This window comes from Pteronotus mesoamericanus, unplaced genomic scaffold, assembly GCF_021234165.1.
Source record: "Pteronotus mesoamericanus isolate MK-2021 breed Mesoamerican mustached bat unplaced genomic scaffold, CSHL_Meso_final contig_72, whole genome shotgun sequence".
Lineage (NCBI taxonomy): Eukaryota > Metazoa > Chordata > Mammalia > Chiroptera > Mormoopidae > Pteronotus > Pteronotus mesoamericanus.
The window spans coordinates 31,610-171,386 of record NW_026555242.1 but is presented as its reverse complement, the minus strand read 5'-3'; the positions used below and the strand labels follow the sequence as shown (position 1 = coordinate 171,386).

Below are 139,777 nucleotides of genomic sequence, written 5' to 3'. Positions count from 1 at the left end.
CAGCCTCTTTTGCTGCTCAATCAGCCAGATTGTTTCCTTAAACCACTTCAGTGTCCTCTTTCTGATGCCCGGGGCAGTGCATAAGCGCCACCCATAAAGGCACTTGAACAGCCTCTAATAATTTAAAATTTCTGTTCCATGTTTAATTTCCTTTCTATTGGAGGTTAATCATCCTCTTTTCCTTTCAGATACACATTGACCCTTTTTTAAATCAATTCTGCCAGAATGAACTTCATCAATTATTTCGGCATAGTTATACATTAGCATGGCCGAATCAGGCTCTGGGAGAAAGGAGACAGGATTTAACTTACAGTTCTGAATTGCTTGGTACATGCGTATTCTCCCAGGAGTGAGCCACAAATTTCCTTTTTGCTCTATCAGGCTCAGTACTTGTTGGCCTGCATAAATGGTGACAGGTTGTCCCAAGGAAAAATTTTCAGCTTTCTATGAGAGTTTACAGGTTGCTGCCACAGCTCTCAAGCCAGCTGGCCACCCTGGAAAGTGTGATCTAGTTTCTTTGATAAGTAAAACAAGACTCATTTTGCTAGGTTCAAGCAGAAACCCAGCAAACCTTACTGCTTGTTGGCAAAACTGGGCCTTCTGTGCTGAGACTTTATAGCCACAAGACGCCAAATGGTTCAAGGTGGCTATAGTATTACTTAACTGATGTATTTACATATTGTTAACAGTTTCTCCCTCTAGTTTTATATCTTTTAAATCCTGGCTCATGGTCTCCCCAAAAATATTGGGGGAGTTCTTGAACCCTTGTGATAAGACTGTCTAACATTACTGAGTCTTGATCCAAGATTCCTGGTCCTGCCATTCAAAAGCAACCAATAAGCTCTATCCAGTGTGGCTCAGCTGTTTGGCTGACATCCTGCAAAGTGCAAAATCTGCTGGTTCAATTCCCAGTCAGGACACATGCCTAGGTCACATGTTTGCTCCCATCAAGGTACATGTTAGAAACAACCAATGTTTCTCTCCTTCTCTTTCCCCCTCTCTTCCCTTCTCTCTAAAAATAAATAAAATTTTTAAAAGTCTTGTTTTGGGGATAAGGTCCAAGCTCCTCAGCTTTCACAGTTTGCCCCCTCCTACCACACCAGCTTCACCTTCTCTCTTCCCTCTTACCAGTCTTTGCACTTGATGTTCCCTCTGCCTGCAATGCTCTTCCCCCAGCTCTTTATCTAGCTGATTCCAGTTCCTCCCTCCAGCGTCCAACTCAAATGTGTACTCCCCTGGAAAGCCTGCCCTGGCCACCCTCTTCCCTCCACACAGCACTGAGCACACGGTGATGCCTACGTCCCTGCCCTCGTCCGTCTGGGAGGTTCCTGAGAAGGGCCAAATCAGGTTCATTTCTATGTTCAACACGAAGTGCAGGGAAATTGTAGTGGACTGAGTGGGGCTAGGCAGGCATGTTGTGAGTAGAGGGTGAGCCAGCCAGTGTCCCTGAAGACCAGGGCAAGTTGGGAAAAGGGAAAGAACAGGATAATCTCACCTGCTGGTCACCAGGCAGTATTTTTGGAGAGAGAGAAAAAGAAAATGGAGGTCAGGCTGGCAGGAAAGACACCAGACACTTCTCAGGATGGGGTGGACCAAGAATGCTAAGTACGGGGTCAGGAAGAATCAGAAAGGCCAAGGAATCCAGAATTCAAGGCCACCTCTAGCTCTTTGTCTCTGTGTAAATTAGAACAAGGTACCCCCTTTCCCAAGAACCTAATTCTATGTGGTAGATGATTGCCTAGGAAATTTACAAACCTACAAGGTCTATGGTGTGAATGGCGCCCGCTTAGATATAGTGCCCTTGTGCGGTGCCTTGTGCGATATCTAACCTAAACAACCGTAACAGCGGTCCTGGGGCCCACCCCTCCTCCATGTGTGACCCTGGCTTGTCCCTGCCTCTCTCTGGATCTCAGGGTCCCTGTCTGACCACGGGATGAGGTCTCTAGGGCCTGAACCCTGGCCAGGGGGGCAGAGGGAAGATCATCCGGTGCTCACCATGAGGAACTCAGTCTGAGGCTTGTCCGCCACCTCATCCAGCACCTTCTCCATCCGCTGCAACTGCTCCAGGTAAGAGTTCAGGCTCCCCAGCTCCCGCCGCAAGGCAACCCCTGCCTCACTCTGCACACGCTCTGCTTCACGGTCCAAGGAGCCCTCCAGAGCAGCCAGGAACTCCCGCATCTTGCCCAGCTGCTCCCTCACAGCCCCCTGGAACTGGCGCACTGTCTCCTGTGGGGTCAGACAGGCAAACGCACCTGGCTGGGGGCTCCCAGCCTGGACCCTCAGTCCCCGGGCTCTGCCATGCTAAGCCCCTCACCTCCACCTCCGTCAGCTGATGTTCCAGCACAGCCACGCTCTTCTCCTTGCGCATACATGCCTCCTGCAGCTGCAGCTTCTGTTGTGGGAGCTGTGCCTGGGGGGTGAGACAGAAAGAAGTGGCGCTGCTGCCCTCCCCCACCTGAACCTGCCCTCTAGGACCCAGCCTCAATGCTAGCTCCCCCTCCAGCCAAGCTGGCATCTTGCCATTCCCCTAACCTTGTGCCTTATCCTCCACTTGCCTATGTAGGTCAAGTTCTCTTCAGCCAGAGCCCATCCCCTCAACAGTCACCCCCCCAGCACAGGTCTTCATGAGGATGACAAACACAAACGTGATTGGGTCTCCTCCACCAGAGGGGTACGAAGTTGGCACACGCAGACTTCAGGGGGTTAGTGTAGAATGTGTGAAGAAGAAATGCAACCTCCTCCTATTCCTGGGCTTCACCCCATACTTAAAAGCAGAACGTCAGCGAAATACCCCAATCAGCCTCCCTGCACACCATGGGCTACCAGTCTGTGCCTCCTGAAATACAGGTTGTTGGGGAGGTCCTAATACCTCCTGCCAAAGCCACTTTTTGTTGGGAGGTGCAATTAGGAGGTTCCAGGGCTTCCAAACTTAGTTTCCTCTTCTGCAGAATGGGACCAGTCATCTGTACCTCTCTAGTGGCTGCGCCAAATTGGCGGCCTCCTCCCACTTCCCTTAAAAACAATCTCGACTTGAGCCTCAGTGCCAGTATGGGCCTTCGCATAGCGCTGCGTGCCTGGGCGCCTGGAAAATCTAGGTTTGGGCCGCACCAGTCCCACCAGGGCTCGCCCCCGCCCGCCTCTTCCAGGCTTCCCCCTCCGCCAGGTCCCGCCTTCAGCCAGTCAGCACCACCATTCCCTAGCTGCCTCGCCCCTCCCACGTCCCCCGAAACTCTAGGCGCTTCGGGCCCTGAAGCTCAGAGTCCAAGGTCAGTGCAGCAACCTTCTGATGGGCCCTCCCCCGTCCTAGAGTCCCATACGACCCCGACCCCCGCCGGAGGCCGCCAGGGTCCCAAACCTTGAGGCGTGTATGGGCTTCAGCTGCAGGCAGCAGGCGGTGGCCGCGGTGCGAACCCAGCGACGCACACACGCCGCACACGAGCGCGCGGTCCTGCTCGCAATAGATGCTGAGCGGGTCTAGGTGCTCCTCGCAGTGGCCCTGCGGCACCCGTGCCAGCCCCTCCACCAGGCGCGCCAGCTGCAGGTTGGTGCTGAGCGCCTGCGGCCGCGTGGGTGCCTGGCAGCACGGGCAGGGCGCCGTGCCGTCCGCCGCCGGCTCTCCCGCCGCACGGCTAAGGCAGGCGCGGCAGAAGCTGTGGCCGCACTCTGCGGTCACGGGCGCGTCGAAAAGCTGCAAACACAGCGGGCAGGACAGCTCCTGGTGCAGGAGGCTGGGCGCAGCCGACATGGCGGGCCTGGGTACAGGAGAGGTCGGTCAGGGAGGCTGAGCGGCCAGCCACCCAGCCCCAGCCCCAGCCCCAGCCATTTGCCTCCGCCCAGCAATGAGGGACGTTGTCTCAATCCTAGTTCCTAAACACAGAGCCCAAGTTGCAAACACAGGCTTACCCTCTGCCCGTTCCCTGTCTTCGCCCCAAATTCTCCAAAGCCCCCAGCCCTAACCTCCTCTCACCCCCTCAGGATCCCCAGCCCTCCCCTCGCCCGTATCTCCAGGCCCCCAGGATCCACAGGACTCACAGGTCTGGCTGGCGATCTTGGGCAAAAAGAGACTCCCAGGAGGCTCCGCCGGCGTCAGGCCTAACTAACCACAGCGAGGTCAGAGTTGTGTCTGAATACAGGTGAGAGGCAGGCAACAAGCTCAGGGCAAGGACAGGGGCCTCTCAGGGGCAGCTAGCAGTGGACATCACTGTGATGGGCAGCAGTGAATAGCAGACAGATCCTCCCAGACTGAGCCCTCGCCCCGGGACTATATTTAGCTGCCCTGCCTCAGCCTCCCATCACTTCTGGAAACTGTTCTTTTATTCTTTTCTTTTCATTTAATATTTTATTTAATTTTTATTGATTATGCTATTACAATTGTCCCATTTTTTTCCTTTGCCCCTCTCCACCCAGAACCCCCTACTGCCTCTGGCGAACCACCTTCCTTTGTTCATATCCATGGGTCATGCATATAAATTCTTTGGCAACTACACTTCCTATACTTGCTCTTAACATCCCACTGCCTGTTCTGTAGCTATCAATTCGTACTTCTTGATCCTCTCATATTTTCCCCCATTAGCACAGACACCCCTCCCCAATGACCACCATCCCAATGTTCTCCATATCTATGATTCTGTTTCTGTTCTGCTTGTTTGCTTAGTTTGTTTTTTAGATTCAGTTGTTGACAGCTATGTATTAATTGCAATTTTTAATGTTCATAGTTTTGATCTTCTTTTTCTTAAATAACATCCTTTAACATTTCCTATAATATTGGTTTGGTGATGATGAACTCTTTTAGCATTACCTCATCTGGGAAGTATTTTATCTGCCTTCTGATTCTAAATGATAGCTTGCTGGATAGAGTAATCTAGGTTGTAGGTCCTTGCTTTTCACCACTTTGAATGCTCCTTGCCAAACGCTTCTACCCTGAAAAGTTTCTTTTGAGAAATCAGCTGTCTTATGAGAACTGCCCTGTAGGTAACTAACTGGTTTTCTCTTGCTGCTTTTAAGAGTCTCTCTTTGTCTTTAACTTTTGGCATTTTAATTATGATGTGTCTTGGTGTGGATATCTTTGCATCCACCTTGCTTGGGACTATCTGTACTTCCTGGACTTGCATGTCTATTTCTGTCACCAAATTAGGGACATTTTCTTTCATTATTTTTTCAAATACATTTCCAATTTTTTTATCTTTCTCTTCTCCTTCTGGCACCTCTATGAGGAGAATGTTGGAATGCTTGAAGTCCTCCCATAAGCTGCTTATACTATCCAACCAAGGATTCTTGGATTCGTTTTTCTTCTTGCTTTCTGGTTGGGTGTTTTTTTTCTTCCTTATGTTCTAAATCATTGATTTGATTCTTGGCTTCATCTACTCCACTGTTGTTTCCCTACAAATTGTTCTTTATTTCAACTAACGTATCTTTCATTTCTGACTGATCTTTTTTATACTGTTGAGGTCCTCACTAAGTTCCTTGAGCAAACTTATAACCAGTGTTTTGAGTTCTGCATCTGATAGATTGCTTATCCCCCTTTTGTTTAATTCTTTTTCTGGAGTTTTGATTTGTTCTTTCATTTGAACCATGTTTCTTTGTCTCTTATTTTTGCAGCCTTCCTGTGTCTGTTTCTATGTATTAGGTAGGGCTGCTATGACTCCCTGTGTTGGTAGCATGGCCAAATGTAGTAGGCGTCCAGTAAGGTCCAGTGGCATAGCCTCCCCTATAACCCAGGCTGGGTCCTCGAAGTGTGCCTTTATGTGGGCTGAGTACACTCTTCTCTTGCAGTTGAGCCTTGACTGCTGTTGGCAGGTCAATAGGAGGGATTTATCCAGGCCAGTCAGTTGCAAGCACTGGCTCTGGCCACTGACCACCAACCTCCACCCTCTGTAGAGGATTCACTGTGCTGGGGAAGGGTGATGGTGCTCTGATGTGGTCTGTAGCTGTCCACTGGGTGTGCTGGCTCTGGGATTTCCCGAGTGGTGCAGGCCAAGCTCAGCCCCAGCCCATATTCTGCCCAGCACCAGCCTGCCTAAGGTATAAAGCCATCTGAGATGGCTGCTACTTGGGCTGGGCTTGGAGATTCCCAGGTGAAGCCAAGCTATGAATCTAAGCTGGTTGCTGCCAGTGCTAGGCCTGGGGCCATTTAGCAAGAGGTATGGAGACTGAGGGCTCACTGAGGCCAGCTGTTGTTTGTTTGAGAGGATTTAGGAAGTTGTCAAACATGAGTCAAGACTAGCCATTCACATGGAAAAGTCACGGTTAACAGCTTGGGTAAACCCGTAATTTGGGTGGGATCAGGCCTCAAGGGATCTCCAGGGCAGGGCAAACAGTGTTACCTAGGCTGATGGAGTCTCTGATATGGCACCCACCTGCTGGGTCTGTGGCTCTGTGGGGGGAGGGTTCAGAAAGGGACAATGGCCTCTGCTTGCCTTTCTATCTGGGAGAAAGCTGCCCCCCAGCTCTTTTCTTGATGCTAGGTACTTAAGTTCCTTCCTATATGACATTGGTGCCTTTTAAGCTGCTACCAGGATGCTGGAGCTCAGAGGGAATGAGTCTGAGTAAGTCCATGGGTGGGTTCTTTAAGAGGAACTGCTTGGTACTCCAGAAGTTTCTTCCACCAACTCAGTCCCTGCTGGTTTTTGCAGCCAGAAGTTATGGGGACTTATCTTCCTGGCACTGGAACCCTGAGCTTGGGGTCCTGCTGTAGGACTGGGACTCCTTGCTCTTGAGATGCCTCTCCTGAATTTTTATCCATCAACCTGGGTGTGGATCCAGCCCATTCTGTGTCTGTGCCTGTCCTACCAATCTGAATGGATGAGGTTTCTTTAATTCCGTAGTTTTCAGACTTCCATTGAACTTGGTTTCTAATAATTCTGAATAGTGGTTATTCTATATTTTAGTTATAATTTTGATGAGGTTTTGAGAGAAAGTGAGCTATGTTTACCTATGCCACCATCTTGGACAGTAGCCCTTATTTAATATTTTTGGACTGCAGTTGACCATGGGTAACTGAAACTTCAACACGAGTCTGTTTTTAAAAAAATTTCAGAGCAGTTTGACCAAAGGCACTATCTCATTCTCAGGGCTCAGCTTGGTTGGGAGAGTTGTAACTTCATGTTTCCAGGGTATGGCTTCATTACTCTCTGAGCTCGCTCTTCATATAACCTGTGTTGTTGGCTCATTGCAACATGGCTGCTACCTCCATACACAGTCTTCTTTCCTAAATGTATGTGAACAGAGTTCTGCATTCTAGTAGAGTGAAGGGTACAGACCTGCGGCCTTCTCTTCTCTGGTACAATCTCAGCAACCTGTCTACAAGGCATGGATTGTGGCCAGCTCTCACTGCACAGGGTCCTCTCCCAGGAATTGTTAAGTAGTAGCTCTCTGTGGTCAGGAACAGATAATTTCACATCAACAGGGTTCTGAAATCAAGATGCTTTTAGATCAATGGTTCTCCAGTGGATTCTAAGGATCTCAAGTGGATCTGCAAAGATTCTTCCAGTTGTTCTATGGGCATATCGCTTTGTACATTGATGATGCTCATTAAACTGGATTGAATTGATTCAGTACCCCAGAGCCTGAAATTTATAGCATAAAAGATTTCCAGGCTCACCTTGTACCTCCTTCATCCCATATCTGGAATCAGTGATTTGCCCAAGGAGTTCCTGGGCTCCAGGAGAGGGAGGGTAGAGTGGCCTAGAGATGCTTGAGGAAAGTCTGGGGTTGGTGATTCTGGGGAAAGAACTTAAGGAACAACTGCCAGGATCCTTGTGCTGAGTCATTCCCCATACTGCAGAAGCCCTCTTTCTCAGGCAAAACACTCCTCTCCAAATGGAAACTGTTCTAAAAGTGAAGACTGAGTGGCCAGGGAACAAGAAACACATGTCAAGGCCACCTGTCCTGGCCTATCCCACTGTCCCCTCCCCTGCCCAGTCTGAACCCAGAGCTCAGAGCCAACAGGAGACAGGGCCTCTCATACCACAGAGAAGAGGGAAAATGATTGGTAAGAGTCTGTCCTTTCTCCCCCACCCCCACTTCCAAAATCTCCAGCTTCCCCCTTCCCCAAGTGTGGCTCCTCCCCAGCTTGTCACGTGCTTATTTCCCAAGCTTATGGCTCTCCAAAGTCACACTGTCAGTATTATCTCCATCTGCAGGAAGACGGGACCTCACCCCACCCTGAAAGGTTTTATTCCTCTAGACCTGAGGGAAGAGTCTTTTTTTTGTCTCCCCAGTGTCCAGCACAATCCCGGGGGCAAAGTGGGCCTCCCTTAATGTTTGGAAAATAAATAATAGAGGGCTAGTTTAAAAAAATGAATGAACTGGCCCTGGCTGGTGTGGCTCAGTGGATTGATTGCTGGCCTGTGAACCAAAAGATTTCCAGTTCAATTCCCAATCAGAGCACATGCCTGGGTTGTAGGCCAGGTCCCCAGCTGTGGACATGCAAGAGGCAACATATATTTCCTGTACATTGATGTTTCTCTCCCTTTCTTTCTCCCTCCTGTCCCCTCTCTCTAAAAATAAGTAAATAAAATCTTTTTTAAAAGTATTAAAAAAATGAATGAACTGAATCCAGAATGTGCAGCCCTGGGAGCCTTATGCCTTCCTACATGCCTGTCCTTGAAACCTCAGTTTAAATTTCATTGAAAATAAAAATCAAAGTCTTCACAGTGGCCTACAAGGCTCTAACCAATGTGACACTATGCATCTCTCACCCCCACCCCAAACCTGCTCACTCTAGCCTTGTCCTTTGTACTTGTCATCCCCTCTGCCTAGAAAACTCTTTCAAACTCAAGTATTGCATGGTTTCCTCAGATCTTTACCCACTGTCCTCACTCAGATCTTTACCCACTGTTACCTTTTCAGTAAGGCTTTTCCTGACTTTGTGGTTTTCTTTATTGTTTTTAAATATTTTATTTATTTTTTAGAGAGAAAGGAAGAGAGGGAGAAGAAGGAGAGAAACATCAATGTGAGAGAGAAACATTGATTGGTTGTTCTCATATGCACCCCTACCAGGGACTGAACCCACAACCCAGGCATGTGCCCTGACCAGGGTTCAAACCCTGATCTTTCGCCTTGCTGGAAGATGCTCAACCAACTGAGCCACACCGGTCAGGGTGCTAACTCCCTGGTTTTAAATCTCACATCTCCCTTCCCTGTTTTACTTTTCTTCAGAACATTTATCACCATCTGACATGCAATATATTTTCTCATTGGTTTTCATCCTTTTCCTCCTACCAGAATATAAATGTGTTCACTTCTTGTCTCCAACTTAAAATAAGGTGGCACACAGCAGGTGCTCAATAAATACCCAGCAAAGGAATAAACACAAAAACTCACTGGGTCCTCTTTTGCCCTCCTAGTCAGAAAGAAGGTACTGAGAGAAAGTGTGACCTTGATTTGCTTTCTCCCTTGACCATTCTCTGTCTCTCTCAGAGATTCCATTTCTGTTTCAGTCTCTTAAATTCCCCCTTTGGACTCTCTCTTTGCCTCTCTCTTGCGTGTTTAATATTCATGTTTATGATATTTATCCCAAATGTGTGCACAAGGTGTTCTGGACCAGAGACGGGCTTCTCATTAAATACGTCACAGTGAATAGTAAATGTCTGCCCCCTCCCCCCACCCCAGGGTCTAGGATGATGCGATGAGAGCCTGGTCCATTATCCTATGAGAGTAGCCAGACGCCCCACAGGTGAGCAACAGGAATTATGTTTCCTGCTTACAAAGGGGAAGGAAGCCGCTGTTCCCCTCCTCTGCCTAAAGGTCTTACTTCAATTCTTTGGCAGGTATATAAATCTCCCCAGGAGTCAGCTAGCTCTTCGCACATCTTGGCTTTTATGACAAGTCTCCAAGTTCTGGACTTGTCTCCAAGCTGTGGGGCTCATTTCTGGAATGTTTGAAGCTCTTGCATGTTGCATGCTGGCCTGCTTTGAAAGCTACCCCAGGCTTCCGGGCACCTTGGGGGCTTAACCTAAGAACCGTGTTCAGGCTATAATCCCTTGGGCCTCTCATGAAGAGATAAGAGAAGTTTTATTATTTTTTTCCATCAGAGCAATTCACTGTACAAATGACTCCATATTTATTCTCATGATAGGTGAGCAGTCTCAGGAAGCTAAGGCTTTTTACCCCAACCTGAGAAATCCAGGGAAGTTTAATTTCTCCACTCTGTATCTAAGCCCCTGATTTTTCTTGCTGCCATTTTTGATGGCTCAGACTTGGCCTGGCGTTGGCAAACAAGAGGGGCATGGGGATAAGAGCGGATCTGGATCTGGTCTCTGAAACTACAAGCCACTTCACTTTGTCTCAGAAAAGTCAACATCCCAAATGTAGATCTCACCTGGAGTTGCCATCACCGCCAGGCTGGGGCTGGAGGTTTGGTCAATAGGAGCCGGAACACAGGACAGGGAGGGGCAGCCAACTCACTCATTACTTCTCTGTAGGTGGGCCAGGTCTGACTCTGACCCAGGGAAGGGACATTGATTGTCTGCAAGAGGTTAGTGGACAGGAGGGGCTGAAAATTATGTCAGGAGAGGAGGAGGTGACGACAAGTTCTGCTCACCCTAAGACAGAGCTCTGCGAGGTCCCTTGAGTCCCCAGAGCTCAGAGGGGGCAGATTTTAGTTTCCTGCCAGGGGTCCAAGCTCTCCCTCAGGGAGAGCTTCCCAAGAGCTGGAGTGATAAGTGCAGCAGGGGATGAGCACTCCATGCATTGGATAAATGCAAAAGAGGCCAGGAATTCCCTATCAGGAGCACTGCAGAAGCAGGTCCTGAATGCTGACATCACGAGCTCAGGAAAATCACCTTCCTCTCCGGGTTTCCGCATCTTCGGCTAGGATATAGGATAAGAAGGATAATAATGCCACCCCTGTAGGGCTGTCATGAGGACTAAACCAGACAATACAGACAAACGCCGGATGGTGGGCTGGCACCAAAGGGGTTAGGAAACGATGACTGACTCCACTAGCTTAAATCTTGACTCTGCTCCTCCCTTGTTGTGCAACCTTAGGCAAGTTATGTAACATGATTTTCTCATCTGTAAAATGAGGATTGTTTAAGGATTAGTATCAGAGTATTTGACTGTTATGAAGATTCAACAAGTTCATTTGTGTAAGGCTCCTAGAACAATGCCAGGCCCATAGAAGATGTTCACTAAGTGTTGGCTGTTGATGTTATTACAATTATTACTAATGGTGCCAATGAATCCTCCCGACAACCCTGTAAGGCCAACAATATCATCCCCACTTCACAGATTGGGAAACTGAGGCTCAGAAACTTTAGTAATGACAAAAGCACCTACTATGTGTCAGGTCTGTTCCAAGCACTTCACGATTCTTAACCCATTTATAATCTCATAACCTCATTTGTAACCTCGTAACACCTCCTCATTGTTCCTATTGTGTCCCAGGAGACACAAAGAGATGAAGCGACCTGCCCAAGGTCCTGGCAGTCTGTGGTCCGACCAGCCCCAGGAGGAGCAATCTGGCTCCAGCAGTCAAAGAGTTACTTTGCTGGTTGGAGGTTCACACCCAGGAAGCATTTTAACACCAACAGCTCTGGCTCTAGTCCAGGGGGCAAGGATGGGCCTGCAGTAAGACTGGAGGTTCCTTCCTACCAGGCAGGGCTCAAAGCTCAGAGCTTTGAGACTTCCCCCAGAAAAGGGGCCAAGGGAGACGTTAGAGGTGCCCAAGGCCCCTATACCCCACCTGCCCAGGGGAAACCACCCTGGCAGTCTCCAGGAATGATCAGGCTCTACCTCTACCTCCCTGAGAGACCCTGGGTAACTTACTGCCCTTCTCAGTGAGGTGAGTGCGTTAATGACATAGGATGCAGACGCCAGACGTGGGCTGTGACCTCCTTAAGTCACACAGCTAAGAGCTGGAGGGTCTAGGAATCAAGTCTGCGTGGGTCTGACGCCCCTTGTCCCCTGCTTTTCCCACTCTCCCATAATCTTCTGAATGTGCTTTATACATTCTGGAACATTCTGTGAAGAAAAGGAAGTTGTTAACATTACTGTTATTGCAATATCTGCCCCCTAATGATGTCTGTGGACAGCCTGGAGGAGGCACACATTTCCATATACATAATCCCGCCAACCATGTTGTCGATCTTTGAGGACATTGGGACTTTTAAGATGTTGGTTGGAATTAGGGCCTAGGAGTCAGGTAGACGTGGGTTCAATCTGTGTTTTCTCAGTTATTACCAGCATAGGCTTTCAGAGTAATTTCTGAAAACCTCTGTTTTCTCCTCTGTGAGGTGGGATAAACACATATAACTCATGGGGTTATTCAGAGAATTAAAGGAGATTATGAATGTTAAGTGCTGGTACAGTGCCCAAAACATAGCAAATTCAAAAATGAAAACTGTTGTTACTATTATTGGTCTTCCACCAGCAATTATCATGGGGTTGGGCAAGTAGTAGATCCTTAATACAGGTTTTTAGAATAAAACAGAGTCTTCAGAAACCTCGTGTCCTTCTGAGTTCCGAGTCTACAATGTTCACATAGAGCAAGCCACCTATCAAAAGGTGTAAGTTGTTCCCACTCAGTTCCAGCCTGAAACCACTGTAGGAGTGAGGCTTCCAGTCCTAGGAGAGGAGAGGCTGCGTATTCCCAGCCCCTCAACCATTGCCTCCCTGCGACATCACACCAAAGTTCACCACTTGCTCTGAGGCAGTGTCAGGTGAAAACCAGGTCTTCCGTGTCTCGGTCTGAATGTGTGCAGCAGGAATGTGACTGAGATTGGAGGCAAGCTTGGCCCAAAGGGAAAGGATCCTGGGTGGTGATATGCAGGAATAAGGGAAGAGGCACAGTGCCACACCACTGTGACGTGTCCTCAGCTCCCTCACCCCAGGAAGTCAGGTATGAGAAGCTCACCTTCTCCTCCTAGTCATGACACACACTCTTCCAAGGGCAATTTCCTGCAGCTCCAAAGGTCCGGTTGAAATGTGTTACATTGGTTGCACTGAAAGCCAAGGCCCCCCCACCCAAACAAGCGTTCAAGTGATGCAGTCATTGGCCATGTGACCAACTGGATCTCTGCTCTGTGTAGGCGTTGAATTGGGCAATCATTTTTAAATTCTATGGCTCAAGTGCACAAAGCTTCTAAGATTCTACCAAATGTAAAAAGAGCAGGTTCCTATGATTCTAGATTCTCGGATTCTTTTGCCATTGCATAAAGGCTTATCAAGGTTGAGTCTGTGCCAGGCCCTGTGCTGAGTGCTGTGGACCGGAAAGGGGCCTCAATGAGCTCAGTTTGGTGGGGAAAGTAGAGGGAATGGGCACACTGTGTGGTAAGCACTGCAGTACAGGTGGAGTAGGCGCATGCTGTGGACATGGACAAGCAATAATTCATTTTGCACAGAGAGGACAGAAAAGTCAACAGGGAAGAGTAGACAGGACAGGCTCAGAAGTTAAACCGTCAAGCTATGTGATCCCCTCAACTACATGACCTTGGGCAAGCCCTTTAACCTGAGCCTCACTCAGTCTTCTCATTTGTAAAACGGGGCTTCTATTCTGTACTCCAAAGGGACTGTTGTAAGACTTAGAAACAATGCACATGAAGGGTCATGGCCTAAAGGGGGGCTCCAATGTTTATTATTTCTCAGAGAAAGTGATTCTCGATGAATGCTGGAGCACAGGCTCCAACAAGCAGACCAAGAAGAAAACAAAGCCATGCAGAGAACAAGTGCCACACGTGCAGAGGTCCAGAGTCCACCATGGTAGAAGGTGCGGCTGAGGAGGTTGACAAAGGTCTGAAGGCCAAACCAAGGGGCTTGGACTTGATTCTGAGGCGCCGAGAGTCATAGCAGGTTTCTGAGCAGGGGAGGGACAGGAAAAGGTGTGGGCTAGGGAGATGTAGCCTTCTGGCCACAGTGCGCAGAATGAGTTGGAGATTCTGAAAGGATGAAGACCAGTGAAGATACACAGTAATAAACAGCCATGAGCCAGGGAATACTGGCTGTTGGACCACAAGTGCCACCCGTGGGGATGTTGGCACATAGTACTACCCAGCCTGTGTGGGTCAACATATATGAGGATGGGAGCAGAGCCCTGCTGCCCTTCTGGAAGTTCTCAAATACAACATGCTGTAGGTAACACGGCCTCGATCATCCCTTCATTCAGCAAATCTTCACTGAGCTTCTGCTGTGCAGCCTCTTCATGTTGGGGCTTTAGCGATGAAAAAAACAATGTCCCTGCACTCACAAAACTCACATTCTGGTAGGGGGATGAGTGCCAAATACATATATATATATATATATATATATATACACACACACACACACACACATATATATATATATATATATATATATAGTGTGTGTGTGTGTATAATCTGTTAGGATCACATCACTAGAAGGAATGGTGATTGTTACACCCCAGGTGAGCAGGGAAAATGAAGGGTTCCCAGTACCCACCTAGGAAGAACCAGGGTTCAAGCCAGGGACTGTAGACCTTCAAGTCCACAGTCCTTCAGCTCCTGGAAGCTGCCTCTCTTTGAAGAGCTAATACGTAAAGCACACCTTTCCAGCTACTGGTATCCTCCCTTGAGCCACAGGGCCCATTCACAAAGATCTATTGAGCACTTCTATAGGCCGAGCACTGTTCTGGTTGCTGTGACTACAACAATGATGTGGACAGGCATGAGGACAAGCTGGCAGGAGAGTCTGGTGCTAAATAAATACAGTTAGTCACAACTTAGTCACGACTGCTATGAGCTACAACAAAAAAGTAGCAGGTGTTGGGACCTACTCTGAGAGGGATTCTAAACCTGGTCTCCCTGCGGAAGTGACATTTAATTTGAGACTTAAAGTCTCAAGAGTTTGTCAGGCAAAGAGTGAGGGAACAGATTTCCAGGTTAAGGGAACAGCACGTGCAAAGGCTTAGAGAAGCAAAGGGGCCTGGCACACCTGGGGAACTGAGAGGCCACTGTGCTTGGAACTCAGAGGCGGGGAGCAGGGTGTGGTGCAAGACAAGGCTGGTGCGACCCACAGGGCCAGACCAAAAGGGCCTTCCCAGCCATGTTAAGAGCAAGTTAAGGATTCTGGGCACAGCTTGGGCTCCAATCCCGTGTCCCTTTCACCTGCTCTGGGTCAAGCCCCCTGGGCCCAGACTGACTCTCCATCCACAACATTCCATCCAGTCAACAATTTTTTCAGTCCGTACAAGTGTCTCTTTTCATCACTTCCCAAGAAATTCAGCTCCTGGGACCAAGTCCTGGCTCTCCCAGGAAGCATTTGGCAAGGTTTCGGGAACCACCAGGTAGCCCATGTTATGTTGGAATATTTACTAACAGGATGAGCCAGTGTTATGCCCACTTTACCGATAAGGAACCTGAGGCTGAGAAATAAGCACACACTGTTCTTCATCACCCTTTTTTTCCACCTCATTTCTCCCCAGTGTGTGGATTTACAGGAGCTACCAGGTTCTGGCTGCTCAGATTTTGATTGTAACATCCTATGATGTGTGCGAGAGAATGCTAAGGTTCAGGGAAAAGTGGCGATTTCAGGGCTCTAAAATTCCAAGATTGAGCCTTGGCACTCCAGTAAACTGGGGTCCTGGTCTGTGCTAGCTAGTGCAAGCCTGGAGTCGCAGGCACCACCCATTAGCCCCTCTCCGCCCCCGAGCGGCCTTCTGGACCAGCAGGAGGATGGGTTCCTGGCGCCTCCCCCCACCTCCCATGGCCAAGGGACTCAGGTCCCGCCCAAGAGCAGACTTCCTGGTCTGCGATACCGGGGTTAAGCCGCAGTTGCCGCGGCGGGGGACCCCGGAACCATGGGGTGCACGCGCGACGCCATCCTGGAGGCGCTGGAGAACCTGACTGCCGACGAGTTCAAGAAGTTCAAGCTGAAGCTGCTTTCAGTGCCCCTGCGCGATGGCTACGGGCGCATCCCGCGGGGGCCACTGCAGTCCATGGACGCTGTGGACCTCACTGACAAGCTCGTCAGCTACTACCTGGAAGCGTATAGCACCGAGCTGACTGCCCAAGTGCTGCGGGACATGGGCATGCGGGAGGCCGCAGAGCGGCTGCAGGATATCACAGGCAAAGGTGAGTGAATCCCCGCCACGCCCTCCACCACCTCCTACGTCCTCCAGGATCCCCTCACTTACATCCAACCCCCAACCCGAACGTTTACTCCTTGGGTTCTTTCGCTTTCTGTTCCTCCTACCCTCTAATGAAAGCTCCTCCTGCTGGGAAGGGAGGCTTCCCGCACTTGGTCCTGACTGGCTTCCTGACCAAAGGGCCCCAGACTCCCAAGAGCCTGGAGGAAAGACAGAAATGGAAGAGGACCACTTATTCCCTTGCAGGCTCTGCAGCGGGGCCAGCCGAGATCACGGTCCCCACCCGAAAGGCAGCCGAGTCGTCAGGTGAGACCCTCACACCCAAACTCGCTTGTTCTCGGCACCTCACCAGCCCCATGCCACCACACCACACCCCTGCACAGCCTGTCTGTTCCCGCAGCCAAGAGAACCAGGAGAGAGCAAGCCTGAGCCAACCCTACCCACACCCCTCCTTGGGCCCAGCCTGGTTGAAGGGGAGACCTCCTTCCACCCATCCCACCCTGTCTGGAGTCCTGGTGGGTTGCCCGCCTTGAGCCCCACCCCTTTAGCGTGCATTCCGATCAATTTCTGAAGAAAGCAGTGATCAGCAGGAACAGTCTCCAGCACCCACTCTGGGTGCCAGCTCACATGCTCTACTCCCTCCTGTCCCTAGGGCCGCACTTCGTGGACCGCCACCGGGCCGACCTCATTGCACGGGTCACAGACGTGGACGGGGTGCTGGACGCTCTGTACGGGAAGGTCCTGGCAGAGGAGCAGTACCAGGCTGTGCGGGTGGAGGCCACCAATCCGCTGAAGATGAGGAAGCTCTACAGCTTTGCTCCAGCCTGGGACCTGACCTGCAAAGACCTGCTCCTTGAGGCCCTGAAGAACACCCAACCCTACTTGGTGGCTGACCTGGAAAAAAAGAGCTGAGGCAGCAGCTGGAACAGGGGTTGGTGTGCTGAATGAATCAATTATTTTTATACACAATATATTAGAAGAAACCACTGTGTACTTGGGTGGGCTTTTTCCTACTTCGAGCCTAGAAGCACATGCAGAGCTAAGCTACCTACCTAAATGCCACAGAGGCTCAGGGGAAATTCTACTTCACTGCTTTTCCTGGGCAGCAGGCTCCCCAAACACTTCATCCTTCCTGCCTCCATCACCGTGGTGAACATCCTTCAGTCACCATTTAGAAGCATTGGTCCTAGGAGCCAAGAGTTGAAAACAGCATTCATCAGTAGTTAAATGGATATATAAATTAGTGGTATTTCAAACAGTGGAATTCTATACAACAAAAATGAATGATTATAATCATGTGCAACTACAGGGATAAACCTTGAATACATTGTAGCACAAAATAAACAAGGGTGAATACATACAGTCCAATTCCATTTATATAAGGTCTAAAGTCCAGCAAGAATCACTGTATGTAGTTTAGAAATCTATATATAGATGAGAATTCTATATCCTCATAGATGAGAAACTATAAAGACACACAAGAAATTATCACAAATGTCAGGATAGTTTAATAGCCCTAGAAAAGAAGCTGTTGTGAAGTGTGCTCTGGGGTGCATTTCTTGCCCTAGGTAGTGGTTACAGGGATATTGCCTTTAAATTATTCTTTAAAATGTACATATAAGTTATAAGTGCTTTTCTGTATATAGGACATTTTTAATTTTTATTATTTATTTACTAATCCTCACCCAAGGATTTGTTTATTGATTTTGGAGAGAGGGGAAGAGAGAGGGAGAAGAGAGAGAGAAACATTGATGTGAGAGAGAAACATTCATTGGTTTCCTCCCATACACACCCCAACTAGGGATCGAACCACAACCCAGGTATGTGCCCTGACTGGAGACTGAACCCGCAACCTTTGGTGTATGGGACAGTGTTCCAACGAATTGAGACACCCAACCAGGACAGGAGATTTTTTAAATACTGGAAAAGATAGGAAGGTACCTAGAACAGTGCCTGGCACATGGTAGATACTTAATAAATACTTGCAAAATGAATGAAATTGATCTAGTGCTATAGCAGACCATTGGTCACACAGTAAGTGGCAGAATCAGAATGGCCCTGAAGTCGTTGCTCAGAGGCATAGGTCAGAAGCTTGGTGAAAATGAAATCTATGTAGTAAGACTCTACTGTGCTAAGTGCAAAAAGCAAAAGTTCTCAAGTTCTTACCAGAGAAGTGTGAGGGTTGGTGTCCAAGTGAGCTCCTGCCAGGTCTTGGGAACCCTCAAAGTGGGGAAGAGGGGACTTATTAAACCTCTTATTGCCCAGTCACATGATCCTGAAATTCCAGCCAAATTACTTTTCACAGGGTTACAGAAATAGCCACATCATCTAGATCTAATACCCAAGGTCTTGGTGAAATCCCTTAATCCACCATCATAGCCTTCATCTTGTCCACACATTATAATGACCAGATGTTCTCCCTGGCTAGTCCTCTTGGGTTAGTGACACATTAGTGGGTGTAGCACAGGAGACCCTAACCAAGGAGCTGCTTAAGTGTTTATGATATTCTGGAAAAAAAAACTCCACCTGGTAGACTAGCAGATGTGGACATGCCATTTATTATTCACATTACACATGAACTAACAGTGGTGGGTTGCTGTGAGAGAGACTGCACCTCCTCCAGTCTGAGGTTCATTATAAGGGGTACCAGAAAAAGGCAGCATGGGTCTAGGTTCCACAAACCTATGTGTAGCCTGGAGCTACTTACATCTGTGTATGAGCAGAAGGAAAAGGTCAAGAAGCAGTCACAGGGCAAGAAGCCACTCCCAAAAGGAGATAAGGAGGTAGTTAAAATCCATTCCCAAAACAATACACATTCCTTCTTGTCAGGTGCCCCCTGGCTATCCCTTGTCACAGGAGGTGGGAGAGCCTTGTATTGACTCCACACTTGGCATGGACAATTAGTTGAAGACCAGAGAAGGACTAAACCTGTTGGACCCTTCAGGTTCCCCAAACTCCTGACTGCCTCTCAGTTGCACCAAGTCCTGGGGATGTTGAAGAATCAGGCTCCTCCTTGGCAAAGCTATATATCAATAAACTTTTTTAAAATGCAAATCCCCTTAAAAAGTTTACCCAGTAAATTCATTAATAAGAAAACAACTTGTACTTCCAGTAAACACGGCTTGCCTCCTCACACAACCTCATCAAAATTACAACTAAAATATAGAACACCCATCATTCAGAAGTCAAGTTCAATGGAAGTCTATGGAAGACAACTATGGAAGAAACCACATCCATCCAGACCGGTAGGAGGGGCAGAAATGCAGAATGGGCTGGACCCATACCCACATGTGGTGGATAAATATTTGGGAAAGATATCTTGGGAATGAGGAGTCCATGCCCCACAGCAGGACCCCAAGCTCAGGGTTCCAGTGCCAGGAAGATAAATCCCCATAACTTCTGGCTGCAAAAACCAACAGAGATTGAGTTGGTGGGAAAAATTTCTGGAATCCCAAGCATTTCCCCTTAAAGAACCCCCACACAAACTTACACAGAAGTGCTTTCTTTGAGCTCCAGCACCACTAGGGTAGCAGCTTGAAAGGCACCAGTGGCATATAGGGAGGACCTGAAGTGTCTGGCATCAAGGCAAGAGCTGGGGAGACAGTTTTCTCCCAGACAGAAAGGCAGGCAGAGACCATTGTCATTTGTCTGAGCTCTCTCTGCAAAGAAACACAGACTCAGCAGGTGCGTGCCATGTCTGAGGCTCCATCAGCCTGGCTAACATTGTTTGCCTTACCCTAGAGATCCCCCTTGACTCCATCCTGCCCAAATTATGGACCTACCCAAACTGTTAACCATGATTTTTACATATGAATGGCTGGCTTTGACTCATGCTTCACTACTTCCTAAGTCCTATCAAACAAGAAACAGTTAAGTGACCCCAGGCCTGGCACTAGCAGCAACCAGCCTAGATTCACAGCTTGGCTTCACCTGGGAATCTCCAAGCCCAGCCCAAGTAACAGTCATCTCAGATTGCTTTATACCTTAGGCAGGCTGGTGCTGGGCAGAATATGGGCTGGGGCTGAGCTTGGCCTGCACCACTCGGGAAATCCCAGAGCCAGCACACCCAGTGGACAGCTACAGACCACGTTGGAGCACTATCACCCTGCCTCAGCACAGCTTATCCTCTAGAAGGTAGAGGTTGGTGGTCAGTGGCCACAGCCAGTGCTTGCAACTGACTGGCCTGGATAAATCCCTCCTATTGACCTGACAACAGCAGTCAAGGCTCAACTGCAAGAGAAGAGTGTACTCAGCCCACATGAAGGGCACACTTCAAGGACCCAGCTTGGGTGATAGGGGAGGCTGTGCCACTGGACCCTACAGGACACCTACTATATTAGGTCATGCTACTGACCAGGAGTCATAGCAGTTCTACATCATATGTAGAAACAAACATAGGGAGGCTGCAAAAATTACGAGACAAATAAACATGGCTCAAACAAAAGAACAGATCAAAGCTCCAGAAAAAGAACTAATAAAAGAGGGATAAGCAATCTATCAGATGCAGAACTTAAAACACTGGTTATAAGTTTGTTTATGGAACTTAGTGAGGACCTCAACAGCATAAAAAAGATCAGTCATAAATGAAGGATATGCTAATTGAAATAAAGAACAATTGGTACGGAAACAACAGTAGAGTGGGTGAAGCCAAGAATGAAATCAATTATCTGGAACATAAGGAAGAAAAAAGCAAGAAGAAAAAAGAATCCAAAAAAATGGGGATACTGTAAGCAGCTTATGGGAGAACTTCAAGCATTCCAACATTTGCATTATAGGAGTGCCTGAAGGAGATGAGAAAGACCAAGAAATTTGAAATCTATTTGAAAAAAAATAATGAAAGAAAACTTCCCTAATTTGGTGAAGGAAATAGACATGCAAGTCCAGAATGCACACAGAGTCCCAAACAAAATGGATGCGAAGAGGTCCACTCCAAGACACATCATAATTAAAATGCCAAAGATTAAAGATAAAGAGAGAATCTTAAAAGCAACAAGAGAAAAGAAGGTAGTTACCTACAGGGGAGTTCCAAGAAGACTGTCAGCTGATTTCTAAAAAGGAACTTTGTAGGCCAGAAGGGATTGTCAAGTAATATTTAAAGTCATGAAAAGCAAAGACCTACAGCCAAGATTGCTCTTCCCTGCAAAGCTATCATTTAGAATTGAAGGGCAGATAAAGAACTTCCCAGACCAAAAAAAAAAAAAAAAAAAAGAGTATGAACTCATCACCAAAACATTATTATATGAAATGTTAATGAACTTATTTAAGAAAAAGAAGATCAAAACTATGAACTATAAAATGGGAATATACAAATCTATCAACAATTGAATCTAAAAAAAGCTAAGCAAACAAGAAGGACGGACACAGAATTATGGATATGGAGAGCATTTTAATGGTTGTCAGATGGAAGAGGGTTGTGGGGAAATGCGTGAAGAGGTGAGGGAATTAAGAAGTACAAATAGGTAGTTACAGAATATCCATGGGGATGTAAAGTATAGTAGAGGAAACAGAGTAGCCAAAGGACTTATATGCATGACCCACACACATGGACAATGGTGTGTGTATTGCCTGAAGGAGTGAGTGGTGCTGGGTGGAGGGGGGCAAAGGGAGAAAAATTGGGTCAGCTTTAATACCATAATCAAAAAAATATAATTAAAAAAATAAAACAATCTATTATCAGCTATTTGCTCTCATCAGAAGGTTCACATTTCTAAGAAAGTTGCTGTCATCAGGTAACAATGACAACATAGAAACTAAGGGGTATCAGCTACATCATCTCCTCTGAGAAAGTGGAGACCAGCAGACCTTACGGATGATGTTGGGAGCTGAGAGGGTATGTGTAGACCTTGGAGTTGGGGGAGGAGATGGAGAGAGAAACATTTTAACAACACCTGTCCTGCATTCTTGGCACCTCTGTTGCACTGCACATACCCCTCTAGGAGAGTTAGTGTCCACCCAAGGTTCTAAAGCAACCTCTTATTGTGTGGAATATGCATGTGTTAGAGTTCAATTTAATGCCAAAAAAGTAACTGTGAACCCTTGAAACCTGAGAACTAAGAAGGGCTCCTGGTGGCTATATGGGCTCAAATTAAACAAACAAAAAAGAATTCTAGTCACGATGGAGGTGTAGGTAAACACACTTCACCTCCTTGCACAACTACAGAAAAAATTACAACTAGACCACAAAACAAATATCACTCAGAACCATCAGAAAATCAAGCTGTGTGGAAGTCCAACAACCAAGGATATAAAGAAGCCATATTCATCCAGACAGGTAGGAGGGGTGGAGAGGTGGAGATGAACAGAGAAGTGCGAAGACACTGTGTGACATGGAGGGGAGGCAGAACGGGCAGTCCCACATCTGCTTATTCATGATATCCGGTGAATAAAAATGGGGAGGGATATCTCAGGAGCAAGTGACCGCAACCCCAGGCCAGACCACACAGCCCAGGGATCCAATGTCAGGAAGATAAATCCCCATAACTTCTGGCTGTAAAATCCATGGGGGTTGGTGTGGTAGAAGAAACTACTGGATCTTCAAAAGACTCCTCTTAAAGGGCCCACATGGACTTAGGACTTATGCAGACCCACTCCCTCTGGGTTTCTGCACTAGGGCAACAACTGGAAGGGCACCAGTGGCATATGGGGAAAAAGTGAAGTGAATGGCATCAGGGTAAGTGCCAGGAGACAGCTTCCTCCCGGGTGAACCTCTAGAAGCTAGGCAGTGGCATTGTCCCCTCTCTGAGCCCTCCTACCACACAGAGCCACAAAGTGGTGAAATGTGTTGTTCCACCCTGGCAATTAGCTAAGTCTCAGCCATGCACAATTTACAGGTATCTTTTATACAGTAGGCCACACTACTAAGAGAGGGAGTCAAAGCAGCTCTACTTAGTACACAGAAACAAACACAGAGAGGCTGCCAAATTGAGGAGACAGAGACATATGGCCCAAATAAAGAACAGAACAAAACTCCAGAAAGAGAACTAAATGAAATGGAGATAACCAACCTATCAGATGCATAGTTCAAAACACTGGTTATCAGGATACTCTAAAAACTCATTTAATATAGCAACAGCTTTGAAGGACCCAGGCAGAATCAATGTTACAGTAACTGAAATAAAGAAAAATCTATAGGGAACCAAAAGTGAAGGGGATGAAGCCAAAAATCAAATCAATGATTTGAAACATAAAGAAGAAAACAGCATTCAATCAGAACCACAAGAAGAAAAAAGAATTTAAAAAAACGAGAATAGTCTAAGCAACCTCTGAGACATCTCCAAACATATCAATATCCAAATCACAGGGACGCCACAAGAAGAAGAGGAAGAGCAAGAAATTAAAAACTTATTTGAAAAAATAATGAAAGAAAACTTCCCAAATTTGGTGAAGGAAATAGACATACAAGTCTAAGAAGCACAGACAGTCTCAAACAAGTTGGACCCAAAGAGGACCACACCAAGACCTGTCATAACTAAAATGCCAAAGGTTAAAGATCAAGAAAGAACCTTAAAAGCAGCGAGAGAAAAGTAGAGAGTTACCTACAAAGGAGTTCCCATAAGACTGTCAGCTGATTTCTCAAAAGAAACTTCTTAGGGTAGAAGGGTTTGGCAAGAAGAATTCAAAGTTATGAAAAGCAAGGACCTATAACCTAGATTATGCTATCCAGCAAAGCTATCATTTAGAATGTAAGGGCAGACAAGAAGTGCTTCCCAGACAAGGTAAAACTAAAGGAGTTCATCATCACCAAGCCATTATTACATGAAATGTTAAAGAGATTTATTTAAGAAAAAGAAGATCAAAACTATGAACATTAAAATGGCAACAAATTCATAACTATCAACAGATGAATCTAAAAAAAAAAAACCAAACAGCTAAGCAAACAACCAGAACAGGAACATAATCATAAATATAGAGATCATTTGGAGGGTTATCAGCTGGGAGGGGGAAGGGAGAGAATGGGGGAAAAAGGTGTAGGGATTAAGAAGTGTAATTAATAGGTACAAAATAGACAGGGGGGTGTTAAGAATAGTGTAAGAATGGAGAAGCCAAAGAACTTGTATGCATGATCCATGGACATGAACTAAGGGGAGGGGGCAGTTCTGGAGGGAATGGGGGTACTGGGAAGAGGGTGGAAAAGGGGGAAAAATTGGGACAACTGTAATATTATAATCAATGTATTTTTTTAAAAAGAAAGAAAAAACAAGCAAACAAAAAAAAGCAGAGCCTAACAGCCATTTCTGCACAAGGGCCCCTCACGCAAACTGCAGACTGTATATCACAGAAGCTTCTGTGCTAGACTGACTCCCTGTTGCACTGTGTTTCTCCCATCTTAGCCAGCCTTTATAAAGGATTTTCTGGAGTTCTTGTTCAACCAGTTCCACTGGGGTTTTCCCCATCCAATCAGAGCTGTGCAACTCTAACCAATCAGAGTGGCTCTACTCTGACCAATCAAGGACCATAGGGTGGGGACTTCTGTCTCTATAAGACAGCTCCCCTCTGGCTCAGACAGTGCACTGTCCCTGAAGACTGTAGGCTGTGGTCGGTGGGCTGCAGTAGAAACAGGAATACTCAAAATGGAAGGTGTTTCGCCAGAGCATACTGGTTGTGGGCCATCGTGGAGCTGCCTAGCTGGAGAGGGGCCTGGCCCCAGGGGCAGCCTCATGGTTGTGCTGTTTTCACAGCCATGCTGTATTACCTCCTAGCTGTTTGCTCTAAAGTTTCCTTCTTCACCACACACCAAATTGGGGGTTCCTGTTGGCATCTGAATTGATGCCAATGACTATGGTTGACCCTACAATAATCTGGGTGAAAGTGTTTTTGCACAGATTCTAAATAATCTCTTTAAAGACATAAATTCTGGGAGCTCTCTGTCTGCTTGTCAGGAGCACTTGGTAAGCTGAGAGGGGGGAAGTTGTTTTGGATGGCAGCTTGAGAAAGTCCTAAATATGAGAAATGGCATGATAAGGCTGTCAGTAGCTGAAGCTGTTGGTCCCCTGGTCAAAATTCCTCACTGTTACCAGCTTCTGTGCACACTGCCTGATTTTTAGCTGCCAGTATCTGTTTTCTTTGACAGAAGACACCCCTGGACTCCAGAGTCAGCTTTGCCTGCTATTGGCAGGCCACAGTATGTGTGGAGAAAATAACTATTTTAAATGCTGCCTAGGCATTTTACTGTTGACAACTCTGGTCACACCCAAAGTCTAAACATTCACAAGAGGACCCGGACTTACAATGCCTGCCCCAAGTTTCTGCTTTGGTTTTTTGAGAGCTCTTTTTAAAATAACCACTTAGAGGTGAGCCCGTGATAAGTTAGTGACCTTCTCTCAACCACCTTATAAATAATAGGTGCCTGCTCTGTTACCTGCTACATGGGACCTGGGACAGAGGACTACCTTTTCCCCCTCAGCAGTTTGCACCCACACTGCCCCCCCACACACAGCTTCTGGGATCTGTAAGTAATAAATCTTGTGACTTTACTTCTTTTGTATGAGTGGACTGAAACTGCCTTCAATCAAAATGACTCTGGGATATTGATTTCTCCAAAGTGGGAGCTCAGATGCTGAGGAAGTTACCCGCTGACTCTGTGTAGTTGACGTGTGCCTCCTTATTCAGCAGGTCATAATCTGCATATTCTTAATTTAATACACCAGCTACAGGCCCTCCAACATAGGAGTATATGATATGTTGGTAGATACTTGATATCTGCATGCAAAAGAATGAATTTGGATCCCTACCTCTGAACCATATACAAAAGTTAACTCAAAGTGGATCATAGATCTACATGTAAAAGCTATAACTATAAAATACTTAGAATCTCTGTGACCTTGGATTCGGAATGTTTTCTTAGATATGGCTCCAAAGCACAAGAAGCAAAATAAAAAATATATAAACTGTACCATCAAAATTTAAACCTTTTTGCTTCAAAGGGCATCAAGAAAGTGAAAAAACAACCCACAGGATGGGAGAGATTTTTTTGCCAATTATATATCAGATAAGGGACTTGTACCTAGAATATATAAAAAGCTATGGCAACTTAATAATAAGACAAATAACCCAGTTTACAAAAGGGCAAATGATCTGAATAGATAGTTCTCTAAAGAAGATATACAAATGGCCAATAAGCACATGAAAAGATGCTTATCATTAGCCATTAGGGAGATAAAAATAAAAACCAAAAGATACCATTTCACACACACTAGGATAGTTATAATCCAAAACACAAATAATTATCAAATGTTTGCAGAGATATGGAAAGATTGGAACCCTCATACACTGCTGATGGGAATATAAAATGATGCATCTCCTTTAGTTCCTCATATGGTTGAACATAGAGTGCTATGGTCCTGCAATTCCACTCCTAGGTATACACCCATGAAATAAAAGCATATTCCCCAAATATATTGTACATAATATTCATAGAAGTATTGTTTATAATAGTCCCAAAGTGGAAACAAACCAAATGTCCATCAACTGGTGAATGGATAAATAAAATGTGGTATATCCATAAAATGGAGTATTATTCTCAATAAAAAGGAATCAAGTACTGATGCATGCTACCACATGTATGAACCTTGAAAACGTTATGTTGAATGAAAGAAGCCAGTCACAAATGCCAACACACTATACGATTCCATTTATATGAAATGTCCAAAATAGGTCATCTATAAAAGTTGAAATTATTTTAGTGGTTGCCTAGGGGTGGGAAGATAGGGAATATTATGGACTGAATGCCTCCCCCGACTCCCCCACCCTGAGACAAAATCCATACATTGAAGCTCTAATTCCCAATGTGACTATATTTGGAGATAAGCATGGGAAGGGAGTGATAAAGGCTAAATAAGGTCATAAGGGTAGAACCTTAATCTGATAGGCCTGATACCCTTATAAGAAGAGGAAGAGACACCAGAGTTCTCTTGTTCTTCCTCCCTCCCTCTCTCTTTTTCTCTCTGCCCCTCCCCCTCCTCCTTCTTTTCCTTTGCCTTATGAAGACACAGTAAGAAGTTGTTATGGCAGCCTGTACAGACAAATATGGGACGATCGTGGGGTTATAACTAAAAGACATGGGGTTTCTTTGGGATAATAAAACTTTCTAAACTTGATTGTGGCGATGGTTGCACAATTCTGTGAATATATCAAAAACCATTGAATTATACACTTATAATGGTGTAAATGTATGGTAAAACACTACAGTTTCTCTCCCTTTCTTTCTGGCTGCAGCCATTAGGTAAGCCAAGATGGGCACTTACAGTTACATCCAGGAGCTATGGAGGAAGAGGCAGTCAGATGTAACACATTTCCTTCTCAGGGTGCGCGGCTGGCAGTGCAGCAGCTCTCTGTGCTCCACAAGGAGCCCCCACCCAGCCCAATAAAGCTTGCAGACTGGGATACAAGGCCAAACAAGGTTATGTCACATAACGGATTCTCATGTACCATGGTGACCAACACCCAGTTCCTAAGTGTGTGACCTATGCTTAGCCTGTCCATCATGGTGTTAACCAGCTAAAGTTTGCTTGGAGCCTTCAGTCTGTTGCTGAGGAGTCATCTGGGCCCCACTGTGGGACTCTGAGTCTTGAATTCTTACTGGGTTGGTGAAGATTTCATGCACAAATTCTTTGAAGTTATCCTCATTGATTCATTCCATGAGGCTATCAGAAGAAAACCTGACACTCAGTGAATCATCAAACAGATCCTACACAGAGAGAAGAGAGAGCTGCCATATGCAAGCAGCAGGAGCCATGACCTTGGAGAGGGCTACAGTCCTACCATGCTATTGGGAGTTCTCACATGCAGCTTGGAGGAGGCACAATAGTCTCCAGCTCCATTGTTACTGCTAAAAGTAATATTTGCAAAATGTTTTCCTAATAAACAATTTAGGACTGTCAAAAAAAGAGAAGGAACTGAAGCTTTCTGACAACAGCTGTGTTGGTAGTGGATCCTCTAGTTCCAGTCAAGCCTTCAGATGGCTGCGGCCCTGGATGGTATCTTGACTACACTCTCATGAGAGACCCTGAGCCAGCATTACCAGCTAAGCTGCTCCTGGATTTATGACTCATAAACTGTGAGATAATAAATATTTGTTGTGAGGAGAATCAAGATGGTGGAGGAGTGAGTGGAAGTCACACTGACCTCCTCCCACGACTAACCTGGAATTACGACTAAGTTGTGGAGGAATCACCTGGAACAAAACAACTGAACAATAGCGAGAGAGGAGCCTTATAATCTCCAACAGACTGAAAATCAGCTTTAGCACAACCTAACTGGTAAGGTGTGTGGTAGAGACTTGAGAAGGTGGACGGGGCACCCATGGGTGGCGGCACCAGAGGGATATTGAAATGGCCAGTTAGATCCCCCTGAGAAGAGCAGGGTCTAAACCATAAGTGGGGATCTCCAGCCTACAGCACCGGAGCTTAAAAAGTACACAGATAACAACCAGCTGCAAAAACCGGCACTGTTGCTCTCTGCCAGAGACAGGCAGTTGGAGATGCCAAGAGCCTTTTAAAGGGCCAAGGCATACATTTTTATTTGCAGCCACTTACCTAAGTCTCAGGCAAAGACAGGGCCAGAGTTGGGTAGAAATGCCTGAGGAGAAACTGGGGAAGGAGGCTTTGGGGTCAGAATAGAGAAAGTAGCTGGTGGGATCCTGGTGCTGACTCATCCCCCATATGGCGGCAGCTGTCTTGCTCAGGCAGACCACTCCCCTGAGCGGCAACAGCATGAGAGGACACAATAGCCCCATCCCCAGGAGGGACTTGGCCCTGGCCCGGTAGGGCTAAAGCCTGAGTGCTGAGTACAGAGCGGCAGCCACAGATAGTAGATCCCTGGCTAAAGGAGGTGTAGAGTGGTCTAGAGACATTTGAGGAGAGACTGGAGACAGAGGCTGTGGGGAGAGAATGGAGAGAATGGCCAGCGGGATCCCAGTGCTGACTCCTCCCTCATACAGCAGGAGCAATCTAGTGTGGGCAGACCACTTCCCTGAGTGGCAACAGCATGAGAGGACTCAATAACCCCGCCCCCAGGAGGGACTCTGCCCCACCCTGTGGTGTCTAAGCCGGTCTTCTGAGTGAAGAGTGACTAGATTAACAGCTGAAGGAGACAGCCACAGACAGTAGATTCCTAGAAGTCTTGAATAGACTGCCTAAGTTCAGACAGGACCAACATCTGACATCATCAGAGGCAGATCCAGAAAGTTCGAACAGCAGTCTCTTATCATAGAAGTTCACACCACAAAGTCAGGAAATCAAGACAAATCAATTACAATTTAAGAAGCGGAAGAAAAAAAGAAGAGTCTCACAAATAATGGGAAGACAAAGAAACACCCCCCAGTCAAAGGGAAAGGAGGAATCCCCAGAAAGAGAACTAAATGAAATAGACGCAAGTACACTATCAGATATTGAGTTCCAAACAATGGTTCTAAGGAAGCTCAACGAGCTCAGTGAGCTCAGAGAGAATTACAAATAACTACAGGAAAACTATGAGGAACTCACCGCAAAGTATCTCAGCATGAAAAAGGACATAAAAACTATCAATAAGAGACAAAAGGAAATGAAGAATACAATTTCTGAATTGACGAGCACAGTAGAAGGAATCCAAAGCAGGCTAGATGAAGCAGAGGAATGAATCAGCAAGTTGGAGGACAAGGTAGAAAAAAGTTCCCAGAAAGGGCAAGAAAATGAAAAAAGACTCAAAAAGAATGAAGAGGCATTTAGGGAAATGCAGGACAACCTGAAATGAAATAATATCCATATAATAGGGATACCAGAAGGAGAAGAGGATGAGGAAGGGATAGAGAACTTGTTTGAAAAAGTCATGATGGAAAACTTCCCTCACTGGAGGAGAGAAAAAGTCACACAAGTTCAGGAAGCACAGAGGGTCCCATTCAAGAGGAACCCAATGAGGCCCACTCCAAGACACATCATCATTAAAATGGCAAATATCAAAGACAAGCAGAGAATCCTACAGGAAGCAAGGGAGAAAGAGTTAGTAACATGCAAGGGAGCCCCGGTACGGCTAGCAGCTGACTTCTCAACAGAAACACTGCAAGCCACAAGGGAATGGCAAGAAATAGTCCAAGTCATGAAAAGCAAAGGCCTGCAACCAAGAATGCTCTACCCAGCAAGGCTCTCAATTAAAATGGAAGGCGAAATAAGAACTTTCCCAGACAAAAGAAGGTTACAAGAATACACCTCTACCAAACCAGCATTGCAAAATATGCTAAAGGGACTGCTTTAAGACAATGAAGAAAAAGAGCCTATGAATACCCAGCTCCTTTCACAGTCATCAATGCTTGATATTACCAATATTTTTAGTACTCATAAATCTGATTGTGACAGTGATGTGTTATTTTAATTGCTACTTTATTATTTGTTTAAACTAAATCTGTTTTTGTATATTTCTTGCCTATTTCTAATTTTTTAAAAAGCTTTAAATGACTTTTTGGTATACTTTATTCATTTTTTTAATTAAATGCTTGTAGAATTTTTTCCTTTAGAAAAAACACTATTAACCCTTTTTTATATGTGTTGCAAATACTTTCCTATTCTATTACTTCTCCTTTAACTTTATATATATATATATATAAATCTATATAGTCTTAAATGGTTTAATATAGCCATATTGTCAGTATTTTACCTTGTAGCTTCTGGGTTTGAATATTTTACTTCAGGGTAATAAAAATATTTTGTATTTTCTCCTAAAACTCCTTGGATTCTATATATTGATTTTTAACTCACCTGAATATTTTTTGTATAATGTGTGAAATAGGGCTCTATCTTTGTTTTATTTTAAGTAACAGTGGTCCATACCCCTTATTTGTTGAATAAGTCTTATTTTCCCCATTGATCTGAAATATCAATTTAATCATATATTACATTGTTAGACAGATATATTCATTTGTTTCTAGAATGCTCATTTTATTTCATTGATCTACTTGAAAATAAATAAATGAATGGATGAATGAATAAATAAATAAATATTTGTTGTTGTCAGTTGCTAAATTTGGGAGTAATTGGTTATGCACTAATAGATAACCAATACAGTGTCTGCAGTAACAACAGTTATAAATGTGCGAAACTTCCCAAGACTCTGAGGTTCTTTTCAGCTTTCAAATCCTGTGATTCTGTGACATTTACTTTCCCAGGGAGTAGAACCCGTGACCAGTTGAAGAGGTGGCCTGGCTAAGTTTCTGGTTTTGGGCAGCAGTTACATCCACTTAATAAGGTGACAATGTTTACCTTCTGGCCAAATCGCAGTTACTGGGTGTGTGTAAGGAAAAGCATTAATTCTGTTTCACTTTTTGAAATGTTGACAATACCTCTGTACTTCATCAATACCTACACAGTCTCCTCCTTCCTGAAAAGAAAGGATGTTAGGCTTTCCAGAAGGTGGTGCTTTGTGCCACTTCTTCACCTCTTTGCCCTCCAGGAAGGGGGTCCAGCACACAGCTGAAGAGTGTGACAGGAACAGCAGGAGAACCAAGGAGTTCCCAGCTTAGTGGAAATTCACAGCCACAGCAAAGGCAAGTTTTAATGCAGGTATGAACCCATGTTCACAAGCATGCACCCTACGCATAATAGAATCATATACTCTTTGAGAGGTAGCTCTGGGAGGGGCCTTGAAGACAATCTTATCTTATATGCTCATTTTACAGATAAATAAACTAAGGCCCAGGGAGAAGTGGTTGGGGGAGGGGTAAAGAGTGGCATAAAGAGGTTGGCATGAGTGAAAAATCTGCAGGAAACTCATCGGTATCCAAAGAGTTTCTAACTTTACAAATACTGTGCTGAGGAGTGAATGTGTTGTGCCTAACTCAGATCTAAGATGGTCCTGGCCATTAAGAGATGCAAGCCTTTTGAACTGGGAGAGGATATGAAAAGGCCAAGTGATATAATTCTAAGCTTCAGGACTTTTTCTTTATTCTTTTAATTTTGAGGAGGAAATGTTGAAGCAATAGAAAAATTACCTGTAGGAAAATAAATATAGTGATATTCTTATAAATATTGGGTAAGCCAAAAAGTCCATTACTTTTTTTCATAAAAATAAGAGATCTTTTTCATTTTCACCAATAACTTTATTGATTTGGATATTTTGAGTATGTCGGCTATCTCCTGCTGTTGGCTTCTCGTGGGTAGAGGCCAGGGGTGCTGCTAAACATCTTCCAACAGGTAACACAGCCCCACAGCAAAGAATTATTTGGCCAAAATGTCAATAGTACCAAGAAAATTCGTAAACTACTTTTGACACATTGGATAAATCACAGCACCTTCTCCACACACTACACAAATATTTTTTTTTTTTGCATTTCAGTTGTGTTTTTACCTTCTTAAAATAATAAAGCATGATACACCAAAAACGTTGCATATCTTCTTCCATTTTCAATATTAAAATGGCTGCATGAAAATTCACCAATTTTGATTTTTTTTATTTTTTAAAGATTTTATTTATTTACTTTTAGAGGGAGTGGAAGGGAGGGAGAAAGAGAGGGAGAGAAACATTGATGTGTAAGAAGATACATCAATCACTTGCCTCTCACACGCCCCTAACTGGGACCCAGCCCACAACCCAGGCATGCGCCCTAATCGGGAATGGAGCCGGTGACCCCTTGGCTTGCAGGCTGGTGCTCAATCTACTGAGTCACACCAGCCAGGGCTTGATAAATTTTTTTAAATGCATGCTGATATAACAGCTGTCACAATACAATCTAACAAAATTGTTTCAAATTGAGTCAAAGACAACTAAGCATTACTAGAGCCATCTTATGGAAAAAATGTAAGGGATCTTTTGGTCAACCTTATATATATGTCTGTCCAGGGTGCTGACAAAGCTCACAATTTCCAGGTTGCAAACACTGTCACATCTGCTTATTTGTGACTACTTACTTGCATTCAACTTCTTGAAAAATATGAGTGACTGCAGGTACAGAGCGGCCAGTAAGTGTGAGGATGAAGCCTCTGGATGCCGCACTCTGTGCTCTGCCCTGCCTCTTTCTGGCTTTCACACACCCACCTCCTCGCCCTTGCCAAGCCTTTCCTCACAACTCATTTGGGGTTTTTATCCCAGAAAAATGCTACCACCACCTTTGGTCGCCCTGCCCTGAAAGTAGAGTGGAAACTAGGGATGGTTACATGTGACAGACAGACTGTTCACAAGGCACGTGTGTGGTCAATGACAGTTTGCTGGGAGTGTGGGAAGCAACCTCCAAGACAGCAGCAGTGATTCCTACCTCCCAGTGGTCAGGCCTTTGTGTAATCCCCTCCCCTTGAGTGTGCACTAGATTAGTGGCTCCCTTTTAGTAAATAGAATGTGGCAGAAATGATAGGATGCTACTTCCAAGATAACGTTACAGAAAGATTGCAACTTTCACTTGAGTGTCCCCTGCCTCTCTCCTGGTTGCTTGGCCTGTGGAAACCAGCTGCCATATTGTAAGATGACCTACGGATTGACCCAAGTGTCAAAGAATTGATGTTTGTGGTCAACAGCCAGGGAGGACCTGAAGCCTACCAACAGCTATATAACAGTGACTTTAGGAGTGAGTGGATCCTTCCCCACTCGAGCCTTGATATGACTGCAGCCTTGGTGACACCTTGATTGCAACCAGAAGAACTCAGCTAAGCTGAGCCCAAATTCCTGACTCATAGAAACTCTGAGATAATGCATGCTTGTTGTTTTATTTTATTTTTTTAAAGATTTTATTTATTTATTTTTAGAGAGAGATGAAGGGATGGAGAAAGAGGGGGAAAAACATTGATGTGAGAGGGAAACATTGATCAGTTGCCTCTTGCCCATCAGGGACCAAAGCTGAACCCAGGCAATATGTCCTGACGAGGAATTGAACCAGTGACTTTTTGCTTTGCAGACCGATACTCAACCAACTGAGCCACACTGGCCACAGCCATGTTTGTTGTTTTAAGCCTCTTGGGGGAAATGAGACAGGGGCCAGTTTATTACTGCTATTGGCTATTTCTGATGACCAGTAAGATGAAAGAGACATGGGTTTTTTTATGGCAATGTTGCAGTGATTAATAACTAATATAAATAGAAAATAATCCATTCATTTCATATATGCAATCAAACCATATTTTCCCTTCTATGTTGAGGCCTCAGCAGTTTAAGTTGGCAAGGAGGGTAGCTCTCTGGAGTTGGGCGAGACTGAAATTTTTCAAAGCCTTGTAGACCATTCATGCGAGGCTAGACTTTCCCATGCACCTCCTAGTCTTTCTCCTGGTATCTGCCCCAGTACCTAGTCCCCCATCTTCATCTTTCTGAGCTGACCAAGGCCCTTAATTATGGCCCCTCATTCTGCCCAGTAAGCAGCAATAACTATGTATAGAAGAGTGGGTCTCAAGTTTCCAAAGTCCAGCCCTCAGCTTGAATCTGGGTAAATCCACTAGACTCTCTTAATTATTGAATATTACACTGGCTGTAGGTCTGTCTTCCATTTTCAAATGTCCCCTTGTAAATCAAGATGAGGTGGGTGGAAAAAGGGACACAGAACAATCCTATCTCCACGTAAGGAAGCAAAACGTGGTCTTCTGGCAGCCCTTGAGGAGCTGAGTATTGTTTACAGAAAGAGTTTGCCCCTCTCAGATCTAAACCCATTTGCACTAAATTATTTGGAATACTGACTTTCTTGTCTTCTTAAATGGAAAAAGAAAAAAAAAAAGGAAAACAAATAAATGAAAAGACCTAAGGCCTTTCTGGGACCACCTCCTTTGGAAAGCCTGCCTGTGTCTTCTGAAACTTTCCCTTCTCTGTGTTCCCAAAGGCTGAAATCATGTGCACTATGAGCTCCTTAAGGGGTAGGGGCAGAGGGGGGGTGCTAACTTATTCCTTAGACTGAAAAAACCTTGAGAGCTGAGGTCACATCTGTCTTGTTCATTGCTGCATTCCCAGAACCTAGCATAGAAACTAGCACTTGGCAAGTGTTCAATAATAAATCATTAAGAATTAATAAATAAATAATTGAAGTTACTTAGTGTAACCAATTTTTTAAATAATTCTGAGCCATCATTAAGGACATCAGGTTTCTTTTTTAGATTTTCTTTATTTTTAGAGAGAGAAAGGGAGGGAGAAAGAAAGGGAGAGAAACATTGATATTAGACATCAATTTTGTTGCCATCCTTTAATACATCCTTTAATGTTTTTGGTGAAGGTCTAACTACCCTGACACTAAACATTCCCAAACTACCACACTCTTTGACTATTTAGATTTATTTTTCTAAAATTCTTTTTGAAACAAAAAGCTTAACAGAAAAGTTGCAAATCCATTATAAAGAAATTGCCCCTCAACTATTTGGGAATAAATTGATGTTTTGATGCATTATCATCTCTGAATACTTCAGTGTGTACTTCCTATCTATTAAGACTATTCTCCTGTAGAACTACAACACAACCATAAAATCAGGAAATTGCTATCAATACCTCAAATGCTGCTCAAGTTTTTCCTGTTAATAAAAAATGTCCGTTACAAAAAAAAAGTCCATTACAGCAAAAGGATTTCAGAACCACACGTTTCATTCAGTTGTTATGTCTCCTTTGTCTCCATTATTCTAGAACAGCGCCTCAGCTTTTTCTTGACATTGACTATTTTTAAACTTTTTCTTATTGGAATATAGTACTGCTTTATGGCCCTTCAGAGTTAGGGAATAAATGGACACAAATATTTATTTCTATATCTATTTATACATTTATTGGAAAGAATAAATCCACTTTGGTACTTCCAATTCCATCCCAGCACCGTTAAAGCCACCAGAGTTTTCTCCCTTTCTCTATTCGTGTCTCCCGTTTTTGACACCCAGAAACCTAATCATGTCCTTAATATATATAATAATTTGATCAATACCTGGTATAACAAGTCTCCTATCTTGCCTGCCATCTTCCTCCCTCCCATGATGCCCTCTTCACCCTGCCAGAGCTCTGACACATGGCTCTGGCCCACTGTGTCTCCCCTACCCCTGCCAGCACATGCCTATTTGGCTCTGTCTGCTCCTAAAGGCTTTCAGACCTGATTATTCTGGAAGGGATCATAAGGGAAGGGAAGCAGAGGCAGAGGGGTGGGAGGGCAGGGCGGGGGGTGGGCAGTGACAGAGAAGAGCAGATCTGCTTTGAAGTAATTTTTTTTCTTTTCTCTTTTCCTTCTTGCTTGTCCCTTTAGTTTGTATAATTCTAACAACATTCTTTTTGTTTCTAATTGCTATTTTTAGTAAGCCATTGGCTTAGAAACCAGATTGACTAATTCATTCCTTTTTCATTATACAAAGTTTTTTTGTTTGTCTTAATTATCGAGTAAATTGAGAGGTCCTGGATTTTGAGTGAGGCCTATCCTGGGAATTGAGAGCATGAGCTTGGGTACCTGGTCTTGGAGACATCTATTTTGAACTTCCAGATATCCCCTTTTACTTCACACCTGAAACTCAGTTGGATTCTGGATAGGGGAGGCTGGCAAGCCTGGAAGTCACCCATGGCAAGTAGGATGTTAGTCCCTCTCTTCATCCCTTAGGGAATCCCTAGCATCTACTTTTGAGAATCTATGGCTAGCCCGGAGAGCTGACCCTGATGCAGAGAGGTTCGTGAGTTGTGTGGGATCCCTAGGGTCCAGGAGAGGAGGAGTCTGGAATTCTCTGGTGACAGGTGCCCTGAGTTTAGGATGCTGGAATTTCAGTCCTGGTTTCTTCCAGCTGGCTTTAGGGAGAAACAATGAATCTCTGGGTCAGAATGGAGTAGGGGTTACTCCTACTCCTACATGATTAATGGAACTCCTGCCTCCCCAAGTGCGGTCAGGTGGAGCCCCTGTCTGCTCCTTTTTTCCTTTTAACTCTAAGCAGCTGCTGACCAAGGGCTGCTATGGATCTGGGGTCAGAGATGAGAGGCAGCATGTCTATGACCTAGAACATTGTCTGTGGGGAAGCACTGGAAGCAGGGAAGCACTGGTAGGAGGTACGGGTCGGGCAGGCTTTCTTTTTTTTTTTTTTTAAGACTTTATTTATTTATTTAGAAGGGAAGGGAGGGAGAGAGGGAGAGAAACATCAATGTGTGGTTGCATCTCACGCTGGTTGCATCTCACGGCCCTCTACTGGGCACCTGGCCTGCAACCCAGGCATGTGCCCTACACTGGGAGTCGAACCGGCAACCCTTTGGTCCGCAGTCTGACGCTCAATCCACTGAGCCATACCAGCTCGGTCAGGAATCAGAGACTCATAAACCTGAGTCCCAGCCCCTAAGTCAGAACCTACCTCAAACATTCCCAGTGATCTTCACACACTGGTATCAATCAGCCAGACGGTGAAGTGGAAAGAGAATTGTATTATGCCAGAGGGGGTTGTCATGTTTCTGGATTTCTTGCCCCTTTTTCTCCCTCCTCCCACCCTCAATGGGTAGCTGGGGTCAGGGAACCCTTGAGGTCCCCTTTTGCAGGTCTTAGATTGGCCAGCCACGCCCCCTGCCAACAATCTGCTCCCAAACATTCCCCTAGCCTCTGCCCCTGCCTAAGTGTCCACCCACCCTCACACCCTGAAGTTAATAGCCCTGGGACCTTCAGGGCTGAGGCTCGACTGGGGTAAGGACTGGACCTATTGGTCCTGAGCTGGTTCATCTTCCTCAGCCCTTCCTAGAACGTGCTCCTTTTCTTCTGCCACACACTTAGGAACTAGACACAGATCCCAGGGAGGAAAAGCTGAGATCACTCAGGCAGTGATTAGACCTTCAAGGCTCTCTGTGCCTGCCCCATTCACAAGGCTGTGAATGAGCCTCTGTCCTCCTGGAGTATGTTGAGGGAAGGTAGGTAGAGAGTCTGGCTTGGGGTGGAAGTGCTGTTCCAGCATCCTTAGTACCCCTCCCAAAGCACTTGCCACACCACAGTTGAGTATACAAGTGAACAGGACTCCAGCTGCCAGGCCATGGCCACACCCACTCCATAGAAGGAAACTGTGTGTGGCTCCTGAGGCTCAGAGAGGGAAGTTGGATTCCAGGACTGGGTGAGGTCAGAAACTGAACTGGATTGTATTGGAATCAATCTCAGTGGATTAGGCAGAAGCAGAGCCAGCCCAGCAGAAACAATGTTACTCATTCTCACCCAGTCCAGGACCTGGTGCTGTCTGGTTCATTTCTGTAACTTTAGGGAGGAGCTAGTATGTGAGCTGGCATAATGCTTGTTGACTGACAGCACAAGTGAAAGGGCTCTAGACCTGAGGGAGGAAGAAAGGTGAACGGAGGTTAACAGAGTCACTCCATTGGCCCAGTGTTTCATGTAGGTGATTCCATGGAATCCTCACCGCAACTTTGTGAGGTAGCCATCATCATCCCTGTTTTATAGATGAAGAAACTAAAGCTCAGAAGAGGTAGACCTGTCCAAGGTCACACAGCTAGGAAGAGACAAGCCTGGATGTTATATGCTAGAAGCCGAGAGAGGGGCTACTTCACATTACTTCCCTTTGCCCCTATTCCCTGTGGCTACAGTTCTAGTCACAGCAAGTCTGATAAAAGAAAGCAAAATCTGGGGACAGGGCGCCAAATGCATGGGGCTAATAATGGAAAGAGTCCCACAGGTGTGGGCAATTAGGCCTCACTCAACCTCAAAAAGGCTACAGCCTGTGCTTCTCCCAGGAACACAGGCAGCTATTAGGAGAAAAAAGAGGGGTCTCATAGTGTGGACTCTGCTCTGAGCAGAGATTATGTAGTGCTTTGGGAGGACTTCCATCCGGCTCCTATATACTCTAATTTTTACCAATAGAAATGCTTGTTTGGGCAGCCCTCCCCAATGTCCAGGTGAAAGGGCCATGTTCAGTCTCCAACGCCTGGGTGCAAGTGAATCTTCACCACGTTGTCCTCTATTGAGGGAACAGAGAAAGAGTCTGGGGAACCTGTGAGGAAAGGAGCTAAAGAAGGGAAAGGAGAGGATGACAATCCTTGGGCCTTCTGACCCTGGCCTAGAAATGCCACAAAGCATCCCCTCAACAGATAGGTTTCCTGGTCCTTTGCTTTGGCTCTGGGCCCTACCAGCCCTCGCTTTACCCTGTAAAGACAGTCAAAGTGGTCATACACCCCAGAACTCAAATAATGATCCCAAATTCAAATTCTCAGGTCCTTCTGCCAGAACACAGCCTTCTGTATGGTACCCTCTGGAGGTTAGGACTTGCATCCCCCTCTTCCCACCGAATTCCTCACAGAGCATGCCTGGCCTCTGGCCCCATTCCTCTAGGATGAGGTAGTTGTTCCTTTTGCTGTGATTAGCTCCATCATTCCCTAAGTCTGTGCAAGGATCTGGTCAGCAGCTGCCCCAGGCGTTCTACATCTGGAAGCAGCTGGGCCAGTGCTGTACAGCTCCTGCCATCCAAACACTCTAGCTGATGTTCTGTCTCTGGGGCATCAGAGAACAGGACTAAACCCTCTTTTCTGGGAAGGTTCTCTGAAGGTAGTGATCACAGCTCTGCTGTTCTGATTCCTCCAGCCTGGGGTTCCTTGATTCAGCCCATGAATCAACAGCCCTACAGAAGCAGAAAAGAGGTTTGCATAGAGATGCTGATCACCTCACTGTCCTTGAGGACTGGACTGAAATCAGAGCTGAAGTTTGGGCTGAAACTGAAGCCAGGATATAACGGCAGAGGCTGCTACCTTGGTGTGGCCATTTGTGCTGGTGCAGGTTGGAGCTGTGGGCAAAGGCCTTGCCATACTCAAAGCAGACATAGCACTTCTAGCTGCTGTGGGCCTTCTGGTGGAAGAGCAGGCAGGCGTTCTGGCTGAAGCTGTCACCACACTTGCTGCTAGTGTAAGGCTTCTGATCCATGTGAGTGTATTGGTGCTACAGCAGATTTGAACTGTCTACCAAACACTTGCTGTAATTGGGGCACTTAAAGGGTTCCTCACCCTACCCATGTGTGAGCTTTGGTGTTTAAGGAGCTTGAACCTGTAGCAGAAGGTTTTGCCACACCTTGGAAAGGGACAGAGAGGGTTGTTCACACAAGTGGATGTCCTTGCGCTCAGCACACTGGGTGTGCTCACTAAAGCCATGGTCACACTGAGGACACTTGAAAGGTCGTTCTCCATTGTGGGTGCACTGGTGCCACAAGCAGTCAGCTGTTCCTGAAGTTCTTGCCACACTCACAGTGTCAACTCTGGTGCTTGAGCAGATAAGAGCTGCACCCAAAGCTGTCACCGCACCAGGCAGTTTCTCAGGATGAAGCTAACACTGTCAGTCTTACCACATTCTGCACAGGTGAAGGGCTTCCACCTGCGTGCACCCATTGGCGTTTAACCAGGTCCTAGAGGCAACGGCCCCAAACCTCCTCGCACTCTGGGCACTTGAGGGATCGGAGGCCTGAGTGGGAGCGACAGTGTCGGGTGAGGTTGCAGTTGCGGCTGAAGCAACAGTCACACTCAGGGTAGGGCTATGGCTTCTCGCCAGTGTGTACCCAGCGGTGCTTAACCAGATCTGAAGCCAAGTTGAAAGCTCTTGCCACACTGCGGACAGCAGTTGGGCTTGTCACTCGTGTAGCTGCTTTGGTGAATGAGGTCAGGGAGGTAGACTGAGGTCGAACCACACTCCTAGCACTCAAAAGCTTTGGAGATTGCAGGACAGTTGGTCCTTGAAGGGGCTTCTTCCTCCCCACATCCAGAGCCGAGTGTGGATAAAAATGGAAATATCCACTAGCCCGTGTCGCTCTTGGCAGCTAATGGTTTCGGTAGATTTAACCCTCTCGTTCATCTGATCATTCAAGAGCTCCCCATCTGCGGCCGCTGTCAAGGAATTTGACACGTTCGGCCTGGCTCGAGATTCTTAATACCTTAGCGCGGACTACGGCTCCCTCTTCGCTGGGATGCGGGGAAAGAAGCCTGAAGGAAAAGGTGCTCACTGCTGAGGGCACCCTGAGGACGGACTAGCCACGTCACCTGGTGCTGCACGATACTGAGACTCCATTGCCGCAAGTCTAGGATCTCCAAATTGCACCAGTCCACTCCGGGACCCCTGGGAGAGAGTATCCCACCTCTTCTAAACGAGGCGTGTTAAGCTTTCCGTGCACTACATATCCCAGCATGCACCGCACGCGCCTCCTGGGCTCGCGCAACTATCAGATAAATAACTACTACCATCGAAGTGCTTTCTGCGACTGTGCAAGAGTCAGAGTACCGCGATCGAAAACTACAAATTCCGACTTGCTTAATAACTGCGGTGGCGCTACTTAGAAAACGTCAGAGAGGAGGTGCCTGGCTACGTCCCTCTCTTCCAGTTCCGCTCCCTCGGATCAGCGGCGAAAGGGGGGCGGAGCTTTAGGCCTGAGCCAAGATGGCGGCTGCGAAACCAACCCCTGCGGACTCGCTCTCTTTCTGCCTCGCGCAGCTCACGGCGGCGGCCGGGGAGGGTCTAGGTGGGCTAAAGGACACAGCTACCAACGAGACACCCTTAGGCCGTGCGCTCTTAGCCCTCCGCACGCGCTACGTCAAGGCTGCGGGGGGAATCGAGCGCTTCCGGGCACGCGGCGGGCTCCTCCCCCTTCTCGTGCTGCTACGGCAAGCGTCTGCAGTGGGTCCCACCCCGTCCCAGACTGGCTCTGGCTCCGCCCCTTCGTCGGTCGAGTCCGAGGCTTCTGCTGGCCCCGCCCCCTCCGTTGCGTCCTCGTCGGCGCCCTCGCCGCCTGCGCGCTTGCGCAAGACCCTGGACTTGGCGCTCAGCATCCTAGCCAACTGCTGTACAGAAGGGGCGTGCCGGACTGAAGTGCGCAGACTCGGAGGTATTCTCCCTTTGGGTAAGTGCTCCGCCCTCATTTCCTAGACGGATTCCACGCACTCCCTCTTCTTCCCCGGGTGTGGGCGGTGTCTTGAGTTCTTTGTGTTGTACCCTGGAAGAACGTGTTTTTGACAGCGCGGCGCACACACGTCTCAAGTTTTCATGCCTCCTCATGTTACATCTCTGTTTATAGTCTAGTCGAACCCTCCCAGATCAATAATTACAGTTATTGCCTGGGTATTGATTGCCGGGCGCCTCCCTCGCCTCTGGGCTAGTGAGGCCAAAGAGGGGTTTTTTACCCTCCATTTATAAGGTTCTTAGCAGACAATGGCTTCTAAGTTGACAGCCCTGTGCAGGGCTGTCATTTGATGAGGTAGAGCTTGGAAGATGTGGTGGTCCAGAAAGTGGGCTCTGCAGTCAGCTAGACACTCCGATGCTAGGTAAAATGGGATGATATAACTACTTCTCAATAGTGGAGTTGGGAGAAAATTAAATACAGATATAGAACGCAGGCATTCTAAGCATGAACTGGGTACTTCAAGTTACTAAGAATTAAAACAATTAAGAGCAAATCCTAACAAAAGACGGCAGGCTTTTCTGTTTCCCAGCTAAGTTGGCGCCTCCTGGTGGCAACAGTGTAAACACAGTTTGCACAGTTTACGCCTGTATGAAATTGTGCGAATTTTGATAAAATCTTAAAATTTTTGGATAAAATGAAACATCAGTATACTTTAAATTTATATAAAATGCATCTGGGCCAATGTATGTTTGAGAAGAGGCCTGGTACATTAATTACTCCTCAAAAAATTAAAGTTTTTGTTATTAGCGTATAACCCCCCCCCCCCCGCCATTATTCAGTCACTATTTTGCCTTTTAAATATCTTCTGATTCCATCCATTTCTATCCCTCTTCCATCACGTGCCCAGAGACTTGTGCCCAGGTTCTGGGCTGTGCTGGTAGCTGACTTGGTTCAAACCACTTCCTCACCTGGGCTATTGCAACAAACTCCTTGGTGCTTCCCCTGCCGTATTCTTTTTCCCTATAATCCATTCTCCCCCCCCCCCCCCCCCGGTTACTAGATTCCATCACATCACTCCCATTCTTAACGACCCATATGACTCCCAGTGCCCTCACATTCAAACCCCGATTCCTTGGCCTGGCATTCGAGGCTCTTCATGAGTCATAGCAGACATTGGGTCTCACCTATAGACCTTTGGAAAGGCTGCTTCCAAACTTGAAATGCCCTAAAGCAGCGCCATTCATCGTCCTTCCAGTAAATATCTACCTATTTGACCTTCCAGACCCAATAAGTATTAGTTTCTTCTGGAGGACTTCCCTGACCCTCTCAGGCCACATTCTTGAGGTGATTATTGAGAGAGACAAGAAACAGTAGAACCCTGAAGAGGCCAAATTCTCTTGCAGTGAGTATTCTTCAGTGTGTGAAGACAGACAGCATCCAGAACCGAACAGCCCGTGCTCTGGGCAACTTAGCCATGGAACCTGAGAGCTGTGGGGACATCCATTCTGCTGGTGAGAAGGCTATGAGTATAGAGTTGGCTAGGGCTTGGGGTGGGACAGGGGCTTGGGTGTTTGTCTTCGCTCATTCTGTGTCCTTACCTTCCCTCTCCAGGTGCTGTTCCCTTACTCGTTGAGAGCCTGACGGCCTGCCAGGACTCACAGTGCCGGCAGAGTGTGGTCCGTGCCCTCCGCAACCTGGCAGACTCACCCCAACACCGCCTGGCCCTGGCACAGCAGGGAGCAGTACGCCCCCTGGCTGAGCTTCTGGCTGCAGCCCCAGACCCTGCACTGACCTTGGCCCTAGTCCGTGCTCTCCTGGAGCTAAGTCGAGGCTGTTCCCGGGCTTGTGCTGAGCAGCTAAGTCTGGGTGGGGGACTAGGCCCACTGGTCAGCCTGGCCTCCCACCCCAAAAGGGTGGTACGTGAGGCAGCTATCCTGACCCTTGCCAATCTATGTGCCCAAGGCCTGGTACGGCCTGCACTCGGTAATGCTGGTGGTGTGGAAGTGCTGCTGGGTGAGCTCCAGCGGCGCCGGGGACCCAGTGGGGCTGGCCCAGCCTCCCAGCAGCCCCTGGTGCGGGCTGTGTGCCTACTCTGCCGGGAGGCCATCAATCGGGCCCGGCTGCGTGATGCTGGTGGTTTAGAGCTGCTGATGGGCCTGTTGCGGGATCCTCGTGCCAGTGCCTGGCACCCTCGTGTCGTGGCTGCCCTTGTGGGCTTCCTCTATGATACAGGGGCCCTGGGCCGGCTACAGGCTCTGGGACTTGTACCTCTCTTGGCTGGGCAGCTGTGTGGTGAGGCTGGTGATGAGGAAGAAGAAGGAAGAGAAGCTGCTTCCTGGGACTTTCCTGAGGAGCAGACCCCTGAGCGAATAGAGGCTGGAAGCTTTCGAAGCCTCAGGTGAGTCCCCGCCTGAGCTTTGGGATGGGGTTTGTGTCTACTCTGGCTCTCTTCACAACCCTTACCCCCATTCTGTCTCAATAAGACTTTCACTGACTTGATTCTTTGTTTTCCCTGGATATGACCACTTCCCAGTCCCCATTAAACACACCTTCTCTCCCCTGGGTCCACCTTTGACCTTGGCACCACCCCAGCACCTCTGAACTTTGGGGTTCAGACAGGTTCGCTGGAAGGTAGTATGTGCACTGGTTGTATTAGTATACTCTGGAGTCTAAGTTCTTATTTTGGTACTATCACTTACAAGCTGAGTTATCATGGGAAACTTAATTTCTCTGAGCCTCTAATTTCTTGAATATAAAATTGAGGATAATAATACATACCTACCCCATGGAGTTGTTGTGAAGATTAAATGAGGAAACTTTGGCACTAAACACAGCTCAATAAATGTCAGCTGTCTTGTGAACTCTCTGACTTCATTTCCTACTGTTCTCCCTCGTGCCCACTACAGTCTTGCACAATAGCCTCCTAGCTAGGTTTTTAACATCACAGGTAAGTATCATCTCAGGGCCTCTTTAGTTGCTGTTCCCTCTGCCTAGAGTACTCTTCCTCTCATATTCCTTGATTAGATGTTACCTTCTCAGTGAGGGTACCATCACCACTGGGTTTTTTGTTTGTTTGTTTGTTTGTTTTTAATTTCTAACTAGTAACAAGAACTGAGAAATATAGTCACTTTATTTTTATTTATTTATTTTTAGAGAAAGCGGAAGGGAGGGAGGGAAGCATCAATATGTGATTGCCTCTTGCACGCCCCCTGCTGGGGACCAGGCCTGCAACCCAGGCATGTGCCCTGACTAGGAATCAGAATGGGCCACCCTTTGGTTCTCAGGCCAGCACTCAATCCACCGAGCCACACCAGCCAGGGCACCACTGTTTTTTAAATGTCAGCTTTTCTCTCTTCCAGCTCTATTCCTCTTCTATTTCTATTCCTTTTCATTTTCTTGATATGCATCCCTTCACTAACTCCACACTAACATGCCTTATGGTTTCCGCGTTTATTTTGTTGTTTGTTTCTGCTTACTAGAATATAAACTCTCAAAGGCAGGAAGTTTTGTTTTGTTTATTGCTTCTTCCTATCACCTAAAATGGGGCTTGGCATATAACAGGCATCAGTCATTGCTGAATGAGTTGGGGTTTTCCCTCCTCCTCTTTCTCACCTTTCTGCCCTTCTGGGCACTTCTTCTCCCAGGCTTCTGTCACCTTCTTTTGGCCCTCCTTGCCTTTGCCTTGGCTCTGAGTTCAGTCTCCTCTTTCTCCCCTCTGCAGGTCGTGGCTGATATCTGAGGGCTATGCTGCTGGCCCAGGAGACATCTCTCCGGACTGGTCTCCGGAGCGCTGTCCTCTGCCTCCTCCGCCTGAGCCAGCCGAGCCAGCCAGCCCTGCCAGGAGCTCAGCCTTGGTGCGGACTCCTCGTGCTCTACGCACACCAAGCCGCAGCCCTGCTGCCACTGAGGAGCCTTGGGGCCGTGAGGGACCAGCGCTGCTGCTGCTTTCGCGATTTTCCCAGGCCCCGGACCCAAGTGGGGCGCTGGTGACAGGCCCAGCCCTCTGCGGCCTACTGGCCTACGTGACAGGTGCACCAGGCCCACCAAGCCCGCGTGCACTGCGCATCCTGGCGCGCCTCACCTGCAACCCTGCCTGCCTCGAGGCCTTCGTGCGCAGCTATGGAGCTGCGCTGCTGCGTTCCTGGCTGGTGCTTGGTGTCGCCCCGGACGACTGGCCCATGCTGCGTTCCCGGCCCCTCACCCTGCGCAGCCATCACCGGGAGCTGGGTGTGTCCCTGCACCTCTTTGCTCTATATTCCACTTAGGCTTCAGTGAGCTCAGAACCTCGTCTCACCACTCCTCCCTCTCTCACTAATCTCTCAGTCCAAACAACCCTAGCCACCAGGAATGAGGAAAGGAAGGCTCCATCCGGCTCCATTGTCAGCCTACAAAGTTCTGCTCCATACTTTGCCTAAGACTTGGGGGCCAGGTATCCCCAAACCAGGCTTGGCCCCAGCAACTTAGGGTTGTGCCTGTTAGCATTTCCTTCCCCAGTTTACTCATGGTTCTGCATTGTCACTGACCTGTGAACCCAGGTTCAGACACCCTGTGCTTCCAGGTCCCACCACCATTCCAACATTACCAGGGACTGCCCTCTCTCCTGTGTGCTGCTTCAGTCCTTGAGGGCCCTGACTTACTCCCTGACCATCCCACTTCCTGTTCCTGCCCTTGACTTCCAGTTACTAGCATCTGAACCCCATCTCTCCAGAGCTTGCAGTCATCCTCCTTCCCCATGCCTTTATGTCGTGCCCTGAGGTTTTACCCATCTTCCTTTCAGGGCCCAAGCGGTCTGCCTTGTCCATCCCACCCCAGTGTTGGACACCAGCTCCCAACCTGACCCACTCTGCCCATCCCCACAGGTGAGATGCTGCTGCAGAACCTGACTGTGCAGGCTGAATCGCCCTTTGGAGTGGGCGCCCTCACTCACCTACTGCTCTCTGGGAGTCCTGAGGACCGTGTGGCCTGTGCACTGACCCTGCCCTTCATCTGTCGGTGAGGGGGATGTGGGTGCCTTGCAGGGGTCAGGGGAGCAGGTTGCTATCCCCAGGCCCGCCCTTTTCCACCTTCTGAAGGACTCCCTTTCTCCTCAAAGGAAGCCCTCTCTGTGGCGCCGGCTACTTCTGGACCAGGGTGGCCTTCGTATCCTCCTGTCAGCCCTAACTCGGCCAGCTCCACATCCACTCTTCCTCTTCTTTGCCGCAGACTCCCTTTCCTGCCTCCAAAGCCTGATGTCTCCCACTGCAAGCCCAGCCCACCCTCCTGCAATCCCCTTGGACCTAGACCCGCCCTCCCCTTGCCTCTATGAACCTCTGCTGGGCCCAGCCCCCATCCCAGCCCCTGATCTACACTTCCTGCTGGACTCAGGCCTGCGGCTCCCTGCCCAGCGAGCTGCCTCATCTACTGCCTCCCCTTTCTTCCGGGCCCTGCTAGCTGGCAGCTTTGCTGAAGCCCAGATGGACCTGGTACCTCTTCGAGGGCTATCAGCCAGTGCAGCCTGGCCTATTCTGCATCACTTGCATGGCTGCCGGGGCTGTGGAGCAGCGTTGCAGCCCATTCCCCTGCCAGGCCAGCCCCTGCTGGGCTCAGAGGCTGAGGAGGCACTAGAGGCTGCTGGCCGTTTCCTGCTGCCTGGGCTGGAGGAGGAGCTGGAAGAGGCTGTGGGGCGTATCCACCTGGGACCCCAAGGTGACCCAGAGTCAGTGGGTGAGGTATTTCGCCTGGGCCGGCCCCGGTTGGCTGCCCACTGTGCCCGCTGGACACTAAGGCCAGGGCAGTGCCCGCGGAAGCGAGCCTTGGCCTTAGTGGGGCTTGTGGAGGCAGCCGGCGAGGAAGCAGGTCCCCTTACTGAGGCTTTACTGGCTGTGGTGATGGGAGTTGAAGTGGGGGGCAAGGGTCCCAGCCTAGACTATTGATACCCCCTTGGAGGGGCCCCAAGAGTCAGTTGGCTATGAAGGCAGCCTCCCTCAGCTGCACGGGAAAGAGGCCAAGCAGAAGTCACCACCGAGGGCTGACGAAAGGATGGAACTGGACCCCGCGATGATGGGCTGAAGACTCTGGAGTGAGAAGCCAAGGTCAGGGTCTGGGCATGGGACCCATGAGATGGAGAAGAGCCCAGAGCCCCAAACCCCTGTCTTCACCCAGCCTTCTGGAGTTGGGATTAAAACTTTGGAGTTGGATACCCCTATTGTGTGGTGTCTCTATTTTCCTGTGGGTATCTCTTCACCCCTTCACCAATAAAACAGGGTATTGTCCAGATCTCTGGATCTTGATACAGGCTACCCTTGGCATGTAGGAGTTCAGTAAGTGAAATGCAACCCTGGGATAAAAGAAAGTTCCCAGGCTTCTCCCTAGGATGTGGTCTTTGGCCCCTAGGGAAGCCTGCTTCCTGCTCACATGCCTTCATTGCTCAGGCAGCCACTCAGCTGGGCACAGACTTTGGTCAGGGCTGAGAGGGCAGTGCTGCGGGAATGCTGAGTTTGGCAGTGTTTGGCCAAAGCTTTGGCATTACTCTTTTCAGAATGTCCATCACCCATCATGGGCCTTCAGTCTCTGGGTCCATTTTCATCTCGGGCCAAGTGCTCTCCTGCTGTTTGCCTAAAAGAAGACCTGCTGTGTTCCTGGAGTCTCTGAAGCCCTGTCTTAGTCATGCCCAGAGAGAGTCAACACTTTGGGCTGGCACTTAGTTAAGGGAAGAGCTCATGTTGCTTTGGTCTCCAAGACAGGGCCTCCATCACCCGGCTCCCAGATCTATGACCACTCAGGTGGCAACCTATCTTTGAGGAGACTACGTGTCCTGAGTCTGTCAGCCGACCTCTGGGGGGGCTGTCTCTGTGCCTCTGTGAGCCTTTGTCCAGGTCTCCATTTATTAAGCTGCGTGTTAGAACCACCCAGACAGCTTTTTAAAGGATTAAAAAGATACTGATGCCTGAGTCCTTTCTGATTAATTTGGACTGAGGGGAGGGTGCCCTGGCAATCAGTGTTTTAAGAAAGTCCCCCAAGTTGGCCCTGACCAGTGTGGTGTGGTTGGGCATTGTCCCGTAAACTGAAAGGTCAAGGGTTCAATTTCCAGTCAGGGCACCTGGCTGAGTTCAGTTCCCAGCCAGGGTGTGGGCAGGAGGTAACCGATCAATGTTTCTCTCTCTCTCTCCCCCCTCACTCTAAAAATAAATCTAAAAAGCCCCCGGGTTCTGATTTGCTGCTTTACCCACCCCCTCCCCGCAACACATCCCTTTCATTTTAATTAACATTGCCTTACAGGAAAAATATGGAATTAAGATTAGTTTTTGTATGGATCTCAGCTCAGAATCAGGGCTATATTACAAGAGATAGTGTTAGCAAATATAACTACACAATTGAGAGCCATTTATGACACTATGATTCTTACTGTATTTTTTCTGAATTACAGTCTTAAAACAAGGACTGTACCCTATTCTACCCTGGTTAGCATTGTTTTAAGCATTTGCCCCATTTACAACAGAATATTGCATAGCTCAATCCCACATGCAAAGAGGTGTGTGCTGTAAGAAAGGTTACATTTTAATTAAAAATTATACACATAAATCAAAGCCCATGTTAAATATTAAATACGCTTCATCCAACAAAACCATTTTGTATGAAATAATTTACAATGATGCTTTGCTGTACAGTTGCAGCAGCAGATGAATATAATCATAACCTCAGTACTTGTTAACTGCAGAATTCGAACCCTGTACTTGTCACATTTTGAGAGAAAAAAATGTTTCAACACTCAGAGCTTGCTCAGAACTTGTCACACTTGCAAGAACTTGTATGAGTCACAATGCCACCCTACAAGAGAAAGTGCTTCATCACTCATGTTTGGTACTTCTTGGTTTCAGCACTGATCAGAAGTTCTGGAACAAATTAACAAGTACCAAGATACCACTGTATCTTGTAAATGCAATAGGAGTAAACCCATTCATTCTTTTGTGGCATAGTGGTCACACATCAGCTCACGTGGCCAGCTAATTGTTTTTAATCCTCACCTAAGGAAATTTTCATTGATTTTAGAGAGAGAGAAACATCCATCAGTTGCTGTCCATACACACTCTGACCAGTGATCTAATTGAACACACAACCTTTTGGTGTTTGGGATTACACTCCAACCAACTGAGATACCCAGGCAGGGTATGGCCAGCTAAGTTTTTAAGGCTGAAGTGCGCATGTCTGGACTCAGGTCTGGGTTGAGACCCACAGTCCAATGGCTGCAGCACTACTGTATGTGTCCATAACCATCTACAGAGTGTCTTGATTTATCAGGAGCTCAGTCCACGAAGGGCTCCTTGTTCCTTTGTGTTGCTGAAGCCTGTGTCTTTCTTCTCTCGGTTCAAAAGTATCTTGGAAAGGAGCTCTTTTGGACCAGGTCTGGGTCACCTCACTGTTGGGGAAAGTCTTTGTCTTGAAGGCTGGCTGGGTGGGATCTGGCTGCCTGGGAGCGTTTTCTGAGTTTGCACGAAATTTGTGCCTGGGTTTCAGTTGAACTGTGTCTGTTTTCAACTCTTGGAGAAAAGATCCTGCTTTAGAATCTGCGGAAGGATTCATTGTGTCTCTGTCACAGAGAGATTTCTTTGTGTTTTAGTATTGTGCCTTTTGGAATCTCTGTTTATGTCATTATTTGTCAGTGTCTCTAAGGGAAGGTCTCTGAGCCTGGGATCTGACTGATTCTTACAACATTATTTCTGCCCCCAGCCCCAAACTTCTGTCTGGATCAAGTCTCTCAGGAAAGGCCTGGGTGGGAGCGGGGCACTGTCTGAGGCTCAGGATGCTAACTTTGGGAGGTGTCTGCTTGCGGGCCTCAGCCGGTGTCTCAGAGTCTCACTGGGCCGAAGATGCCGGGCATGGTCTGGAAGAGCCACATCTCTGACTCGGGCTGTGGCCGCCTGAGGCTCCCCGCAGCTGAGGCCAAGGCTGGGGTGTGGCAACCTCCCTACAAGCAGGGGGACTGGGCCTGCGTGGGCGGCAGCCCTCCCTCCCGTATTACACGCCCCCACCCAGGATTCTCCCGTCCATTGCCCCCTACTCCCCCCACCTTTCCCTTTAGCCCCATCCCAACGGATCCCGGCTTCCTTACATGGTCACGGCTGGGCCTTCAGCTCCCGGACGTCCTCCCCCACCCCCACCACCCTCCGCCCCCACCGGACACGGCCCCCGCCCTGCAAGCCCAGCGTGGTCCGCCTGCGCCCCACCATGGAGGACCTGGGTGAGTGGGGCCCGAGTCCCCTTGTACCCAGCCCTTCACCATCCCCTGGACCGGCTTCCCCATCCTGGAGCTCCCTGGCACTCCCCCGCATCTCCTCATCCTGCCTCCCGTCTTCTCGCTTCTGGTCTCTGCCCGCGCCTTCTTTCCGACTCCACGTCCCCCTTCCTGCCTCTCCCTTCCTGCCTTTCCCGGGCCGGCCGCTCCCTCCCTTCTTTCCTCGCTCTGCTGCAGACAGATGGGCAGGGAGATGCAGCGCCTGCCCGTGGGCGCCTGAGCGCAGGGGCTCTAAGATGGGAGGGGTTAAAGGAGTCTTGGGTCCGGGGCTGGGAAAATAGACGGAAAGGGAGACTCTGACATCAAGTTTTGGAAAAGAAGGGGGCCTGCCCCAGGGTTTTGGGAAGGAAAGAGTTAAAGATTCCTAAGTTTGGTAGGGGTCAGGTAGATGCGAGGGAGAGGTTAAGGGTTCCACCGCGGTCCCAGAGATTAAGAGTGAAGGGGCAGGAACTTCTAGGTTCTGGAAGAGAAAGGAGATGGGGGCGGCAGGTAGTGGGAAGGGGTCATTTTGTTCTCCCTCTCTGTTGAAACTGGGGCTGGAAGACTGTGCCCTCCCACTGTGAGACACAAGGGGTTCCAGCACCCTGCAGTAGGGGGTGCTGCTCAGTAGGGGTTAAGAGCTCTGCTACTGGGGAGAATAAGCCAATCAGAAAGCAGGTCCCTGCAGATTCACCAATGAGGTGCATAGGGTGGGACCCAGTCCTGGCGGTGGGCCAGAGCTGAGTGGGCCTGTTTAGGTCCGGGGAGGACTTGGTGGGCGTGGCAAAAGAGCATCCAATCAGAAAGCTGGGTGCCAGGCATGTAGCCAATTGAGCAATTTGGGGTGGAGCCAAATTGGCTCCAGTAAAGACCCAATTTTGACTGCATTAGGGAAGATTTTGAGAATAAAAAAAAATCAGGTGGCTGGATTTGTTCATGACTCTCAATACTGGCTTCTGTCCTCAAATACTGCACATTTGGAACCCTATCCTCTCATATCTTAAGGTCCTGTCTCTGCCCTAACCTTGACCTCTCAACCTCTCATCCTGATGGTGTCTCCCTGCAGATGCCCTGCTCTCTGACCTGGAGACCACCACCTCACACATGCCACGGTCAGGGGCTCCCAAAGAGCGACCCCCAGAGCCCCTCACATCTTCCCAGCCCTATGGCCCTCAGCCACAGGTGAGATCGGATGCTGTGGACTGGGGCAACCACTAGGGCCAGTCTGGCCAAGGCTAGAGGAATCTGGGCCTGAATGAGACAAAGTACAGGTCTATCATCCCACACATGTCTCTCTCTCTCTGTAGATGGGGTCTGGGGAGTCTTTAGGAGCCTCTGGAGACAAGGACCATCTGTACAGGTAAGGGGCCTGGGAACTAGGGAATGGGAAAGCCAATTAAGACTCAAGGTCAGGAGGCTTTGGATTCCCCACCCTGAACCCAAGCTCCCACCCTGTTTCCCAGTACGGTATGCAAGCCTCAGTCTCCAAAGCCTGTGGCCCCTGCGGCTCCTCCATTCTCCTCTTCCAGCGGTGTCTTGGGCACAGGGCTCTGTGAGCTAGACCGGTTGCTTCAGGAACTTAATGCTACTCAGTTCAACATCACAGGTACCAGGGTTACTGAGGCAGGTCTTGATGGGATAGGGGCAGGGCAGGGAAGGGCAGAGATTAAAGGGTATAGATTTCCCAGAGTAGCTAAAAGGACACAAAGCCTTAAGTGGGAGGGTGGGTAGAGCATGGCCCTATGTCCAGTGCCCTTCTCTCCTCTCTGCAGATGAAATAATGTCTCAGTTCCCATCTAGCAAGGAGACTGCAGGGGAGCAGAAGGAGGACCAATCTGAGGACAACAAAAGGCCCAGCCTGTGAGTTTGGCACAGTTGGCAGGGCAGGAAGAGCAGTGATCAGTCTTGGATGCCTGAGTTACTGGAGGGATCGTTACTCTGGGAGGCTCTGAGTTGACACGAGTTGTTTTCTTCATAGCCCTCCCAGCCCATCCCCTGTTCTCCCAAAACCTTCAGCCACCTCGGCCACCCTGGAGCTGGATAGACTGATGGCCTCACTCTCCGATTTCCGAGTCCAGAACCATGTGAGTCAGGCAGGGGGGTGGGCCATGGTGGCTTTGTGGCTCCCTAACCCATTTTAGACCTTTCCACATCTGCTGCCCTGCTGATTCAACTCATGTCCTCCCTGTTGTAGCTCCCAGCTTCTGGGCCAACCCAGCCACCAGTGCCGAGCTCTGTGAATGAGGGCTCCCCATCTCCACCAGGGCCGACTAGCAAGGGCAGCTTAGACACCATGCTGGGGCTGCTGCAGTCTGACCTCAGCCGCCGTGGCATTCCCACCCAGGCCAAGGGCCTCTGTGGCTCCTGCAATAAACCTATTGCTGGGCAAGTAAGTGGGGCTCTGTGAGTAGGGTGATAGAGAACCACGTACCCATGATCATCACTGAGAGCCAGCCTTTGTGCTGTTCCTTTTTAATAAGTGACTCTGGAAAGTGGTATTATTGTTGTTCAGATTTTATGAATGAGAAAACTGAAGCTCTGAGTCACACAGCAAGTAAGTGGCAGAGTGAGAATTCCAACCCGGTTACTTTTTACTGTGGTCCTTCTATGTGGCAGGCACGGTGCTACTAGCTCCTTTACAAACCCCCATCTCATTTGATCTTCTCAAAATCCTATTTGGCTCCACCCACCACAAAACTGTTTGTCCTCTACTAGAGCGTGGTTTGGTTCTTGGCTTACTGACTGAGCAGATATTATTGGCAATAACTGTGCCCAGTGGTTGACGTAGATTCTCCTGGCAGAATTTCCAATCTGAGCAAAGCAGGTGGCATTATGACTTTCATGGGCCTTAGGCACTTTTGCCTTTATACACCTCTTTCATTAAAAAAAACACTAAAAATTGTATTTTATGACTGTTAATATAAAAATTAATATATTAATATTATATATGGAATCATTTTTTTCTAGCTCAGTTTTTTCTTCTGACTTTAAAAGAAATTACAACATTTCCATGGGCTCCTAAAAAGTATTGTGGGCCCGAGGCAGTGTGCTGGAACACCTGGGTTGAATCTCTATCACTTACCAGACTGAGTGACTAGAACATTAGATTCTTCATCTTCATCTCTCAGAGATGAAACTCGAAAAGTGCCATGTAACCCTTAGCTCACTGGGGACATGGTAGCCCAAGGGCGACTCTGACCCTGGCCTCACTCCCATCTCGAAGGTGGTGACTGCGCTGGGGCGTGCTTGGCACCCTGAGCATTTCGTTTGTAGTGGCTGTTCCACCGCCCTGGGAGGCAGCAGCTTTTTCGAGAAGGATGGAGCCCCCTTCTGCCCTGAGTGCTACTTCGAGCGGTTCTCCCCACGGTGTGGCCTCTGCAATCAACCCATTCGACATGTGAGCCCTGCCTGGCCCACAAGCTTCTGCACTGTCTCACCCAAGGAGTCTGTGAGATGGGCTTCATCCACTCACTTCCTCCTTCCCTCACCCCCCTCCCACCCCCTTCCCACCCCCTTCCCAACCCATCTCACTCCCTCTCACCCCGGCAGCCCTGCACCTTGGCCTCTTCCATATTCCTTTAGATTCTGCCCTCTCTCTTTGACTCCCAAGTTCCTCCTTAGGTTTCCCTTGCCTCAAGTCACATTTCATTCTACCCACTCACCTAGGCTCAGGGTGGGAGAGGGAGAGAATGGATGGAGAGTAACAATGAATGTCCACTTTCATATCCTACAGAAGATGGTTACTGCTTTGGGCACCCACTGGCACCCAGAGCATTTCTGCTGCGTCAGTTGCGGGGAGCCCTTTGGAGATGAGGGTGAGCTTGACTCCCACCTTCAAAGCAGTGGGTCTGCTTTACATCCTACCTCACACCCTTTGGCTCAGTCGGCTAAGACCTCCTTAGGCCTTGGGGCCATGAAGTTTCTCCTGCTCTCTTCTGGCCCCAAACCCTCCCTCCTGTGGGTTTCCATCTCATCCCCTTCCGCTCTGCACCACCCCCTACCACCAACCCGCCTCAGACCTTGTCCCTCTTTCCCTACTGCTCACTGTGGCCCCACAGTTTTCACTGCTCGGAGGACCATTTTCTTTCTGCCCACTCGGTTTGCACCCCTAGGTTTTCACGAGCGCGAGGGCCGCCCCTACTGCCGCCGGGACTTCCTGCAGCTTTTCGCCCCGCGCTGCCAGGGCTGCCAAGGCCCCATCCTGGATAACTACATCTCAGCGCTCAGTGCACTCTGGCACCCAGACTGTTTCGTCTGCAGGGTGCGCTCTGTGGAGGCGGGACCTGGGGGTGGGCCAACGGGGCGAAAAGGGGGAGATGGTGGGGGTGGGGGGGAAGGACCAAGAGTCCGAGGTGGGTAATCATTCAGGGCTGGGTGTTCCTGGAGGCAAGGCTTCAAGTCTCGGTGGGACTGCGGGGTGACGGACAGAGAGGGGTGTCTTGTAAATCGAGTTATCAGGTGGCGGGTTCAGCCGCTGATTCATCCTGTCACTGCCACTCTTCCGCAGGAATGCTTTGCACCCTTCTCAGCAGGCAGCTTTTACGAGCACGAGGGCCGCCCACTGTGCGAGAACCATTTCCACGCACGGCGCGGTTCGCTGTGCGCCACGTGTGGCCTCCCGGTGACCGGCCGTTGTGTGTCTGCCCTTGGCCGCCGCTTCCACCCGGACCACTTCACCTGCACCTTCTGTCTGCGCCCGCTCACCAAGGGATCCTTCCAGGAGCGCGCCAGCAAGCCCTACTGCCAGCCCTGCTTCCTCAAGCTCTTTGGCTGACTCTCAGCCCTCCAACACCCGCCCTTCCCGAAAAGCCCATGCTCTCCAGACCCCAAGGCCTTGCTCTTTTGAGCTTGGGGCTCTCCCCAACCCCACCCTAAGAGCACCACCGGCTGTAGAGGCCCGCCCCTAAGGTATTTTATCCTGTGTTCTCCCGGCCTATCCCAAGGCCAAACGCCCCCAAAGTGGGACACGCACTGATTAGCACCCCCACTGAGTCCTTCACTTTATTGCCACCCTCAAGGGAACCCTGACTGCAGGAAGGCCCTTGCAATTCCGACTGATCAGAAGCCAGCCCGGGACATGCCTCCCCACGCTCCCTCACTGCCCTGTGCACTTTTTTGTACGTACATAAATACACAGTCCACTTCGCACTGGTGCTGTGTCTCTGCACTGGAGAGCCTTGCGTCGCGACTCCCCTCCCAGCAGCCTGTTCTAGGCTGCCTCCCTGTGGCTGGAGCGAGACCTGCAGCCTTAGTCTGCACATAAATCTGATGAGCCTGACTCTGGAAAGAACCGTGAGCAGACCCACAGAGCCAGTACATGAGCTCAAGCTGGGCCCCATAGAACCTTCCTGCCTCCACCCTCCATTCCCTGCCTCTGACCCCCTTCAGCTCTCTATATTTTCGAAATAAGCACTTAAACTTTTCCCAATTCCCCTGACCCCCGCCATCTTGTCTGGTTTCCAGTTGGGTTTTTTTGTTGTTTTGTGGGGTTTCCCCCGCTTCCTGTAAGACCTTCAGAGATGGGCTAGATCCAGAAGTGCCAATCTATGCCCACCCTTTGGATCTGGGCTGTAAGGCACAGCTTCCCTTTTACTATAGTATTGACTCATAACATCTCCCCCAGACAGAGGGTGACACTCAGTGTGGTCAGGCAGGGTCTGGAGGAGCCAGGAGGAAGCTTCTAACTTGGAGTCATGGAAGGCTTCCTGAGGGAGGTGGCACATGAGCTAAGTCCCAACAGAAAAAGGTAGGGCCAGGGCATTTTAGGTGTGGAGAAGTTCAGCTTCCATCTGAATACCCAAGCCCCAGAGGCCTTTCGGAGCCCCCAAACCTTTACCCTGTACCCTGCAGTCCCCTGGGCGGGAGCATGGAATCCTGGGCCCAAATTATAGGGGTCTTTGAGGATGGGAACGAGGGATCCTCAGAGCCCCTTCCAGCTTATCAGCCAGAGAGCATGTGAGGGCAAGAGACAGATGAGATGTTATCTGTCCTTACCTCAGGCAGACCCCTAGATCCTTTCCTCTCTGATGCTCCGTTCCTTGGGTCTTCCCTTGCCTCCTGCTCTTCTCCTTGCACATACTCCCCCTGGACAATGCTGCCCATCCCCGGGCTTGTAACCACCTCCCTGTCCTGGGGATGCCCAAATTGGTCATCTCCAGTCTCCATTCATTCACCAAGTGTTTATTGAATACTTACTGAACCAGGCTTCATATCAGGTGTTGGGTGACCACAGGGAACCAAGTAAACATGCTCCTTGCCCCCATGGAGCTGAAGTCTATCTAGTAAAGGAGACAAGTGACAAGTGTGATGAAGTAATGGGACTTCTATGACAGCCTAGCACCGCCCCAGTCCTTTATAGTACTTATCACTCTTGCAAATACACATTTATTTGTTGCTTATTTATTTTGTTCCTTAAACTGGAATGCAAGCTCCCAAGAGCTTGTCAGATGACATATGTTTTTGTCAGATGACACTGTCTTTCCAGTGTCTGGTATGGTATCTGGTATGTGGTAAGTGCTCAATAAATGTTTGTTAAAGAAGGGAGGAGCAAGGGAGAAAAGAAAGGCAGGAAAATGAGAAGGCAAAAAAAAAAAAAAAAAACAACTAAGAGAAGGTGGGGAAGGGATTACCTTAATCAGATAGAGAAGGCCTCTGAAAATGTAATGTCTAAGCTGAGACTTGGTTGAGAAAAAGCCAACTGGGCAAAGAGCCTGAGGAGAGCATTTCAGGCAGAGGAAGCAGCAAGTGCAAAGGCCAAGAGGTAGACAGAGCTTGGCGTATTGGGAATAAGGAAAGAAGGCCAGTGTGGCTGGATCAGAGTGAGGAAGGTGGAGAGTAGCAGGAGGTGAAATCAAAGAGGAAATAGGTGCCACATCATGACAGGCTCTGATGGCCACAGTGAGGTCTCTAACCCCCATGTGTCCTCTGATTCTGGCACTCATCACCCCTGGGAGCAGACACTGTGGGTGCCCTTCCCACATCTGCTTGGCCCACCTGAGAAGTCATGTAGACAGTTCCCTGGTACCCAGTCTCCTCAGCTGCCTCCTGAGTCTCTGTCTGAGGGTGCTCTCTGGTGGAAGGAGCATGCTCTTGTACCCCTCAGGGCTGAGCTGGGTGGGGCAGTTTTAGAACCTCCAACTAGTTAGAGACATGGACTGGTAAAGAAATACCCCAGCTGCCTGGCTGCCTGAGGATCAATTCTGAGGTGTGTTCTCCACAGAGTCTCAGAGGGTCCCCATTGGCATATGGAATCCAATTGCTCACCGTGGTTACCTGTCAGTGGACACATGCTTTATTGGCTGTTCTCGCCTCCCAAATCCTTCGCAATCCTTATTGGGATCACCTCCCCAGTAAAGTCCTTACACACCAATTCTCATTTTGGGGTCTGCTTTTTAAGGCATTCCTTAAACATATTTCATTGTATTCCCCATCTCAGGCATGAACCCAACTGCCATCGTCAGACATCCAAGTCTGGTCAATTCTAGAAGAAAGGCAGAGAGGTACAGCCCCCTCCCTTCTTGTGTCCAGCCCCGTGCTGAGCAATAGAACTCCAGAGATGAATCAGATCATTCCCAGCTCTTGGGGAGGCTCTAGCCTTATGGGGAGACAGACCTGGACCCAGACAAGGGCCATGCGATATGCTTGGAAGTGTATCAGAAAAGTCAGAGAAGTCTTTCCTAAAGAGGTAACAAGAGCTGGGTACTGAAGGCTGAGTAGGAGTTGGTCATTTGGGAGGCAGGGAGGCCTCTAAGCAGAAGGTACAACTTATGCAACAGTTTGGGGGAATAAAAATATACAGGCTGCGCAGGAAAAAGGAAATAGAAGGAAACTCTAGATTTGGTATGGGAGCAAGGGAAAGGGTGGGCAGGAGTTGGGGCATGGCAGTACTTGAACATCTAGCTGAGGAGATTCTACTTCCTCCTGACTGAGATGGGCAGCTATGGAGTGTTTCGGAGTAGGGGTGCGACAATGTCAGATTAGGGCTTGAAAGTGATCTCTCTGGGTTAGTCAGAACCAGGGGGCTGGCTCAGCCAGGTTCCCTAGGTCAAGGCTGAAAAGTAGGCATTTTTCAGGGGTGAAGTGATTTTGAGCCTGAGGCACTGGAGAAAGGGTAGAGGATAAGGCCTAGGAAGGGATGTTCCTGAATTTGAAAGGGCCCACCTCCCCAAGACCAGCTTTCAGCCTTGATGTGACCTGATTCAGCTAAACAAAGCCACCGAGGGGGGGACAAGGCCTGGATGATTTGTCAGCTCATTGCACCTGAGGTAACCATTAATCCTTCCCCTGGAAGAATCCAAGGGCTGGTCTCTTGAGGGCCAGATGTTAGACAGAATGGAGGAAGACGCAGAGGCAGGCTTGCCACCCGGGCTCAGGGAGCAGAGGGTCTTAATCGACAACCCTGCTGACATCCTGGTCATTGCTGCTTATTTCCTGCTGGTCATTGGTGTCGGCTTGTGGGTGAGAAGTTGAAGGGTGCTGCTGGGGGCCAGGTTTCTGGGGCATGGGGGGAAAGTCTCAGGGAGACCTCAGGTGGCAGTAGGAGCAGGATGCCTAGATATTTGAGGGAGAAACCAGGGCCTGGGTGAAAGAGGGGGAAAGTAAGTCTCTCCACAGTCCCCTACCCCTACAAGTAGGTCTTCTGATAGCCTCAGGGAGGCTTAGCCAATACTCATTCTTTGTCTTCCCACTTTTGGATTGGGCTAGTATTTTCCTCAGGAACAGCATTTTAAGTGATTCCTCTGTTCCCCTGTCTGGACCGGAGCCCATAGGCCCGATCCAAGGCCCCGAGGAAAGCCAGGCCAAATCTAGCCACACCCAGGCTTGGGCAGTTGGACACCAGATTAAGGCAAGGGTGGCTCTGGGTGCCTGGGAAGGGGTTGTAGGGGTGGGGTGTGAACCACCAGGGGAGCCAAGCACTGGTTAATCTTCAGCCTGAAACAAGGCTGAGGAATGTGTTGAGGAGGCTAATGAGGTCCAAAGATATGCCCTGAACCCAGGTCTCCCCAACTCCTGTTTCCCAGTCCATGTACAGAACCAACAGAGGCACCGTGGGCGGCTACTTCCTGGCAGGACGAAGCATGGTGTGGTGGCCGGTGAGAGAGGCTGGCTGTGGAGTGGAAGGGGGCCTAGAGAAGCAGCCTGGCTCACTCATACCTCTGGTCACCCAGGTAGGGGCCTCTCTCTTTGCCAGCAACATCGGCAGTGGCCACTTTGTGGGCCTGGCGGGGACTGGTGCTGCAAGTGGCTTGGCTGTGGCTGGATTTGAGTGGAACGTGAGTGAGGCCCCCTTCCCCCATCCCCAGAGGGAACTCTTGGAAGGGTCCTACCTAGGTGGGCTCCAGACAGAGGGAATGTGAGACTGGAGGTGGAACTTCCTGATTGTGGGGTGGGGTTGGGTTTCAAGTGAGGGTCACAAGGCCAGCATGGAGGCAGAGGGATGTAGGAAATGACCACTTTCAGTATAGATATATGTCCTGCTCCCGACTTGCTGTGTAAGGCTGGACCAGCCACTACCTCCTGTAGCCTCTTTGAAGAAAGATTTGATTTACTCCTCTCTGAAGTGGGGTGAAGATAAAGAAGTGCTTGTTCTTATGCTCTCTGAAGTTGTGGCCCAGTGAAGACATCGTGGCCAAATTAAAGCCCCTTCCAGAAGTGGGAGATAGACAAAGCTCTGGGACTGAGACTCACCTTGGAAACCTGCAGAGATAAGGGCTTTGAACTCAGGGCTTCCTGGAGGAGGAGGCCTCTGAGCTGAGCCTTGATGGTTTCTTGAATGGAGAGTGGAAGCAGCCCTTTTCTGGCAGAGGCTGGGGTCAGGCTGAGGGGTCTGTGCCTGAGCCCATGCGCTTGGGGGTAGGGGTTAAGGACCATCTTGGGAGGGACCGGGCAGAGGTCATGGCCTGGGAGGGCAAGGGGGGTTCTAGATAAGGGCCCAAGAAGATGTCAAGACCATGTTCCTTAATGTCCAGAGCTCAGGGATATCATCCGTATTTGTGTTCTCTGGGCCCCAGATGCGAACTTGACTTTACAACAGCATATTCACGGAGAGGAGGTCTCTCATACTCTTGGCGCGGGGGGGGGGGGCGGCGGGGGGGGGAGGGCGGGGGACGGAGGACACGCCCTCATTGCAGGATCTCAGGGAGTCACTCTCAGTTGTCGCACTGTGCTCACAGGCGCTGTTCGTGGTGCTGCTACTCGGCTGGCTCTTCGCGCCAGTGTATCTGACCGCGGGTGTCATTACGATGCCGCAGTACCTGCGAAAGCGCTTCGGCGGCCATCGTATTCGCCTCTACCTGTCCGTGCTCTCGCTTTTTTTGTACATCTTCACCAAGATTTCGGTGCGCACGCATGGCGGGCAGAACTGGGCCCTGAAAGGGCGGGATCACTGAGATAGGGTCTTTAGAAGGTCTTGGGGTGGAGGGTGGGGGGACCAAGGAGAAATACGTGTAAGATCCTGATGGAGGCAGCGCCTGGAAGGCACGGATTTCTGGGGCCGTGGCCACAGTGGGTGGGACCTGGAAAGGCCAGGCCATGGAAAAATGAGGGAACCTTTGAGGTGTGGTCACATAGGATTGTGGTCTGGGCAGATGGACCTGGGTCCCTGCCCTGGCCTTTGGGTCCTCACTTGTGTGCTCGCTCCTTCCCCCAAGGTGGATATGTTCTCCGGGGCGGTATTCATTCAACAGGCTCTGGGCTGGAACATCTATGCCTCCGTCATCGCACTCCTGGGCATCACCATGGTCTACACTGTGACAGGTGGCCGTGACAGGGGCTTGGGGAAGGGAGTAGGCTGGGGAGATGTGATAAGAGCATCACTCAACCATACTGTCTGCTCACCAAGACCTGTCTCCTGTTTCCCGAGTGCATGAGCCCGGAGAACGGGCCATCATTTTGAAATTTGTTCTCCCGGAAGAGGCACCTTTTCCGTATTAGAACAACGACAGGGTCTGTAGTAGGAGCAGCCTGTCTGGGCTGTCCCCACTGACCCATGCCCATTGCAGGAGGCTTGGCAGCGCTGATGTACACGGACACCGTGCAGACCTTTGTCATTCTCGGGGGGGCCTTCATCCTCATGGGTTACGGTATGTCCCAATACGGGAGAGGCACGGAGGTCATGAGTTGCAGGGCGCTCCCTCTGGGAGCTGGGACAATCCCGTGTCTCAGGCGTGTGGGCTCTAGGGAGGGCCTTGGCGGGGCGCCAGGTCCCCTGACGGTGTTGCCCACACAGCCTTCCACGAGGTGGGCGGGTATTCAGGGCTTTTCGACAAGTACTTGGGGGCAATGACGTCGCTGACGGTGTCCGAGGATCCGGCCGTGGGCAACATCTCCAGCTCCTGCTACCGACCTCGGCCTGACTCCTACCATCTGCTCCGGGACGCTGTCACGGGGGACCTACCGTGGCCCGCTCTGCTCCTGGGGCTTACCATCGTCTCAGGCTGGTACTGGTGCAGCGACCAGGTGCGGGGTCAGGGCTTGGGTGGGGCAAAGTCGGGGCAGAACCAGAACCAATGTGGGCGGGGCTGAGATGGGTGCCTGAAACCATCTGGCGGAGCTGGGCCGAGGGCAAGCTCTGCGAGGGCGCGAACCCTGCCAGGTTGGGACTAAACCCGAGGAAGCCGGATCCAGCCGGCCGGGACTGTGTATGGAGCAGAATTACTGCAGCGCTGAGCCAGGCAGGGCCTGAATTAGAGCGGCAAGTTGAGGCAAGGTCTAAGGGGGAGGAGGATCCGGGACTGGCCGCAGGTAGTTGAACGCACCTGGTCACAGGTCATCGTCCAGCGCTGCCTGGCGGGGAAGAACCTGACCCACATCAAGGCGGGCTGCATCCTGTGCGGCTACTTGAAGCTGATGCCTATGTTCCTCATGGTCATGCCGGGCATGATCAGCCGTATTCTTTATCCGGGTAACGTATGCACCCTGACTGGACCAAGAATGCCGACCCCCATCCAACCCTTTTTTGTGTAAGAACCCGGCTGCCTGCTTCCAATATCCGTTACAGTTTTGAAATTTGGAAATCTAGTCATCCAGTTCCACCTCCTTCCAGGACTCCCACCTCGCCTCCACTAGAATTCCCAGCCCCTACTTCAGGGACCTGTCTTAGCTGTGTCGTGCCCTTCCCCCCAGACGAAGTGGCATGCGTGGTGCCCGAGGTGTGTAAGCGCGTGTGCGGCACGGAGGTGGGCTGCTCCAATATCGCCTACCCGCGGCTCGTCGTGAAGCTCATGCCCAATGGTGAGAGCGAACACCCAGGTTGCCCCCTGCCCTCAGGTGCAGGCTGCTTCGGAGACTGCCAGCGGGAGGAATCACCCATTGCCAAGCCTGCACCCTCATTGCGCTCCCATTGGCCCACAGGTCTGCGTGGACTCATGCTGGCCGTCATGCTGGCCGCACTGATGTCATCGCTGGCCTCAATCTTTAATAGCAGCAGCACACTTTTCACCATGGACATCTACACGCGCCTGCGGCCTCGCGCAGGGGACCGCGAGCTGCTGTTAGTAGGACGGTGAGACTGGAGCCCCCACTCCCGTCCCCCAAAACTCAGCCCGGGAGGGGGACAGGGAGCACTGGTAAGGTTAAGGAGAGAATGGTGTCCTGGGTGAAGTTTGATGGCTGCTCACCGCAGGCTCTGGGTGGTGTTCATCGTGGCAGTGTCGGTGGCCTGGCTACCTGTGGTGCAGGCGGCACAGGGCGGGCAGCTCTTCGACTATATTCAGGCAGTCTCCAGCTACCTGGCACCACCTGTGTCCGCGGTGTTCGTGCTGGCGCTCTTCGTGCCCCGCGTCAATGAGAAAGTGAGCATGCATATACAGTGTTTGCTTGGTGCAGGGCTTGGGCATCAGAAAAGGCTGACGTTCTTTATCCCACAGGGTGCCTTCTGGGGACTGATTGGGGGTCTGCTGATAGGTCTGGCACGCCTTATCCCGGAGTTTTCCTTTGGCTCTGGCAGCTGCGTTCAACCCTCTGCGTGCCCAGCACTCCTCTGCAGGGTGCACTACCTCTACTTTGCCATTGTGCTCTTCCTCTGCTCTGGCCTCCTCACCCTTGTGGTCTCACTGTGCACAGCACCCATCCCACGCAAGCACGTAAGTGCCAGCCTCTGGACAGGCACCAAACATGCACCACGTGGGCCAGTGCAGCCCTCTCCAACCCGTTTGCCAGTTCGCTTCCAGTGGAAGCGAGTGGTACCACTTCCAGTGGTACTCAGTGGAGAGGACCTGATTTTCTAATGTTAAGGACTGCTGAGAGCATGTTGGGAGTCCCGTTTGAAGTTGCATTTGCAAAGAAAATACGTTTTTATTTCATGACATTTATCTGAGGTGGTTTGGGGGAGGTGGCTTGAAGATTGTAAGGGAAGTGATTAAAGCTCCCCAACATTTTTGGCATGGCCTTTGGGACTCAAAACACAGGATATGATTGGTGGCTAAAAGGGACAGAGAACCCACAAAAGGGTTTGGTCTTGTTCTGCTTCAGGGCTGATTGGGTGTGGGGGTAGGGGCTGCACTGAAGAGCCAGGCCTTGAAAGATGGGCTCAGGACTCCACAGGTGGAGAAGTGGGGGGAAAGGTGACAGGAGTAAATACGAGCAAATACCCACAGGAAGAAACACTGTTTTAGCAGGACTGTTAAGACTGGAACCTAAAGCACTGCAATTTTAAGTGCAGACAGAACACCTGGGGTGATTAAGCAGGGCCAAGAGCTTTAAACGCCCCACTGAGGAGCCTGGGTTTAGCCTGAGGGCAAAGGGCAGCCATAGGTCATGTTTGAGTGAGCTGAGCCTGGGCTAGGTGTACAGGGTGGACAGAGGGAGGCTAGGAAGTGCCAGTGTGGATGAGACATCAGGGTCTGGGCTTGAAGGTACAGAACTCCCACTTGGTCTCTGCTCCCACCTCTCTCCAGCTCCACCGTCTGGTTTTCAGTCTCCGGCACAGCAAGGAGGAACGGGAGGACCTGGATGCTGATGAGGTGGAAGGTCCAGGCTCACCCCCTGTACAGAATGGGCATCCCGAGCATGCAGTCGAGATGGAGGGTAAGGCACTACCCCAGGAGGTGGGGCTAGGGAGCTAAGTTCCCTCAAACTAACTGTAGGGCTTCAATTTTTCCTAGAGTCCCAACCCCCAGCACCAGGCCTGTTTCGCCAGTGCCTGCTCTGGTTCTGTGGAATGAGCCAGGCTGGGTCAGGTAGTTCCCCACCCCCTACCGAGGAGGAGGTGGCTGCAGCAACCAGGCGGCTGGAGGACATCAGTGAGGACCCAAGATGGGCTCGTGTGGTCAACTTCAATGCCCTGCTTATGATGGCTGTGGCCATGTTCCTCTGGGGCTTTTATGCCTGAGGTCAACTGTGTTGGGACCTCTTGAGCCACAGCCAGGGAAGAGCTCAGCCTCACAATGAGTGCAGGTGGGGAGCCTGCAGTGGTAAGAAGGGGCAGGAGGGAAGGGGGAAGGCCATAGTTCTCCTTCCCTCTAACTTGTCCCTGTCTGGGGCCCAATCCATCTGACTGGCAGTTATGTACTGTGAGGCCTTGGCCAACCAGCCACAACAGTTCCCCAACACAAAAATAAAGCTGCCTTTCCCCACCGCCCTGCTGTAGTCCAAGTGTTCTTGCTTCAGGCTCTTGGCCCTCCATCTGGGCTGCTCACAAGACCTTCTTTTCTGGAGACAAGAGCCATGTGGCCCTCCACTCATCCACCTCTAGCTGGTGCTTCTCAGTCTTCCAGCCCACGTCCTGCAGTCCTGGGGAGAGGTCATGGGGGTATTGGTACTACAGGAACTGCTGGGGAGGAGTCTGGGCTGACCCCAGAGAGAAGGGTAAGGAGCGGCACAGACGGGGTAGAGGCTTTATGCCCTGCTCAGGCTTCTCTTGCCTCTGCTGGGTGATCTCTGGCATAAAATTAGGCTAAAACTTCATCTGGTCACAGCAAGAATTCATTGAGCTAACACATGGTGAAAAGATGGAATGGAATAGATACTAAATAAAAGATTAGCACCCGCATTTGTAAGACTCCCCTCACTCCCAGTTCTTCAATGCCAACTGGGATTTATTACAGAAACAACACTGACAGCCTCAGAGGCCAAGGAGCCTGAAGGGTGTTACCTTTCAAGAACTTTGGGAATAGCTTGTCCAATACTTCATGGGTCTCCCTGACGATGGCCCAGCTCTCCTTCTTAGGACCTGGATGGGGGTGCAGAACCAGGAGCTCTTGGGTCCCCAAGCCAAACATCCTCTCTCCACCCCACTTGGAGTTATCAACAGCCTAGACTGTGAAGCTCTTACCTGTCCGTACTCGATTCCTCAGTTCTTCCAGCTCTCTTGGGAGGGGCCCATCTTCCCGCAGGGCTCCAAGAACCAGTCCATGTGTGGCAGCCCTTAGGACAGTCTCAGGGCCTGCCATTGGGCTCAGAACGACCTGTACCTGGTCTGGAGACCCAGAGACAGATTGGTACCAGGGAGGGCCACTCCCCAAACACTCCTGACCCCATCATCCTGCTTCATCCCTGTCTGCCCCTAGAGGCCGTCGCCTGACCTGGAAGGCCCTCTCTCACCCTTGCCTTTCCCACTGGTTGCTCCCCAGTGCTCTGGCCAAACCAAAATAACCAATTTCCAAATACAATTTCACAGCAGCTCACTGAGGTGGGTTTATTTTGCATGTTTGTAATGGCTAGTTGAGAATAAGCACCTTTTAACAACACAACCAGCAGACCAATAGATTCTAGTACTTTTTTCCTCAAGAAGTGACTCTGGATGGAAGAGAAAAGTGGTCCCCCTGAGAAAACTAAAGGTCATAACCTAATCTGAGTAAGTGCATTGCAATATACTATGAGCTTTTACATAATCACCTTATTTGATCCTCATAAAAATACTGCAGGTAATAAGGCAGGTATTGTTAACTCCATTTTATAGGGGATAAGGTGAACTTCATGGTGCATGCACCTCTAATTCAAATGCATCGAGTCTCAGTCTAGAGCTCCCTCCAGGACACCAGGTGGACTCCAAACTCTCCAGAGCTTGTGGCCCTGAAGCTGGAGGAACCAGAGGCTGACCCCAGGTGGGCGAGCCTAAGGCTGGGAAAATATGGCATACTTACTTTGCGACTGGTCCCAGTGAAGAAGGTAAGGTTCTTTGTGTCCCTCAACCAGTTGCTGCAGCTCAAACACACTGAAGGAAAGAGAGTGCGGTGGGGGAAGAGAAAGCAAAGGCAGGAGTGAACAGCCACCTGCTAACTACAACTGTCCATACTTCATCTGTCCTTCACCCACTTCCCATCTATCCCTTAAGCCATTACCCATGCACCCCACAGCCACCTTCCCTTCTTTCTATATTTAGTCATCCATTTACTCCATCCACCCATTCTTCCTTCATCCAACAAATATATCCTTTATATCTACTCTATGTTACACACCCAGCTGCACTCAAGCATATGTGCTGACCCCATGTCTGGTCAGTGGAAATAAAGAACCCAGAGCAGAGGTGGGCCTGGTCAAGGAAGGCCACTGTGTAAATGGAATAAGGCACACATGTGGGAAGTGGGGGGCTAGTAGTGATGAGTGGGAGACACCAGGCTACTTACCTGGAGATCAAACGATGTAGGGGGACACCCAAGGACAGAGACAGAGATGGCCAGAAACCTGTGGGAAGCTGGAGTCAGGAGTCCCAGGTATGGGGACAGACCGAGAGACACAGGACTTGAGACCAAGGGATTGGGTCACCTGTCCACAGTGGCTCCATCTGGTTGGCTGAAGTAGGGTCAAGTACCTCTCCACTCTGAAGGAAGTGCTTCAGGACCAGCCAGAGCCGACTTTCATTCAAGGTCTCTATGACAAGGGCTTGGACTGCCCGGTAGTTGGCATAAATGTGGAGGGCAGTGAGGAGGAAGAAACAACCGAGGCTGAAGCTGGAATGAGAGAGCAAAGTGGTCAGCAGGGGAAGAGGCCCAGCGGGGCACCTCCGTCCCATGCTTGCTCTCGGCTTACCTAGGGCAATTGGACACGAGGGGAAGCATCAAGAGGCTGACCAGGAGCCCTGCCAGGTTTACCAGTGTCTCCTGGAAAATGGCAGAGGATTTGGGAGTTGGAGGGCTCCCCTCCAGGCCAGACTGAATAGCCTTGAATGCCTTTCACAACATTCCTCCCTGCCCCAGAACCACCCAGGTCTCCCTACATGGATGAGGGTGCGTAGTAAATTTTTAATATTTTTAGTGAGTGTCCTGTCACTTAAAAGATACCACCAGCTGCTTCTCCCCTCAGGCAGATACAATGCCCCTTAAACATTTTCTTTGTCTCTCAAGAGTCTCCTGAGTATCCTATGCTTAGCCAAGGAAATGTCCAGAGAATGGGGAAGTATTTCTTATTGTGGTTAAAAAAGGCTGAATTCCCCGTAGTCTCTTGGGTATGCAATTATCAACAGATACTTTTACAAAGGGGTCAAGGAATGACCAAGGAAAAAAGGCACAAGATTTAAAGCTCTTCCCTTGAGAATCAATCTTATCAAATCCCTCTGATGGCCTAAGATGGCCTGACTGAGCTCACCCTAGGAGAAAGGACCACAGGCCGCCTGCCCCCAACTTACTATGAGGGAGGAGGAATCTGGACTGGTACCCCTGACTACTGGGGTCTCCAGGAGAGTTGGTCCTGGCACAGAGGAGGGCTTCAGCTGGAGACCTTTTCTTACCCAGCCATCTGGATAAGGGGGTGAGCTGTGGAAATAAAGGCTGTGGGTGTGACAGTACACTGGGGACCAGAAACCTTGGGAGCTCAGGAGCAGAGGTACCGCCTCTTCCCTAGGTGGGAAGAGTCACATCCAACAGCCACAATAAGTGGTAACAAGGCAACATCAGCAGAAAGCAAGGGACTGCTGCAGGGTTGAACATGTCCTAGATTGCCCCTGTGATGTGTTATTGCCTCTGTGGATTGAGGAAGCCCTGGAGCCTTGGAAAATACAGCTTGAGGGTGGGGGAGGGTTGAGGGGTTGGAAAGAGTAGATGAGCGATAGCAGGCACAATGCGGGGAGATCCTAACAATCAAGGCTTGGGTTGTCCTTATTTCTTCTTCTCTAACAACCTTCAGGAGAGATAATGGAGAAGAGCTAGTCTAACTAGTTCCTGAGAAAAGGGACGTGTCCAAGGGGACCCTGAAAAACTGAATCGCTCTACACCTTACTACGTTATTGGTAGAATGACAATGAGTCCCTCCTGACAAGGCCACTACAGGAATGTAATGAGGTCATACAAATGAAATACATGGTTAATGTTTAACAAACACAGGGTTGGTGTGAGAGTTAAAATGATGCAATGCACATAAGCACTTAGCAGAGGGGTTTTGGGGGACCCAATACCTGCAGGGTTCAGCGTGTAGGGGTGACGACAGCCCTACTCCAAGCTCCCATGGTCAGGTGAGTGGCTGGGCCAGAAGGCCTGCTCAACTGCTGCGTAGATGCCTCTGGCCAGTCAGTGACCCCAGCCACCTCACATGCTGAGCACTTTTTGACTTGCCAAGTACTTTAACATGTGGGGCCTCAGATGATTAGAATATTCACCTCCCAGAGTGGGGCTTTGGCCTAGAGAGGGTAGGGCTAGGGCTAGGGCTCATTCTTGGCCACATGGGCAGTGGGCAAAGGCTAAGATAATCAGCTTGGACTTACTGCCACCAGAGCCCGTGCCCTTACACCTGATTACCTAACCTGAAAGTCAGGGCAGGGAGCACTGCACCTCTTTCTGCGTGTCTCTCATCCCTACCCCCAGGAGCAGCCTGGTGTTTCTGTCCATGCTCCCAAATTGTGAGCAAGCCTGTGGCACGCCCCCACACCTCTCCCTCACACCATCCCCCCAATTCTGCTGCTCACCTGGCTGCTATCCTTGGCCGACACATCTGCCATGTTGTTTCTCCGGGCCTGGTGCATGGTCAGAGCAGCCCGAGTGGCCCCGCCAGCCACGCTCACAATGCACTTGGGGGGAAAAGGGAAGAGTGAAGGTGAGAGTGGCCACGAGCTCTGAAAACACAGGCCCTTCTATGGCTGAGCCAAGTTAATGGCTCAAACCAGATGGAGAAAATTAGGCCTCAGGCAACCCTGCAGCAAAACCCTGAATGCTGTCCTTGGTACTGTTTCTCACTCCACACTTCTGCTAGGCCCACCTCCCGTTCTATTTCAGGAGAAAACTCAAGTTCTGCCTGCCATACAACCCCGTGTACCCGGCCCCAGGGACACTCAATTTCTCTCCCCAAGGCAGAGGCCCAAAGACCTCTTAGCTGAGAACTCCCCGCCCTCCACCTTCTACTTTGGCTGCACCCTTCCCCTTGCCGAGCTCCCGGGCTCAGTCTGGTTTCCAAGTTTATGCTTGCACTCTGCCTGCCACAACTAAAACTCCACTCTCTCCCTGCTCCCGTGGAGGCCTATCCAAGTTTTCCAGGCCAGTTCAAAACCCACAAAGGTGATCCTGACCTCCAAAGGGAAACGGGATCTCTCCCTTTGCGATCTAAAGCTTACTGACGAGGGTCACTGATCACCTTCATTCATCTCATATTTATCAAACCTTTTTTAGATGTCAGGCACAGATTTAAGTGATATGATATAATTCAGGCACAACCCTTGCTCTCCAGAAGCTTATAAATCAATAAAGGAACAAACAAGTTGGTATATAGACAGAGGGAATAGTTTGCTCAAAGATAAGAGGAATGTGTACAAAGCAAGCAGGAGTGACTGGGGACCTGGTCACCTGGAACCTCGCAAGCCTTGTTAAACTCTTTATCCCAAGAGCAACAGGGCAGGGAAGTGACCTGATCTGACTTCCACTCTTACAAGGATTATTGGGTTGCTCTGAGAAGGCCTGAGGAGGCTGAGAATGGAAATGGAGACTACTTGGGAAGCAGCTGTTTTTTCAGCAGTGAGGAACCACCAGGGGACATGGAAATGGAGGAGCGACCGGACTGGAGAGATTCAGGAGGAAAAATAACAGAACTGAATGGAGACTGAGCTGAGGGTGACAGGTGAGGGGGTAGGGGAAGGCATTGATGAAAACCAAGCTTTTGATTAGTGTATCTGAGGGACAGAGGTGCTGGTCACTGAGAACAGAACTCTAGAGAGGGTTGGGGGGGAGGTGGGGAGGGCAGGAGTAAGTTCATGGCTGTGTTCTATTCCCTTATATGAAGAGACTGTGGCCCAAAAGGCGGAGTTTGGTGAAGAACATGAAACATGGCAGAGGTCTCAGTCTTTGGTCCACAGCACTGATCCTCTCTGGGGTTTCCTGGCCTGGGGGCGTGAGAGGATGCGCACGGTAGTTAGTGCATCGGCCAGGGAAGCTACATGTCCTCCATCACAAAGAACTGTTGCATATGAAATGTCAGTAGTGCCCTGAGAAGCTGCTCTAAAGTGATTCTGAAGAGATACATGGGCCTTTGACATGGGTCTTACATGTCTTCTTAAGAGTCTTCAATCTGCACAAGGTACTTAACCCTGTGGTGAAGACATGCTAAACTCTTCACCAAACCTTGCTGGGCTTCAGTTTCCTCACCTGGATGAAGCCAACTTGAAGGAACCGTGAGGGTGAGCAGCCTGCCAGAGATGAAGAGCTTCTGTTCACCCAACTTGCCCCTCGAGCCTCACCATCCAGTCTGTGCTCTGTCTTGCCACCGGACCTTGACCCACACTGTTCTGCTCAGAACACCCACGCTGCCCCTTAACCTCATTCTTCAGGACCCAGCCCCAGGAGAGGACTTGCTCCATCCCCTGACTAGGCCAGATTCCCTGCTGAACCCTCTTGCCCCATACAATTCTCATGTGGAATATCTGAAGCTGTAATTCTACACATATTTGTTTAATTTTGTGTGGCTTTCTTTCAAAGATGGGAGGGACCATACTCCACGCCAAAGATGTATGAGGCACTCAATAAATATTTTATTGAAAGAATGAAAGGTAGTCAGGGAGCTGGTCCCAAGATGTTGGCACTGGAGCACCCCTTCTGTCTTTCAGCTCAGAGCTCCCTCACCAGTACTGGGGCTCTGCATCCTTCCTTCAACTACCTGAGGCACCAGAGGCAACCTGGCTAAAGAAGGATCAGAAGGTATGGGTGGGTCTGAGTAGAAACATCTGAACTCTTTCACTCTTCCAGAAGTGCCCTGAATACAGGGTCCAGGCTGGGCTCACCTGTGTGCCCCAACAGAGCCCCCCCACAGCAACACTAATGCAGATATCTTGGCTACAGGGGTGCCCCAGAAGTTTAGGTACCTTGGCCAGGTTGCTGATGCAGATGGTCACAGTAAAACAGATTGGGTATATAGGAGCCATAATCTCCAGGAACATGGCTACATCATTGAGGATGTCAGCAAAAAGTCTGGGGGGAAGGATCAGAGGTTAGAGGTCTGAGGTGAAAGACCTTTATAACAGAAGACTCCCCTCCCCCCTCAATCCCAGCTCCTCACCTCCACTGCTTGGCATTACAGTCCAGTTTGCTCCTATGGGGGAGGAAAGGTTGGTTCACAATTTGGATTTAAGAAGAAAACACATCCTGTGGGCAGTGCAGGCCACCCTAGGCCATGGTAAGGGCCGAAGGGCTCAGGAAAACCCACACCCCGGCTAGATATCTGTCCCAACACCCTGTCACTGCTGCCTGAAATGCCACCATCAGCTGGGACAACCTCTGGTAGTCACTTAGTGTTTCCCCCCTTACTAACACCCATGACACACCAAAGAACAAAATTGCCTTACGGCTGCTCCCACCCACTGGCCCTCTGCTGAGAGAGGCTATCCCTGCCATCTGTTCCTGCCATCTCCCCTCCCCTTCCTCCTGCTTTGAGGGTACCCAGCAAGAAGTTTAAATATTTTGGACTGGTAAACACTACATTTACATAACCCCCTGCACTTTACAGATAATTAGCCCAGATAAGGGATATGACTTCCCTCGGATCACAGGGTGAATGGAGGAATAGGCTAGAGAAAGAGCCAGGTTCTGACATCCAGGCCCAGGATATTTCTATTATACAACATCACGATGGCCACCTCTTCTGCCAGGCAGAGTGACTCTCTGATCCGTGCACAAACACCTGGGGACCACTCCCCCACTGGCAGGAGAACAGCTCAGAATTTGCAGTATTAGCCCTGACCCTTAACCTGAAATCTCCTAGAGAGAAAGGGGGAACTCCTGGGTGAGGAGTGGGACACACATGGGGAACTCCTGAGGGAATATATGGCAAAGGCAGGACTGGAGCACATGGGCCTGGTCTAGGACTCTGCCCTCTAAGGCAGCTGATACCACAGAAAGAGTACAGGCTTTAGGTTCAAATCGCACCTCACTAGTTATAAGCTGTGTGACATGGGTAAATTCCCTCTTTTAGGTTTGCTTCACATCTATAAAATGTACACATTCAATCCTACTCTAAAATGTTTTCTAAGAATTAAAACAAAAAATAAAAAAATAAAATGTTTTATAGGAATTAGAGATGATATATAAAAGCTTGTGAGGCATGGTTAGACTGTTAATAGCAGCTAGTGTTCACTGAGCACATATTATGTGCCATGCAATGTGCTAAGCACTTAGCATAAACTATCTCATTGTACCTCACAATCACAATTAACAGAAGATACGCAATCACTCCTGAGGTTGCCCAATACTGACCCGAGGAGGAGACAGGCAGCACAAGACTCTCAATCCCTTCTAGAGAAATGATGACATTGATCCCACGTGAGACAGGGATCCTGATGATTTGCTCAAGCCCACTTCCCACTCAGCCTGGCAAAGTCCAACTAAGTGTCTGAGCCTCCACAGTAGCCTCTGGCGTAAAGTCATTCCTTTTGGGCTAAGCACTGTTCCGTTCTGTCTTCTCTTTCAATAAGCAAACAAAGGTAACGCTGAGCCTTGTGGCAAATCAGTGCTCTTGAAGGCAATTCTGATCAAAGAAATGGCTATGTGGCTTCATTGCTAGGTGACCCTGGGTGAGCCTGTACTGGGTACTCTAACTAAAGACTCCTTAGTTCTAATGATATAATTGCTAAATCCCCTCTACCTGAAAACTGGTAGGAGAGGGAAGCTGAAAATACAGCGTTGAGAGAGATATGACTACAGTCTGGGTAGAGTGGCCAGAGGTCTCTGACCTGGAAGACAGACTCACCCCTTCCACCAGGCAAAGATGATGCGGCCCAGCATGCCCGTTGAATCTGGGGGAGAGAGGCATCGGTAAGGAATGAGGAAAACCTTGGGGCCAGTGGGGCCCGGCACACCCTAGCACTGAAATGGCTGATTCGCCTTGGGTCACTGCCCATGGGAGCTCAGTCTGATACAGTAAGTTCTAGACAGACGTAGCTATATGGTGGGTCAGCAGTGCCTGGACTTGGTAGTTCCTCAACTCAGTATTCACCAAAGAGAAGTATGTACCCATGCACCCTGAGAGACACAGATCAGAAATAGTCTTTGTAGCACTGTTCATAACAGCAAAAAGAAACTGGGAAAAATGCAAATACTCATCAACAGAATGCATGAATAAATTATGGCATATCCACTCAGCGGCCTATTAGACAGCTGTGAAAAATCAATGGACTACAACTATTCACATCAACATGGATGAATCTGAATAAAACTTTACACGGAAAAAGTTAAGTCATGAAGACTATATACAGCACAGCATACATTTCATAAAGCTCTAAAATAAAACTAAACAATAGAGTGTTTAAACCACCAAAAGCAGCAGGAAATCTTGGGTGGAAAGTTCAGATATTCTGGCTCTGAGGTTGGGCACTAAGTTCACAGGTGCTAATTAGAAGACAAATAAAAAGGATTGGAAATGCAGGTTTGTGACAGAGAACTGGGGGTGTGGGCCAGAGGGAAAGGCCTCCTCAGGCTAGGGAGAGTCAGAGAAGTCTGTGGAATCAGTCAGACCTTCGTTTGCACAACAAATGCTTACACTGGCTACCTACTCTGTGCCAGGCACTGAGACGTAGCGGATATTACAGTGACCCAGAAAATTATGGTTCCAGGCTCCAAATCCAGGGTAAAAGCAAATAGCAATCAATATGAAAAACAATGATTTAGATAGACCAAGGATCAGTTAACTGTGATATGTCAGATTGGAAGCCCATTTCTGTAAATAAAGTTTTATTGGAACACAGCTGTGCCCATCCATTTATGTTAAAAAAAAAAAAAAAAAAAAGGGCAGAATAGAGTCACTTTAAAATGGAGCCAGTGCTGCCACCTCAGAGGAACTGCCTTGCACATCTCATGCCTCATATATTTGGAATGTTAAAATGGCAAAATAATCTTCGGACTGGGACTAAAGTACTCTTGTGCCCCAAAGAACTGTTTGCAAAGATAACAAGAAAGCAGGTATTATGACTACATGACTGAAAATTAAAACCATTACTTAGAACCAGCATCACTATGTTATATTACCTGCACTAACAGAAATACCTTCCTTCTATAGATGTAATTGTTCCTCTTACTCTTCTTATACCCATTGCATTTGTCTCCTAATCCAAACATTATTTGGGCTTCTTTCTGATGCTTCCTGAATAGCTACTTTTTAAAAAAACATTTTAAAATTAATCTAACAAATAATTTCTTCCACAATAGCAATTGCAGTAAAAACCCCAACAGTATTCACTAGCCAGTTGTTATGTTCTATGGTCTTCTAATTCATATATACGTAGCCATTTAAAAACTACAGAGCTACACAAATTTGGAACCAACCAATAAATTCTAAATGTGAGGAATAAAACTATGTTTTTTTTTAAAAGGTTTTATTTATTAATTTTTAGAGAGAGGAGAGTGGAGGGAGAAAGAGAGGGAGAAACATTGATCGGTTCCCTCTCGCACACCCCCAAATGGGGACCTGGCCCACAACCCAGGCATGTGCCCTGATAGGGAATCAAACTAGCAACCTTTCAGTTCGCAGGTTAGCACTCAATCCACCGAGCCACACAAGCCAGTGCAAAGTGAAGCTATATTCTACATAGCTTCATTTAAACTTTCCTTTTTTCCCTTAAATTTTTTTTTTATATTCAGGCTTCCCAGTAATTTTTCACTGAACTTTATTATACCCTAGATTTAAATATGGCCAAAGATAAAACAACTGTATTGAGATGGGCATCAACAAAATATAAGATACCTAAAGCTATTCTCTGAAAGGTAATTTATTCGCCCCAGGCAGACATGGAAAGTTAGAATCAAATTTTAGGTTCTCTGTGGCTGATTTGTCAGATACATGGGAACATCCAAGGCTCGAGGCTGAAAGGCCTAAATGCTAAAAGGTTAACTGTCACTAGTGGAATGTCCATCGGCTGAAGAAAGACCCTAGATACTCTCAGAAGTGTGTTCAACTTGCAGAAAATATGAAGTTTGAGCTGGTACAAATTAAGTTAACAAGGTTTAAGCCCTAGTCAAAGATAACAAAATGCTATTACACCTGAAAAATAATATGTAACTAACTTCCCAGCTCAAATTGTATCGACTCTTGCCATTACATGAACTTAGGTTAACAGTCCTGCAATCTTAATTAGAAAGATAGCTCATTTTAATAATTTTTCTGCAGACTAACTTCCTGTCAGCTAGAGACTGCAGTATGTTCCACCTTGAGGCTGTCACAATCATGATCATTACCAGACATGCATTCAACAAATACAGTGACAAAGAAAGTATATGGTTGGTTGTGCTAAGTGTTTGGTGGACCCAATGTTGAATTATCTCATAACTTTCCCATAAATTCCTTTACTTCCACTAACAAATTTGGACCTACCACTTCTATTCCTAAATGGAGGCTAAAGTATGTTATGACTATTGTTATACGACTATTTTTTGACATTACGGTCCTATTTCTGCTAAATTACTCTTATAGTCTTTTTAGAACTCTGAAAAGATATTAAATTCACGGAATAAAATTTTTTCAGTTTTGTCCCTCAAGTATAACAAAATTCTGATATATGTAAGGCAAGTGAAATTAGACAAGTGATCTCCATTCAAATATTGTAAAGTTCAACTAAACTTTCTTTAGTTAGAAGAGTTTCAATTACTCTAAAAATGGTAAATGATCTGTTATTTATGTGTGAATCTAAACTGTATTCCTTATGAAATTATCTATGAGTCAAAACAAAAATTTAACAAGATGATTGTTAAATATAATGTTAACAGGCATCCTGGGCAATAAATTCAAAGCTTTTATTTAACTTATACCTGCTTAGTTTTTTATTAAATATAAAGGCCCCGTTAATCAACTCATTAGATTGATCAAGTCAAGACACCTGAACTATAACAGGACTTAAAAAGCAATTGGTTTTTTAGTAGTTCTCTGGGAATCACACATGCTCACATGCATGCTCCCACGCATACACACAAATAAATTGGTAAATTACTCTGTATATAGGATTCCCCACAATAATCTTGTATAATGCACTGTTCAGAATCTGCAGTATTTTGAAACCTATAGGAAGTGGACATGACCAAATTAAAGATGTCTGATAAACTCTACGTATAAAGTTTTTGAAAACTGCTGTATTCCCAAAAAGATCAATTCTAAACTATAAAGGAGAATTTATATAAAATCACAACAGATTTAAAAGATATCTTTTTAAAAAAATCAAGTTCTAACTCATTTTGCTAATTTTTTTTTTAAGGCTTCTTTTAGAGAAGGGAAAGAGGGAGAGAAACATCAATGTGTGGTTGCCTCTCACATGCCCTCTTCTGGGGACCTGGCCCACAACCCAGGCACGTGCCCTGACTGGGAATCGAACCAGCAACCGTTTGAGTTGCAGGGCAGCACTCAATCCACTGAGCCACACCAGCCAGTCATTTTGCTACTTTTTCAAATGTGACTAAGGAAAAAGAGATACAAATGGTAATGTTTACATTTTTTTAAAAAACTATTAACTGATTGGATTTGGGGTAGAAAAAATAACTATAGAGTATTACTAAACTCCACAAATGTGCAGAATTCCAAAATGTGCCGGCATTGAAAAACTGCCTTGCACTGAGATTTTCCAAGAGGTACAACAAGCCTGCCAGGAAAACATTCGGTCTATATTAACAGCTTGCTGTCTTCAGTATAGGTCTTCTTCATGTCCGTCACACTGCTCTTGCAAATATCCCTTAATAAAAAGGGTTTTCAGGGCACAGGTACCTCATTCAAAATTATCCCAAATGAACCTGTTGACATATACTGGTTCTCAATCATGTTGCCCAAAGAGAAAACCATCCTACATACGCAGACCCTATTTTTTTGGGCCCCAATGCCAGGTGCTAGGAGCTTGCCTGCCAAAGAAAGCAAAAGGATCCTTGCCAGCAATTATTAAGCCAATTAATACTGGTTTGAAGACTGACAGGAAAGATGCTATATGTCAATATATTTCTTGAGGGAGGTAATTCTCTCCTTCAGTGCAGACATCTGGGTACCACTGGCTAATAACCTGCATGCACTCCTCAGACACCTGCCTATAGCCTCAGGAAACACAAATCTAGAACTTGGGCAGTAGCTCCGCGGCTCACTGCATCTTTAATCTCTTACTAGGCATACTGCTCAGGTTGGCCTCTGGACCAACACCAATGCCAATGCCCCACCAGGAGCAATACAGCAAAAGCCTTGTCTTATTCGAGCCAGCCATGTCAGCCGCACTCAGAGAAAGATTACAGCCACAGTAGGACTGGTGAGTTGCTCCCTACCCCGCAAGTGCAATCTGCCAAGGGTCAAGGTCGGGGAGGGAGGCAGGAATCCCAAATAGTTATTCTTATTGATCTCAAATAAATGCTTGTTGCCTCTCACTTTGAAAAGCATTTTATTTTTAGGTTAGCAACAGATTGTCCATGGGTGTTTTGGGGACACAATGGTAGTATCAGCTTGCTGTGACAGAAACTATACAGCCTGCGAAGTGTAAAATATTTACCATCTGGTCTTTTACAGAAAGTCTGCCTACCCCTGATTTAGATTATACCTGATATTGAAAGTAACAATCATTAAGTTCAGGAGGGGGATCACAAAAGGCTGTTTGAAAACCAAACAAATAAAAAGGCCTCAAACAGTGGGCACTGGAAAGGACAGCTACAGAAGGCAGAGGACTCCCAACTTTGTTCAAGCTTCAGGGCATGGACCGTTAAGTGGGAGATGCAAGAAGGAGAGCTAGGTTGTGGAAAGGAGGGTTGGGAGCTTCTCACAACACAGAAAGGTGATGATGTACACCAGTCTTCCCCGTTCTCCACTGGAACCAGATGTACTCATCCTTTGTCACAGCCTCCATCCGCAGGCATGGGGGCCTTCTAACTAGACATCTTTTACCCAGTACTGGACTTGAGGGAGACTGCTAAACACTCTGGTAGACACCTGAAATATATGTGCCTTTTAATCTTCACAACAGCCCTGACTTTGAGAAGAATCATTCCCTTTCATAGACAAAGGTCGAAGATAGGTAAACAAAATGGAACCTTTTACCAAAAATCTGGATTCCCAGTTTTTCTTAAAGAACCTAAAGACATGGCAACACTGGATCTGCCTTCCCTTACTGCCATAATGGGCTGGGGCTGGGCAGTGGCTGTTTCATTCAGAGGCACACGTACAACACATTTCCCATCCAGCCTGCTGTGCGTCTCCGTTTTTGTGTCCTGTATGTCCCTGGAAGTAATACCCATCAGGCTGGCTGTAGTACAGGAATCCTCCCTTCATCACTCACCCTACCCTCTTCTCTTCAAGTACATTTTATTCTACACAAAATTTTCACTGCTCCATTTAAGATTCTTGTATTGGATCAACTTAGTGGCTCTGAACTTGCCAAGATTACTTTTACTGGTTGAGAGACAGCTCACTGGCCAGACTCTTATTTTTTCTTCTTTTGACTGCGTACTCATAACCTCTCAGGTGCATGTCCTGCACCCAAGGGTCACTTAACAGAAAGAGGGACTACTCTATCCTTCATTACAGGAAGTCTGCAAGGCCCCTGTCTGAATCTGGAGGTTGGCACTAGAATGCAATAATGACACGTATCCTCCCTATTATCTAAAATTCAACGTTGTGCCCTAGCTGGTGTGGCTCAGTGGACTGAGTGCCAGCCTGTAAACCAAAGGGTCATCGGTTCAATTCCCAGGGCAGGGCACATGTCTGGGTTGCAGGCCAGGTCCCCAGCAGGGGGTACACATGATACAACCACACATTGATGTTTCTCTCCCTCTCTTTCCCTCTCTAAAAATAAATAAACTCTTTTTTTAAAAAAAACTTATTAAAAAAATAAAATTCAACATTGTCCATGAGACTAGGAAACTTAACTTCTACCCGTTTGTCTCTGCCTCATTAACAATCAGGTGAGCTGTAAGATATAGAAAATGTTGAGTTCGAGTTAGGGATAAGCTGTCCACAAATTGCACTTAGCTCCACTCTAAAATTCTACCTGGCAAAAAGAGTGTTAAAAGTGAGACACGGGAGTCAGTCAGTTTGGGTCAAAACTCTGGCCCTATGTTATCTAAGGCAAGTTACTAAATCTTTGCTGTGCCTCAGCTTGCCCCTCTGAAAAATGTATTAACAATGACAACCACCTAATATAGCTGCTGCAGAGACTAAGTTACCTAAGTGTGCAAAATGCCCGGCATATAGTAGGCTGTCAAAATATTAGCTGCTAACAGTATTACTATTGTTAGGTATGACAACTATATCATGTTCCATTAAGAGATCTGTAACTGAAAATGACCACATCGAAAAATTCCAAGGAAGTTTCTTATATAAAGCTCTACATACAAATTTCCTGTGTTTGATGGAAAGGAATTTGTAAAATTCTTTCTAATTAAGGGGGCTTTTAAAAAATATCAACAACAGGCTCTAAAGTAAATGGATACTTTTTCATATCTTAAAGTGGTCTTATTTTTTTTTTAATTAATCTGAAGACAGATATAGGCAGCATGCTGGTGATTAAGACTAGGGTGCTTAGAAATGACATGAAAACTTCAAGTACTGACACAGATTCCTACTGCACTCCAGACACTTAGCCAATAGGGAAGCAAAGGAAAAGATCCAAATAAGCAGTTTGGTGAAATGAAAATGTACTGTGAACAATACCTCCTGGGTTCAAATCCATGCCCTATAACTATGACCCTGGGCAAGTTACTGTGCCTCAGATTCCTCATCTGTAAAATGAAGGTAATGACAATATTATCCCATTGTCTGTGAAGACTGCGTAAGTACATTTAGAGATTGGCATATTGCCCTGGCTGGTATGGCTCAGTGGATTGAGTGCCAACCTGCAAATCAAAAGGCAGCCAGTTCGATTCCCAGTCAGAGCACATGCCTGCGTTCTGGGCCAGGTCCCCAGTTGGGGGCATGCAAGAGGCAACCACACATTGATGTTTCTCTCCCTCTCTTTTTCCCTCCCTTCCCCCTCTCCAAAAATAACTAAATAAAATCTTAAAAAAAAGAAAAAAGAAAAAAGACTGGCATATAATAAGCACTGTTTGTGCAAGCCACAGATTGCTAGCACTTCTCCACTGACATGCACTCTCAGAGGGCTTCTTCCCAGAGTTAACTCTCATTTGGTCGATTTGCTCAGTCTTAATGGCAAGGGTGTTACACACAAGCTTCCTGATTCTCCAAAGATCCAGGAAGGCTCATCAGAGATGTGGCCAGGATGATGCTAGGAGCAGAACAAGCCTTACTTTGGCCTATTTAAAACCTCACTAGGTACAGCAGGGAAATACAAAGAACAGCGGAGAAAGCCATGGGGCTCTGATGTGGAGCACATGGGAGTTTCCCTTTTTTTCTCTACTTCACTCTCTTAGTGGCATGGTACCGAACTGTTATCTTTTATTTTTTATTCATGGTTTTTCAAAAAGTTGTACACAGTCAATAGATGACTACTGACTACTACAGCTGTTATTTAGAACACCATTTAGTATTACAGAATCTAAAATGCCTTTCATTTTTTTCAGAACTTTCTATCTCCTACTCGGAACCAACTACAAAAAACTTTTTTCTAGTACTAGCCCATTTCCCATACCCTAGGCAGCTGGCAGTTTTATTTACTCATGCAGTCCTCTACAAAGAACCTAGGAGGCAAAGGGAGGGGCCTATTAAGTTAAGGATCTGGTCTCCAGATGACTTAGGGACACTGCAAGGCCGGTGTGCGGGACGGGGAGGAGAGTATACCAGCAGTGGGCGGCTAATAAATCACTGAATAAAGCCAATAAAAATCTTTAAAATTTACTCCAATGCATTTTTTTTTCTTTCTTTAGCAGGATACAAAGGCACTGTTGTAGGCACTAGATTTGGCTCCCGGACCTTATCAGGCATATGTCCACAATTATACCAATCAGAGCCAAGAGGCCAGAACACTGGGAGAGCGGCAAAGCAGAGGTTGGGCCACTTAACCGAAGGAAAAAGAGGAAGCCAGAGATGGCAGGGCTGAGAGTAGCGATAGGTCAGGCTCTAGGGGCCCAGCTTACCTTTCACCAGCCAGGTGGCCGTGGCAGCTGAAACAGAGGCTTCTGCATTCCCCACCCCTATGCCTAGCAAGACTGCGTGGGTGGCCAGGGAGCCCGAGAGGCTGGAAGCAAAGGCCTGGAGAAGAAAAGAAAGCGGTAAGTGGGCACAGGAGCATGGAGGTCTACGTTCTGCTATCAACGCTCTTTAGTGTGTGACCTAACAATCGTCACAGCTCCACTCTGGGCCTCAGTATCCAGTCTATAAACGGGGAGGGAGAGGTGGCCCTCACTGTTTCGCTTAGCCCCGGCTATATGCCGCCCCGCTAACCTGTACGGAATCCCATAGCTGGTAGGGCAGGTAGTCTGGGCTGACGCTATCCGGAAAGCCTTGAGGCAGGAACACAGCCAGGAGACGGGAGAGAGGTGGAAATGCCGTCCCGGGAGCTCCCCCTCCGCACCCGTCTCCTCCTCCGGGTTTCGCTGTAAAAGCGCCAGCGAACCCCCACCAGCGCCACCCCCAGGTCTCCCACTGCAGGCTCCCGTCGGGAGCGGCGCAGCATCCCCGGGCCGCCTGCGAGCCGAACTGCTCGGAGCACAGTGTAGACCCGAGACTGGCGTGCCCAGCCATTCCGCGATCGCTTCCTGTGGTCCGGCTGGACAGAAAACGTGAGCGGTACGTGTGTCCGGCTGGGCTACGGCGGCTGCAACGGGGCAATCTTCCTTCGCGAAAGGGCGGTCGGCATCTGCGGGGTCCTTAGGCAAGCATGAGAGCTAAACTATTCGGGTCTGACCTCGCCGACCCCCCGACACTTCAGGGTTGGTCCCGGCCCTTGTTCTTTCTAGCATTTTGTAACGGGCCTGCGGAGCAATGAGGACTGTCTGGCCCGCCAAGTCCTGGAGGTACCTGCATTTCTCGGACCCGCGACTTCCAGTTTTGGGCAGAAGGAAAGAGAGCGTTCCTAGGGAACCGTGGCGTTCCAGACCCGGTGTGGCCACAGAATTTTTAGCTACGTGACTCCCAAGTCACAGTCTCCGTCTGAGCCTCAGGTGCCTTCTTTGTTGTGAGGCCCATGGCTACATTTTATTCCTACTTTATCCCCGGCAACCAACACATAGTAGTAGGTGCTTAAAAAAATACTTGTAAATGAATATATGATGAAAATTTGGGCCATATGCTCCCTGAGAAGGCCATGTTAAACTTCCCTTTTTGTTTGTTTTTGTTTTTCTTCTGGGCAGCTCTGGCACTCCACTAGAAATTCTCTGCCCTTCAGCCATCCGCAGGACTGGTAGAGGGTTGTTTCTGAAAGGATCCTAAGGACATCTGAGGAGTGAGAAAATGAAGGAATTGCAGTTAATAGTGTCAGAAAACAAAAGAAATAGGCAAAAGTTCTTGCGTGTTTGTTGGGGGGTGGGGGGATCTAAGGACTGTTTCTCTTCCCATTCACCTTTCTTTCTCTTCCTCTTCCTTCCTCCTCCCTGTTTAGTGCAATGCACTGACTCCATCATAGAAATTTGCCAAAAGCGCCCTCATTTCATTTTAAAGAAATGAGAAAAAAATATCCTGATTAGCCTGGTGTGGGAGTTCAGAAAGAGTCGACCAAAGATGTGCTTCTGTTGTAGGTGGATTGTTTTGAGCTAAAGGCAATTTCAGCTTCAGGGGCAAGAGAAACCTCTGCCCCTTCCTTAACCACCTGGAAGAACCTGAATTAGGGGTCTTGCCCATAATTAAAAGATATCAGCAATAATCTTTTTGACCTACCTGTATGGCAGGGAAAACTTACTTAATAAACATTTGTTCTTCTTATCCTGCAATGACCCTTTGAAGCCCCCAAGCCACCTTACCCATCCCTCGCTCAAAATGTCATATATCCTGGAAACTGCTTTCCTATTTCTGAACCTCACTTGTATGTAGGGGTCTCTGAACCTCTCATGTATGTTGGGTTTCCATATAATTTATGTATTAAATTTGGTTATTTTCTCTTGCTAATCTGTCTCATATCTATTTGATGATTAGACCAGCCAGAAGAACGTTGAGGGTACAGGAAAGTTTGTTCCTCCCTCATACTGGCATTCTTGGACACCCACCCCCTCCCAGTTTGATTCTCTGCTTAAAACTTCTGATTCTCCCAAACTATCACCTTCCTCTGGGACCTCAGCCTAGAATGTCCTTCTACTCCACTCATCTTATCTCAGAGAGACTATGTAACGTCTCTCTGAGGCTGAGATAGACCCAGGGGACTTCATTTTTCTTTTTTAAAATTTGAGATGCTTGTTGGAGTGAAAAATTGAAGGGTTAAAAATGTGAATATTTTAAATGTTAGCCTTGGTGAGTGTATGGAATTCTGAGGCCAACCTCTGAATGAATCCCATGAGTGGCCTCAGTTTGAATCCAGAGCCTGTCACTTAGTATCTATGACATCTTGGGTGAGTTTCTTACCTCTCTGTCCTTCAGTTTCTTCATCAGTAAAATGGGAATAATATTAGTACCTACTATGTAAGAACATCCAAACCTGTAGAGAATTTTTATAAGAATATATCTGAGCCATACAGAGGATACTCATAGAAGCAAGATCTTGAAAGACTGAGAAAAATCTTTCTCAGAATGGCAGTTTGTGGCTTCTTTTATACATTCAGAATGAAGGAGGGAACATAGGGTACATGCTTTCCTTGGGGTATGCCCACTCAAATCTTTAAAAAAAAAAGATTTTATTTATTTGTTTTTTAGAGAGATGGGAAGGGAGGGACAAAGAGAGGGAGAGAAACATTGATATATGAGTGGTTGTGTTACAGGAGAAACTCCCAGAAACTTGCTTCTTTCCAATGCAGTAAAGAATTACAGATCAATGGTCCTACTGGTGTGCAAGCAAAGTTTATTAGTGCTAAGTTCTAATATGAAGGCAAAAGCAAGGGTGGCAAAAGCATGGTGGCCAGAGGCCAGGTGGCTAGGGAGCTGGTGGCCAGAAGCCAGGTGGCCAGCGGCCCCCCATGTGGCAAAAAGAGCCAAGAGTGGCAAAAGAGTGAGTACTTTATTCTGAGGACTTATGTAGTTGGTAGGGTGGGGGTGAAGAAGTTACATATTGGTTGATGGGTAGAGGTGGTGCCAGCTTTCCCTGGGAGATGTGACTACCCAAACATAGGTATAGGGGTCTGTTAGCCCAAATTCTTATCTTGCTCCAGACTCTATTTGTTCATTTTGTATATGTGACAGGAGACAGGCAGTTAATCAAAGTTGTTTTATGAGCTTTTCTTTGGGCACTGTAGTCCCTCTCTCCTTCTCCCTTCCAGGCCTTAGGATGAATATACAGTCGTTTTCCTTTTCCCATTAGTGGAGATGATATACACAGACTTTCTAGGGCTCCCCGGCTGTACTATCATAGTTTACTTGTGTTGTTCAGAATGCCTGGCAGCCTTATCAGACCAGGCTCAGTATTATTGGGTCACCAGGTGAGCCTTTGCTTTTAGCCTTCTAGTTCTGGTTAGATTGCAATGGTGAGGGCCCTGCCTTTATTTCCCCTCTGGTTTCTCATTCTACCATAACATTTGCCTCTCATGCCCCCAACCTGGGACCTGGCCCAACCCAGGCTTGTGCCCTGACTGGGAATGGAACCGGTGACCCTTTGGTTCACAGGCTGTGACTCAAGCCACTGAGCCACACCAGCCTGGCCTCAATTCTTTTTTTTCAAGTAAATTTTCCTCTAAATTCTAAGGGACCCCATGACACTTGTAACAAGGGGAGCAGCACGCAGTGGCATCTGCTCATTCCAGGCTAACCCCCTGAAGCTGTCTCCAAGGTCTTCTTTTCTCTGACTCTCCAGTGAGCTGGCAGCAGCCACACCTTGGCTTCACTTCTTTCCCACAACATATCTAAAGAACCAAAGCAACTCCATCTAAGCTCTCTCCTGTTGCTTCTTCTGTCCTAAGTCCTTCCTTATTTTACTATCCTCAGCTCAAATAAACATACTCTCAAGATTAAAAGAAAAAAAAGAAGAAGGAACATAGGAAAACTACATGAAGTTGGGAGAAAGCAAGGCGGGAGTTGGAGTACAGGATAAAAGAATCATTTCAAAGGTATGTTAACCTAGAGGTACAGAAAAAATGGGCAGAGCTCACTTAAGGAAAAGATAAACCAGTTAAAATGCCTAAAGTGTGACCATCCACCATGACCTGCCCAGTTATGGAATTTATGGTCAGATCACCGTGTGAGGTTACTTTTAGTAGAACTCCTTTTCATCCATGTGAGTGGGAAGTTCTTAAACTATGTTTGGCACATAGTACATGCTATTGTGGACAAAAAAAAAAAAAAAGGTTCTGTAATAATATTGACAAGTCCAGTGGCAGAAAATAACCTCATAAGGTCATCCAGCACTTCAAACGTGCATTAACCTAGATGCCCAATAAAAATAGGCAGGGCTTGCTTAAATTTTCACTAAAGAACTTCTAGGCCTGGGGTGCAACTATCCACTATGATCTGCCCAGTTAGGAATTCATGATTTATTAGAGCACCCATTTTCCACCTGCAACGTACTACTAGGACATTCTAAGTAAGGATAAGGTAAGACATCTTATAAGATAAGGGCTTCAAAAGATTAGTGAAGGGTGATCATAAGGACAGGTGTTTAGTAATTAGAAGTTTTCCCTGTCCTAGAGATAGGTTGAAAATGTTATCTCTGATAATCTCATTATGGCAGGACCCCTATTAGCTAGTTAAATTGGGGCCGAAGTTCCTCTTGAGCCCACAGTGTTTTGGTTGCCTCTAGATTAAAACAAGCTGTATACCAGAGACACACTTTGGGGTGACTTGTTCTGAACCTCAACGTGGTCAACACCCATTACAGTCCACTCTTCACACCGCTTAAAATTCCCCTGCTTAAAACCTTAAAGTGGCTGCCTACTACTTTTATGGAAGAAGTTTCAACATTTTCCTCCAAATCCTTCAATGGTTTTTCTTTTTTTAAATTGAATTTATTGGAGTGATATTAGTTAATAACATTATATGAGTTTCAAGTATACAATTCTATAATACATCATCTCTCCCCAAAGGCTAGTCTCCTGTTACCATATACTTGGCCCTTCTTCCTCTTAATCCTCCCTGTGTCCCTCTTCCCCTCTGGTAACCACCATACTGTTATCGCTGTCTATGAGTTAGTTTATTGTGTTTGTTCTTTAATTATTTGCTGATTTATATCCCACATGAGTGAAATTGTCACCAAACAGCACCTGGGGTCCCGCTGCCTGCCGCCACCCTCTAGGCAAAATTCCAGAGACAAACGTTTGGTGATAAAGGAAAGAATTATTTTTTCAAAAGCTTCACAATTATGGAATAAGAGCTTTCCACTTGCATTAGTCTCATAAGCCTATTAATTAAGGCTAAACTCTCTTTAGTTACATTTTTAATCACTTAAGCATATCAATTAAGGCTAAAGTCTTTAACACCTGAGCTCTCTTATCATTCCCGGTTAGTTTTAATTATCTCATTTGTATAGGGTTAGTTTACAAATAAAACATTAAGATATAAAAGCTACACAATTTTGGAAAAATGGCAGACTTTTGCCTCAGAGCCCATCCCCTCTAGAGCAGCCAAAGAAGAATAACCCTACCACCTTCTGCCAGGCCAGCCTGATCCTAAGATGCGCCAGGAGTTCCTTCCCATTCAAAATACCATTTGTTGGGAAACGTGGGAAGCTGCAGGATGATCATCCAGGCCTCCTCGAAGAAGAAAGAGCCAGCAAGCAAGCTCAAGTGCCAGAGCCAGCCAGTCCAGGAGCCCTAGAGCCCTTATTTTATTTCAAATATTTTAGCCCACACTTCCATGCACTCTGGAGGCATTCTGCTTCTCGGCCAATCCCGTCCTAGACTGTTTACTATTGCCTCCTCCTACAGCCCCTCCCTACTGTTCCCCAGTAATCTGATCAGACTTCTGTGTATCAAAATCATATTGTTCTTGTCCTTTTCTGTCTGACTTACTTCATTTAGCGTGATACTCTCAGGATCCACCCTTGTCACAGATGGCAGTATTTCATCCTTTCTTATAGCTGAGTAGTAGTCTACTGTTTATATTACCATATCTTTTATAATCATCCATCAAAGGACACTTCAGTTGTTTCCATGTCTTGGCTACTATGAATAATGCTGTAATGAACATAGGGAGATATATATATATTTATGAATACATGTTTTAAAATTTTGGGGGGTAGATACCCAGAAAAGGGATTGCTGATTCATAAGGTACACTAACTCTATTCTTAATTTTCTGAGGAACCTCCACACTGTTTTCTATAGTGGCTGCACCAGTTCACATTCCTGACAGCATTGTGTTAAGGTTCCTTTTTCTCTACATCTTCTCCAGCACTTGTTATTTCTTGTCTTATTGATAATAGTGTCAATGGCTTTTCTTCACACTTGAAAATAAAACAAACTTTTTTGTCATGGCCTACAAAGCTCTGTAGATGCGCCCTGCCTATCTCTCAGACTTTGTTGCTTATCATCCATCCTCTCACTCCCACAACTAGAACTTAAGCTCCAGGAGGACAGGAATGTTGTCTTTTGCATTGATATATTCCCAGGGCCTGGTACCAGTGTCTGGAACAAGGTAGGTACAAAATACTCTTTGTGGAATTAATAAATTTATTTTCTAAATAGCCTTTGTAAGGTAGGTATTATTTTGTTCATCCTTTACAGACAAAACTGAGGCTTGAATATATGAAGCCACTTTAAAGTTACAAAACTACCAGCCAAAAAATGGACAAAGGACCTGGGCAGACACTTTTCCAAGGAAGAGATACAGAGGGCCCAGAGACATTTGAAAGGATGCTTGGCATCACTAGCCATCAGAGAAATGCAGATCAAAACCACAGTGAGGTACCACCTCACACCGGTCAGAATGGCCATCATAAACAGATCGACAAACAACAGGTGCTGGCGAGGCTGTGGAGAAAAGCGAACACTAGTACACTGTTGGTGGGAATGCAGACTGGTGTAGCCATTATGGAAAGCAGTGTGGAATTTCCTCAAAAAGCTGAAAATGGAACTGCCTTTTGATCCAGTGATTCCCCTGCTGGGACTATACCCTAAGAATCCCAAAACGCCAATTCAAAAGAACCTATGCACCCCAATGTTCATAGCAGCACAATTTATAATAGCCAAGTGTTAGAAGCAACCTAAATGCCCATCAGTAGATGATTGGATCAAAAAATTATGGTACATATACACAATGGAATACTACACAACAGAAAGAAAAAAAGAACTACTACACTTCGTGACAGCATGGATGGAACTAGAGAGCATTATGCTAAGCGAAATAAGCCAGGGGGCGAAAGACAAATACCATAAGATCTGACCTATAACCGGAACCTAACTAACAATACAAAGGTGTAAGGGAAATAAGACCAGCAACACTGAAAGGAAAAGAAACCAACAGAGACAAGAGGGAAGGAGGGAGGGGTGGGCAGGGGAAAAGGAAGGGAAGGGGAAAAGTCAAGGGACATATAGCAAGGACTCATGGACAAAACCAAAGTGGGGAAGGATTGAGGGAGGGAGAGGGGGAAGGCAAAGACAAATGCATTTGAAAAAATAAATTAATTAAAATATATTACTATAAAAATAATAATAAAGTTACAAAACTAAAAATGGCAAAAGCATTCATTCATTTATTCATTCAGCAAATATTTAGTGAGCAGCTGTTGTTCCTGTGGTTACCAGAGGCAGGGTTTATACCTGAGGCTAATGATTTTAGAACTACACTATTTTTGTATTCTTTTTAAGAATTACAAAAATAATAGAAGGATACATCCATGCTGTAAAATAATTAAAATAATAATATTGAGAGATATGGTCAAATTCTCCCTTGACATTTATGTCTCCCTTGACAAAAAATGGCAGTCAATCCCGAGAAGTAAATATTGGTTACTATGTTTACATGTTCTGCACACAGAGATAGAGAGGAGAGGGAGAGAGAGAAATAAAGTTTTTAAATTTAATTCCCATTCTCATATTCCCATACTTGCAGCTGGGGATCACCTACTCTAACTATAGTTCATTTAACATTCATTGTCTTAGAGATCTTTTCATATCACCACCTATGTATCTACTCCGCTTATTTTACTTTATTATTTTTAAATTAAATTTATTTTAATTTAATTTTTAAAAAGACTTTATGTATTTATTTTTAGAGACACAGGAAGGAACAGAGGAAGAGAGGCAGAGAAACATCAGTGTGTGAGAGAAACATTGATCGGTTGCCTCTCGCATGCCCCCAACTGGGCATCTGGCCTGCAACTCAGGCATGGGCCCTGGCCCTGACCGGGAATTGAACTGGTGACCTTTCTGTTCTCAGGCCAGACCTCAATCCCCTGAGCCACACCACACACCAGCAAGGGTTTGCTTGCCTTTTTTTTTTTTTTTTTTTTTTTTTTAATAGGGGCGGGGAGGGAGAAAGAGAGGGAAAGAAACATGGATGTGAAAAACACCAATTGGTTGCTTCTTGTACACGTTCTAACTGAGGACTGAACCTACAACCCAGGCAAGTGCCCTGACCTTTTGCTTTGCAGGATGATGCTCAACTTACTACCTGCACAAGTCAGGGCTCATTTATTTTAACAAATGTATGTCATGCTGTAGTATAAATGTGCCAAAATTTCTTTAGACTCCCATACAAATGGACCTTCAGGCTGATTTTGCCTTTTCATTATTACAGACTGGCATGGTAAATTCCTTGTACAGGCCTTTTTGTGCATTGATTATGAGCATTCTTTATTTTTACTTTTTTCTTTTTTTGAATTTTTTTTTTAAATAGAGGCCAGAGCAGAATCATTGGGCTGAAAAGCATGCATATTTTAATTTGAACAAGCATTGTCAAATTATTCCTTTAAAAAGCTTTGTCAGGTTGTATTGCAATTATTTCTCCTAGTGGTAACCAATAGTTTCTACCCTAGATCAATGAAAACATATGCACACAAAAATCCGTACACAAATATTAATAGCAGCTCTATTCATATTTGCCCCAAACTATGAACAATCCAGTTGTCCATCAGTCGGAGAATGATAAACAAGTGTGTCCACGTGATGCACACCCAGCGGGGAAAAGGAACACTTACTGCTGCTGACAACAACTTGGATAAATCTTAAAGGTGTTATTCTGCGTGAAAGAAGCCAGTCTTAAAGGTTACATGCTATATGATTCCATTATAGGATATCCTCCAAAACACTGAACTGTTGTGATAGAGAACAAATCAATGCTTGGTAGGGTTTAGTGATGGGACTGGAGGTGACTGCAAAGGGGTAGCGGGAAAGAGTTTTTTGGGGCAATGGAAATGTTCTGTATCTTGATTGTGGTAGTAGTTACATGAATATATGTATTAAAATTCATAAATTACACACCAAAAAGAGGTCAATTTTGCTGTATGGCAATTAAGAAAATGTTATAAACAAAAATAAAACAATATCTATGAGTGTATAGGTTGTGTGAACTATGAATGTTGTTTTTTGAATGCAGAAAGATATGATGAAATACACACATTGTTAATGCTAGTTACTTTGTAGAGGGAGGGAGTAAAAATAATCACCTTTTTCAGGATACATTTTTTGTAATGTCTCATCTCAATTAGTCTGTGGTGTCTTGAAATTTGAAAAACATCTACTAAAAATGGAAAACAGGAACATATTTAAAAAGAAGAAAAAAAGTGTTTCTACTTTGTTGAGTACCTACTGATATGTTAGAGAACAAGACAGCTATGTCTCCATTCTTGTGGAACACAGCTTGATAAAGTTCAGTCCCCATATCTTACAGATGGCTCACTTGCAAATTGTGAAATTACTAGTAGCTGCCTAATAGGATTTTTTTGGTAAGAATAAATACCTTAACAGATGCTTGAAACAGTGCATGACACCAATGGTAAAAATAATGTAAGCTGCTATTAATATATCACCTATGAATTGGGAGAGTAGTTGCCATCCCATTGTTGGGGTCAGTTGATCTTAGTTTTGTTAGCATTTGGGACCTGGATACTGTGGTGTGGGGCAAAGGGCAAGGATCTGGCCCTGGTTTGGTTTGCTGGGCCTTTCCACTCATCTGTTCTCATGGCCTTGTTATCTTTCTAACTTCAGGGAAGCCTCTCCCTCCTTCCCCTCCCCTTGTTGACCTATCATTCCTCCTCAGGGCCTAGGTGCAGGGCGTTTTCCTTTTAGGCTCACACTTGGCTCCTTGCTTACATCTAGCTTGGCACAGAGGGACATACATACCCTGAAAAGTGTGGGTGAGACATAATAGCACTGCTGGACCTGAAGGTGAGCAAACCTGAGAGAAATGTGATTTCAGAGCAGGGCAGGATTTGAAAGGTACTGGAGGGGAAGTGACATTGCAGGCCACCAGGAATCTTTAAGTGCAGTGAGGGAATTGGGGGAAATATCCGGGGATGAAAGAAAAGGATACTTAAATTTTTCTTTCTCTGAACAGGCAAATGGCTCTTCTTCAGGCTAATAAAGATCTCATTTCCACAGGAATTAAGGAATTTAATGCTTTGCTGAATCAGCAGGTAAGCCCAAGTAACCTGTTTCAAAGGACAGGACTGGTGTGTTAAAAGGTGGGTGAGGGGAGAGAAGGGGGAATAATTTGGATCTGGGAGAGTTGACAGGAATAACTAGAGACAGGAAATACAAATCACAAAAAAGAGGATGGCAGAGTCTGTGGGTTATTCCTGATTCACAGTGCTAACCACGTTCTCTCCCTGCTCCTATCCCAGATCTTCACTGAACCTCCTGTCTCTGAAGAAGCCATGGTGACTATGGTAGACGACTGGGTGAACTTCTACATCAGCTATTACAGGCAGCAAGTGATGGGAGAGGAGGAAGAGCGGAACAGGGCTCTGGAGGAACTTCGGCAAGAGCTGAATACTCTGTCTGTCCCTTTCCTGGACAAATATAGGGCCTTCCTAAAGTCCTTGTGAGCACCCAAATCACCTACTGCTTTTCTCCTAGCCCCGAGACTGAAGCGTGCATCTCCAAAATACCCTTAATTCCTACCTCTGTATTCTTCAAGTCCTCAGGCTCTGCCCCTTCCTGGTGTTACTCTACCTTGACACCTCAATAAAGACCAACACTGGTTTGGCTGGTCTTCCTGGCTTTCCTTTGGTTGTCTGTCCCTGACTTGTGGAAGCAGTTGGTGCCTTTTCCTTCAGTTCTGCTTCCTAGATATGATCTTGGAGATTTAATAAAGTAACCACTGGTAAGTACCAAAATAGCCTAAAAGAGGGGCCCATGGAGACAGGCACTAAAGAGAAAGTGCTGGGGGCAGGGTTCATTGAAAAAAGAGGGAGACAGAAGTTCTCCAGAAATTGTGGTCCAGTAACATGCTTGTCTAGAACACAGTTGTCAGAAGCCTCCCAGTCTTGTTCCCTCTGTGCTAGATGGAATCAAGCAAGAGTCCACCTGCTGTTTAATACATCCCTTATTTTTCAAGAGAGAAAACTTTTGGCTCCATCACTCCTTAGCCCCAGATCCCGGAATTGGAGGCAGATATTCCCTGCCCGACTTTCCTTGCAGACCCATCCTTCTCCTGTCATTCCCTGGGCTAGACACCCTTTCTCTTTGCCCTCCAGACCTTAAGCTTCCTTATTTTAGGGTTCTGGGGTGGAACCAGGCTCATGAACTTTAAAAAAAAAAAAACAAAAAACGAAATGAAGCGGTTAGAACGAAGAGGGACCCGCTGACTGTACTATCTCTAAGTAAAGCCTTGGGGCGCGGTGGGGCTGGGAGAGAGATGGGGAGGGCGAGGGGCGGGGAGCGGGAGGCAGGAGGGGCGGACCCAGGAGGCGGGCGGACCAATCGTGCTGTGCGTGGCGCGCGCCGAAGGAGGGAACTCGGCCCTCTTCCGGTCATTTTTTTTTGTGGTCGCCTCAGCCGGGCAGGTCTAGAGGTGAGAGGGCTTGTTTTCTCATACTAGCTTCCAGCAAGACTTCAATTCGTATCTGTGCACTTCCACATCTGACTTTTGGTTTTTGGGTCTCTGTAGTCTGGTTCAAGGTCTAAAGGGAACTAGCTCAGTGCCCCCAACCATCCTCCCAAACTTGCGGTGTGAGGTGGCTGCAGACCCCGCAAAAGAATTGCGGCCTCCCAGGGAAACAGGAAGCCAGCATCTCTAAAGTGTGATTGGTGGCTTATGTGGAGGCTAGGGCCTTCCCACTGCACCGCGCCCCGCCCCCCCCCCCCCCCGCAAAAAAATCTTAGCCATTAATGGGGACCCAGGGCTGTTTGGGTGGGACAATAGTCAATAACATCACCTTTGCAAAAGGACCTGATTACTTTGTATGGGTGGAGCAGAGAGACCAAGGAACCATGTTTAAAAAGCATTAGATTTACTCCATTGTTGTACAAGGTGCGGCTGAGAAGAACGGTCAGAAGCCATTTTGGGTCAATTAATGAAGATAAAACTTCCCATAAATTTAGAAGTATCCAGCCTTGGGAGCTGCGGGCTGATTTCTTAAATGCTCAGAGGAAGATGACCAATTATCAGGTATGTTGTAGTATAACGGGAAGTTCAACAGCTGAATTTTATTCCAACCATTTTATAAGCTGTATGAAATTGAGAAATTACAAAATAATTTGTTAAGGACAGAAACCTGTTAACTTCACTCTATGTTCTCATATGCTGATTAACCAAGCATCTGGTCTTGAATCTACAAAGAAGTTAAATTTGGAATATTTTGATTTTTCAAAGATGGTAATATGAACCATCAGGATCTGATGATCCATAATAATAAAATTAAAATTACTGGACCAGTGAGTAACCTAAATCCATTATTGTTTCTGCAGAAAAATTAACCAGAGTTAGCAGGAAGCGTAATGCCTTTTATCTTGACAGCAGTACCTGTCAAAGTACCTGAATTAATAGTTGAAATGAGATTGTAAACAAAAGGTGAAATATTACAGCCACAACCTTTCCCTTGTCCTCATTCTTATATTGACCCTGACCCTAGGGCTGACTCTGAACTTGAACCTCCCCTTTACCTTCACCCTGACCCTTACTGCATTCCAATAGACTTTTATTCTGTGAGAGACACCCTTACCCTCCCAATAACCCTGACCTTCACACTGACATTGTCACTCATTTTCACCCTCACACTGATCGTGATGTTGAACTAGACCCTGAACTTTACTTGATCCAAACTTTTACCCTGACTTTGACCCTCAACCTGAATCTTATCCTGACCCTTACCCTGAAATTGATCCTGACTATAACCCTACCCTAACTGTGACACTAACTGACTCTTAGCATGTCCCTGACCCTAACAGTGACCTTTATTTTCACCCTCATTTGACCCTGACCAAGTCCCTCACCAAGGCCCTGAATTCACACTGACTCTGGTTCTGAACCTGATCCTTGACCGTGATCATAAGCCTGACACTGACCAACACTCTGACTTTGATGCTGACGCTGATCCTTACACTACTGCCACTGGGACCCTGATCCTGACCTTAACTCTCAAGCTCTCCTGACAATGACCTTCATCCTTACACTGACCCTGTCCCTCAACCCAATACTTACCTGACCTGTCTCTGACCTGTCTCAGACCCTCACCTTCAACTTCATTGTACACATGACCCATACCCTGATCCTTATCAGACTTGCAAACTGAATAAACCAATACTGATTTTCAACTTAACTCTGATCTAGACCTTCACACTCATCCTTACACTGACTGTTAAGCTGATTATTACTCTGAACTGCATGCTGAACCTGACTAACCTGACCCTGACCCTGAATTGGGCTCTGAATCTGACTATCACTCCGTCCCTGAACATCATCTTCATCCTCCTGACCTGGGTTTGGGCTTCAGCCTCGCCCAGTTCTGACACTTACCTTCTCTCAGCCCCTCAGCCTGATGCTGATACTGACCATAGTTCTCTGACAATGATAATCACCCTGGCTCACCTTCAAACTGATCTAACTCTGATATGACTCTGACACTGATTCTAAACTCCCTACCCCTAAAAATTTAAACTGAATTTGATCTTCAACCTGACCCTGATACTAACCCTGATAAAATAGTCTGAAGTTAACTTTGAGCCTGATACGCATAAGCACCCTGACCCTAAACCTGACTTTGGCCCTCTTGCCTTACCCTGTGTCTGACTTAGATTCTGACCCTTAACCTCACACCGTACATGACTGAATCTCACCCATATCCTGAAACTTAGAAGGACTCTGACTCTGACTCTGACCCTCACCCTGACTTTTCCCTTGCTACTTTCCCCCTGATTCTGATTTGGACCCTCCCTCTTACCCTAACCTTTACTTGACACTCACTCTGGCCTTCACACTTTCATACTCTCACTGTGATCCAAATTCTGACCTTTAATGTGACCATCACCATGACTCTGACCCTGAAGCTAATCCTGACATTGGTTCTAATTCTCATTCTCACCCTGGTTTACATTTTTCCTTTTTATTTAATTTATTGGGGTGACATTGGTTAACAAAATTATACAGGCTTCAGGTACACAATCCACAACACATCATCTGTACACTGTATCTCATTCTCACCCTGACCTTGAAATTGTACCCCACAACTAATACTGACAATGACTACTGTCCAGACCCTGATTATCACTCCACCTTGATTTTAACCATAAATGAAAGGATAAAGTCAGTACCATTTGCTACCGTGGCACCATTTGCTGAGGAGGCCTAGGACCTTATTAAACATTACTGCCATTTTATTCTTCTGAGCTTATATGTCCAGGACTGGAAATTAACGGAAAGCAAGAACAGAATGTGACTAACTGCTCCCCATATCCAAAGGCAGAAGATAACATTGGAGCAGATTGCAGCCCTGTTTACAATGCACCAATAGCCCAGGGGCCACACAACAGCAACCCCCACCCTTTTTTAAACCCAGAGCCCCCACCCCTCAATGCTGGTGTATCTCCCCATGCCATGCCCCTCTCCTTTCTTGGAGAGTGAGTAAAAACTTTACTGTCTACACTTTCTTCTCTTTGTGAGTTCTTTCACAGCCCGTGTCACTGACCACCCTAACAATTATGACCACACTAGTTCTGAAACCTGTCCTCACATAGACACTCTACTTGATTCTTATCTTCACCTTTAAGCTGACCTTCAACTTGACCATGACCTTTACCAACACCCTGACTCTCTTACTCTGATCTCTCAGACCATCATCTTCACACTTACCTTGTCCTGATCTACCTTCATCCTGCTTATAACCCTTTATCCCAAACTTTATATTTACCATGATGCTCACTCAGATCTGCATTTTTATTTTGACTTTTACCTTCACCTTGACCCTGACCTGCATTCAACCTTTATCCTTACCCTGACCCTGAGTTGAACCTTACTCTAAATCCGACTTGTGATCTGATGCTACCTTTACCTTGACTCTCACTCTGACCCTCAACCTGATCATTATCACGAGAACCTTGCCTTGAACCTAGTCCTTTGCCTACATTTAAAACACATTCATCCTCACCGTTTCCATGACCATCACCAAAATCTGATTCTGATATCACCTGACACTGACTCAGACTTTCTCACTCCCTTGAGCCTTACCTGAAATTGATGCTCATCCTGACTCTGACCCTACTCTGAATCTGACCTTGATCACCCTACACTGAAAACAACCTGACCTGATTCCTGATTTTGAAGCTGACCCTGACCCAGACACTATGGTCATATTAACTCTAAAACCTTACCCTGACCCTGACCATGACCCTGACCCTGACCCTGGCCCCGAACTTATCCCTTTACTTCTACAATGAGCCTGGTTCTCATTGTTTCACTTACCCTGGTCCTCACCCTTCCCTTAGCCTTGCCTAGTCCTTGACATTACCCTCACACTGAGGCTGACCCTGAACTTGACACTGAGTCTCACTCAAGATGAGGATCTTGACCCTAGATTTGGTAATTACCCTCATACTCACCTTGATCCTAGGATGACTTTGACTCTGATCCTCACCCTAACATCAAACATGACACAGACTTCATTCTGTTCTTGACACTGAGCATGACTCTTCCTGAAGCTCACCCTAACCCTGACACTGATGTAAACTGGTCACCAATTTGGATTATCCTGTCATCCTAACCTAGATCCTGTTCCTTAACTGGCTTTGATCATAACCCTGATGTTGAAACAACGTGACTCTGACATTTATCATGACCTCACCTTGACATACAATCTATCTTGTATGCTAATTCTCACTCTGATCCAGCCCTCACCATGAATCTAAACTTCACACTGACATTTAACCTCTTATTTCACCCAAACCCTAACCCTGACCTTGACCTCACCGAACACTCCCCTGAAAAATGACTCTGAAGCTGAACCTCACTTTTGCACCCATCTTAACCCTATGTCTCACCTAGGTCCTGACCTTGTAACTGATACTAAAACTCATCTTCATTCTGACCTTGATGCTCATTCTGACCCTGATCCTTACATTCAACTTACCATGATCCTGATGGTGACTTTCTACTTTAATCTAACTCTGATCATCACCCTGACTCTGACCTTAACCTTCACCCTGTCCCTGTAACTCTTACGTTAACTCCCGTCCTGTGTTTGACGTTAAAACTGACCCTCACACTTACACTGAATATAACCCTAAACCTCACCCTAACACTGGCTATGACTGTGATCCTGATGTTCTGCCTAACTCTGACCCTGATGCTCACACCAACACTGACTTAGTTCTCATCTTCAACATGACTGAACTGGTTGCACACACTCTCTGACCCTGATTATGACCATCACATTGACCCTGGCACTTACTTTGAGGTTGACAATAAACCTGACCGTGACTGGGTCACGCTCTACCTGACCCTAATCCTCGCTCTACAATCTCATCTTTATTTTGACCTTTATTTATTGAAAAATAATTTTTTAAAGATATCATTTATTTATTTTTAGAGAGAGGGCAATGGAGGGAGAAAGAGATGGAGAGAAACATTGATGTGCAAGAGGTTGGTTGCCTCTCGCATTCCCCCAACTGGGGACCTCGCCCGCAACCCAGGCATATGCCCTGACTGGGAATCAAACCACATCCTTTTCATTCACAAGCCAGCGCTCAATCCTCTGAGCCACACCAACCAGGGTTTGACCTTTATTTAAAGCTTACTGTGATGCTGACACCCTAACCTTGACTGTGACCCTTACCTTGACCTCTATCTTAACACTATCCAGACCCTCATCCTCATCAAGACCTTGACACTTGTTGCAGCCGTCTCCTGAAACCAGACTCAGACCTCATGTTCACACTCCTCTTGACCCCATCATCACCATGACCCTGAAACAGCCGGAACCTCATTCTCATTCTGACCCTTACATGATACTAACTGTGACGCTGAACCCGACCCTCACACTCACTACAATGCTCACTGTGACTCTGAACCTGACCATGACTCTGATCCTCACCATGACACTTACTTTTATCCAAACCATTCATTGATCATTAAACCTCTAAGTATCCCAAACCTGTCTGCCACCTTGATCAGACTTTCACCTAAGCCTAACACTGAGTGTCATTCTCACCCCGACCCGTACCTGATGCTTACTTTAACTCTGATCCTCATCCTCACTTTCACTATGACCCTGACATTAACCCTCAAACTGATGCTCACAGTGATCATTACCCTGAGCCTGATCCTGAAACATACTCACCCTCACCTTGACTCTGACTTCTACCCTCTTGATGACACTGGTTCTGACATAACTTTTCCATAACTCAGCCTGATTCTGACCATGATGCTCATTCTGACATTGACCCTGATCCTCACTCACTTAGACACATTAATTCTCACACTCACCCAATCACCCTGAACTTGAGCTTGACCATGAACTTCACCTTCACATTGACCTACAACATCCCTATCATCCTTGCCCAGATTCTACTTTAGTATACGCTAGAAGGTTATGATCACCTATTTGATAATGTTTTCCATGCAATTTAACATATCATAAAATCCTAGTTAGTTTAATATCTCTCTTTTATAAGGAGAGAGAACCGATCTTTTGAGGTATTCCAGGGGACCTCTGGAGCACCCCAAAGTTATCCATAGGTCAATAAGACTTAATTTAGAGCACATCAAAAGGTGTGAACATTTGACTGAAAAGGTCACATATTACTATGAAATAATACTTAATTTTGCACTTAGCCAAAGTGATAATAAAAGGTCTCAAAGACAAATACAGAAGGTTACATGACTGTGACTCAAACTTTAGTGTTTATGATTGAGAAGATTCAGTTTTATGTAATCAAGAACCTCAAGAAAACAACATAAAACACAGAAAATTATTTTGATAAAACATAGGTTATTTGTTTTGTAGATAGAGAACTTCACAATATCATACCAGGAGTAGACCAATATACAGGAAAACTGTCTTTTTAAAAGAAAGAGAGGGAGCCAAACTCTAATTTTGCATCAGCTTACTTTTAATATTTGTATTCATTTACTTGATTATGTTTATTCAATCTTATTCAACTTGACCACACACATTTCTTTTTCTATCTTTCATTTTTTTAAAGATTTTTATTTTTAAATTTTTAAATTTATTTTATTGATTATGCTATTACAGTTGTCCCAATTTTTTCCTCTTTGTCACCCTCTATTTAGTATCCCCATTCCCTCCAGCAGTCCCCCCTTCTTAGTTCACGTCCATGGGCCATGCGTATAAGTTCTTTGGCTCCTCCATTTCCTATACTATTCTTAACAGCCCCCTCTCTGTTTTGTACCTACCAATTACACTTCTTAATCCCTGCACCTTTACCTTTACCCCTGCTCTCCCCTGGCCCTCTCCCAGCTGATAAACCTCCCAATGATCTCCATATCTATGATTCTGTTCCTGTTCTGGTTGATTGCTTAGTTTGTTTGGTTTTTTTTTAGATTCAGTTGTTGATAGTTGTGAATTTTTTGCCATTTTCATGTTCATAGTTTTAACCTTCTTCTTTTTCTTAAATAAGTCCCTTTAACATTTCATGTAATAATGACTTGGCAATGATGAATGCCTTTAGTTTTACTTTGTCTGAGAAGCACTTTATCTGCTCTTCCATTCTAAATGATTGTTTTGCTGGATAGAGTCATCTTGGTTGTAGGTTCTTGCTTTTCATCACTTTGAATACTTCTTGCCAGTCCCTGCCTGCCTGCAAAGTTTCTTTTGAGAAATCAGCTGATGGTCTTATGGGAACTCCTTTGAAGTTAACTCTCTCCTTTTCTCTTGCTGCTTTTAAGATTCTCTCTTTGTCTTTAACTTTTGGCATTTTAGTTATTATGTGTTTTGGTGTGGACCTGTTTGGATCCAACTTGTTTGAGATTCTCTGTGCTTCCTGGACTTGGACTTGAATGTCTATTTCCTTCACTAAATTAGGGACGTTTTCTTCCATTATTTTTTCAAATAAGTTTTCAATTTCTTGCTCTTCCTCTTCTCCTTCTGGCATACCTATGATTCAGATGTTGGCCCTTTTGGAGATGTCCAGAGGCTCCTTAGACTATCCTCACTTTTTTGAATTCTTTTTTTCTTCTTGCTGTTCTGATTGAATCCTTATTTCTTCCTTATGGTACAAGTCATTGATTTGAATCCAGACTTCATCCCCTCCACTGATGGTTCCCTGTAGATTTTTCTTTATTTCACTTAGTGTAACCTTTGTTTCTTCCTGGGCCTTTTTTATGTTGTTCCCATACTGAATGGATTATTTGACATCCTGATCATCAATGTTTTCAACTCTGTATCTGATAGGTTGGTTATCTTTGTTTTATTTAGTTCTTTTTCTGGAGTTTTTTCCGTTATTTCATCTGGGCCATATTTCTTTGTCTCCTCAATTTGGCAGCCTCTGTGTGTTTGTTTCTGTGTATTAGGTAGAGCTGCTTTGACTCCCTGTCTTAGTATTGTGGCCTGTTGTAGACAGGCCTGTAAATTGTAGTGTGGCACCTGTAAATTGTGTTGGGCGGAGCCTTAGGTGACCGCCAGGATTGGGCAACCTGCTTCCCTGTTTTGTGGCTCTGTGTGGTGTGAGGGCTCAGAGAAGGGACAATGCCACTGCCTGGCTTCTGGAGGTTTTCTTGGCACTTCCCTTTGCCAACTGGTGAGCTTCCAGCTCTTGCTCTGGTCCTGAATCCCAGAGGGGTCTGCGTATGTTTTAAGATCATGTGGACCCTTTAACAGAGTCTCCTGAAAATCCGGCAGTTTTTTCCGCCACCCCACACCCACTGGTTTTTACAGCCAGAAATTATGTGGATTTATCTTCCTGTTACTGAAACCCTTGGCTGTGTGGTGGCCTGGGGCTGAGATCTCGCACCCCCAAGGTATCCCTCCCAATTTTTATCCACCATGTATGAATGTGGCATTTCCTGATCCTCTGCCCCTACCTCTCTGCACCACCTCAGGTCTCTATGCCTCTTTGCTTGCCTCCATGTCTCTGCCCTCTCTACCCATCTGGATGAACGTACTTTCTTTAAATCCTTAGTTGTTGAACTTCCATACAGTCCAATTTTATGATAGTTTTGGGTGTTATTTGTTTTGAGGTCTAGTTGTAATTTTTCCTGTGGTTGTATAAGGGGGTGAAGCATACTTACCTATGCCCCCATTTTGACCAGAAGTCTCTTTTCTCAAGATTTCTTTTTCATAAACTTTCTACAAGTTTTTGTGTTCATTTTAGTTTGTCTCTTATTCTCCTATCCAATTGAGAAATAATCAGAAACAATTACTTCATTTTTCTTCACAAAAGTGTATCTCCATTTCTTACATCTTCAGCCCCTGAAAGCATGCATTTTATTTTCCTTAGCCCTTAAATACCTTAATTTCCTGTGAAAACTAAGAAGTAAGCAATTGTAAATCTTTTTTTAAAAGATTTATTTATTTACTTTTGGAGAAAGGGGAAAGGAGGGAGAAAAAGGGGGAAAGAAACATCGATATGAAAAATGTCTATGTGAGAAACATCAATTGGTTGCCGCCTGCATGCACCTCATCTGGGGATGCACCTACAACCCAGGAATGTGGCCCTGACCTGGAATAAAACCATAACCCTTTGTCCAGCATGATGATGCCCAACCAACTGAACCACACCAGTCAGGGTAGAAGTAAGCAACTGGAAACTGTGTAACACCAGTATTCTTTTAGATTGACAAATTTATAAACACATTTCACAACATTTAAAAGTATATATATTTCCTCATAACAATATTTTAAAATGTGGCACAAGGTATGCTTACTAATAGACCCAAATATCTTTAATTCCTCCATAATAAGCAAAAAGTAGATAAACTTATATTCAGTAATTAATTTTTCATTATTTTATCCTATTTGGAAATGCTCTAGATATTCAATAATTTCTACCTTTTAACTTAATTTAGCAAAATTATGAGGCTTCAAATTGCCAAAAGATTTTGAGAAACAATTTTTAGGCATGCTGAATTATTGTTGACACAGAATTATTGTTGAAAAGTTTCACTTAGAAAACATTTTATCCTCCTTATATTTATTTTATTTGCTCTTAACAATTACATTTAGATTACTTATGAAAATTTTATAATACTGAGTTATCTTTCTTGCTGACAAGTTTTGCAGCAGAGGTAACATAAACTTATTTGGCTAATAAGCCCAGAAAGAATAAAAGTATTACATGCAAAGCTAATTGCTCTAAAGATATGCTTATTTAACAAAAGAAATTCAAACTAGCTTTACTACCAAATATTTTCCAAGATCATATGATTCTGAAAAGCGTTTCGGTTAGTTTTTATTATGTGTTTGAGAATACATATGTAAGTGCTTGTTTGTTCAAGCAAATTAAATAGAGCCCTTTTATAAATTAACTGTCATCTGAAGGTAGAAAATATTACACAACACACATGAACATTCACACAGATGCAGAGACCTCCTGGTCTTCATTTTTAAATTACTGCCATAAGAAGGGTATGATAATGAAAAAGGACAGTTGGCTCCAAACGGTGTGTCTGGCAGATGGAATAAATTAAGTTACCTGCTTAGAAGGCTAAAGCTTTTTAGTCTCAATATTTGTGGAGAAAATAATTAAAGTTTGTATTTGTATTTGACAAGGGAGTCTTGGAACCAGAAAATCAGTTTATGCTTAAAAAACAACTCTCATCTCCCATTTTCCCCTTCAGTCTAGGAATTGAGGATGATGACAACAGGTGGACTTCAGACTACTTCTAGAGTTGCATTTCTGGTTTCATGAAGGTTTGTAAAATAAGGACAATTGCCCTCAACATTAGGTTGTAATTTAAGTGATATTGTACATTGATTTAACCATCTAACTACATAGTCCCTAATTTGCTTCTTTCTTTCTGGGTTTATAGTTTCATTTTACTTTAGGGGAGGAGGATTTTTTTTTTTTAAGTTTCTATTAGGCTTTGAATCTTTAACTTCCAATGCTGCCAAATTTTTTACCAAAAAGTTACTAAATCCCTTCAAATATCTTGGCAGGTTTCAGCTGAGACAAGCAGTAAATAATTCTCGTGGTATTAAACAATTCCAAGGACTCAGTAGAGTGCGAAGGTCATTACTCTCCAGCATCATCCCCTCTGATAGCCAAAAAGAAAGAACTGACAGAGAAGAAGTGCTCCTGGCCAGTCATAATATCCATTACCTTAAAACATTCAGGTAGGGTTGACATAATTTCTCTACATAAAGCGTGTTTAAACATTCCAATTTTCATAATTTTATCAATCTTTACATTACACTTTTTATTTATAAATCATGTTTATTCTATTACAGTTTTCTCAATTTTTACCCCTTTACCCCACTCCACTTATCCCACCCCCATCCCCCGCTCCCACAATCAATTCCCACTCTGTTGTCCATGTCCATGGGTCATTCATACATGTTCTTTGTCTAGTCCCTTCCCCTTCTTTCCACCATTGTCCTCTTTCTCAATCCCCTCTGGTCACTTTCACTCTTCTCCATGTTTCCGTGCTTGTGGTTTATTTTGTTTGTTAGTTTATTTTGTTGAACAGATTCCACTTATAGGTGAGATCATATGGTATTTGTCTTTCATCAATGGCTTATTTCACTTAGCTATTATCCAGCTACATCCATGTTTTTGCAAAAGGTAGGATTTCCATCTCTCTCTCTCTCTCTCTCTCTCTCTCTCTCTCTCTTTCTTAAATGCAGATTGATTTTATTTATCTTTTTAATGTCAAAGTTAATTATAAAATATTAAAAAATTTAAAACCATTATAAAGTCTTAGCAATTAAACCAACATGACGCCAGCACAGAAATAATCAAGTAGATCAGTGAAGTATAATGAGCATTCTAGAGACAAATGTACATATCTAACAGTGTAATACATGATTAAATTGATATTTCAGATCAATGGGTAAAATAAGGGTTATCCGAAATAAGGTGCATGGACCACCAGTATTTGAAATAAAACAAATATAGAGCCCTATTTCACACATTGTACAAGAAATATTCAGGTGAGTTAAAAATCAATATGTAGAATCCAAGGAGTTTTAGGAGAAAATACAAACTAATATTTTTCATGACCTGAAGTAAAATATTCAAACCCAGAAGCTATACAGTAAAATACTGACAATATGACTATATTAAACATTTAAGACTATATAGTAATATACATATAAAAAAAGTAAAAGGACAAGTAATAGAATAGGAAAGTATTTGCAACACATCTAAAAAAGGGTTAATGGTTTGTTTTGTTTTCTTTTTAGGGAAGAAATTCTACAAATATTAATAAAAAAATGGATAAAGAATACCAAACAGTCATTTAAAGCTTTTTTAAAATAATAGAAATAAGCAAGAAATATACAAAAACAGATTTAGTTTCAACAAATAATAAAGGAACAATTAAAAGAACACATCATTGTCACAATCAGATTAATATGTATTAAAAAATATTGGTAATATCAAGTACTGACAACTGTGAAAGGAACTGGGTATTCATAGACTCTTTTTCTTCATCTTAAAGCAGTCCCTTTAGCATATTTTGCAGTGTTGGTTTGGTGGAGGTGTGTTCTTTTAGCCTTCTTTTGTCTGGGAAACTCCTTATTTCACCTTCCATTTTAATTGAGAGCTTTGCTGGGTAGAGCAGTCTTGGTTGTAGTCCTTTGCTTTCCATGACTTGGAATATTTCTTGCCATTCCCTTCTGGCTTGAAGTGTTTCTGTTGAGAAGTCAGCTGCTAGCCATACCGGGGCTCCTTTATATGTTACTACCTCTTTCTCCCTTGCTGCCTTTAGGATTCTCTGTTTATCTTTGTTATTTGCCATTTTAGTGATGATGTGCCTTGGAGTGGGCCTCATTGGGTTCCTCTTGAATGGGACCTTCTGTGCTTCCTGGACTTGTGTGACTTTTTCTCTTCTCCAGTTAGAGAAGTCTTCCATCATTACTCTTTCAAGCAGGTTTTCTATCCCTTCCTCATCCTCTTCTCCTTCTGGTATCCCTATTATGCAGATATTATTACGTTTCAGGTTGTCCTGCATTTCCTCAATGCCTTTTCATTCTTTTTGAGTCTTTTTTCATTTTCTTGTTCTTTCTGGGAGCTTTTTTTCTACCTTATCCTCTAGCTTGTTGATTCAATCCTCGGCTTCATCTATCCGGCTTTTGATTCCTTCTACTGTGTTCTTCAATTCAGAAATTGCATTCTGCATTTCCTCTTATCTCTTCTTGATAGTTTCCATGTCCTTTTTCACGGTGATATAGTTTGCAGTGAGTTCCTCATAGTTTTCCTCTAGTTTTTTTGTAATTCTCTCTGAGCTCACTGAGCTAATTGAGCTTCCTTAGAACCGTTGTTTGGAACTCAGTATCTGATAGGTTACTTGCCTCTATTTCATTTAGTTCTCTTTCTGGGTATTCCTCCTTTCCCTTCCACTGGAGGGTATTTCTTTATGTTTCCATTATTGTGAGACTCTTCTCTTTTGCTTCTGCTTCTTAAGTTGATCTGTTTTTGTTTTCCTGACTTTGTGGCATGAACTTTTATTATCGGAGACTGCTGTTTTTATTTTCTGGATCTGCCTCTGATGATGTCAGATGTTGACCCTGCCTGAACTTAGGCAGTCTGTTTGAGACTTCCAGGAATCTACTGTTTGTGGCTGTCTCCTTCAGCTGTTAATCTAGTCACTCTGCATTCAGCAGGCCGGCTTAGACAGTTTAGGGCAGGGCGGAGTCCTGGGGGCAGGGTTATTGAGTCCTCTCATGCTACTGCCATATGGGGGAGGAGTCAGCACTGGGATCCTGTTGGCAACTCTCTCCGTTCTCTCCCCTAAAGCCTCCGTCCCCAGTCTCCCCTCAACTGTCGGCAGACCACTCTGCACCCTCTTTAGCCAGGGATCTACTGTCTGTAGCTCCCACTCTGCACTCAGCAGGTGGCTTAGACAGCACAGTGCAGGGTGGAATCCCCCCTTACTGGGTTATTGGGTCCTCTGATGCTGCTGCAGCTCAGGGGGAGTGGTCTCTGCCTAGGCAAGATGGCGACAGCTGCATGGGGAATGAGTCAGCACCGAGATCCCACCGGCTACTCTCTCAGTTCTCTCCCCAAAGCCTCCTTCCTCAGTCTCTCCTCAGGTGTCTCAAGCCTTTGCCGGAGACCAGGGTAAGTGGCTACAAATAAAAATTTATGTGTTGGCCCTTTAAATGGTTCGTCACGTTTCCAGCCGCCTGTCTCTGGCAGAGAGCAACGCTGCTACTTTTCCCAGCTGGCTGTTTTCTGTGTACTTTTTGGGTTCTGGTGCTGTAGGCTAGAGATCCCTGCTTTTGGTTTAGACCCTGTTGTTCTCAGGGGGATCCAACTGGCCGTTTCAGTATCCGTCTGGTGCTGCCACCCATGGGAGCCCTGCCTCCTTCTCGAATCTCTACTGCACTCCTTACCAGTTAGAGTATGCTAAAGCTGATTCTTTTGTCTCCAAGGTTACAAGGCTCCTCTCTCACTATTGTTCAGTTGTTTGTTCCAGGTGATTTCTCCCCAATTTAGTTGTAATTCCAGGTTGGTCCTGGAAAGACATCAGTGTGACTTCCACTCATTCCTCCACCATCTTGGTCCTCTAATTTTATCAATCTTTAAATAAACTAATCTAATTGGGACATTTTTCAAAATTGCCATTGTCATTTTAGTTGATAATTTCCTTGAGGGCTGCCAGCAGTTAGGAAGAACCCCAGTCATAACTGAAGTTTGTCCCACACTTCTGTCTGGAGCTTCCTGCTTGAAAGTCACCAAGCCAAGTTCTTAGGACATAAAATCTATAGATTGTCTTTTAGTAAGATTTTGTCATTGTTTTTCTTTCCTTTTTCTTCTTCAATGCAGGACAATTGTATTCCCAATATCCTGATTTTTTTTTTTAACAGAGTCTGTAAATCTCTAAAAACAAACAAGAAGGGGACTGAGTGGACTTTGATTTTTGTTCTTATTTCTGTTCTTCCATTTTGTCAAGGGAATCTTAATGTTAAACCAATATGAGAGCTATCTAAAAAGAATTTCTTTCTTTTATATTTAGAAGTTTTCCTAATTCAAAGGATCCATTGTCTGGCCTTGATAAGTAGAATCTCAATAGAGACTTGAACCAATAAGCCTCTTACAGCTTAACCAAGGAAAGAGAAAATAGGCAAAGCAAAAACCATATTCCATAGGCAGTAAGGGTGAGGTAGCTCCAGTATCCCACAAAAATTGTGATATGCCTCTAGCCACAAACCTGCTAATTCATGGCTAATGTAGGCACTACAAAAATGGAATTTTTCCAGTACTAACAAGCAATAAAGCTTGAGATGACAAAGGGCCTTTATGAGCTGTAGTCCTTTTGACAAACTCCCCTGAGAGTTGGCGTGGCCAGACAAAGAATTTAGAACTTAATCTATTTGACTGGCCACTACATACGCCCTGGTAAGTGCACCTCATAAATGGTGGAGACCAGAGAAAATACTTTGACCAGTCACAAAGGCCAAGATTTCAGGATGTATTACATGATAATAGGAAAGACACAGAGATACAGAGAAAGACAGAATTAACAAAACTCATGAGTATTCATACCAAATAAAGAAGTCTCTAAGCCCAAGAAACTAGTTTCACATATATTTTCTCCTGTGAATCTAAATTTAGAAAAGACAAAAAAAAAAAGGGGCTCTTACCACTGTTTATCTAAAAATAAAAAATGAAAATGAGAAGCAACAAGCATTTATTTGAAATTTAAAAAAAGAGAATAGCTATTTGGGATGCACCAATTCAGGCAGAAGCACAAATAATGTTCTGATTAGGCAACAAAGATAACAAGTATTTAAGAGAAAAGAAAAGGAAACAATTACATCAATAAAGAAAGGCATTTGTATTGTTGCAGATAAGCTAACATAGTGACACTAATTCCGAGGAATGTTTTAAATTTTTAGTCCAGTAATCTGTCTGGTAGCCATATCTGCTTTCTCATTGTTCTGGCAAGCAGTTCTTTGGGACACAATGTTGCTTTAGGCTCACACCAGAATTTTTTTTTTTTTTTTTTTTTGCCCTGTTTTAACATTCCAAAAGTTTGAGGCATAAGACATGCAAGATAGTTTCTCTAAGATGGCATCTTGGACCCCAGCTCCATTTGTATTAATATTTTTTATACTACTCTGCAGGTAGAGATCTGGGAGTATGACTTGGCAAGAATCCTTACGTTTGCTGGCTCATGTGAGAGGTCCCAGGATTTTTCTACTGCAGCAGCTTTGGGGTGAGCTGTGCCCAGCCAGTGAGGTGCCCTGCTCACATGCCAACTGTGGAGGAAGAAGAAACTTTCCTCTAACATTGGACAATGGAGAGACAGGCTTGCTGCTGTTGGCGGGTAGCCCAGATCTGTTCCGGGTGACTTGAATGACTTTGAATGGCAAATCTACACTGATACACAACTTGAGCCATGTTTATGTAAAACCGCTGGGCTTCCAAATTTATCTTCAAATTTGTCAGCACACCTATGTGTTTATTTTCCAGCTGTCAGAAAATGGCTCTCCTCCAACCCTCCTTGCTTTATGGGAACTATTAAGAGCACTTTGTTAGTGAGAACGCCTTATGTGCTTGTTTCCCAAAACAACCCTGGAGTGCACATGTGGCAGTAGCATTATTAGGATTATCACGGGGTACTGGGTGAGAGGTGCCCCAAGGAATGTAGGAGAAAACCCCCATAACCCTTGGTTGGGGCATGGGGGAAGCAGACAATACAGCTGAAGATATTTTTGTAACAAAGGCTAGTCTAATAGCTGTGCTACCATCTCGGGACAAGACGAGTATGACTTTTAGACTGTATATATAGCAAGGGAGGTAGAGGCCCCTGGATCACTGAGTCATGCTTCCCCTGAATGGGGATAGAAAGCAAGTGAATGTAAACTATACAGAAAACGGCAAATGTAGCTCATTATGGGAGGAGTTGGAGATGAGGTCACGCAGGAGGATCTGGGTCAGGATTTAAACTAAGGGTGAGCGGCCATAAGGGGATTTGGCCATGAGGCTTGAAAGGGAGTAGAAGAGCTATGAAGGAGGAATGATATAGCAGCCACGTGAGAGGGAAAAGTAAGCAAGCAACTATGTAGTTTGCAGTCAGGATCCGGCCATGCGGCCTGGTGTAGTAAGGAAGGAAACATATTGCTGCTCTGATTGTGCCTGCTCTAGCTGACTCTGAACTCTCCCTTGCAAGACACTGACACTGCTACTTTGCAAGCCTGGACTCTCTCTCTGGACTCTCAGGACTTATGTCTTTCTGGAACCAGTGGACCATGGCACATGCTTTCCTGGGCTATTACATGGTGGCTGAGGGCAACATACCCCAGATCCTGAAGAAGAGAGCTGCTGTGAGACTGTTTGCACAGCTGGATTTAGTTCAGATAAGGAGATGGGGAGTTTTTAAGGCTTTTGGCTTATAGCTTGGTGGGGAGTTAGGGAAGTGTTGGGTCTCATGGGGGAATGGGGCTCCAAGTGGAAATGCTGCCTGGCCCCCACCAAGTTTGGAATATTGTAAATAAAGACCTATTCCTTCCAGCATTAATTGTTGGGTCATTCATCAATGTGCCACGTGGATGGGTCCCAGTCTGCTCAGTAACAGTTTTGGCAACCCAGATGGGACTAAAGGAACCTGTACTCAGGTTCCAGGCACATGAGGCAGACTGACCCCTGGAGCACGGCTGTGGGGACTTCCCAGTCTGAGGGAACTGTCTTGTACCCCAGCTCAAGGAACTGGTCTCCTGAAACACCAGAATTGTGCAAGGGAACAGGTTTGGGGAGAAAGGGATTCCTTAGGGCCTGTGAGCTGAAACTGCACGCATGCTAGGGGTTTGGACATTAAGCCGCATAGGCACATTGCAATTTTGGGTAGATCACTTGAGTGCTCCATTATGGAGGATGAGTCACGTGGGTGCTCCACCATCTTGTGGGTGGCACATGGCCACTCCACCACATTGGATAATAAGGCACATAAAAGTGCCACTATCTTGGAAGTGGCACATGGCTACTCCACCACCTTGGAACTGGGCAAGGTGGTAGGCTGGGCACACTCTTCAGGTTAGTGCTGCTGTTGTGTGGGCACTGCGCCAGGCAGGTTCTCTGTCAACTGGGTTCTGATAGGGATGGCTCTAGTCCGGAAGGCCGTGTACTGGGGTCCAAGGGTGACAATGTTTCTGTTACTTTATGCATGTGCATATAAAGCTAGGGACTTTTAGCTGCCAGATACTGAGTTTGAGTAAGGTCCTTCCCAGTGGGGAAAAGAATAAAGATTGAAAGTGGATTATGGTTAAATCTGAATGGATAAAGGTAAATGGAAGGGTTGTGAAAGTTTTAATCCTGGAGGAAAGGAAACCTCAGCTCTTGGGTGTGGTTATTCTGTATTTGTTTTCTAATCTTGTGGAGCCCCGGTTTGAACTTTTCTGATTTGGGTACATCAGGAAAATCCTGACTCTGCTTTTTGGCCGGTAATACCTAGAACAGGTCACCTGTAACCAGTTGGGGAGAATGCCATAGCCATTTGGAACCCAGGAAGGGTCATTTGGAATGCTGATGAGTATGCCAGCCTGGGGCAGGTCTCTGACAAGAGATCGGGTGGTAGGGGACATGCCTCTGCTAGGAGACCAGTGGATGCACTGGTGGGTGAGAGAGTGAAGTGAAGTGCCATGGAATGCTGATGGGTATACCAGCTGACAAGTGAAAAATGAGACAAGGTTCTAAAGCTTGTTCTAGCCCCTCTTCTTCTTTTGGAACTTTGTCTTTGCTTTAAGTTTTGCTCTGTTTCTGCTCTGAAAAGAAATTGAGGTTTCCCAGGAAAAGTTAAAACTTCACACTATGTAGGAAAGTGAAGAAGGGAAAGTACAAGGCATGAAAATGCAATTTTAGTGGCTCGTAGAAGGACAAGGATTTTCCTTCACACTTTATGTGTTTTTTCCCTAACTGATCCCTCCAGAATTTGGCATTCTAAAGGAGTAAGTGATGACATAGGGTTTCTTTGCATAAAACAAATAAGTCCAATTGCCATTGGTGGTTTTAATAATGAAGACTTTGACTGGAATGCCCTGCCTGACAGAGGCATGCCTGGGCTCTGGTTGTTACCAGAAAGCCTTGAGGAACTGAAATTAATTTTCAAAGCTAGTAAAAGCCCACTGGAGAAAAAGCCTTGTACTTTGTACCTTGTACCCACTGGCGAAAAGAGCTTAGTTGGTTGAGTGGTGTGGCAGTCTTTCCAGGGAAGGAATGAAAGTTGCTTTCCTGAAAGATAGCTAGGGAGAACCTTAAGGCACAATGGAAACCTCAAAGACTTGAGAGAAGCGGGTGGTACAGGTGAGGCCAGATGGCAGGTGCGTGCCTCACCCTCTGTGCCCTGAAGGGTAGACCAAAGGGTCAATCTAAAAGGTTCCTTGTGTAAGGTCCAACAAAGCAGATTTAAAGATCATATGTGACCAATTGCTGCTCTTAGGGTGTTTATGCAAACAAATAGGCAAAATTAAAAATGGACTTAATACAGTAGCTTTAATGACAAGGAAGGTGATCTTAAAGAAAAAAGTCGTGTTTCAAGGAAAATCACAATGCTCAGTGGTGGACATTAGACTAGTACAGCTAACTGCCTTCAAAGTTTTTTCATGTGAAAGTTGAAACTGGGTTTGTGATATCATCGAAGATGCTCAATTTACAGGCAAGAGGGATGTGTCAAATTGCCACTGTTAAATGTCATGCCAACAAAAGCTTTGCTGTCATGATGTCTTCCCAAAAAACAGTCTTGCAGCCTCGAGCTTGGTCTGTGGGTTGGTGTGTGAATTAACATGTATGTTCTTCCTTCTGTTTTCATAGGGCGTAAGCCTATGATCTAATTACTGGAGAGATTGGTTATACAATACAGGCCTCACTTAAGAAGCCCCTCTGCATTGCTGCTTCCTGAAATGAGGCTCAACATTTTGGCTGGACTGACTTGTCAGGGCTAGATAGTTGAATCGGTGAAGCATGGGGTGGTCTGTTGGCTTTCCTCAAAACTGCTTTCCTTTACTGCCCTAAAGGTTCAGACAGAAAAGGTCCACAATTCTTCAGAGGGGAGATATCTTAGAATATTCCCCTCAGCCTAATTTGAGCTAAGTATAGTGAGCAAATGGGCTTTGGACAGGTCTTTTTGAGGACACTCTTTTCTACAGAGAAGCCACTCTTTTCTTAATGCAGGACATTGAAGAATTGGTCCCTACCTTTGTTTTTTAGTGGTTATGGTTCTGACTGTGCCTTCTAACCCTCTCGACAAATTTGTCACCTCTAGAATATGACAAGGATGCCAATTTTTCCAGCAGTGCTACCTTTTGGACATCACACATGCAACCTCCCAGGGCAAGCCAACGGACCTGTACTCTGCAAGATCCCTCCCCCTCACATGAAGTCCTCCCTTCACTCCAAGCCCCCTTTCTTGTTAGGAGTTCCTGAACCCAGGGGTAGGTAGGACGACAACCATGGCCAGTAGGAAGAGCTCCAGAAGATCATGAGACCTTTGTCCATTGTCCTTTAGAAGATTGTAAAGGGTCTAAAGTAAAAAAGAGGGGAGTTATAACAGGATACAGGGTGAGGAGTGTCCAGGAAAATAGGAGAAAACACCCATAGCCCTTGGTTATGGGATGAGGGGAGCAGATGATATGGCTTAAGATACTTGTCATAACAAAGGCAAGATAATAGCTGTGCTACCACCTCAGGGCAAGGTGGGCGTGACTTTCTGAATATATCCTGACTTCTGATATAGCCAGGGAGGCAGGTCTCCCTGGATCACTGAGTCGCTCTTGCCCTGACTGGAAATGGTAGCAAAAAAATGTAAACCATATAAAAAACTGGCATGTAGCTCATTGTGCAAGGAGTTAGAGATGAGGTCATGCAGGAGGCTCCAGGTCAGGATTTAAAACTAAGAGCAGGCAGCCATGAGGTGATTCAGCTCTGCAGTTTGAAAGGATATAGAAGAGCCATGATGTGGATTGTAGTGAAGGAAGGAGCCATGTGGCTGTAGGAGCCGGTCCACCATGGGCTAGTAAGAAAGCAGGCACGCTGCTTTGATCATGCCTGCTCTAGTGGACTCCAAAGCTGCAAGGATTGCTTTGCAAACCTGGATTCTATGTGGACTCTTGAGACTCGTGCCTTTTCTGGACTTAACCATGATCCAGTGTGCCATGGCACATGCTTTTCTGGACCATTACATAGAGACTGATGACAATGTACCCCAGATCCTGAAAGAGAGAGCTGCTGTGAGACTGTTTGCACTGCTGGCTTAAGATAGGGAGATGGGGAACTTCGGGGGAACAGGAAAGTGTTGGATCTTGTGGGAAAGGAGGGCTCTAAGCGTAAGTGCTGTGAGCCCTCCAAAGTTGGAATATTGTAAATAAAAACCTGTTCCTTCCAGTATTAATTGTTGGGTCACTCACCAAGGCACCACATGGACGGACCCCTGCCTGCTCAGTTACAGGATCTTCTCACCCTGTAGGGCAGTAGAACTTGCCACTCCTAAATATGACTCTTTGGCATAAAGGTCATTTTAAGCTGATTATTTTAAAGAAAAGCAGACATAGGAAAAGCTCAGAAAACTGAGTAGTAGTGTTACGGAAAGCCAGACTCAAGACACGATTCAGGGAACGGAGTAAGCCTTTATTCACACGCGCGCGGGCTCAGAGGAGGCAGCCTCCAAATTCTGGGCCCCGAATCGGGGTTAGAGAGGGGTTTATAAGCCCTAGCATTCCGGCGGGAAACGGATGGGCTTCCCAGGTGGGGGAAGGGATTAGCATTCCGGTGGGAGATTGATGTGCTACCCAGGCGGGGGAAGGGATGTGAAACGGGCTACAGAAACAGATAAGCAATGATTAACAGTTAACCTGGGAGGAGGTCTCTGGCTAGGCTGCTCCTCTTAAGTCATCTTGCCCTTATCATTCCCCCCTTTGATGGTAGACGAGATTGGCCTGAGTCTTAGCATCATCACACAAGCCACGGTGGTCACTCTGTTGGGGTTGGGTCGGGAGTCTTTGGTATCGGTGATGCTGGAGGAGCAGCACTCGAGCAGCGGCTCGTCTGGTGACCGCGGTCTCTAGGTTATTAATGAGGGTGCGCAGCAGCCAGGGTCCTAGACTTATTCCTAAGAGGAGTAATATCAGGGGCCTAGGAATGGAGCCAGCCAGCGGAGCCAGATTTGGGTATCTAAGCTCCATGTCCCTTGTCCTGACTCTCGGTAGCGCTTCGCACCATCTTTCAGCTCCTTAACCTTCTGGGTTAAGATTCCAGATTGGTTAACAAAATAGCAACACTCCTCTCCTAGGAATAGGCAAGTCCCCCCTTTTTCTGCTGTGAGGAGATCTAGGGCTCGCCTATTCTGCAGGGATACTTCAGCCAAGGAGTTTATCTGCTGCTGGAGGGTGGCAAGTGAGTCTGCTATTTGATCCATATCCTGGCTAAGGTGGGTTGATAGCTTGTGGTATGTGGTGGCCGACAGACCCAGGGCTCCTGCGCTGGTTCCTATGCCTATAGCTAGGCCCGCTCCTATTGCAATAGCTGCTCCTGCTTTGCCCCCCCGCGCTCTGCTCTTTTCACCCGGTAAGGCTCCTGGTGTTGGAGCGCCTGCTGGACTTCTCCCGTGGTTCGGATTGTGACACTTGGGACTAGGAACACTTTAGTGCATCGCCCATCCCAGTCCTTTGGCACACACTGATAAGCTGAGTGCCCGCAAAGCAGGAACAGGCCAGGTTCAGTGCATAAAGGTGCACTGTTGGATACTAGGGTGGTCTCCTGGCAGAAATTGGCTTTCAGGATTCCAACCTGGAGTTCACCTGTCGTATTCGGCTGCAGGCATGTAAGGTTAGTATATTCAGAACTCAGAAACACCGTCTCTGTTAGAGGGCCAATGGTTATAGTCAGGTTCTCGGGGGCTGGATTATTAGTCTCATTCCAATTCGGGGGGAACTGGCACTCCTACATATCCTTGCTCTTCTAGGGGTAGGCAAATCCAGCAGTTCTGGGTTGAGTTTCTAATAGTTTGGTAAGCTGAGAATATGGCAGATACTAAATGCTTTACCTGGGTTTCTGGGTTCACCATGGCCCTGGCCCTCGAAAAGGAGGTAAGGTTAATTCTCTGGTAGGTTGGCTCCTCCTGGTTAAATCGGTGGGCCACCTCTTTAACAGCCTTCAGCCTTACCTTTTCAAACTCTGATTGGGACAGGCTACTTAGCTGTATGTGAGAATTCCAGCAGACCTGTCGGCCGGGGGTGCCGTGCGGTTTGCACTCCTGACTCTGGTACCCTAAGGTGCCTCCCAATACTCCAGTGTTATACTGGCGCCCCCTCCAGAGGCAAGATTTTATGGAGCTGGCCTTTATGCATCCTGAAGGCATATCAGTGCTAGAGACGAAGGCCCGGGCGGGAAAAGGATAGTGGATTACCCCCCCTCCTATTGGGATTCGCTCAGCAGGGGCTCCACACTGACATGTTGGGAGGGTAACTGAGGCAGAGTAGGTCAAGCAAAGCAAACCAGATACCCAAACAAGCAACACAAACATAGATACATGACCCCGAGGGCTACGCGCTCCGCCTGGCTCCATTCAGAGGGTGTCGTGGCTACCAGTCCGATACCGAAGATGATTCCAGAGAGGCTGGCGATGATCAGATAACCACTGGGACAACGGTCCATGCCTTGGTTGCCGACTGAGATGGTTGGTCACTACTCTGGGGTGGGATCAGGTCTCTGGTTCTTCGGGTAGACGGCCCACTGTCCTTCAGTTCTCTTCAGCCGGACTGTGGGGGCTCCCTTCGAGGTGGAGGTTCGGTGGCTCCGAAGTCCTGGCTCGTCTGGATCTGCTGCTGCCTTGGCTCGAGTGTAGTGGATCCAGGGGGTTATTCCTGTAACTTTAAGGGCAGTAGGGGTGGTTAATAGTACTAGATGTGGGCCCGTCCAAATGGGTTGGAGTGGTTCCTTTTTCCAATCCTTTACCCATACATACTGGCCTGGACGGAAGGGGTGTGCTGGCCTCCCTCGGGGTTTGGGTTCCTGGCCCAATTGGGCCCCGTAGATCCTGTCTAGGGTCTTACCCAACTGTTGTAAGTACTGGGTCTGCTGTAACTCCCCCTTCTGTCGAAGGTCATTGGGACTTCCTATTCTAGTTATAGGTGGGGGTCTTCCAAAAACTAACTCATAGGGAGTATACCCCGAGGGGTTCGGGGCATTCCTAACCCGTAGCAGGGCTAGTGGTAACAGGTCTGTCCATGGCAGGCCGGTTTCTTGATGGAACTTAGCTAAGGTTTCCTTGAGAGTTTGGTTCATTCGTTCCACTTTACCGGAGCTTTGGGGCCGATAGGCCGTGTGTAGCTTCCAGTCGATGCGCAGGAGCCGGGCGACCTCCTGAACCACCTGGGCGATGAACGCCGGGCCATTGTCACTACCAATGGTGAGTGGGAGCCCATATCTGGGTATAATTTCCCTGAGTAGGATTCGGGTTACTTCCCGAGCTTTCTCAGTTTTGGTGGGGAAGGCTTCTACCCAACCCGAAAAGGTGCAGATCAGGACCAGGAGATACTTAAATCCTCGGCTGGTCTTGACTTCTGTAAAGTCAATCTGGAGGTCCTCAAAGGGCTGGGACCCCTTGTGTTGGACTCCCGGTGGGGCCCCTTGATGCGGGGCTGCATTGTTCCTTGCGCGGGTAATGCATTGAGCCAAGGCTGTTGAGCACAGGGTTGACAGGTTGGGGAAGTAGAAGTACCTTTTGAGCAAGTTTTCCAGGGAGGTCTTACCCAGGTGGGTCAGATGGTGGCAGTTTCTGACTAAATTGCTGGCCTGGCTCTGGGGCACATATACACGCCCATCAGGTAACCTCCAAGTTCCCTCGGGGGTTTCTTGTCCTCCAGCCTGTTGGGCCCATTTCATTTCTGCTGGCTCATAGTCCCGACGGTTAATGGGGTTCCCCAGCAGGGGTCCGAGAAGGGAGGGCTGTACTTCTGCCATCTCACCACATACTGCGGCAGCCTTTGCTGTCGAGTCCGCCTTCTGGTTCCCGCGGGCCGGTATGGTGTCTTGTTTGGAATGGCCTTTGCAGTGGATGACGGACACCGCAGTTGGGGCCCAAACTGCTTCGAGGAGATGCAGGATTTCTGTCTTGTTTTTAATTTCCTTTCCTTCTGCTGTCAGCAGCCCACGTTCTCGGTAGATGGCCCCGTGGATGTGCAGGGTGGCGTAGGCGTACTTGGAGGCAGTGTAGATACTGACTTTCCGGTCCCGGGCCAACTCCAGTGCTCTTATTAAGGCCCAGAGTTCCGCTCTCTGGGCCGACCATCCAGAGGGCAAGGCTTTGGCTTCTACCACCTGGTCAAGCGTGGTTACTGCGTACCCTGCCACTCGGACCCCTTCTCTCATATAACTGCTGCCGTCTGTGAAATAGGTCACGTCAGCATTGGGCAGAGGCTGGTCCCGCAGGTCCGGTCGGCTGGCATAGACCTCCTCAGTAACCTCTAGGCAGCAGTGGTCTGGGTCCCCTAGTTCGGTCAGCAGGAAGGTTGCAGGGTTTAATCTTTTTACAGTCTTTACCTGGACCCGAGGATTCTCTTGGAGTATGCCCTGATATTGTGTCAGTCTGGGGTTGGACAGCCATCGGTGTCCCTGTCCTGCCAGGAGGCTATGGATGCTATGGGGAACGAATAGAGTGGTCTCCTGCCCCAAAGTTAATTTGTCCGCTTCTTGTAGCAGGGATACCGCGGCTGCAACTGCCCTCAAGCAAGGGGGCCACCCGGCTGCAACGTTATCCAGTTGCTTAGACAGGTAAGCCACTGGGCGCTCCCAAGGTCCGGCTGATTGAGTTAAGACCCCCAGAGCAACCTTGTCCTTCTCATGCACGTGTAGATAGAAGGGCCGGCTGGGGTCTGGTAGGCCCAGAGCTGGCGCTTTACTAAGGAGGTCCTTTATTTGAGCAAAGGCCTGTTCCTGTTCTTTTCCCCATGCCAGGGGTAAGGTGTCTGGCCCACGCAGGGCCTGGTAGAGTGGCCTTGCTCTGGCTGCGAACCCCGGGATCCAAATTCTGCAAAAGCCGGCTGCTCCCAGGAACTCACGTAATTGTCTTCATCCGCTCGGGGCCGGGAAGCGGGTAAGGACCATTTTCCGGTCTGTATTTAGGGATCTTTTGCCTTGGGAAATTAGGAACCCTAAATATTTGACTTCTTGTTGGCAGATTTGTGCCTTTTTCCGTGAGACTCGGTACCCTTGTTGGGTTAGCAGTTTTAGGAGCGCTCTTGTCCCCTCTAGGCATCGGCTCTGGTCGGGGGCAGCTAAGAGGAGGTCATCAACATATTGGAGTAGAGTTAAATCCTTTCCCTCGTCTGAGAAAGATTGCAGGTCCCGGGCTAGCGCTTCGCCGAATAACGTGGGGGAGTTCTTAAATCCCTGTGGCAACCGGGTCCATGTCAACTGTGTCTTTACCGCCCTATGCGGGTCTTCCCATTCAAAGGCAAAGATAGGTTGGCTGGCTGGAGCTACCGGGATGCAGAAGAAGGCGTCCTTTAAGTCTAGGCATGTGTACCAGGCGGCAGTTGGCAGGAGTTGGCTCAGTAGGGTGTATGGGTTCGGGACTACCGGGTGCAGTGTGACGACGGCTTCGTTTACCACCCGGAGGTCCTGCACTGGATGGTACCCTGTTCCGTCAGGTTTCTTGATTGGCAGGAGCGGGGTATTCCACGTTGATTGACAGGGGACCAATATACCCTCTTGGGGGTGCTTTCGGATGACCTCCGATATTCCTAGGCGGGCCTCCCTTGAGATAGGGTACTGTCGCTGGCGGCACGGTTTAGCCCCCGGTTTGAGTTCAATTATTACTGGGACCTGGTTTCTGGCTAGTCCAGGGGGATTGTCCTCGGCCCAGACCCTGGGGAATTCCTGCAGCAGGTTGTCTCTAGCCTCAGGTCTGGGGCCATGGTCACCAGATTCCCCAGAATACAACTGGTATTCTTCCTCTTGTGGCAAAATGAGGGCCATGAGCCTAGGGCCATCCACTTGCAGCGAGGCCTCCCCTGACTGCTGGAAGGTGATTCGAGCTCCCAGCTTCGATAAGAGGTCTCGCCCTAACAGTGGGACAGGGCATTCAGGTAGGTATAAGAACTGATGTCTAATCCGGTGGCCTCCCAGATCAACAATTCGGGCCTGGCAGAAGCGTTTTGGGCTACTTGGCTGACCAGTGGCCCCTACGATGGTGACTTCTCATCCAGATGGGGGAGCTACAGGGGTGGTGATGACCGAGTGCTCTGCCCCGGTATCTACCAAGAAAGAGAGAGTCTGGCCCCCAACAATTGCTTCGACCATGGGCTCATGGGGGCCTAGATTCAGGGAGCCCGGTCTTCCTCATTCTGAGTCTAGGCCCGCCAGGCTAAGGATGGTGGGCGCCGGCTCAGAGGGCGCCGGACCAGCCTTCTTTTTCCGGTGCGGGCATTCTCTTTTCCGATGTCCTCTTTCCTTACAATAGGCACATTGGTCTCTCTTTACCTTGGCGTGCCCTTTCTGGTCTTTCGGTCCCCCTTTGCCTTTTGCTGCCGGCTGACTGAGGGCGGCTGCTAGCAGTGCGGCCTTTTTCTCTAATCTTTTCTGGGCTGCCTTCTCAGCGGCCTCCTCCCGGTTATTGTAGACTTTATTTGCTACCTCAACCAGCTGACTGATGTTCATGCCTGCAAAGCCCTCTAGCTTCTGGAGCTTTTTGCGGATGTCAGGGGCCGATTGGGAGACAAAAGCAGTGTTTACCATTAGCCGTGTATCTGGGCTTTCTGGGTTGAAGGGGGTGTATATCCGGTAGGCCTCTAGGAGCCTTTCTAAGAAGTCCCCGGGACATTCATCTGGCCGTTGGACAACACTGGCCACCTTTGACATATTGGTCGGTTTTCTGGCCCCAGCTCTGACCCCCTGGAGGATGGCTTCCCTGTACCGGTCCAGGGCTGCTCTTCCCTGTTCGGTGTTGTGATCCCAGTCGGGTTGGGTCTCTGGGGCTGCCACCCGAGCGTACTGGGCTGGGTCTATTGTGCCCACTGGAGTGTTGGCTTCTAGATATCTCTGGGCTCCTGGAAGACTCTGCGCCTCTCTTCCGTATTAAAAAGGGTTAGGAGCAATTGGCGGCAATCGTACCACGTTGGCCGGTGAGTTTGCATAATGGACTCCATTAGGTCTACGAGTGCCTGGGGCTTCTCCGAATATGAGGGTGTGTGGTGTTTCCAGTTCAAGAGGTCAGTCGTGGTAAAGGGCTGATAGTAAAACACGACCGGTCCCGGGTATAAGGTCCCATCAGGCCCCGTTCGTGGCGGGCCCTGGGTCTCCCGCAGTGGCATCTGGAGGGACTGGTGGTGTCTTAAGCGGGAGGCGATAGGAGATTCTGGGGGCGCTGTTGCCTCGGGCTGCGGGGGCGAGACTGAAGGGGGCGGTGTTTCAGGCGCCTCTGCCTGACCTCCCAAGTTCCTAGCTGGGTAAGGGGGAGGCTGCACCGGGGGGTCTTCCTCTGGCAGGCCTTGATAGATAGGGGGTCTCGCCACTGGTTTGGCAACTAGGATGCGGGTTACGTCCCTTTCCTTTGATCAGGAGCAACAGTTCTGGGCTCCCCTGGCTCGCCCTCCTGTAGCGCCTAGGTGACAAGGTTTGACCCCCCGCACACTTCCGGAGCTAGTCGGGCATCTCTTGCGCTAGCTCCTGCCACTTTTCTATGTAGAGGAATTGGTTTGGGTGTCCTGGACTTCCTGTGACTATGAGATGGACAGCCCTAATTATGTCTAGGTCAAGGGTTCCTTCAGGAGGCCAGCCTATCCCGAACGTGGGCCACTCAGCGGAACAGAAAATTTCTCATTGCCCCGGATCCATATCGGGCTGCTGGCCCCGGAACCAGTCGAAATTCCTTAACATGCAATCTAAGACAGTAGACTGTCTGCCCCCCATGATCCCTCCCGAAACGGCGCAGACAAACGGGGGCAGCAGGGATACTTTCACTTTCGCCCGCCTGGCCTCTCCTCTCGCGAGGGACTTGGGTCTGTCTTAGCTAAGGCTGCCCGAGTAGAGTCCGGGTTAGCTTCCCAGCCGTTATGCCGTATGACAGACCGAGGACCCGCAGGTTAGGGCTCACTCAGACTCGTAGGCTCGGGGAAACACCGCTGGCCTGTGGAGCCACACAGTCAGTCACTCACTCAATCACACAGAGGTTAACACTTTCCCTCCCGACAGGGAAACCGTGCCAGAGGCCAGTCGGCCTGAGAGGTGATCAGCCTCTCCTTCCACCACTTATAGGTGGGTCTGATTCGGGTCTGGTCCCCGGGGCACTTACCAATCTGGCGCCTTCAGGTAGGCTTGGGTCCGCTCCCCGAGTGCCCGGGTTATGGAACGGCCCGAGGTCGGGGCCAAGGGGAGCCCAGCCCCTCGGGACCCGAAATCACCGGGGCACGTGCTTCCCTCTGGAGTCCTGGCTCGCCAGGCAGACCCCAGCCGTCTTCACCGGAGGCAAACGGCCTGCTCGTGTGAGTCGTTTCCCGGTCAGGGACCCAAATGTTACGGAAAGCCAGACTCAAGACACGATTCAGGGAACGGAGTAAGCCTTTATTCACACGCGCGCGGGCTCAGAGGAGGCAGTCTCCAAATTCTGGGCCCCGAATCGGGGTTAGAGAGGGGTTTATAAGCCCTAGCATTCCGGCGGGAAACGGATGGGCTTCCCAGGTGGGGGAAGGGATTAGCATTCCGGTGGGAGATTGATGTGCTACCCAGGCGGGGGAAGGGATGTGAAACGGGCTACAGAAGCAGATAAGCAATGATTAACAGTTAACCTGGGAGGGGGTCTCTGGCTAGGCTGCTCCTCTTAAGTCATCTTGCCCTTATCAGTAGTTACCCATTTGTAAAAAAAAAATGCACATTTAAAAGGGAACCCATCATTTGTAAGGGTGTCCCTCTCTGTACCAGAAAAAGGATGATTCAATCTCTAGTTATAAATGGAGAAGAAAGCATTTAAATCTACCTAAAAACCTTACTCTAGTTTACTGTGGTTTTCCTGGTACTCTCCCATAGCTACTTCCAACCCCCAACATCCTCTTTTGTCTCTAGCTGGAAATAGGATTTAAGGTGATGGGGTTGGCCAATTGGGGAGTTATTTGTTTTTCCCAGGTCCCTCTCGTGTTTACCAAAATTTTACATGTTAGTAAACTTTAATTTGTTTTTCTCCTGTTAAGCTGTCTTATGTCAATTTAATTCTTAGACCAACCTAGGAGGATAAAGAATTTTTTTCCTTCCCCCAAAATGTCACGATTTGGAAGGTAAGTTTCTAGACTGCCAGCCCTTTGGAAATTATACACACACACTAAAATTAAAATGGCAATTATGAGGAACATTTCAATTAGATTAGCTCATTTAAAAGTGCACTTAATGCCCTGGATGGTGTGGCTCAGTGGATTGAGCGCTGGCCTGTGAATCAAAGGGTCACCAGTTGACTCCTGACCAGCATACGTGCCTGGGTTGCGGGCCAGGGTCCCTGGTTGGGAGAGTGCAAGAGGCGGCTGATTGATGTGTTTCTCACATATTGGTGTTTCTCTCCCTCTCTTTCTCCCTCTCTTCCCCTCTCTCTAAAAAGTAAATAAGTAAAATCTTTTAAAAAATAAAAGTGCACTTAAGCAAGGGCTTACAAATCAAATATACAGAATAAGATACTTATTTTAATTGGTATGCAATTGGTAGGATAACATCAAAGTGTGAAGAGAATACCCTAGAGAAATTCCAGACAGATTTTATTAAGCTTATGCTCCTGCACAAGGGAGGCAGCACAGAGGCAAAGGAGGTACTCTGACCTGGTTTTGGGGCTGGCTCTGCTTGGCTACTTTTATAAACCAGGGACGAAATGGGCTTGCATGAAAGGTGGGTTGTGGAGGGGCAGGACGAAGTTACTGCCTCCTTTGTCGGGTTGCTTAGCAACTGCTTTTAAGACTTTCTGTGAGGGCCAAAATGCTCATTACTGCCACACCAGGAAGGTCATATAGTGGTCAGATCTTGATTAACCAAGCTTGTGAAGCAGTTTAAGCACTGGCAGTTAAAAAGGAGACAAAATCAGCTATCTCTGCATTTTTGAGTAGGGAGTGGAGAGGTGGTTACATTATTGCAGTCCAGCAGTTCTTCTGGCCCTTTGGCATTCTTGGAGGCCCAGATCCAGGTCCCTATGCTGTCTCAATTAGACTTCAAAAATTCTGAAATTAGCTTCATTGAAAGATTTGCTTTAATAAGCTAATGAAAAATTAAGATAGAAAAGGCACCTAAAATAAGAGTGGCTATAAGATTGATATTACAGGCAATTGTCCTTAGATATCTTTTACTCCAAGGTCTAAGGCCAATCTAGGGGACGTACGGAATTTCCAAAACCCAGGGAGGGTCCTCAAAAGATTTTGTAAATGGATTACCTCCTGAGCCCAGTTGAGACAGGGTAGTAAGAAGCTAGGAAAATTCCTGGGCAAGTGGAATGGGGAAACAGATAAGAAAATTAAACAAAGCCAAAAAGTTGAGTGCTAGGCCTTATCTTCCCTAACCAGAGAATGCATAAGCTCCCTGGCCATAAATGGGGGGGGGGGGGGGGGTGAGGGAGTTGGGGAGAGGAATTCTAATGGAAACAAAGATAACCCTGGAACAAAGGAGCCAGCTTGGGAAGAAGCATTGGACTTCCCTTTCGGCTCCCCCTCCCAAGAAAGACAGTACTGTCTGTGCTCTCCCTAGGAATTTCCCCTTCCAAATTCCTCTGTTTCCTGTATATTAACTTGTTTCTGAAAGCTCAAGGTAAGGTAGGTGTTAGGGTTTTTAACCAGCCACCTGAGCCTCTATTAAGATGGTTAGTGATGCACATTGTGAAAGAATTCACAAGGAGAAGGAAATGGAGAGAGTAACGTTTTTATTTACTCTCCAAGGAAGGAGAGAGGCATGGTGTAGAGAGATACACCAGCACTGAGGGATGGGGGCTTTGAGCTTTTATTGTATTATAATTGGGTTAAAAAAGGGTGTGGGGTGTTGCTGTTGCATGGCCCATGGGCCGTTGGGGTGTTGTAATGTAACGGATATGGAGCAAGGTTCAGAATGGTGTAGGGAAAGAAGCTCCCACATCTTCCACAAGCCTAGCTTGGGGGCTGGGGAAAGCAGCAGCTCAGGGATTGGGAGTTATTTGACATATCAATAACAGATGGCTAACTACTAGTCTCCCTGTGCCAGGGAGATGGGTGTGACGTGGACCCATGATGTAGCTGGCAGGCAGCACCTGCGCAAGAGCTTGGAGATGGTTCGCTCCACGCCTGGGGCCACGCCTGCCTGGACTATCTATGACACCCAGGAAAGGTGGAAAATATGGGAATGCTAGCGAGTGTAGCTGATTGTGGGAGGAGTTGGAAATGGGGTTACAGAGGAAGATCCAGGCTGGGATTTAAACAAAAAGGCAGGCAGCCATGTGGGATGGAAACAATGTGGGACCTTGTAGGACCATGTGAGTAAAAAGGAGGTGAAAGAACTCTTCCCCGGCAGCCATAAGGAGGCACCACATGGTTTTGGATTAAGAACTGGAGATGGTGACAAGCTGATACTGCTGGGAACCGCAGGAGACCTGCCCAGCAAAGCTTGGATTGCTGGGAGGAACCGGGAGAAGTGAGCTTTGGACTTCTGTTTTTTACTTCCTCTGGAAGGCAGTACTTCTGACCGGCATGCTCTGAGACTGGCCTGACTGGGCAAAGGCGGAGGGCAGGACTGTGTATTTGTGGGTGTATCTTTGCTTCTAAAGGGAGGGAGATTTAACGGCAGAATTTCACCGTTGTTCTAAACCTGTATAACTTTTAATTAAATAATTCCTTTCCTTTTTACCAGTCTCTGGCATTGAGAGCCACAGTTCTTAACGGTGGTGGGCAAAGAACCATAAAACGAAAAGATCCCTGGGGCAGGATGTTTCTGTAACAGTAACATAAGGCTGCAGTTTGTTCCAATGTTATCTTCTGCTTGTGGCTGTAGGAAGCGGTTAGTTCTGTTTTTGCTTCCAGTAATATCCAGTCCTGGGGACCAGCTCAGAAGAGTAAAATGGCCGTCATATTTAACAAGGTCATAGGCCTGCTAGGCAAATGGTGCCACAATAGCAAATGGGGCTGGCTTTGTCCTTTCAGCCTCTGATATTAATAAAAGACAATTATAATCCAGTCCTTGTTTCTGCTTTTTGGCTGAGCGGTGACAGGCAGCACAAGCCCCAGACCTGGTTGCCCTCCGTTTTCACAGTGAGAGAGAAAAATAAAATTTTACATTGTCTCTTTCTAAATCCAGGCCAATTGGTAATTAATCCTTTTTGTTTCAGGGATAGCTATTTCCCATGTCCTAAGGGCTTTTTTTGGCTTTCTTCCTGTTTGGGACATGCAGGCTATCAATTCTTTCTTTGGCTATCAGAGAGAATGACTTTGGATATTAATAACTGTGAACCCTCCCCCGCCAAAAAGGGTTCTATAAAAGGAAACTGCACAAGGTAATCTGCCCATAAATTCCTAACTGAGAAGGTCTTGGGGGGTAGTTACACCCAGGCATATAATTTTTTTAGTAAAAGATTTTTCTTTGCCTTAAGCAAGTCCTGCCTGTAGTAGGCAGTTAAGGCAGGCATGATCAGAGTAGGAAAAATAGGCCAGGTATGGAATGTCACCAGAGCACAAAGCCTCAGGTACTTAGCAAAACTGGGACAACAAGGACCTCTCCCCGACGGTGACTTTTCTTCTTTTAGCATATCACTGGTCATATGGTGTAGACCCTCTCCTAGCAAGTCACTAGTAATGTGGGAGACCCCCGAGGAGGAGGAACATACAAACCTTGTTACTCAGGGGCCTGGCCCTGAGCAGGCCCTCCTAGAGCCAGCTGTAGTGTGTAGGTTCTTGACTTTGTATAGGCAAGATTTCACAACACGAGTACAGGTGACTATGAGGGTACGTTTATTAAAGCTGGGGACAATGAAACAAGGGCTTAGCATAGAGGAAGCAACAGGAGAGCTTTGGCTTGCCTGCCTTAGCCCATTGGGAAGTCAGAGGAGAGGGGGCCTTGGGGACAGGTTCAGAGGATTAGCCTGGAACAAGCTGCCAGATGCCCACTGCATTAGAGTTTAGGAGACATGTGGTGCCTATGAAGAAAGGAGTGGGTTGGAGAAGAAAGGAAATGGTACTGGCTGCTTCCCCAGACAGCATGTGCATGCTGGGTCCTTTGTCTCAATGTTTTTGTCTCTTTCTCGCAGGTGGGTATCTTAAGGGCGGTCTCAGGGGAGGGTTTGGGTAGACTGCATCAGATCTCCAGGTGTGCCCTTTCAGGGTCCTGATCTCAGGAAATCTTTAGTCATTGCAGTTGGTCCTGGCTTACTTAGTTTTGCTGCTTTTCTGGGCTTGAGCTTAAACACAACTGAGGCCTAGATGTTATCTCCAGAGAGGAAAGGCCAGGGGAAAAGATGTTACCCTGGGGATGAGGCTTTTGTTTTCTCAGTTTTGCCCTCTGCCAGGCACTTGGCTTCCACCCTGGCGACCATCTGCACCTGGCTATAAATTGCTTGGCCATTGTGTTCAGTTATCTGTCTCAGTTTCCCTTTGACACTTGCCAAGGACTTTTCCTAGCTTCTCACTATCAGGTCTCACTTGTACAACAACTTCCTTAAGCATTAAACACTCAAGACAATGAGGTTCTGACCCACATCAAATAATTTTAGAAATAAAGCCTTAGGTCTGTTGACAGAGTTTTGGTCAAACTGGAGACAACATCTAGGCCTCAGGAAACCAGCTAGGCCAGGTGGAGCAATGGCAGCGCTGAGATTAGGACCAGCTGTGACTATTAAAACCCCCCTGGTGTTGACCAATCAATAGAGACCAAGACCCGGAAATGACACACCTCCAAAGCTAAGGAATATTTCATTGAGATCCTCCTCTGGAACCTCCCCTAAGAGCTTCCCCTAAAGGACTTTTAGAGAACAGATAAAAGCCCTTAGCGCCAGTGTATCTGGCTTGATATCTCTGCCCCACCCTCTTTCCCCTTCACCTTCTTCTTCCCCAAGGCGTATATATCCTTGCTGCTTTTTCCTAAATTCATGAAATTAATTCTTCCAGAAATATTTAGTTTGTCCCAGCTGAAACCTGACAAGATATTTAAATGAGTTCAATAACTATGATAAAAAAAATTTGGCTAAATCGTCCTGACCAATATGGCTCAGTTGGTTGGGACATTGTTCCATTACTGAAAGGTCGTGGGTTTGATTCCTGGTTAGGGCACATGACGGAGTTCCACAACTTTGTCCCTGGTCAGGGTGCGTATGAGAGGCAACCAATCAATGTTCCTCTCTCACATCAATCTTTCTCTTTCTCCCCCTTCTCTTCCCCTCTCTCTAAAATAAATAAGCATGTCCTCATGTAAGGTTAAAAAATAATAAAGTAAAAGGCAAAATATAATTTCAAAATAATTTGATTGGAAGCTGCTATTTGAGCCTGATAGGCATTCTCCCCTAAGCTAAAATACTTCCATGTACCCAGAGGAAAAGAGGCAAATTAGGTATTATTTAGTTGGATGGGTAGATCAACCTATGTTGTCACTTATGTTACAACGCATTTGGTGGGAGGTGGGGGTGGGGTGGGGAGGATGGAGATTGAGAGTAATTATCCTCATCATACAAATCTGTGAAACCAGACATGCAACTCTGGAAAAGCAGTTCAATCTCATATATATTTACCACGTTGTGTTTCTAAGATTGAAGAAAAAAATAAAGCTAAAAAGAAACACACTTGCTCAAAATCTAGCCCATAGCTTTCATAATATTAAGTGTCTTCTCTAAAAACATTAAGAGCCCTGGCTGGTGTGGCTCAGTGGATTAAGTGCTGGTCTGTGAGCCAAAGGGTCATTGGTTCGATTCCCAGTCAGGGCACATGCCTGTGTTACAGGCAGGTCTTCAGGGGCGGCATGTGAGAGGCAACCACACATTGATGTTTCTCTCTCTCTTTCTCCCTCCCTTCTCCTCTCTCTAAAAACAAATAAAATCTTTTTAAAAAACTAAAATATTAAGAAAAATATTTAGTCATCTAAGCAGGTAACCTTAATTCCATCTGTCAGAAATACAATTTGGATCCAACTGTCCTTTTATATTATTATACCCTTCTCATGGTAATAATTTTAAAACAAAGGTTAGCAGTTTTTCTCTTTGCTTCTCTCTATATGTTTATTTGTGTTGTGTGGTATTTTCTATTTTATATGATATTGCTGATTTGTAAAAGCTCTATTTAATTGACTGAAGCAAGTACTTACATAAAAATTCTCAAAAATATAATATAAAGTAACTCAACATCTTGAGAATCACATGCTCTAGGAAAATGTTTGATATTGAAAAGGTTTGAGTATAGCTTGGTTAAATGGGCATGCCCTTAGAGTTATCAGAATTAAGTGTAATACTTTTTTTCTACCTGGGGTTTATTAGTCAGATAAGCTCATGTTGTCTCTGTTGCAAAATTTGTCAGGAAAAAAAACCCCTCAGTATGATGAAAATCTCTTAAGTAATCTAAACATAATTATTAAGAACAAGTAAATTATATAGATGCAAATAGAATAAAAATTGTTTTAGGTGAACTCTATGAATAATTATATTTATGTGTATTTAAAAATGGTTTTCTAAGTCTTTGTTAACTTGAAACTTTAAAGTTGTTATCTAGATTAAATAATGAATAGTAATGGAATGTATAAATCATTTCCAAATAAAATAAAATAGTGAGCCCTGGCTGGTGTGGTTCAGTGGATTGAGCGCCAGCCTGCAAACCAAAGGGCTGCCAGTTCAATTCCCAGTCAGGGCACATGCCTGGGTTGCAGGACAGATCCCCAGTAGGGATGCGCGAGAGGCAACCACACATCGATATTTCCCTCTCTTTCTCCTTCCCTTATCCTCTCTCTAAAAATAAATAAAAATCTATAAAATAAGATAATGAAACATTGATTACTGAACATAGGTTTATCTAGTTTTGGCTTCCTGTTACAGAGAAACTAAAGATATTTGGGACTCTTAGTAAACATGCCTTGTGCCTCACTGAAGGATTATTCTGTGAAAAATATATTTCTAGAAATTATGAGATGGGATGTATTTACAAATTTATTAATCTAAAGAATACTGGTGTAATAGATACTTCACAATTGCTTGCAACTTAGTTCTTAATAAGGGTCCTAAGGGTTAAAAATTCTAATTAATATGGAAAGAAATAATGTGTTTTCAGTAAAAGAAGGTATAAGGTATGGAAATGCATTTTTGAGGGAATGAAAAGAAAGTGGTTTGTCTTAAAATGTTTTTTTCTGAATGGGTAAGAGAACAAGAGACAAACTAAACAGGACAAAGAAATTTGTAAAAGAGTTGTGGAAAGGAATCTTGAGAAATGAAATTTTATATGTGATTAAGCTAAATATTATTATTTTAAATTTATTTAATTTATTTAATAGTATTATTTAATATTATTATTAATTTATTTAATATTATTATATTAAATTTATTTATTTAATTAAGTGAATTTAAAGATCAAAAGTAAGCTGATGCAAAATCAGAGTTTGCCCACTCCCCTACCCCCACCCCTGCTTTAAAAGAACAGTTTTCCTGTACTATTGGTCTGCTCCTATGAAGATATTGTGAAAAGTTTTATGCCTAGGAAGAAAAGATTCTGTGTTTTATCAGAATGATTTTTTTTGTGTTTTATGTTCTCTTATTCAAGTCTGTTATTACTTAAGAAAACAGAATCTTTTCAACAGAATACTTTCTAACAGAAGGTAAGAGCTAACCTTCTGTATTTAAAATGCCCTAGCTGACTTCCCTGCGAAGACAAAAGACAGCAGCAACAAAAGCTGTAAAGATTGTGGCACATGTGTATGAAGTTCATTCTGCTTCTGCAAAAGTAACCCCTCATTACCAGACTTTTGCCCTTCTGATGCCCTTTTAACATGGCAACAGTCTGCTTCTAAAAAAGAGACACTAAGGTGGGTAAACTTACCTTACAGTGACTGTAAATTAAATGAAGAGTTGGTGTGTGGGAAACCCAAGACAGCCGCTTGCTTCTTTCAAATCCCCTAGCAAAACCCATTTTTCAGCTTTTGCATTTCTTCATCCACGTTAGTACTTTTAAGCCAGGCTTGATTTAACTCTCACTTAATATTTATTATCAATATGTTCTTGTAGGAATGTTTTCTTGATGGGTTAGGTTGAAGACTTCCTCTGTTGCAAGGCTGATGCAGAGAAATGGTGGCAGAGAAATTTGGAAAGTGTGCTTCCCACTTCTACAATCTCCAGTGATAGAGGCACCCACTGCACTGAGAAAATCATACAAGCTTTGATGAAAAGACTTCAAAACTTTTGGAATTATCATCAAGCAAGTTTGAGAGAACGAATGGAAAAACTGAATTCAAGCAGAACAAGTTTTAATTACACAAGACTGAATGAACTGATGAGGATGATTGCAGTTTTTATGACTTTTTGCTTGAAATATTGCTGCTTTAAAAATTTTTTGTTTTCCAAATATAAGGAAAAATTTCTTTCTCTTAAGGTAACTATGACTTAATTTGGTAGCATATATCTTTGTAAGCAATATCAAAACACAATAAGAATCTGTCCTCCTTGTAACAGGACACAGCTGAAAACTGGTTAGATTACTGGAATGTCACATTTGAGAAAGACAAGGACAGACTCAGATATGACCAGACAGATTTTACAGAATTAAATTTATGTATGAAAGCCAATAAAACTCTTGGAAATACTGGCCTGCTACCTTGCTTGCAGGGTTCCCAGCAACCTTACCAGGTGAGTAAGGAAGGTCACTTCCTAGCAGGTGCAGGAAAATCAAGATATTTTGTGAACCTTCAGAAGAGAGGAATTCACCCAAATTTATGGGTATTGTAGGCAAAGCCTGATGGAAAATCCTTGGGTTGGGTTTTCTGGCCTTGAGAGTCCTTTTAAAGTTCAGTATAAAAACTCCTTATGAAAAATTCCCGAAGAGCAGAGTTAAGATACCCTATATGTTAATTACTATTCTTTTTGCACCTATTTAAATAACAAACCGAGTTTATTGAAACTAGACATAATTTCAAAAAATAGGTGAAAATATTGTTTCAATAATATATCTTTTGGATACTAAATTCTAGTGCTGTTTATTGTCTTTTGAGGTTTCCCCCCCACTCATAAATTGGACTGAATGCTGAATTCTTCTAGTTTTCTCCATTATCTGGCTCTCCAAACTAACATTTCCAATTTATTTTCCACCTTTCTCACTTGGAATAAGTGAGAATTAAAGCAATCCTTTCCCTAAAGCATACAATCTAAAGTTGGACAACTTAATAAAAACGTCAGAGAGATCATCACATCAGCTCATATATGAAAAGTTTCCATGTCAGTTGCAGAGAGATCACCAAAGACATTGAAACTGAAAACCATGGGCATTTAACAGGCTGTCACTGCCTGCTTTCACTGCACGTGAAGATGCTTTGAGTCCGACATTAGAAATCTTGACTAACTGCCTTCTGAACTCAAACCTGGATTATAGTCAGCTCCGATTATTAACCATCGTTTTTCTTTTGCTTTCATAAAGATGCTTCTTATTAAATACCAGATTGCTTGCACCATAGGCCTAACATGGGGAACCACCTGCGTCAGTGCCTCCTGAACTGAGAAACGGTTGTTTAAATGAACTAACCTTTTCTCAAGATATGGAACAGTCTGTCAACCCAACTTCTGGAATGCAAAACTTCTCAGGAACTTTCAGAGGAGGGAACTGCAAAGGCTCAGAGCAGGCCTCCCCAAAATGTGCCACTTTTGGCATATTATTTTGAGACTGTGTAGGCTCGTGAGAAACTTTTACAACTCTGTCCTAAGAATATAAATTTGGGATCTTTCCCAAGAGTTATTATCAGAGATAACATCTTTTTTAAAAAATATTTTATTTATTTCTTTTCAGAGAGAGGGGAAAGGAAGGAGAAAGAGAGGGAGGAAAACACTGATGTGTGAGAGAAACATCAATTGGTTGCCTCTTGCATGCCCCAACTGGAGACCCAGCCTGCAGTCCAGGCATGTGCCCTGACAGGGAACCAAACCGCTGATCTTTCAGTGACAGGCCAGCACCCAATCCACGGGGCCACACCAGCTAGGGCCAGAGATAACTTCTTATGACCTACATATATGACAGGGGAAACATCTAATTATTGAACATCTGCTTTTCTTACTGTCCTGGGAATGACTTTCCTTCCCTCTGAAGCCCCAAGATACCTTATATTATCCTCAGCTTAGAAAACTATGTAATCTCATTTTAACTTTCTGTCTCTGAATCTGTCACATATGTAGGTTGTCTGACTCTCATGTGTATGGAGTTTTCATATGTAGGTATGTAATTAAATTTGGTTATTTTCTCTTGTTAACCTGCCTCATGTCTATTTTATTATTAGACTAACTGGGAAAACCTAGAAGAGTAGTTTCTCTTTCACACAATCTATGTTTAGCCAACATTAGCTTTTTGCTGTCAGCACCAATTGAAATTCTTTGTGAATGGCATGCAAATCTTCTTATTTTTTAAAAAAGATTTTTTAAATTTATTTTTAGAGGGGGGAAGGAAGGGAGAAAGAGGGAGAGAAACATCAATGTGTGGTTGCCTGTCGCATGCCCCCCACTGGGGATCCAGCCTGTACCCCAGGCATGTGATCTGCACTGGAAATGGAACCAGTGGGCACTCAATCCACTGAGCAACACCAGTCAGGGTGAAAATTTTCCCTTTTTGACTTTAAACCCCCCTGACCTTTATTCATCAGCAGGGCACTGTTTGGGTTGCTACCAGAATCAGTGCCTCAAATTTCAATTTTTGATCCCAAATGAATGCTTTTCTTTGCTTGATTATTGCTTTCTGGCAGTTTAGGTTAACATATCTGGAACCAGAAGTGGGAACTGAAGCAATCTAAGAGAGCCACACAGGCCCAGAAAAAGGAATTCCCACTTTAAATGATGTCCACTGTGTATTTTTCCTTCATCTCCAAAGGCGACCTGGAAGAAAAGCAGTTACAGCAAATGAGTGCAGTGGAAGAAGCATCCTGCCAGGAAGTTGGCAAAGAGGACTTCTCCTAATGCTGCTCTCTTTGACTGAAAAGGAAAACTATCAACTTGCCCTGTGATTCCATGGCAGAGGCAGGGCAGATGGACCAGATGCATTAACAAACTCAGGCTGAATTTTCCAGCTGGAAATCAGGATATGCCAGTTCCCAGATGCAGTGGGATGTCAGTGAGGGATCCGGGTGGCCAGATTCAGAGATCAGTCCCGGCTGGGGTCAGTGACTAGTCTGTGGCCAGGGCTAGAGATCAGCATTGCCTGGGTCAGTCTGCAGCCAGGATCACAAATAGGTCCAGAGCATCGGTCAAAAATTAGTCTGCAGCTTGAGTCAGGGGTCATCCTGTGGCTGGAGTCAGGTATCAGCCTGAGCTGGGATCAGAAGTTTGGTTTAATGTCGTTCTCTCTGTACATCTCTGTCTCTCTTGTCTCGTTCTCCTGTGGAAAGACCTGTTGGAAGCTTGGCAACCTGGGCCCACAGGGAGGAGAGAAGGAGAGTCGGGCAAGATCCTCTGCAGTGGTGTGTGGAAGAACCTAAGGGGACAAGATGAAAATGGTGGGGGAAGGAAGGAGAAAATAGAATGTACATGGCCATATGGTGAGAAATGAAGGCTCTAAACCTCTGCACATATACAAACACTGACTCTGCATATGGATAACGTCTGGGAGTCACGTGGACAGACACAAACATGAGTTGGTGGGATGATGCCATTGGTACCGTTTGGGATTTCTATTGTTCCAGACTGCCCTTTTTGCAAAAAGTAACATGAAGTGTAGAATGTCATTATTTCTTTATGATTTATGCCCTCACCTCCACAGCAGCCACAGACCAGCTCAGCATAAGGAGAAGAATGCTAGCGAACGCCTGGACAGCATTAACCACGTGCAGGCACCGTTGTAAGCCCTACATGTATTAACACATTTAAGCCTAACAGTGTGTCCACAAGGTCGGCGCTGTTATTCCTATTTTACAGATGAGGAAGCAAGCAGAGAGAGGTTGCATGACTGGCCCCTTATCACATGTCACAGTCCTTGGAGCTACAGGAGTTCCTAATGTTTGTCAACTAAGCCGGTCTGTCAGGCGCAAGAGGGGGTGGGAGAAGAATGCAGAGATGAGAGGGAGGTGGGGTCGCATGGGCCGCGATCTCCCCGGCCTGGTTTTCTGGACTTAGCACCACCCTGGGACTGGACCTGGACCTGGACCTGGACCTGGACCTGGACCTGGAGCTACCGAACAGAGGCAGGCGCTGGGGCCAGAGTGGGCCACTAGGGGGCAGCAGGGACCAAGGAGCTGGCCTCCAGCCACCCTGACACGGCCTGACGCTTGTCCGCCGACACCGCGGGAGAGGGTGGGATTTTGCAGAAGCCCTGGCACTGTGCTGCTGCTGTCAGGTACCTTAGGCAAGTTACTCACAGGAGAAGCTGGCACCGCCTGGCCTTCGCCCATCGTGACATCTACTCCTCGCCCCAGCCTTGTGGGCTGCAGGTACTTACCTGTCTTTAATGGGGGAGAAACTGCGGCCCAGAGCGGTCAAGTACCTTGTCCATGGTCACACAGATCCATTGGCAAAGGCAGGTTCAAAGAGAGGCAGGATGAGGGTAGAGACCCTGCTTCTCTGAGTCTCAGTGTTCTCACCTGTACATGAGGTGTAAGGATATGGGGGTGGTTAGGAGCCAGGGTGCATCATGGGCAACTCCCACGCAGCAGTCTGGGCTGCTAGGAGAAGCCAGTGAGGTCATGCCTCGCATATGGGGGCTCAAAATGCTGGGTTTTTTTCAATTAATAACTTTCATAGGAAAATAATATCAGAAAAGCTATTCAACAGGATGTTAACAGAGATAGGTACATCTTCAGAAACATTTATTTATAACACCCACATGTACCAGGTGCTGGGGTAGGGGATGGGATTTCCGGTGGTTTTCTCTTTCCTATTTATATCTTTAGGTTTTTTCTGAATCACAGAAGGCTGGCACGTGCCAATTTAGTAATCAGAAAAAAGCAAGTAGGTTTTTTGTTAAAATAAATAAACAAACTGAAGCAGACACACGCAACACACAGGAAAAATCTCTGTAAAATCAAGGCTGGGAATGTGTGAAGTTGGGGCATGAGGACCCCGAAATCAATGCCTCTAGAGGCCTCCCAGGTCAGCAAAGGCCTTTTCCAGGGGGCTGGCCACGCCCAGGACCCTCTGAGCTGCTCCACCTGAGGCCCAGCCTCAAGGGGGCGCTGCGAAACTGCGCAGCCAGCATCTCGGTAGGCCCACACCCACCTCTTCCAGCTCCGGGTGGGAGGCGGGGGCGGGGTGGGGGGCGCGCCAGAGCTGGGCCCACCTGATCCTCTAGACCCCTGCCTCGTGGCTCTTGAGGCAGACGTTTGGTGCAGTCTGTGTTCGTCTTTCTTCCTCCATCTTTCTGGATCTTCTCCCTCAATGCTGAGACAAGTAAATCGTAGTGGACTAAAATGAGCTACTAGCCCTGCTCTGTACAATACTGTAATCACTAGCCACAGGTGGCTATTTAAATTTAAAGGTTAATTCAATAAAATTTAAAGATAATTTCCTCACACTAGCCACACTTCAAATTCTTAACAGCCAAACGTGGCTAGTGGCCACCATATTGGACAGTGTGAAACGTTTCTATTATGGTAAAAAGTTCTGTTGGGCAGTGCTGTCCTGGGCACTCAGTTGTCTTGCTATAAAATCACTTACTAATTTTTGTTCTTTGAATCAATGTTCTCTTTTTGTCCTGATTTCCTAACAATTGCCTTTCAACTGTTAAATATTTGAATGTGGAGTGAATTCCCAGGCCTAGAGTGGGGAAGTCCTGATCAGGAAAGGAGTAGGCATAAGCCAGACAGCAGCAGAGGGTGAGGGGCACACCCAGGGAGCGCAGACGGTAGGGGGCTCCCAACTCAGGTTTAACCAATGGCAGTGGGAGCTATGAGAGACTTAATAGGAAGCTGGAGGGAAAGCTGGAGCAGTTGCCAGGGCTGAGAATTCTAGGCTTTTAAGCTGTTTTACCTCTGACTCTTGTCACCCACGCCCCAGCCAGGATGGAGTAAACCCAAGAGATGGCAAAGGTGATAACATGGAAACTATCTTTAAGGCAACTGTATGACACAGATTTTATTATCCTTCCTTTTTTTATAAATGAAAAAGAAAAAAAGGCACAGACAGGATAAAGGGACCATAGAAAGCAGAGAAGCAGTCTTGAGCTTCATGCCCAAAGACCTTTGGGGTTTCATGTCTAGTTTGGAGGCCCATGCCTGGGAGGGCAAGGAGCAGATTTTTAGGGGGTTTCTATGTCTTTTGTTAAAGAGATTCCAAGAAAGGCCCTGGCAGCCAGCCAGCCATTCCCCTGTGCCGGTCACCTCCTTCCTGGTGGGAGTCACTTCACTCCTGAGTGAGAATATCAGCAATGAGGTTCTCACCGCTCCAGCCGCTGGTGTCAGGGCGAACCTTAGTCCTCCACCTGGGCAGGGTGGGAGGGAGTCCTACTGGAGGGAGACTTCCAGTAGCTCCATTTTTCTCACTGGCTCCTGCTTTGGGGTTGGTTACGTTTTGCGACTGGGGAGATTAAAGACAGACTGGTGTCTGCTGGACCACACTTCTCAGTGAGTGGGGCTAATGTGCATTTAAGCCAAAATATAAATTCCTTACCCCAGGCCCTGTTGTGTCCAATCTTAGCTCCACCACTGTCCCTGGTTCACTATGCTGTATCTGGCCTTTCTGCGCTGTGAGTGTGCCGAACTCCGGGGCCTTGGTACTTGCTCTACCCTCTGCTCAGAATGCTCTTCCCCTAGTCCTTCCTGGCTCCTTGTAGTCACTGAGGGCTCAACCTTCTTAAAGACCTCCCTTTAGCTCCCTGTGCCTCAGATCCTATTTTCTTCACAGCACCTGTCAGTATTTGCAATTTTTCCTTTTGTCTGTCTTCCCCACTGAACTGTAAGATCCTGGAAGGAAGGAAGGGACTTTGTCTCCCTGTTTCCTCGGCACCCAGTCAGTATGTGGTTATCCCACTCTCTGCTCCTTCCCTCCCTGTGCTAAGCTGGGAATGGGGGTTTGGGGAAGAATAGTGAGTGGCCTTTCTCTAACTTCCCCGAAACTAGAAGGGTGGATTTAAATTGGGCTAAGAGATGGGAGGTATCTCTAATTCTCCATTCCAGCATCCCCAAGTGCAGCTAATTCTGCAATATCAGCCTCAGCTGACAACTTAGGTCTCTTTCAAGATCCCAAGTAGAGAACGCTGACTCCGGGCTCCATTCTTTTGGATTTCCAACCCAACTGCCTCTTCACCACTCACTCACACAAATGCATTTCCTGTTTGCTGCTTAATTTTTAAAGTGGATTTTCTGAGACGATGCTCAGGCAAAGTGGATTAGAGCTGACACTTGATAGGTGCTATGCTGTACAGGAGGTGGCATTCCTTGGGGGCTGGGAGCTGTATAGTTTGGCCTGGGTTCAAATCCTGACTCTAGGAATCCCTAGCTATGTGACCCTCAAGGCCTGCTTCCTCATCTGCAAAATTGGGATAATAATTGGGCCTGCCTACTAATGCTGACATAGTGGATATACAGCATTTAATGTATTGCTTGGCATTATATATTTTTATTTTAAATCATTGCATTTTATTATAAAAGCTCTTGCAGGCAAAAAGTCCAGAAGGCTGGTTCAGGCTCTGCCATTCACTGTTGATCTTAGCAAGTCCTGCTTCCTCTCTAGACCTGTTTCCTCATCTGTAAACCATGTGTATGTGTTGGCAGGGGTGGCGGTGGTGGAGGTGACTGGCAGCTAAAGGGTTAGCTTTGGGCTCAGCACAGTGGAGATATTCTTAACAAACATCAGGCTGCATGTAAGGTAGTGAGCTCCCTGTCTCCTGTAGTGCAT

The 139,777-nt window shown here is 46.7% G+C and overlaps 7 protein-coding genes, 1 long non-coding RNA gene and 1 pseudogene across 12 annotated transcripts; 7 read left to right on the top strand and 2 right to left on the bottom strand.

The window, feature by feature from the left end:
- Positions 1 to 1,911: 1,911 nt before the first annotated feature.
- Positions 1,912 to 4,165, bottom strand: LOC129078117 (tripartite motif-containing protein 72-like). Its single transcript, XM_054582797.1, has 4 exons — positions 4,033 to 4,165; positions 3,356 to 3,752; positions 2,315 to 2,410; positions 1,912 to 2,226 (listed from the first exon to the last, which is right to left on the bottom strand). The coding sequence occupies exons 2-4, from the start codon at positions 3,743 to 3,745 to the stop codon at positions 1,981 to 1,983; spliced, it is 732 nt and encodes a 243-aa protein (XP_054438772.1). The 5' UTR covers positions 3,746 to 3,752; positions 4,033 to 4,165; the 3' UTR covers positions 1,912 to 1,980.
- Positions 4,166 to 15,754: 11,589 nt separating this feature from the next.
- LOC129078116 (apoptosis-associated speck-like protein containing a CARD) lies at positions 15,755 to 17,334 on the top strand. Of its 2 annotated transcripts, XM_054582795.1 has the most exons (3): positions 15,755 to 16,028; positions 16,289 to 16,348; positions 16,695 to 17,334. In XM_054582795.1, exons 1-3 carry the CDS (start codon positions 15,755 to 15,757, stop codon positions 16,952 to 16,954), a joined length of 594 nt encoding a protein of 197 aa, XP_054438770.1. In that variant the 3' UTR covers positions 16,955 to 17,334. The 2 variants fall into 2 exon arrangements, with proteins under 2 accessions (XP_054438770.1, XP_054438771.1); XM_054582796.1 differs by lacking the exon at positions 16,289 to 16,348.
- Positions 17,335 to 27,273: 9,939 nt separating this feature from the next.
- Positions 27,274 to 27,848, top strand: LOC129078101 (60S ribosomal protein L15-like; annotated as a pseudogene).
- A 13,399-nt stretch (positions 27,849 to 41,247) lies between these two features.
- ARMC5 (armadillo repeat containing 5) lies at positions 41,248 to 47,896 on the top strand. The gene is made up of 6 exons (XM_054582794.1): positions 41,248 to 41,772; positions 43,176 to 43,283; positions 43,384 to 44,170; positions 45,494 to 45,999; positions 46,632 to 46,764; positions 46,865 to 47,896. The coding sequence occupies exons 1-6, from the start codon at positions 41,313 to 41,315 to the stop codon at positions 47,682 to 47,684; spliced, it is 2,814 nt and encodes a 937-aa protein (XP_054438769.1). The 5' UTR covers positions 41,248 to 41,312; the 3' UTR covers positions 47,685 to 47,896.
- Positions 47,897 to 50,958: 3,062 nt separating this feature from the next.
- Positions 50,959 to 56,156, top strand: TGFB1I1 (transforming growth factor beta 1 induced transcript 1). Its single transcript, XM_054582793.1, has 11 exons — positions 50,959 to 50,989; positions 52,089 to 52,204; positions 52,330 to 52,382; positions 52,486 to 52,628; positions 52,795 to 52,882; positions 53,001 to 53,106; positions 53,217 to 53,411; positions 54,246 to 54,419; positions 54,756 to 54,837; positions 55,135 to 55,283; positions 55,530 to 56,156. Exons 1-11 carry the CDS (start codon positions 50,977 to 50,979, stop codon positions 55,794 to 55,796), a joined length of 1,386 nt encoding a protein of 461 aa, XP_054438768.1. The 5' UTR covers positions 50,959 to 50,976; the 3' UTR covers positions 55,797 to 56,156.
- Positions 56,157 to 59,353: 3,197 nt separating this feature from the next.
- SLC5A2 (solute carrier family 5 member 2) lies at positions 59,354 to 65,379 on the top strand. The gene is made up of 14 exons (XM_054582607.1): positions 59,354 to 59,479; positions 60,043 to 60,114; positions 60,190 to 60,294; positions 61,195 to 61,359; positions 61,672 to 61,777; positions 62,023 to 62,103; positions 62,250 to 62,479; positions 62,789 to 62,924; positions 63,146 to 63,253; positions 63,374 to 63,524; positions 63,645 to 63,813; positions 63,889 to 64,104; positions 64,918 to 65,047; positions 65,125 to 65,379. The coding sequence occupies exons 1-14, from the start codon at positions 59,354 to 59,356 to the stop codon at positions 65,349 to 65,351; spliced, it is 2,022 nt and encodes a 673-aa protein (XP_054438582.1). The 3' UTR covers positions 65,352 to 65,379.
- Positions 64,291 to 83,031, bottom strand: RUSF1 (RUS family member 1). 2 transcript variants are annotated; one of them, XM_054582608.1, is made up of 13 exons: positions 82,709 to 83,031; positions 82,402 to 82,516; positions 74,117 to 74,162; positions 72,431 to 72,463; positions 72,237 to 72,342; positions 69,858 to 69,959; positions 67,991 to 68,061; positions 67,727 to 67,911; positions 67,588 to 67,645; positions 67,105 to 67,175; positions 66,294 to 66,437; positions 66,114 to 66,191; positions 64,291 to 65,752 (listed from the first exon to the last, which is right to left on the bottom strand). In XM_054582608.1, exons 1-13 carry the CDS (start codon positions 83,006 to 83,008, stop codon positions 65,655 to 65,657), a joined length of 1,407 nt encoding a protein of 468 aa, XP_054438583.1. In that variant the 5' UTR covers positions 83,009 to 83,031; the 3' UTR covers positions 64,291 to 65,654. The 2 variants fall into 2 exon arrangements, with proteins under 2 accessions (XP_054438583.1, XP_054438584.1); XM_054582609.1 differs by lacking the exon at positions 72,431 to 72,463.
- On the top strand, positions 82,424 to 93,488 carry AHSP (alpha hemoglobin stabilizing protein). 3 transcript variants are annotated; one of them, XM_054582612.1, is made up of 4 exons: positions 82,424 to 82,536; positions 86,327 to 86,448; positions 92,831 to 92,909; positions 93,117 to 93,488. In XM_054582612.1, exons 3-4 carry the CDS (start codon positions 92,835 to 92,837, stop codon positions 93,318 to 93,320), a joined length of 279 nt encoding a protein of 92 aa, XP_054438587.1. In that variant the 5' UTR covers positions 82,424 to 82,536; positions 86,327 to 86,448; positions 92,831 to 92,834; the 3' UTR covers positions 93,321 to 93,488. The 3 variants fall into 3 exon arrangements, with proteins under 3 accessions (XP_054438587.1, XP_054438585.1, XP_054438588.1); XM_054582610.1 differs by lacking the exons at positions 82,424 to 82,536; positions 86,327 to 86,448 and adding an exon at positions 92,573 to 92,661; XM_054582613.1 differs by lacking the exons at positions 82,424 to 82,536; positions 86,327 to 86,448 and adding an exon at positions 92,681 to 92,712.
- An 11,011-nt stretch (positions 93,489 to 104,499) lies between these two features.
- LOC129077994 (uncharacterized) lies at positions 104,500 to 111,104 on the top strand. The gene is made up of 3 exons (XR_008529922.1): positions 104,500 to 104,576; positions 104,823 to 104,999; positions 109,956 to 111,104. It is a non-coding gene; the product is annotated as an uncharacterized LOC129077994 (long non-coding RNA).
- Positions 111,105 to 139,777: the final 28,673 nt, after the last annotated feature.

What these genes read in the sequence shown, in the direction of transcription:
- SLC5A2 (XM_054582607.1), top strand. Translation starts at nt 59,354, where the DNA reads ATGGAGGAAGACGCAGAGGCAGGCTTGCCACCCGGGCTCAGGGAGCAG. An exon ending in GAAGCATGGTGTGGTGGCCG is followed by an intron (nt 60,115 to 60,189) that starts GTGAGAGAGGCT and finishes CTGGTCACCCAG; the next exon opens with GTAGGGGCCTCTCTCTTTGC. An exon ending in TGGCTGGATTTGAGTGGAAC is followed by an intron (nt 60,295 to 61,194) that starts GTGAGTGAGGCC and finishes CTGTGCTCACAG; the next exon opens with GCGCTGTTCGTGGTGCTGCT.
- LOC129078117 (XM_054582797.1), bottom strand. Translation starts at nt 3,745, where the DNA reads ATGTCGGCTGCGCCCAGCCTCCTGCACCAGGAGCTGTCCTGCCCGCTG. An exon ending in AAGCCCATACACGCCTCAAG is followed by an intron (nt 2,411 to 3,355) that starts GTTTGGGACCCT and finishes CTCACCCCCCAG; the next exon opens with GCACAGCTCCCACAACAGAA. An exon ending in ATCAGCTGACGGAGGTGGAG is followed by an intron (nt 2,227 to 2,314) that starts GTGAGGGGCTTA and finishes CTGACCCCACAG; the next exon opens with GAGACAGTGCGCCAGTTCCA.
- AHSP (XM_054582612.1), top strand. Translation starts at nt 92,835, where the DNA reads ATGGCTCTTCTTCAGGCTAATAAAGATCTCATTTCCACAGGAATTAAG. An exon ending in ATGCTTTGCTGAATCAGCAG is followed by an intron (nt 92,910 to 93,116) that starts GTAAGCCCAAGT and finishes CTCCTATCCCAG; the next exon opens with ATCTTCACTGAACCTCCTGT.
- ARMC5 (XM_054582794.1), top strand. Translation starts at nt 41,313, where the DNA reads ATGGCGGCTGCGAAACCAACCCCTGCGGACTCGCTCTCTTTCTGCCTC. An exon ending in TGGGGACATCCATTCTGCTG is followed by an intron (nt 43,284 to 43,383) that starts GTGAGAAGGCTA and finishes TTCCCTCTCCAG; the next exon opens with GTGCTGTTCCCTTACTCGTT. An exon ending in CAGCCATCACCGGGAGCTGG is followed by an intron (nt 46,000 to 46,631) that starts GTGTGTCCCTGC and finishes CCATCCCCACAG; the next exon opens with GTGAGATGCTGCTGCAGAAC.
- RUSF1 (XM_054582608.1), bottom strand. Translation starts at nt 83,008, where the DNA reads ATGGCTGGGCACGCCAGTCTCGGGTCTACACTGTGCTCCGAGCAGTTC. An exon ending in GATGGAGCCACTGTGGACAG is followed by an intron (nt 67,646 to 67,726) that starts GTGACCCAATCC and finishes AGCTTCCCACAG; the next exon opens with GTTTCTGGCCATCTCTGTCT. An exon ending in ATTCCCAAAGTTCTTGAAAG is followed by an intron (nt 65,753 to 66,113) that starts GTAACACCCTTC and finishes ACCTCTCCCCAG; the next exon opens with GACTGCAGGACGTGGGCTGG.
- TGFB1I1 (XM_054582793.1), top strand. An exon ending in GACAACAAAAGGCCCAGCCT is followed by an intron (nt 52,883 to 53,000) that starts GTGAGTTTGGCA and finishes TTTTCTTCATAG; the next exon opens with CCCTCCCAGCCCATCCCCTG. An exon ending in GGAGCCCTTTGGAGATGAGG is followed by an intron (nt 54,838 to 55,134) that starts GTGAGCTTGACT and finishes TTGCACCCCTAG; the next exon opens with GTTTTCACGAGCGCGAGGGC.
- LOC129078116 (XM_054582795.1), top strand. Translation starts at nt 15,755, where the DNA reads ATGGGGTGCACGCGCGACGCCATCCTGGAGGCGCTGGAGAACCTGACT. An exon ending in GCAGGATATCACAGGCAAAG is followed by an intron (nt 16,029 to 16,288) that starts GTGAGTGAATCC and finishes ATTCCCTTGCAG; the next exon opens with GCTCTGCAGCGGGGCCAGCC. An exon ending in AAAGGCAGCCGAGTCGTCAG is followed by an intron (nt 16,349 to 16,694) that starts GTGAGACCCTCA and finishes TCCTGTCCCTAG; the next exon opens with GGCCGCACTTCGTGGACCGC.